The sequence below is a fragment of the Hemibagrus wyckioides genome, linkage group LG22 (genome assembly GCF_019097595.1).
Source record: "Hemibagrus wyckioides isolate EC202008001 linkage group LG22, SWU_Hwy_1.0, whole genome shotgun sequence".
Classification (NCBI taxonomy): domain Eukaryota; kingdom Metazoa; phylum Chordata; class Actinopteri; order Siluriformes; family Bagridae; genus Hemibagrus; species Hemibagrus wyckioides.
In genome coordinates, this window is record NC_080731.1 from 11,744,745 (window position 1) to 11,868,976 (window position 124,232).

The 124,232-nt window shown below is 37.7% G+C and overlaps 3 protein-coding genes across 10 annotated transcripts in view; 2 read left to right on the plus strand and 1 right to left on the minus strand.

Moving 5' to 3' along the window:
• Positions 1-937, minus strand: part of kcnt1b (potassium sodium-activated channel subfamily T member 1b) — a 92,331-nt gene extending 91,394 nt beyond the window's left edge. For 2 of the 7 annotated variants that reach the window (XM_058374652.1, XM_058374649.1), the window contains exon 1: positions 134-930. In XM_058374652.1, coding sequence (XP_058230635.1) covers positions 134-164 — 31 coding nt within the window. In that variant the 5' untranslated portion in view covers positions 165-930. Of the gene's footprint in view, positions 1-133 lie in introns of all 7 variants that reach the window. The other 5 variants (XM_058374643.1, XM_058374644.1, XM_058374646.1 and 2 more) reach the window with 5 other exon arrangements.
• Positions 938-31,341: 30,404 nt separating this feature from the next.
• LOC131343548 (protein NLRC3) lies at positions 31,342-42,857 on the plus strand. 2 transcript variants are annotated; one of them, XM_058375322.1, is made up of 12 exons: positions 31,342-31,522; positions 32,099-32,209; positions 32,352-32,480; positions 33,472-33,669; positions 34,344-34,509; positions 34,707-35,830; positions 35,943-36,290; positions 36,466-36,645; positions 37,063-37,209; positions 37,310-37,359; positions 38,896-39,116; positions 39,240-42,857. In XM_058375322.1, the coding sequence occupies exons 7-12, from the start codon at positions 35,948-35,950 to the stop codon at positions 39,823-39,825; spliced, it is 1,527 nt and encodes a 508-aa protein (XP_058231305.1). In that variant the 5' UTR covers positions 31,342-31,522; positions 32,099-32,209; positions 32,352-32,480; positions 33,472-33,669; positions 34,344-34,509; positions 34,707-35,830; positions 35,943-35,947; the 3' UTR covers positions 39,826-42,857. The 2 variants fall into 2 exon arrangements, with proteins under 2 accessions (XP_058231305.1, XP_058231306.1); XM_058375323.1 differs by lacking the exon at positions 36,466-36,645.
• Positions 42,858-56,858: 14,001 nt separating this feature from the next.
• Positions 56,859-119,889, plus strand: col27a1b (collagen, type XXVII, alpha 1b). The gene is made up of 61 exons (XM_058375235.1): positions 56,859-57,343; positions 60,277-60,347; positions 63,102-64,378; positions 67,872-67,925; positions 74,388-74,441; positions 77,239-77,292; positions 77,507-77,560; positions 84,081-84,125; positions 84,985-85,038; positions 87,012-87,056; positions 87,950-88,003; positions 88,675-88,719; positions 90,857-90,910; positions 93,096-93,140; positions 94,103-94,156; positions 94,667-94,711; positions 95,672-95,725; positions 95,811-95,864; positions 95,985-96,038; positions 96,533-96,586; positions 97,425-97,478; positions 97,824-97,868; positions 99,631-99,684; positions 99,847-99,891; positions 99,988-100,041; positions 100,243-100,296; positions 101,138-101,191; positions 102,633-102,686; positions 105,806-105,859; positions 106,448-106,492; positions 106,875-106,919; positions 107,039-107,092; positions 107,353-107,406; positions 107,891-107,944; positions 108,189-108,242; positions 108,328-108,381; positions 108,496-108,603; positions 109,724-109,777; positions 109,887-109,994; positions 110,089-110,142; positions 110,237-110,290; positions 110,484-110,540; positions 110,652-110,705; positions 110,809-110,862; positions 110,940-110,993; positions 111,142-111,195; positions 111,299-111,406; positions 111,499-111,606; positions 111,737-111,844; positions 111,940-111,993; positions 112,837-112,899; positions 112,994-113,047; positions 113,155-113,190; positions 113,466-113,483; positions 114,113-114,148; positions 114,270-114,296; positions 114,412-114,477; positions 114,565-114,733; positions 116,754-116,863; positions 117,899-118,117; positions 119,532-119,889. Exons 1-61 carry the CDS (start codon positions 57,291-57,293, stop codon positions 119,676-119,678), a joined length of 5,076 nt encoding a protein of 1,691 aa, XP_058231218.1. The 5' UTR covers positions 56,859-57,290; the 3' UTR covers positions 119,679-119,889.
• Positions 119,890-124,232: the final 4,343 nt, after the last annotated feature.

The following is a 124,232-nucleotide window of genomic DNA, read 5'->3' on the forward strand; positions in this document are numbered from 1 at the left end:
TCGTTTATAGCAAGTGTTGGTCGAATCGGATAAAACTGAAAACAAAATCATTATACATGGTCACAGCACTAGATGATCTAAGAGAGTTCTCTGAACAGTTATCTATAAGGTTTTGAGATCTGTGCTATCTTACCTGGCTGTGGCTGAGTGCGCGGTCCCATCATTGTAAAGAAGCGTCCTGGTGGCGAGTCCAGCGCCACACATCTTCCTCCAAATCCGGAGCTTTAAGAGTCCACAGATGACTTCCTTTCGTTATGTCCTCTCTGTGACTCGATATCTGAGTGAACGCATGAAACGGGTGGGTGACGACCCCGAGTGGAGAAGCTAGACAAGCCCACCGGGTCTACTACAGCATCCAGCATCTTCTCTCTAACCCTAATGGTGTGAAGACGAGCTGCTGGTCATTAACAGCTAAAACGCCTTCCGGCATTTCCCCCATCATTCATTTGATGGTTTTGAAGGTTTACAAACAGGGCACTAGATGTAGTCGAAGTGGACTTGAACTGGAAATTAACTCCTCCTATGGGAGTCGATAAATATGTAGCTATATAAATAAATATATCCTTTGCTGCTTTTCAAGAAGTTTTTTCTTACAGACGACCCGTACGACAAATATGCCCGAGGATTTGCCTTCATAAAAATAACTAGAAAATAAATATATATATAGAAAAAAAAAACAGAAAGACAGCAAAAGCGCAAGGTCTTCCTTCTGCGTCCTCTCGGTGCGGTAAAAAGATGCTGGCTTAAACCCAAACGACTGAATACTCCCTTTATAAGTGTCCTACCTAGTGATAAGATAGTGGTTTATCCGCCCTACGCAGTGCACAGTGTGTCCTGTTTTCTGACATTTGGGATAAGCCCGCTGTCACTTCAGTAAATGAGCATCGCTGACTCCCAAATGTCTCCCTACTCCCTAGCTAAGTGCCCTACATAAACTGGGGGGAAAAGCTTTATGTGCACTAAATATGTCCAGCATGGAGACATTTAGGATTCAGCCGCTGTCACCTCTGTGTCTGAGTGAGGTAGTGAGGCTTTAGTGCTCGTCTTAAAAGCTCGGCATCTTGTTCAGACTTGACAGCGACATCTTCTGGAGAACTCTGAGACTGTCATTTACCATGGACGTGACCCACAAGAAGTTCTCAAACCTTCTGGTCCTTGAGTACTTACTTTCCATGTGTTAGTGTTCTCCATGCAACCGATTCAACAAATTATCTTATAAACAGCCCTTCCTTAAAGATGTTAAAGCTGGGAAAATAAAATGTGCAAATCTCCATGACCCCTGTTGGGGAACTGTTCCCTTGTGTTTTATAAAGAACTGCTCTATGCACAAGAAAATCTTATTTTAATCAGCTAACCATTTGAAACCACTGAAATATTTAAAACATGATCTGACATTATTATCGTATTGTAGTGCTGCTTTTATATCATTTATTTACCAGCGTATCTCAGTCAGATGTTTCTCTGATTTATTCCCACTTTCTGCAGTCACTAACTTTTGGTGTCCTGTTGTCATGGTTGTGGCATATTATTCCATGTTATAATCATGGGTTTTAATGTTGCTCAGCAGAGCAACAAGAACTTGTGTCCAGATTTTTGTCCAGTAGTAAGTACTTACTACTTGGTCTAATAGTAAAACATACTAAAATAGGCAATTAAAAATGGCATCTGCAATGTACACCTTTATTATCCATGCTCAAGAAATGCATGTTTTGGGGATAGTTAAGTTAAATTGTGTGTATACAGCAGTAATGCATGTTTATAATATCCTGACTTTCCAATACAGACATTTGCACATTCTGTTACCATCTATAATTTCTATTACCGTTATTCTTTGCAAGAAAACAGAAATTAACCTTTGGGCTCAGTGAGTTGTGAGCAGAATGTGATGTGAATTGATCTGAAATCTAGGTTGCACAAACATCATGGAAGGATTTACAGGTTTGATCCTGGGCATTTAATTAATTCATGTCAAATGTGTTTGATGAGGTTTTATGTACAATTTATATATATATATAATTTTTTTTTTTTATAATATAACACTTTCATTTATTCAGCACACTTTTATATTCAGCTAGCTATGTGACCTCTGCTTGCACCAGGTCTCATTTAGGGACATTTAGGGCTTTACAGCAATGGGGTGCAATTTTATGCTATGCTAAAGAATTTTACAAAGTAGAAAAATTTTTAACCCCCATTTCAATATTATGGGCAATTTTGTGTACATTCATGACATATAATCCCAATTAAGTCCATTTCTGTTCTAGGTTACATCTACAAAAGCTTCAGGGGGGAAAATACTTATGCTTATACTTAGACTAATGCATGGTGGGTGTAGAAAAGTTAAGCAAGGGCAGAGAAATTTTCCAGAGAAACAAGATGTTTCAGACAAATGACCAACAGTGCAAGCAAGCTTAGTATTTCTTAAGGCTTTAGGAGTTAAACCAAATTAATATTGTCAGCACAAGACACTTTTAACATGGGCTTCAAACATTCTGAGAGTATAGACGAGCGCTTCCCTTCCCTTTTCTTCACTTCACTGCTCCCATAATAACTGACAATAAAAGTAAAAAGATGCCATTTGAAGTTTGGTCATTGTACCTGAAGTGTCACTTGCAAGGGGAAATTCTCCATTCTGGTAATATGAGGGTGCTTGACAAAATGATCTCCAATTTTTCCAATTTATAGCTGATCAGACCACTTGCAGGAAAGATGAGTGGGAGGATAATCGGAAGTGTCTCTGTCTGGGTGCTGGATTGTTTATAGGTCAGTGTACGAGTTCTCTGAGTTGTAAATATGAGATCACTATTCACCTTGATAAAATGTTGTAATGGTGTGGGGAATATTTTCCTGGCATACTCAGACTCCTGAATACCAATCAATCTTCCTTCTAATGCACAGTCTATTGTTGCAGACTATGTGCCTCCCTTTATGACCACATTTTACCCATTTAATAAAGGCTACTCTTAGAATGATAATGCAACATGTGACAAAACCCACCAGTCATCACAAACTGGTTCCATGAGTAAACGCTTCAACAGCTTGTGGTATCTATGCCACAAAGGGTACTCCTACCTCAGTAGTATGCTGTTCATAATCCTGTGTATTTGTCTTAATATGATATATGCTGCAAAACGTCTGCGAATACAGTTAGGGTCAAATAAGCATTTGGACACATTTGTACTGCATGTATCCACTTACACACATAATCTCTTTTGACTTGGTAGTTGTAAATATGTATTTATTCATGTAGAAGTTTGTGTACAAAGAATGGCTGTTTTTAGTATAAGCAAATATACTATATGATGTGTCCCAAGTCCCCTTCGAAATAGGCTTCAAGTTTCCTGCAACCATTGCCTGACTAATTTAGGGTCTGAACACGTTATTCCCTATTAATATTATTTTAAATATATGTGTTTATGATTATGAATACCTACTTTTTACTTAATTGTTAAAAGTGCAAATTCATTATGTGTGTATATTTGAAGTGAATGTACACAATGTAAGTTAAATAAATAAATTAAAAATTGTTAAAAATGTTAAATTAAAGGTAAAAATAGTCAGAATATTTATTTTTCCCCATTTTATATTCTCAGGGTTATGGAAAATGAGCTTCACTGCCTTAATAAGAACTAGTACTTATTCTTTTTATTTTCTTTTAAAAATGTATTTCTATTTATGTGTTTCATTTTTATTTTTGTTTCCCATGGTAGAGCTTAATATATTCTCCTAAAGGTAGCACAAGGCATCTGTAAAAAACCAAAAAACCAAAAAAAAACATATATATATATATATATATACATAAAACCTCAACAAACACATTTGACATGAATTAATTAAATGCCCAGGATCAAACCTGTAAATCCTTCCATAATATTACATTCTGCTCACAACTCACTGAGCCCGAAGGTTAATTTCTGTTTTCTTGCGAAGAATAACAGTAATAGAAATTATGGATGGTAAGAGAATGTGCAAATGTCTGTATCGGAAAGTCTGGGTATTATAAACATGCATTACTACTGTATAGACACAATTTAACTTAATTATCCTCAAAAGATGCATTTCTTGAGCATGGATAATAAAGGTGTGTATTGCAAATGTCATTTTTAATCGGCTATTTAAGTCTACTTTACTACTTAGCTTTATGCCCTAGCATAAAAATATATGTGATGCTGTCCAGCACGAAGGTCTATGGGCTGTCAAACTGACCCAAATGCATGTCTCTATCTTTTATAGTCAAGCAGGTACAGTACATTATCAGAGAGCATCATCCTGAGGTTGACTCATCATGTTGGCATTAAAGGAGTTTCATAGCCACAGGATAGGCTTAGGGGTTGGTGTTTCTTTTTGAAAGTATTCAGTGAAAGTGAATAAGAGCTTATTAGCATTATGAAAATGACATCATGCCAAACTATTACTATTGCTGTTAGTTACATCAGAATTTTGGTGAGGATATTACTGCAAGCTTTATGTCTGAATACGTAAGCCTCTCCCCTCTCCACCAAGTTCATCCAGCTTTAATATACGATTAAAAAAACGATTTTTTTTGTTGTTGTTGTTTCTTTCAGTCATATTTCCCTGTAACAAGTAGGGAGAATTGCCAGTGTTCATCTCATCAGGACCTTGAGGTAGCACCACTATCCTCTTTATTTGTACTGAAACTGTTCCTCTGGGGCCCATTTACCCACACACACTGTAATATCTCTTTTAGTGGCTTGGCAAAGTAATCAAGTAATGGCAAATTAACCTTGGGATTCATCCGCGTGGAAAATGTTCATTCCTCAAACGCACAGTTGATATGAAACAGTGACAAAATGTAGGAAAAACAGGAATAAAATACGGCAGTAACTCGACAAAATCAAGCTTTGTGATTGATTTTTTTGAAACATGGTACACTTACACATACCTGTACCCCCAGGCTCCTATGTTGCTTATAACTTGCACATTTTCTCCTCAGGGTAAGGAAAGTGTCAGTGAAATGAATTCATAGCCATACCAATGTAGCCAACGGCACGATGCCAATGCAGCATGGAAGAGGTTTCTTCAGCGAGTGCACTTTAAATTCTTTGCACTGTCTAAGAACAGCTTTCCATTTTCAACATGCCCTTGAGAGTAACTGAGACTGCCTTTCCCATACCAGAAGACATAGCTGTGTTTTTTTCCCCTAACTACTTTCTATTCCTTTTATACAATTCCATACACTACTCTGTGCAAAAGCAGAAAAACAGTTCTTCCCTGAAGTTTCAATGCAAACACAGCTTTACTTTTCCTTATAATAAGAATTGTTTGAATGAGTCATGTTCACATGTGAGCACTACAGATATTGTTCTTGTGCACATACAGTAGGTACATATAATGACAATTTCATCACCTACTGTCTTCTTTTTTTCTAAAAGTCTTACTTCCATCAGCCCATTAGACGAGATGCTCATATTTTAATGCTCGTATTGTATCATCACTGACTGTATTGAAGTAGTTGATCAAAATAAAATACTTTGCAATGCATACAAATTTATACAAAGTTTTTGGCTTGTTTTTACTCAAACATTCCGGCTTCCTGGATGTGAGGCTCTGTGATCAGAAAGGATTAAAAAGCAGATTAAATGTAGTACAATCTGGATGAATTGAGATACAGTTGGATGCTGAAGGACTGCCCTACTGTAGCCCTGATTACATAATCTAAAATATTACTGGTGAAAGGCAAACACATTATTCCACTGTATTCCACTTGAATTCTCAATTCATAAGATGTGGATTAGTTATCCACAGCAGCTCTGACAATAGTGCTGGCTATAATATATATGTATATATGAACACATTTGATCAATAACGTTAACTCAGCCACAGGGATGCTTCACATAGTCTATGACTAATAAGAGATAGTTTAAAATGTGTTACTTTTTAATAAAGAAGATATATAATCAGCGCTATTGTGAAATTATATAAGGAGACACCATTAATGGGAGTAGCTTCTACTGTCAACACTTTGAACGGTCATTCATTTTACTGCCACAAGAAAGTCTTCAGATTTTCTGGTTTCTTGGTAGCAAGTAATAAGTAATAACTTAAGACTTTCAGGCATACCTGTGTATGTTAGTTAATGTTTCCATAGGATGGATGTATAAATCACAGAGATGGAAGTATCTTCATGATGGTCAGCAGAAAATATTCCCTGCAAAGTTATTTGACCCACACTATAAGCACTTGATTTATTGTGCAGATGTTTAGGTGCACTTTCATCCATGGATCTCTGTTCTACCACATCCCAAAAGTGTTTTATTAGTTTTAGGTCTGGTGTCTAGGACGACCACTGAAGAACACTGAACCTTCATGAAACCTGCTTCCAGACTTTTACTTTGTGACATGGTGCATTATCATGTTGGAGATAACCATTAGAAGATGGTACATAAGAGATGCACATGAACGGCAACAATACTCAAATAGGTTGTGACATTCAACTGATGATTGATTCGTATTAACAGGCCCAAAGTGTGCCAGGAAAACATTCCTGAGAATCCCAAGAGATCAGCAGTTCAGTAGAAATTCGCAAACCCATCTGACATCAACAATCTTTCCATAATCTCAATCATTTATATCACCTTTTTTTCCATGTTCTGATAGTTAACATGAACATTTCGCGAATACTGGCCTGTATCTGCATGATTTTATGCATTGTAATGCTGCCATATGATTGCTGATTAGATAAATGCATGAGTGAGTAGGTGTAGGTTCCTAATAAAGTGCTCAGTAGGTGTATGTTACCTGGGGTTATTTTTAATGGTCATTTTACAGAAAATAAATTATGGGGCAGTATTTCCATGTGCATATCCATGTACATCCCTAAACAGAAAATCTATGTTAAATGATTAAAAAGCATGGCATTCATTAAAAAAGAGACATCACATCACTTTAGGATGTGCTGTTATTGCAAAATAATACCCCTCCTTTGATTATTTTTCTATAATAGCATACTCCATCACTTTTTTTCCCTTTACTTCCCTTTTACCACCACATACACTGATCAGGCATAACATTATGACCACCTGCCTAATATTGTGTTGGTCCCACTTTTGCTGCCAAAACAGCCCTGACCCGTCATTCACTGTGTATTCTGGCACCTTTCTTTCAGAACCAGCATTAACCTTTTCAGCAATATGAGCTGTAATAGTAGCTCGTCTAGTTCAGATCAATGAGCCTTGGCCGTCCATGACCCTGTCGCCGGTTCACCACTGTTACTTCCTTGGACCACTTTTGATAGATACTGACCACTGCAGACTGGGAACACCCCACAAGAGTTGTAGTTTTGGAGATGCTCTGATCCAGTCGTCTAGCCATCACAATTTGGCCCTTGTGAAACTCGCTCAAGTCCTTACACTTGCTCATTTTTCCTGCTTCTAACACATTAACTATTGAGGACAAAATGTTCACTTGCTGTCTAATATATCCCACCCACTAACAGGTGCCATGATGAGGAGATAATCAGTGTTATTCACTTCACCTCTCACTGCTCATAATGTTATGCCTGATCTGTGTATTTGTGTAAGGATTATATGTCTCGATAGTTTGGAGATTGGATAAGCCTCCTACTGCCAGCAGTCTTGTATCAAACACTAGCAGAGACACCGAGATATTAATGAGACAAAATGTAACACACAGCATTACACTTACTAGGCCTTCACCTGTCAATCAACTGACAACCCACACAGAAGCAATTTCCCATTCCAGCACTCCCATAGTGCAATAAACGTGTATGATGTCACTCATATTGCAAAATGTGCAAAAAGTCTTCCAGACAAACTGCTGATGACATACTTGCCAGGGTCAAACTTTTCCACACTACAGAGTTCCAAGGAAAGTTCATCTTGGCCTCCAGCCACATATAGTCGACCAACACAGTCTGGTCTCTTTCTGAGGATGTGCATGAGGGCACACAACTGCATGTTCCCTCTGGAGAAATGGAAAGTACAGCACCAAATAGGAGAAATGACCAGACTTGAGACTACCTTGATATAACTCCTGGTTTTAATAGTAAATATCAGACTTATTAGTATAAAATATTCTTATTTTATACTAATAGGTTATTGGTTAGCAACATCATTAAGATCCTGAACTTATTAACCACTTCTAACATTATGCCAGGTTCCGATTAAGCTGATTACTACAGTACAGGTTAATTTTTTTTCCCGATAACCATGCCTAAAGTTTGCCAAGTTCAAAAACTGCAGGGAAGCTAAGTAACCTTCAAACAGCGGTCATGGGAGTTTTCCTGAGGCTGCCTTCTCACAGAAATGCAGGATTATTAGTTTTTTTTAGCTATTCTTGGATGTCACAGTTGCCAAAGTTTTTGTTGTGAATCTGATAGAGTATGTGAGCAGATCTACGGTCTTAGGAAAGAAGTCATAACAGTATAAACATTGTTGTCTGACTGAGTCTGACTCAAGCTTAGATTTACCTCCATCTTGAATGGAAAATTAAATGAGGATGTGAGTTTTTTGGGAGAGGTTGATCAGAGGGTAAGGCTCTGAGCTAGAAATCAGATGACACAGAGAAGGACCTTGAACAGGAGGCTAAATTAGTATGCTTGCTAGAGATATAACTGGAAATGGTATACTTTACAAAGATGAACTGTAAGCGCTAATATGCTGTGAACATGGTTGTGGTGGTATTTGAGTCCAAGTGTGCAGTCAGTAATCAGGTGAATGTGAATGTGAGAGTGTTTGTGATGGCAGTGTCTTGTAGTCCTTTTTTTTTAGAGTTCTGGTTCAATGGCAGTTCTGGTATATCCATGACAAAAACAAAAACTCTCTCTGTTTTTCAAATTCTACTCTCTCCATTTTTTCAGATGTCTGAATTCAGCTTTATATCTCCATTTGTATCACCCATAACATGCAAGCAGCCATTCAGTGCAGCCATGGCAGCTCAAGTGCTGCTGTATCATGGGGGCATTTTACACCATCTGTTCAGCTCCTGATCATCCTAGGAGGAGAAACATTCATATGATCATGGTACTGAAATGTTCAACAATTCTTTCAAAGCATCTGTAATAACATTACTGCAGTTTATCAAATGATCTTATCAGATCGTTATTTCAAAGCTGTCATGGATTGCATTATATACAAGTCCCTTTATCACTTTCTTTCCAGTCACAACAATACAGAGTCCAGATGTTACATGATTAGGCGTTGTATCCCTCTACAGTGTTGGTGCAGGTGGTGTCATTGTAGCCCTGCAGAGTAAACATGTAGTTGTCTATCTCAGCCACACATACAGCACTATGGTAGAGCTCAGATACTACTACTTCACTTCCCCACTCGTTTGCAACCGGGTCAGGCCTTGAATGTTCCAGGAACAGTGTTGATTTTATGCCCCTGATATTTCTCCCTCTGAGATTTCCCTTGCGCAAGATCCTGTTCGGAGGCCATGAGATGGGACCAAGGAATAAAACCGGAGGTCAATCTGGAAGCCTTGTCAGAATGCTAGCTACTGTTCAACACTGATCCATGCATTCTACTTGTGTGACCATGAGAACTACTTACATTTCTATGCTTCTCTGGGCTTATGGCCAGAAGCAAAGCAGCAAAACAAATGTCTTTTCATTCCTCTGTCTCCCATCAATATTCAGAACCACACTACACAGACTGATGGCTACTATTCTAACCATTTCTATTCTGCATATTTATTGTGTTTAGAGGGAAATGTATCTTGCAAATACACAGGAACGGCATTATTATTTATTTATTCATCCTAAAGCATATTATTGAGTAACTACTGAATAGGTGGGTGATGAATAGGCAAGTTAACAAGCTTTTAAAATTCACAAAAGTTCAATCTTTTAAACAGGGGCCTATTTGAGTGATTCCTAAAGGGATATGTCAGCATTTTTCAATCGAAACTATCTATTGCATCTATACTGTAGATCTGATATCCACAAAATAAGAATTTTGACAAGTCCTGAGAAAAAAACAACAAAAAAGGCTAATGTCTCAAATCTCACCTATTAATGTCTAAGGGTGTTGGATTTTGTCAACAATCTCTTCAAATTATGGGACCACATAGTGTAAAATATAATGTAAATAAAAGTCTTAGAATGAAACACGTATAAGAAAATGTCCAACACAGGGCTGGTCTTGTGTAGTGCTAATCGATAGATTAATAGATATTAATTAATCGAACAGATATATCAAAGATATGCAGGATTAAATCATTTTAAAAATATGTTACATTTATATATCATTTTTATATAATATATATAATAGGATTGGATAAGAGGTGAATTGTGTTTTGTATCTGAATATATTCCATTAAACACAGCTCAGCTTCTGCTCAGTATACTGACTGTATTATTCTCTATCACGGTGGTTCTTCTTCAGCTATGGAGATCCACCACAACCCTGATCAGGAAAGCAGATAATGACTTTTAAGTGAGTCTGTGTTTACTGTAGCCTCGGATTCCTGACAGGAGTGGAATCCAATGTGGTCTTTTGCTATGTAGCACAAGACTCAAGATTTGACACTTGGGGCATTGTGAGATGCTTTTCTGCACACCAGGTGTGTAAAGTGTAAATTCGAGTTACTGTAACATTCCTGTCAGATCAAACCAGTCTGATCAGTCACCTTATTAACAAGAGTATTATTACACAATGTTTGAAAATAAAAACCCTGATCAGCACTCTCTAAAATACTCAAATCAGCCTGACAACAACATATAATTTTCCCCACATTCTGATGTATGACAAAAATGTTAAGCGACACTCCTGCCCTGTACCTGCATGATGTCATTCATTGCATTGCTGCCACATCTGGCTGCTTGGATAATTGCAAGAATGAGCAGGAGTATGGGTGTTTTTAATAAAATGCCCGGTGAGTATTAACATTTACTATAAACTAACAATTGATCAGACCTATTTTGCTGTTTTTATAGTTTATAGCAATAAGATTCTCAATTCTTTTCTTATTATAAGGAAATGTTGAAAATGGTAAGGTAGACGCTATGGATGCTGTAGATACAGGTTGAAAATGTGTGTGTTCGAATATTTAGTGAAATGTGAAATCAGTAGTGTGGGCTTTGTGGTGACACATTTTGTATTACATCAGTTCTGCAGTGCTGGAAAAATTATGCTCATGCAGGGAGCAGATCAGGATGCCATTAGATGATTGGATTATTCTCTCATTAGTTGCAGACACAGAGCCAGAAGTCTCAAGAGCAGGAGGTGGATTTTGTGTGTGTGTGTGTGTGTGTGTCTGTGTCTGTTGTGTTTGAGTTTTAGGAATTGTATCCCATGGCTCCCATTTACCATCAATACTCAACCCAGGGGTTTAGGTTGCTAATTGAAAGCCCATCAGGGGATCCATATAAGAACAGGATGCACTCACATCACTCTTGCACTCACACACAAACACAGTATTGCCTGTCAGTACTGCATGATCGTTCACTGTTCCATCAGTCATTTTGAAAACAACAATTCTTTGTTTGCTCACACCCTGTTTGGTAAGACCTCATCATCTCATAAATGAAGCTATAATAAATGCATTATCTTCAGACCACACCCGGAGCCTGACAGTTCGATGCTGATAAATATCCGAACTTAGCATTGTACCCTTTGCAATCTTTATGTAGCAGAGACATTTTAAATAAAGACGGATCTTAAATGGCTCTAAGGCTATTATCTGTTAACCAAAGTTAATAAGGTGATGAATATATTAGTTTGTGTTCATGAAAAGCCTGTAAATCTCTTTCATTAGTTATTGGACTTTCGTTTCAGCAACAGATAACTTACTATTACCTAATAGAAAAAGGACAACGAGCTCTTTACAAACAAATCTCAAAGGAAGCAGCTGGCTCCATTAAAAAACCCACAAAAAGGTTTTATTTTATTTTTTGTTATTCTTGGCACATGCTAAAATAAGAAATGAATACATTTAGTTGCAAGCACAAATTCTAGTAATAAAATATTCATGAAAATTGTTTGTGCTCTTTCTGTTTTCAGATAGAAGATATCATAACAATGGGAATATGTGCTGAAATACATTTTGGGTGATTAAAACATGTTTAAAATGCAGCACCTGGAAAATCCTTGCTATTTTTTTTCAGCCACAAGGTTATCCACCTTTACTATCATCCTCTTGCTATTACACATGTAATTATCCACATGCGCAGTAGATCAGGGACTGGAATAATATTTAATCTACAACTTTCTTGCAACTAGCTACCCAGTACTTGATATTAACCTTCAGGATCATTCATTAATTATTAAAAAAATATTTAGAGTAAAAGTAATAAAAGTAATTATTAAAAATGACTTATTTTTATTATGATTATTATTATTTATTTTTTTTAAAAAACTTGATGAATGTTTGTGTGGTGTTTACTGGGGATGGAGTCCTCAGTACAGTAAACTGAAATGTAAAATAATAATAATAATAATTTACCTATTTGGGCAAGCACCTGGTCAGTCAATCATGAAGAATGATCTAGAAAATCATCTAGTAAGCATCATTTCTTTAGATCTGTGAAAGGAAATAGTTTGCTGATGACAGAGGTTAGAGGAAAATGGCAAGACTGGGTGAACCATACACAGTATGACATGTAGAGAAATTCTTTATCATCATGAAAATAGAATCAATAAGAATAAAAAAAAATACAAAATATAAGAATAGAATTTCAGTGCAATTGAAATAAAAATAGAATTAACAATACTGGTGGGAAAAAAGGAAGAAAGTTGATGGTAAAAATATAAAAATTGATATATGAATATAAATTATAAAAATTGTATAAATTAATTTAAAATAATTCCAGTTGAGGTAGTATGTGTTGAGTTGAGACCAATCCAGATTCTAAGGGTTGTCCTGGTTGAGCACCTAAATAGCCTGCGGGAAGAAGCTCCTTCTCATTCTCTCTGTGTTTGACTTCAGGGATGGTGGTAGCTCAAGTGGTTAAGGATGTGGGTTGTTGACCGTTGGGCTCTTGAGCAAGGCCCCCAACCCACCCTGCTCCAGGGGCACTGCATCATGGCTGACCCTGCGCTCTGACCCCAACCCCCAAAGATGGGATATACAAAGAAAGAATTTCACTGTGAAGTAATGTATATGTGACAAATAAAGACAACTTAACTTAACTTAGGAAGCGAAAGCGCTTCCCTCACCACCACAGAGAGAAGACAGCTATCTCAGAACAGGCGGATGGGCTACAATAGCAGTCAACCTCATTGGGTTTTAGTCGCTACAGTGCTACCTACATATGCTTAACTTTATGCTTTATGCTGCTAACAGATGACTGGCTGGATATTTGGATGAATTCTGTTCTTATTAAAAGTGGCCAGTAAGTGTATTTTTCCATGATATTCTGCAATTTATTTATTTCATGCAGTTTATTTATTTATTTCAGTAGCCTATTAATTAATTAGGTAAATTTCCCAAATATTGTCGTCAATGTCATTTCAGCGTCTCTGTGCACCTCTGTTTTATTTAACCACTGTTTATACGATGAAGAAATAAAAGCAGAGTGGTCTCACAGATCTCTCATGGTACTGTCTTTAATTTGGCAAGCAACTTCAGATGCAATAAATTTGCCTATGAGATTTATTTCTGAAGGGGGTTGTGTTCATGCCAGCATGCTGTGGGTACTTCAATCACAGCTTGGGATTTGTGAGATTGCCCACTGACAGATCTGTGGTATGTAGCCATGAGAAGGTCAGCTCATCATGCACTGCTCTGTAGGACGTCTTTCGTCATAACGATGGACAAAAAAAAAAAAAAGCATCAGCATGACTGGTGCCACAACTTTTCTAAATAAAGTATACAAAATCACCACCATTCTTATGAGACTTACTTTTCCACAGTGCTGACACAGGTGACATTATCTCGCTTGCCAACAGTGTAGATCATTCTTCCTGGGGTGCAGACGCCTACATCTTCTCCGTGCCCAATCATGGGCTCCATTGACTTCCACTCATTATAAAACACTCAACAGGACATAATGTTTCCTTCAGGGTCCAGCCACCAACTGCCATAAAGCCAGGAGTGTGGGAAAACGATTGAATCTGAAATTACTGGCAGTAAAGCAAAAATGGTTTTGCGGTCACTTGCAATCACGAGGACACAAATGCACAGCATTCACACAGCATGAAGAGAACACTGGAAGGAACATTATCAGGTGATAGGATAAAAGATCTGTCATGAGGTCCATGCTGTCATTAAGTTATGCAGCCATTCAGGAAACTAACAAGAAAAGATTCTAAGAAAAACAATAGCTTTTGTAATCCAACTTACTGGGACTGAGCAGTAGACGTACTGTATGGTTTAGGATTTCTTTGTTATAAAAATAATATAAATCTTCATGCTTTCCTCCACAAAAATCTGTCATGCATTGGTTGAAAATTTAAAGGTAATTTACTGCCAAATAGAAACATAATGCCAGAGCTTTCAGAGCTGGATTAATATGATACAAGCTCTAAAAATACCAGAGTTCATCTCACTCCAGCTGGTAAGGATTTATCTTCTTGGGTCTGTCCTGAAACAGTGCTCTTATTTAAGGATGAACTGTTTCAGTATAGTCGAGAAGACCATACCTAACCTTGTTTGTTATAGGGGAAACTTGAGCTATTATCAAATGTGCCATGTAAAGTACAGATTATAAAGATGTAGTTGCATATATGCTCAAATACACACCTTTTAATTCATTTATAATAAAAACACAGACCAAATATTTACTAAAGTGCTGAACGAATGGTGCAAAGAACTGCATTTTAAATGACTAAATAATTTACATGCATTGTTTTTGATCAATATAGTTAAATCCATTATACCCCACATATAAACATCTAACCCTTTGCCTTCCATTACCATATAATGTTGATGATAATGTTACATCTAAAAGCTGTAAACCTCAACACCTCAGGGGACTCTACCACAAAGCTGATGTACAAAGTCAGAGTTATGTAAATCACTGATTATTATTTGTCCTTGTCCTGCTTTTATGTTGTTAACACTGACACACACACATCACATCAGTGAGCGGCTCTTTTGGATAGAGCTCGCTAAAGTGGCTTCATCGACATCCTTTACTAACTCATGGGTCATTAAGGACTTTCTTGTGTTTTGTATACATGTCGTTACTCTGTGGTTTTCCTGGAGGAATCAACAGAGGAAAAAAAGTTGTTTTAAGCACACACATTCTGTATGCACTACATTATGCAGTGCCTCTGAAACCAGAAGTCTCAGACGGTAACATTTTTTTCTACAGCAGACATTTTGCTGAGCCATGTCACCATGAAAAAAAGCTTTCACCATGGAGTCACCAAGATTTTCATGTTAACATTCTGTCTGATGAAGAGAAGTAACTACTGACCTGGTTTCGCTCATGATGCTTCTAATGTATCTATTGTACAAATTTAGCAAAATATAATTATTTCTATGTCCTGACTGAAGCTCAAATGTCTTTGTTTCAGTTTATGACTGCAAACACTTCTATTTAAGATCTTATACACTATTGGCAAAAGTTTTGGGACACCCCTCCAAATTATTGAATTCAGGTGTTGTTTTTCAGGGGTTGGGCTTGGCCCCTTAGTTCCAGTGAAATGAACTCTTAATGCTTCAGCATACCAAGACATTTTGGACAATTTCATGTTCCCAACTTTGTGGAAACCGTTTGGTGATGACCCCTTCCTGTTCCAACATGATTGCACACCAGTGCACAAAGCAAGGTCCATAAAGACATGGATGAGTGAGTTTGGTGTGGAGGAACTTGACTGGCCTGCACAGAGTCCTGACCTCAACCTGATAGAACACCTTTGGAATGAATTAGAGCAGAGACTGTGAGCCAGGCCTTCTCGTCCAACATTAGTCACAAATGCACTTCTAGAGGAATGGTCCACAAGGTTTCTTGTGGAAAGCCTTCACAGAAGAGTTAAAGCTGTTATAGATGCAAAGGGCAGAACAACTCCATATTACATTGTTGTCCATGTAAATGCAGATGTCCCAGTTTTGGAATGGCTCAGAGTCTCTGCTCTAATTCATCCCATAGGTGTTCTATTGGGTTGAGGTCAGGACTCTGTGCAGGCCAGTCAAGTTCCTCCACACGAAACTCACTCATCCATCAGTGATGAGTGTGCAGTGGTGTACAGTCATGTTGGAACAGGAAGGGGTCATCCCAAAACTGTTCCCACAAAGTTGGGAGCATGAAATTGCCAAAAAATGTCTTGGTATGCTGAAGCATTAAGAGTTCCTTTCACTGGAACTAAGGGGCCAAACACAACCCCTGAGAAACAACACCTGAATTCAATGATTTAGATTAGATTAGATTCAACTTTATTGTCATTGTGCAGAGTACATGTACAGAGCCAATAAAATGCATTTGGAGGGGTGTCGCAAAACCTTTGGCAATATAGTGTATAATAGAAAGCAATTCAGTGATTTTTCTCAGTGTTTATATTACTAGCATATAGCACATCTAGGTGTGCCTTACTTAGCAAAGCAATATACTATAACAATGTATAAGGGTGCTGAATAAGGCATTAATAAGCTTCTAATGCTGAATGAATAACTTCAGTGTTCTCAACTTTTATGCAGAGATCAGCTATGAATGAATATGTCCAAACTGAAGTGTTACCATTTGTCTGTAAATTGAAATGCGCTCATTATTGAAGTCATCTTGTCAGTAATCCCAAATCGAACACATATTAAAATGCACATCATTGTGTCACTGTCAATTGGCATCCTGTGGTCTTGTTTCCCATTTACAGTATGATAAAGTTGAGCCTAATGGCACTAGCGTTTACACTGAACAGCTACAATGAACAATATTCAGACACTCCTTCATTAGAGCTGGTGGCTGTCCTGTCATTAAGCCCTAATAACACCAGTATTTAGCCCCGATCAGTCAAAGTACATTTCATGAAAAGCCATGTTGTTGTTGCCTTGAGCTTAAGCAGAAGAGAAAGCTCACTGCTTCTTATCCTTATGGAATTTCCACTGTGTTTTTGTCTGATTCAGAATGACTCATTTAAGTCAGGGGACACCTAAGGAAATCTCCAGAAACCCCTGCTGTTCGTGTTTTATTAGAACTCCACCGTTAGTGGCATGCATCTGTCTGATACAGTGGTGCTGAGATAAAATGCTACATTCACACATACAGTGACTCACAACTGGAGATCGTTCATTTTTTAATGAGAGCTGTCAACTTCCAGCGACATGAGCGACAGTGATTGTTGGCAACTAGATGTGTTCGTGTCCAGTGATGAGACAAAGTTGGAAAAAGGAACTTCATAAAAATATGGAGCAACTTGATGCAGAGACTACCAATGGGAGGGAAGACAGATTAGCACACGTGATTCGAAGCAAAAAGAAAACACTGCTTCTCCTTCATCTCATATGAAAGAAAGAAGCCTTTGCTTGTCACATATAATTGACAATGCCTCAAATATAATAATAATAATAATAATAATAATTAATAATTTGCCTTTATTTGTCACATATACATTACAGCACAGTGAAATTCTTTTCTTCGCATATCCCATCCTTGGAGGTTGTGGTCAGAGCACAGGGTCAGCTATGATACAGCGTCCCTGGAGCAGAGAGGGTAAATATCCCAGCCTGTTAGAAAATTGGGGTCAGATCACAGGGTCAGATATGACACAGTATGCCTGGAGCAAAGAGGGTTTAGGGCCTTGCTCAAGGACCCAGAATAGAAGTTCTGGGGCTTGAGCTTAGAGCCTGACCTTCTGATCAACAACCCAGTAGCCTTAACTGCTTGAGCCAACAGTGCCCCTAGATATCAGAGGTAGACAGCAGTATTTAATATGATGTGATGTGATATGATATGATATGATATGATATGATATGATATGATATGATATGATATGATATGATATGATATGATATGATATGATATGATATGATGCATATATACATTGGTGAATTTCCTGTACAAATCCAGAATGTTTTATTTTCTTTGTCAAGAAAATTGGTTTACTCTCAAGTGTACTACACACTGAAGTTAAATGTTATTAGAGGTAGGAACACCTACTGGCGGCTTGATAGTACAGGGACTGTCGATTTGCAGTAATAACATCACTGTATGTTAGAACATAGTATATGAAGTAGAAAGATAAGCTAAAAGAGAGTAAATTCTGAGGAGAAGTATGGTGAGTTGAAATATTTGTGCATACATAGTACGAATGTGTGTGTGTGTGTAAGAGAGAGGGAGTGAGAGAGAACACAAGAGATAAACTGTCATGGCTCATGTTTTAGCACATCTAGAACACACCATGAGATCAGACAGATCAGACCAACCTTAATGAAATCATGGGTTAGAAGTCAGTTTAACAAATGTGACGGTAGAGTCAGTCTGCATAAAGATATTAAAACTTTGCAAACTAAGCGTGATTTACTCACACAGTGAATGTCAGACTCGTGTAAAGCAGACATAAGCTTAAGTAATTCAGTTTATAATCTGATACTGGTTGTCAAAATTATTGAGATGCTCCTGTATCTTTAAAAAATAAAACACACACAAAAAAACCCCATAACTTTAAAAATACTTCTGTTGAGACACATGAAAAATTGAAAATGTTGATCAACCAATCAGCTGTATTTCTTTTCAGGACTGTATACAGTGGTACATGTCATTTCTTGTGCATTAATTGATTAAACTTTTATAAGAGCACTTTTCACACTTAACATATAGAAATAGTTCACTATTTTAATAGCTTATACTTTAAAAAACACACAAAAAAAAAAACAGTGTAAAATGTTTCTCTACCCGGGATTAAAAGCAGGTTTAAGCACAGTGTGAAAAGTCCTAATGTCCTAATCTGGTTCAGTTTTTTTCTTTTTCATCTTACATTTTACAAACACTAACTCTATTGTACACTATATTGGCAAAAGTTTTGGGACACCCCTCACAAATCATTGAATTCGGGTGATGTTTTTCAGGGGTTGAGCTTGGCCCCTTAGTTCCAGTGAAAGGAACTCTTAATGCTTCAGCATACCAAGACATTTTGGACAATTTCATGCTCCCAACTTTGTGGGAACAGTTTGGGGATGACCCCTTCATAAAGACAGGGATGAGCAAGTGTCCCAGTTTTGGGTGTCCCAAAACTTTTGGCAATATAGTGTATATGTGAATGTCACAGAAAAAAATATTCATGTCCCTGTATAATAACTGAAAAAATATATAACATATTTGATGACTGCTATTTTCAGTATCCAGCTAAATCAGGGCATAAGGAAAACAGTCAACTTCCCAAGCTTTGAGAGTTACAATTCCCGTGACACATCCCAGGTTTTTCCCTGCCAGATGCCCAACATTCCCGGAATAGGCTTGGGTTCCCTTTCTAACCTGATAAGGAGGTTACTGAAAATGAATGAATAATTAATGCTTTTGCTTGCTAAGCTCTGAGAAATGGCAATGCCTTGTTATGCGCTTTTTCCTCTCTGTCCTTTATAATAATTTTTGCTTTTTTACTGAAACTTAACATGATAATATAAATAGGGATAAATGAATGTTTCACCACTCTCACTTCTAAAATGACTCATCTTCTTTCTCTGTCTCTCTACTATCTCTTTCTACTCATGTTCACACATTTCAGCATTTTTGTGTTCAGCACAGTATTGATGACATTCTAAATGATGTGTAGTCTGGAAAAACTTTTTTTTTGTACATCTCAATGTGCCTACTAGTCCTCAGTTTGTTTTCTCCTCTATCATTAAATCAGTGGGCAGAGCTCTACTGTATGTGCTTTAGATTGTATAATGTGATCTCAGGCTGGATAGCAGCATAAAACTAAAGCCAACACCTTGGCAGCTGAGCCAACAGTAAAGCATCACTTCTGACAAGTAGGAAATTGAACCGCAAACACGACCTTAAACTTGAGTTCAAGTGTTTAACAAGTCTTAGTCTTGACTTTTCTCTAACCTCCACAAAAAAACAGAACATTTCCTAACTTCTCCACTTCTGCTTGCTTGAATAAGTGTATCACTAATGTTAGTGTCAGTAACTTTAGTGCTGCTTACAGCATCCACAATGGAATGATCACATTCACTACACATGCCACTGCAAAAATGATATCTTAGTGAGTGAAAATATTTTGAATGTGGACAAATGACTTTTTTTCTATTTATTCTTATCTTGTTTTCTTATTATGAGATCATCATAATGCAAAAAAATTGAATTATTCAGCCTTGTTTTAGCTTCTACTTTATCTTTATTATTTTATTCATCTTAAGCTTTCTTATTCTCTTGGCAAAATATCAAAAGACAAAATATCAACCAATAGAACAAGATAATTTAAAGCTTTAAATTAGTAAAAAGAAATGTCAGGAACTACACTGTAAAAACAATAGAAAAATCAGTAGAATCTAAAAATGTTTGCATAGATTTAATTTTTTTCATGTTGCAGTGATTACTGTTAACAAACATGTAGTGTGAGTAGAATTTACTCATTATTATACATTTCACTTACTTTCATAATTATTATTTACAATAATCAAGATATTTTCACATGCAATCTTTTTTTTTTTTTCCCCATGGTGATCATGTTTTATTTTATTTATTTATTATTAATTTTACTCACACGTGCAAAGCCTGTACATTTGCAAGACATTAAATGTGAATTGCATGCATAACATCATCTGAATAATATGCAAAATACAAAAAAAATATTTAAAAAGTAAGGGAACTGTGAAACATGGTATGGTATGAGTCATGTACATGCATGTCAATATGTCAATCGAAGCTTTATTGCCATTACTCTCATTACTGATGGGTGTAATGTTAAGAGCAGCATTTCATTAAATTTAGTCAATAAATTCAGAAACTGGGCTATTTTTGCTAATGTAAGCTGAATAGTCAAAAATATCCATAATCTTGAGCATCAGTATGCACATACAGTATTAAGTGACCTGTGTGTGTGGAATTGGCAGTTGTCTCTTTTTGTAATGAGTGTAGTAGAGAGAGTAGGTAGGATGAAAAGAGTGTGAAATTAAATTAACTGGGCATCAGGCAGATCTGTTTAAGAGAATAATGGCCTATGGGAAATAACTCTTCATGAAACTGAAAGGCTCTGCCCCGGATATTCGGTAGACATCTTCCAGATGAGAGAGTGTAAACAACCCAGGAGACAGGTAGGAGAAATGCCTCCTCATGCTTGCAAGCTTTCTACACTGCTGTAGTTATAGATGGCCAGATAGACATAGACAGTTTGACCTGTCCTGTCTAAGACAGAGAAATATGAACGCTGCTCACACTGGTAATGTATATGAGTAAATGAATGGGTTCTTCAGAAATCTACAATCGGCTCTTTACTTTGCTGACAGTGATAGAGAGACTGCTGTCTGACTTCTTCAACAGACCTGGAGCTGTCTCAGTGTTTCTCTGTAGTTGGTACAAATGATGCTTACATGTGTTTGCTCTCTGTGCTGCTGTTATTGCTTTGGGGTTGTTTTCTCCTCCTCTGTTCAATCATTAGTTGTTGTTAGTTCACTCTATTATCTATGATACTTGTGTCTTATCGCACTAATGTATATATTTCTGCTTTATGTTCCTCATCCTTGCATCTTCTTATTTCTTACTTCTGTCATGTGTCATGATTTTCACCTACCTAGTTACCTCGTGTGGGGTTTTTTTCTTCATCATATTAAATGATGTATGATTAATACCTTCATGCATCAGATTAGATCTTACTATTGACAGTGATGAACATAACATCGTCAAAGTGGCATCAAAGATATGCATTAAATGAGCAAAACTGACCCGTACATTTGTTCTTTTATCAAAGAAGATAATTGCACATCTGATGAAAGTGGGAATATATCAAAAAGACAATTTTTGGAAGGGGAAAAATCATGGCAGCCTTGGGACACCAGGCACATTTTAATACAAAGTAGGACGCAATAATAATCAGTTACAATAATGAGCTTAGGCTGAAATGACAATTCACCTCTCCTTAGAGAGGTGTGTAATTTAAGAACCTAATTACAATGAAAATGACACAGTCGTAGAGAGTGTTCAGATTTGTACTCAGGTTTGAGAATGATAAAAATATAAAATGACATGCAATACAGTGCAGCACACATACATTCAACAATGCAATGTCTCTGCTAAATAATTACATTTAAGAAAGGTATTTTTTCTACTATATTTTATCGTCTCATCCTGAGGAAGTAGAACTCATTTGGAGCCTCAAACAAACTTCAAACAAGTTCCAAATTATATGCAAAGAAAATTAGATTTATCAGCAAAATGTTATTTGTTAATACAGTGGACCAATGGGATTAGGAATATTCTAGTTTCATGATCTGCCATCCCTTCAGGCTTTCACATGATTCGATATATAGTTTAATTTTATGCCTAAGACTCAGCTGTATACAAAGCAGGGGACACTCTGTATGGGGTGCCTATTCATCTCAAGACACACACACACACACACACATACAAACACACACACACACACTTACACACCACTGACAGTTTAGAGATGCCAATCAGCCTACAATGCATGTCTTTAGACTGATAGAGGAAACAAGAGTCCCTGAAGTAACACGTAAACTTCACACACACACACAGGGGAGAGACAGTAAACATGCTAATCCCCAGGCAATCATGCTAATCACCAAACCATGAGTTTGCTGTGATAAAATACAGTTTGATAAATCAAGGCTATTTAAATTTAGCTTCCAGTCAATATGTGACTAGTAATAACTACTATTAACCAATGAAAAGATGTCTGAAATAAATTTACTAGCACAATACATAGGCTAGCTATAGCTAACTAAATGTCTAATACGTACAGTATCTTGTTGCACTTGCTATCTCTCTTGTTTCAATGTTATCACACATTGGCCACTGTGCACAACGTAAGATGACACTGCTGGTAGTGCATGTATTGGATTCATTGGTTTTGGGTAATGACAATATTTCAGCTTGTTAAGAGCATTAGCATGGTGGCACACAGCATGTAACGTTGTTAACATCACAGTTCCAGGACCCTCGTTCAATCCTGAGCTCGGGTTACTGACTGAAAGGAATTTTTCATTTTGTTCTCTCTTTAAAGAGTTACTGAAGATGAATGTTCTGCATTTTTTTTGTGATTTCATTTTTATATAAACATATAACATGATATATAACCTGTCTAATCTCCTCTAAGACATATTAACTTTATATCTAATTTGTGCAGTTCTCTTATTTATAATGTTCCTTATGTATTAAACTAGGGAATTAATACACAAAATGTTCTTGGAGCTAAAATTTCTGGCTGACAAACCATTTGTTATTACTTATATAACATAAGTAAAGGGTGTTGTTTGTAATAGACAAGTGACAGGCAGGGAATATGCTGTAGCAGCAACCTGCCAGAAAAACCCCAGACCTCACAGCAGCTGTCCCTCACAAGCAAGCCAAAGCCTGTTCATTATCACAGAAAGGTGCTGAAAGGATGACACCAAGCAGCAGTCACGAATCTCAGCTCTCAGAGTTTTTGGATGGCCACCAGAGACTGGTTTATAAGAGTGACATGACAAGAATTGCTTGAAGGTGGCACCAATCACAGACAGTGATGAAAAGTGATTGAGAGTTATGTAATGATGTTTGTCAGGTAGACCTTTAGAGATGGTAATGACCGTCATACCTTGTTGTGACTGATAATGAAGGCTGAGTACAAGATGTCATTTAAAGAAGCCATGCTTATGAAGTTGTGTCCTGGACCGAAAAGGTTATATGAACAAATAAAGGATTACGCTTTTAAGTGACTGTTTGTGACAAATCACCTGAGCACTAATATTCATATGATTTCACACAAATCCAATGGTTAAGATTATTATTATTTTATTTTATTGCAATTTCCACTTACGATCCATGTTAATAATGCAGGAACACCTGCACATTTATGATTTATGCAGATTCAGGTCAAGATTCAGGCTTCAGGTAATGTTCACAAAGCGTTTCTCTCCAGAATCTGTTTAGAGTTTCTACAGAATGGTGCAAAAAACAGAATGGAGCTGCCATACAGAATAGACCCAAATGCAGGAGTAAATAAAACTGGGTGTTTTACTGAATGAAATAAATGCACAGACATACCGGAAACACACAGACATGCCGGTACTTGAGAATTCATCGGAGACTACACAAAGACTCGGCGAAGCCAGATGTAATTATTATTAATGATAATTATATATAGCGCACTTATTACAGCTAACCGGAAACAGGTGCTCGTATTGGCGGGAATAGAACAATAAAACAAAAGAAGCACAGAACACATGAACAATAAAGTCACGTGACAGGAAACAAAAACATTGAGCACCAGAACATAAACATAACAGAAACAGAAAACATACAGTAAGCAAAGCAACCAAAACATGTACATAACTGTTACAGAGACACAACATTAAATATACACTAAACACGAGAACAGAACATATGCATAATAAGACGCATCTACACAAATAACCATGGCTATGAGAATAAACCTGTCCAAGGAATTGTTCAAGCAGGTCCTGACAACCTGAATCATTAACAGAAGGCAGGTTGGGTCCATTGATTCATGCTGTTGCCAAAACATAATCCTGAGTAACTGATATTCATCAACCCAGGCACCATTTTCTAATCTTTAACCGATGAACCTGTGTTCACTGTAGCCTCAGATCCCTGTTCTTTTCGTTTGTGACTAGAACCAGTGTGGTCTTTTGTTTTTGTAGCCAATAAGGTTTAATGGGTTGTGGGTTCTGAGGTATCTTTCTGCTACTACAGTTGTAAAGAGCAGTCATTTGTGTTCCCATAGCCTTACTATCAGATTCTCTATTCTTCTCTCACCTCTCTCATCAAAAAGCTGTTTCTGCCCTGTAGAACTTTTGCTCACTGGATGTTATTCGTACCATTCTGTGTAAACTTTAGGGACTGTTGTGTGCATAAATCCCAGGATATCACAAGGTTCTGAAATATTAAACCAGCCCAAAGTCAAATTCCGTGAATATGCGCAAGTGGTTGGTTCTGATGAGAATATCGAAAATAAATTTGACCAAATCTAATGATAACATCTGATAATGTTGGTTTATGAGGGATTAATATGCAGGAAAAGGATTTCTTTTATTTGTATACATCTTTAAATTTTATATCCTGCCCACATCTATATACAGAATTATATACATAATACATGAGATCCATTGACCTTTTGATTTCCAGCAACTGAGACTTCTTCTGCTTTCACCAGTTGTTGTGCTGAGGTAAAGCTCACAGGTGGCAATGCCTGAGCCAAGATTTGAGGGAAAGAGGATCCCCCACATCATAATTTCCACCCTGTGTTGACTACAGGGACATTGTGCACACTTGCTGAATTCCCAGGCTGACTCAGTTAGGTGCACCTGAAATAAGCAGTCCTGTTGGAATCTTACATCATCTGTACACTCCATCTGTAGGGTTTTTTTTAAATGTAGGGGACAATGGAAAAGTGAGTCCAATATTATTTATTTAAAGCCCCAGAGACAACACATTGCCTTGTTTGCAAAGCTGATGTAATCCCAACCGGAGTTAAAATCAAATTCAGTGTAATTTGTGAAGCCAATTCCCTCATCTTCACATATTGTATTTACACTGTCTGATAAAGCCTTATGCTGCTCCTGCTGTTCTGTATTATCTGTGTATCTTAGAAACATACTGTGCACTTTCCTGCAAGGATTAGCCTTTGTATTGCGTTGTATGCTGCACAGTGGACCTGAGGCATGTACAGTATGTATTCCACAGTATTGGATTAGTATTTAAAAATAAAAATATTTATGAAAAAATAACCCTATAAAGTTCGATACATATATAAGTTTAAGTACTGAGTTGGTGGGTGTTGATGCTACCTACTTTTTTTTTATTGATGCACAAATCAATAAAAAAAATATTGCCTCATATACACATTGTCTGTGTGTATGTGGGGGATGGGGGGTGAGATGTGAATACACAGGAATCGATTTTCTGCTTATTTTTCCAAACAACACATCATCACATTAACTCAACATCAATTATTAACTGATTATAATAATTAATTATTTGCTGCACAGCTGTATGGCAGTGAGCATAATGGACATTCATCTATCTGTGAGAAAGTAAAAGGTGTGCATCCACATTTCTGATGTACAAACATTATCCACTTTATAATCCCCCTGTTCCTCTCCCAATATATATCTTATATCCTAATATATCTTGCAATTAGACTCACTGTGTGTGCTTACACTTTATTTATTTTTTTTGCAGAAATGTGTTCATTTTATTCTGATTATTTACTATAAATCATGAATTTGGATGTCTAGCTCAATTTGGCTTAAAAAATACAAACCTGGCAAGCCTGATATTAATTGTCGTGTCTGCTGCCCTTCCCCTGAGCATCAAGCTGCGAGATTCTTGCCCCAGTGATCGCTGCTCTGCAATTGCACAATATCAAGGAAGGTGAGCAAATCTGGCAGCTTAAAATCTGTCAAATAGTCACATTTTATTCCTTACTTAAAAAAGGTCATTATTTTCAGACGTTTATGCTTTTAAATATGGAATTTATTAATGATTTCAATTAAATTCGATTTAATATAGTGCTTTTATCAATGGACATTCTCACGAATCACAAAGAAACTTACACAAAGAAATACTGATATTAGACATTATAGATATAAATTTATCTCCAATGAGCAAGCTAGAGAAACCTCCATGAGATGACCTGAGAGGAACCAGATCCCATCAAATGAGAATAGAAATTTTAATTTATGATCTAATTGTATATTATAGTATCAAGCAGTGCTAAGTGTGTTGGAAAGATCTTAAAGATCCACAGCTACCTCACAGCAAACGTTAGTCTCTCAACACAGGGCCATCCTCAGCAACAAAGAAGTGATTATAAGGTAAGCAGGGACTCTAGCGATGATGGCAAGATGAGCTATGACAACATAACTAAAAGAGATAGCCAGAAGGCATGAGGATGTCCTGGGACATAAAGCAGCCAGCCACTCCACAGTCAACAAACCTGAGTGAATAGAGAGTTAGATAGATTTCATATTTGTTGTTGCTGTTTTCTGGGCGGGGGGGACAATTTATTGTGGGGGGATTATAGCATCAAAGCCTCCCAGTTTACAAAAACGCTATACCCATGACCTCTCCAGATCTGCACCTTTACCTAAGAGAAATACTATTAACAAAACTGATTATCAGAACAAGGAGGTTTTCAGATTAGACGCCAAGACTGAGACTAACTGGAAGGCTGTTCCATAACTGTGGGGCTTTGTAAGAACAAGCTCTGTCCCTGCTATAGTCTTCATTGTTCTAGGTACCAACAAAAGCCTGCAGTAGATGAGGTAAATCATTACCTCACAAGACCAACCATTTGCTCAAGTACTGCTCTGAGAGACCTTTCAATGCCTTATAGGTCATGAGTAAGATCTGATAGTTAATGCAAACGTTTTACTGAGATCCAATGCAGTGTAGATTAGATAGAGGTTATGTGCACAAATCTGCTGGTTCTACTAAAGGCATCTTATTTATGTATCTACTAGCTGGCTTTAGTCCTTGTAGAAGAACCTTTGCCTTGTCTGAATGAAGTAGGAGGAAGTTACTCAGCCTTCAGTGTCTAATGTCATTTACATAAGACATTAGCATTGTTAAGCTGGTGTCTGTCATCTGGCTTTGCTGAAAAATATAGCTGTGAGTCACTGGCATAGCAGTGGGAGCTAATACCATTTATATGAGTACTTATACCTACAGTGCTTTTTTTTAAAATTATTTTTTAAAAATAGAAATGCGAGCCCATTTGAATTCACGATGACCCAATGTTATTTATTTCATTACCATGATCTTTAATTTCTATTTGTTCTATTTGTCTCTTATTCTCACATCACTTTCTTGCACTTTGCTTTTTCTTGTAGATGGTCATAATTTATACAGCATTCTTTTATATTATGATAAAAAAGCCTCCCCTTTTCTCACTCCTTCATTTCTCTATGGACATTTACAGAATCCAAACATCCATAAGGACAGTGTATTTGATTCGATGTCTGGCTCAAGTGGTACAGGGACACCAGTGTATCAGGGTATTGAGAAGTACCCTTAATTTGGGTGCATTACTGAAATCCAGCCTTCCATTTTCATAACAACTTGTGGCATTGCATTGAGAGTACTGGACCTCTGGGACCATTTCTGTCCTGATATTCGATTTCTTAGAAATTCTATCCATTTGCAATCATGAAGCAGTAACAGTATTATCATCTCTAATTTCTGACAATCTTCAAATGGTGAAACTGGTGCACACATCGCTGGATGCACCACTTTTTATAATAGTATATATATATTTGAATATATGAATAGACACATAGCCTGGGAAGTTTTTATACAGTTATTGTTGAAATCTGAGAAGCATTTGAATTGTTGTGTATTTCAGTATAATCACCAGTGATTATAAACAGTAAACTGTGAATAATAAAACTAGAGAGCTGGCAAGCAGCATTGACAACAACCGAGTTTTATCTGGAAACACAGTTTGCTTTGTTCATAATAAAAGTTATTATTGCCTAGGCACTATGTCAGCAGCAGGCAGGTGAGTTTTGTGGCATGTGTTGCAAGCAGCAGGAAACTAAGAATCTGAGCTTTTTCTTTTCGCAGTCCAACAGCGTGCGTGACGCTGCCAAGTGCTTTCATATCAGAGTGTGCACTCTGCTGAATTACATCTCCATGCATGCTGCATAACAACACGACCTGCCAGTCTTTATGCGTCTGTGTCTATGTCTATGTATGTCATATACATAGAATGTGGGTGTGTCTGTTTTAGGACTGAATTGGTCTCATTCTCAGATTCTGGGTGGTTAGATTGTCATCTTGTTGAAAATTCCTCACATTGCAATAAGTCGAAAAAGGAAGCCTTTCTTAATTCTTTGCATGTATGCATAATATAATCTGACATTAAGTGAAAAAAAGAAGTAATGTTGGTACATCATTCTTGTATTGGTATTTTGTGCCTGTTTTTAATTGCCTTACATTCTTCAGTTTAAATTGTTTTGTATTGAATCAAAAGAGATTTTATGGAACAAAACAATACATATATACATAAAATGGGACGTAAATCCAAAATATTTGTATCTGCAAATAAATTAAACTGTCTTAAAGTATTAGGACTGGAATTATACCAATTTTCCAGATGCACAGTATTCCCAAATCCCACAGTAGGTTGAGACATTCATACAAACTTGAAGAAAAGAAATGGATGTTCTAGGAGACTGTCCCCATTGCCTTTTTTTTGGGAAAATAAAACTCAGGAGGATTCCCTGACTTGGATGTCGTTTGTGTCCCACTGATTTACATTTAGAAACGTGTACTGGATATAAGGAAATGGTAAATGTCCTTCAAAACAACATACGTTCATATTATCATTTTTGCCTGTCCAGCCCACAATAACGGCTATTTAACTTATAAATATTTTATAGTAAATACTTAATACTTAATATATACTTTTCATGAATCATCCATTAATGGTTATGAAACATTTAAGTTTGCACAAAAATTGCTCAAATATGTTTCCTGAACACAAGGGTGTTCTTGTGTTTTGTTTTTATTATTATTATCATTATTATTATTATTATTATTATTATTATTATTATTATTATTATTATTATTATTATTATTATTAACTGATTAAGTCACTTTGAATATACATTGTCATTATATCATTATAGGTTGAAAATAAATTATTTGTTTTCAAAAAATGCATTTTAAGTCAGTCAGAATGCTTAGCAGTTCTAAAACATGCATTGTAGGCTGATTGGCATCAATTGTCTGCTGTGTGTGAATGGGTGTGTGAGTGTGTGTGTTTGTGATTGTGCCCTGTGATGGGTTGGCATTCTGGTATCACCTGCCTTGTGCAGAGAGTCTCCTGGTATAGACTTCTTGCATCCCTGTGTAAGCGGTTAAGTAAGTAGATCAATTTTTAGTGAATCATTAGATTGCCCTGAATGTTCTCTTGCAATTAGGATGGATGTTTGTTTACCACATTATGTGTGCATTTTCTAAAAACTCAAATCTGTTATTCGTTTAAGAGCCACTGTCAGCAAAGAAACCTTGTAATAAAATGGAAACGGACGCTTGAGATATTGAGTAACACTAGTTATCTTCGATCCAATGTAAAAAATGTTGAAGAATTAAGTTAAGTTACGAATGATAAATGGCACAGCAGTTGTGGAATCACCCACGATTTTCGTGAAATTGGCTTCTCATTCACAGAGCACATTTGTAGGTGAGGGTCGAAGTCCCTTGATGATGGGTAAAAATAAACGAAAGAGGAATTGTTGAATGTGTCTAAAGTGACTCAGTGTTTCCCATCTAGTATTTATGAAATTTTCCCTAACGCTGACGCAGGATACGGTACGATAAACAAGCATGTCATGTGACCTCAGACTGTGTGTTTCGTAATGTGGGAGAAATGTTCCCAGTGACCTAGGTTTCAGTGATTGCGCTGGACATACTTGGAACGAAATTTATACACAGTACCAAGCCAAGACAACACAGCTTGGTGGGGATGGTATGGGGATTGTGTCCAACAAGCTCAACAGTGGACAAAGCTGGATCTCTAGCACCCCCTCTTGTCTTAAAGAGGGTATAGCTGCATGAATTGTTCTCAGAAAAAAACTGTCCTCTTTATCCCTAAGTATTAGAGCAGTATTTTAATAACATACCCATACATCTTGAATATACTGTACTATATGTAGATTATATGTTGCAACATTATAGCACAGCATGTGTGTATAGCCAAGTCCTAACACTGCATATACAATAAGGTTTAACATTCAAAGGTTTCAATTCTAAATCATATTCAGGATCATGCCTAAAACAATTCCTCAATTAACCAGAAAAACAAACCCAAAGCACTCTTTTTTTTCTTATTTTAACTGGACTGCACTGAATCAGCTGTAACGACCTGATTAAAAGAGTAGGACAAGTTTGTCCACTTGTGCCAAACGCAACATGAAAGCAGGGTCTGTCTGGATGGATGTTTTGGATTCTTGGGAAGCTTTCGTTATGCTAAAAGAGCACCAGAATTTTAGATCAGCCAAAGTGGATTTCGAGTGAACGCAGGAAAGTAATCCCTAAAGTGACTCAACAGTAGCAGCAGTGTGATCGACAAATGACTGACGTGGGGGTGTGCAGAGAGAGACTGGTATGAATAAGCCAGGATACCTGATTAGAATAATCAGCCAAGCAAATGTTCGGCTAAATAAGCACATCCATACAGATCCATGTCAGTTTTTTTTTTACAGAAGGATAGCAACCACAAACTGCAAATAAACCCAAGACTAAAGATGTAAGGCTTCCTTTTTCTTTTCTCAGCCAGTAGGTCTAAGCCCATTATCCATTAATGAGAGACCAGAGCAGTGCGCCAACACCAGGCATCAAAGCTGTCAGCCTCTCAGATATCACCTTGGCGTGGCACTAGAGCAACGAGTGAGGGATCAACAAGGAGATGAAAGATCACATCATTACCACAGCACCTGGATTACTTTTTTTGTCACCATAAAGGAATAGAAGGTAGGATGAATTTTGGTCAACTATTTGAGTAATCACATTCTCAGGCTACTAGCTGAAATGAGCAATAATTATTTGATACTAATTTATACATAGACAGTATTTTGTCTGGAACACATTGCTTTCAAAAATGTAGACAGAATTTGTAAAAGTCTGAGCTTTGTACGAAATGATGAAATTAATAATATGTAGCAATGTGGATAATAAAATGTAAATAAGATCAATCAAATTAATACGAACATAAGCAGTGTCATAAACTGTAACTAGAGTCTATTTCTCTTCATTTATCTCTCAGCACTGAGGGCTCAGTGGTCAGTAGTTGAACATGCATTATGTAATGCGTTTCTCTTGAATACTGGCCCTTTCCTTGCCTCCTTGCTCTCTGAATACCAAATGACATGACACCAGACTCAGAATGCTATCGTGTTTCACAGGCATCTTATTCATTAGTCATGGTAGATCTGAGACGGAGCAGAACAGGTTTTATTCTCGATAAATAAGCATCACTCTCTTGATCCGCTTAATTACCCAATTTTGATGACCTACCATAAAAGGTTGTCTTGTTTCTTTTTTCTGTAGAACAACAGATTCGAGAGAGAAGTGACGTAAGGCAGAAAGCTGTCACTTTCCAATAGACGCATCATGAGGAGACGTAGTCAAAGTGTCCAAGAGCTGTTTGATAAAGAAAAGGTCAGCAAAAGTCAGCATATATATATATATATATATATATATATATATATATATATATATATATATGTATATATATATATATATATATACATATATATGTGTGTGTGTGTGTGTGTGTGTGTGTGTGTGTGTGTGTTTACAGAATCTAACCCAAAGTAGGCCAGGGAAGAGGACACCTTCATACTTCCACAGACCTGCCCTGGACAGTGTTATCACCAGCAAAGGTGGTCTCTTTCTGCTAAATGGACCTAATGCTATTGAGCTTCATAAGGTATATTCAAATACCATTTGAAGATTCACATGCTATTCCCATATTCAGTTAATATTTAGTTGGAATTGCATGGTGAATTGGTTTAGTATTATCCCACAATTCAGTTGGATTTTTGTTTAGTTAGGAACTTAAAATCTTTTGAGTTTCTGTTGGATCTTACAGCAAAATAATAAGTGAGTTGGTGGAGTGATACACCCTGATGTGATACCACAGCAATGGGCCAAAACCAGCGCTGCTTCTTTTTTTTTTTAATTTATTGAAGTTCAGCACATGGTTCTGGTTTATCTGTTCAGTTATGTTAAATGTTGTGGAATTTTCATGGAACAAGTTTGTTCCTGTTGTCACTTTCATTATAACAGCTATGAATAATGATTTCTTGAGCAGCTTTCCTTGTTTTTGAGGTAAGTAATAAAACAAATATATGCTGCTTGTCATGATTTTTTTCCATGTCTGGAAATGTTTTTGCTTACACTAGAATTTCCTTCAAAAAAATGTAGAAAAAAAAATCCTCTGAGGAAACATCATATCAACAGTTAAACACGTGTTTTAAAACCACTGAGTAGTAAAGATATTTCAGTCTTCCATGGCAGACTAAATGGGACTGAATGGATTTTCATAGGGTCCCGTATGTAGTCCATCATTTAGCATGTCCAAGACAGAAAAAGTCATGGCTTCATGCAAAAACCCATCCAGAATTTATAAGAATTTATGCACATTATCTAATTTGCATGAAAGTTGTAAATGGATAAAGACATTAAACAGTCCATTTATTGTATACATCATTAAATGAACTCATTTTTAAGGCCATAAGGGTAAAATGAATTGCATTTGGTCACTAAATCCATTTATTAAATCAACACAAATGTTTTTTCACCAGATCTCTAAAGCCTGAAGGTTTGCTAGATACTATAGAAAACCTGCTGTTTTTTCATGCCAGTTTGCCTCTGTAAGATTTTTCAGCCTTTGGATTTTTTGATTTTCTACAACGCAGCCCAGGAAATTGAGCCAGCTGGTGAACGGAGCCCAGCTGACTGATGTTTACCTGCCAGCCATCATAGAAAAGACGTCAAACCCGCAAGCAGCGACAGTAAATCTCAGCCATTCTTGTCCACATGTGTACGGCAGCAGACGCCGCAGATCCACCTCGTCCGTCATCTCACAAAGAGCCTCAGACTTCAGTGTTAAAACGGTGAAGAAACAGCATGCAGCGTTTAGTTTAAGAGCTGACACTGATACACAAATCCTCACCAAGTCAGTGTTGAGATATAGATCTGGCTCTGTGTATTTTTGGCCGAACAATCTCAGCTGCACCACTTTTACAATGGCGGGATTTTTTTTTTTTTCTCAGTTTGCGAACAACTTTCCATTAGTCACTGGCTTTTTTATTCAGTTTTGAGGTTTTTATCCAAAGTCTTTAAAGATTACATATTTACAGCACAGAGTGGATTCAGAATAAGCAGTCATAAAGTAGCAGTTTGTAGTTTTTAGTGTCTACTCAGATGTAAATCAGAATTGTAATGAGAACCTTTCCTCAGCTCCAGAACAGATACTCATTTCCAGGCCAATAATAAAATAAAAGAAACGTTAAAATAAAGACACAAGGCTGATATATTGCATGGTGCTTTTGCCAAGTTACTCATCTTTAACATCATCATTAACAGCTTTATTTTGGTCATGGTTCCAATGGATCAATAAAGCAAATACATCCTACATGGGATGCCAAGTAAATCCTATTATTGGAAATTACAGTATTTTTATAGACCTAGAATTATTACTTTTAATAATGAAAAACTGCTTATTTAAATTTCAAAGATTCGAAGAGTTTTGCTCTTATTTGGTTTTCATTCATCTCTTCCTAATCAGAACTATCTAAAGGAACAAAAAGAGTCAAGGAAGTCTAATGTCTTAGTGACAATGCTATACCTGGGCCAGGGAAAAACTGGGACCACCCAAGATGACATGAAAGTGCTCCAGCAGAAATGTGGAGGGGAGAACATCTGTGTCTTTAAAGGATCTGTTCAGCCTGGAGGTAATAACCCCAGACATTGCAGACCATGCAGCCAGGAAGTAAAAATCAATAATTCAAAGAGTTCTGAGAGATAGCTTACCTTCATACCTGGCATAGAGGACCAAAATGATGGCCCATTTTCCCCAATGGTCTTCAGCTGAGTAGGAAATATCTGTAAAAAAATAACTGTAATTAACCATACTTTTCTCATTTTTCAGAGCAGTTCCAGTTTATTTCTCAGAGACACCTTGGATATCCATTCAGTGCCACTTTCTACGTCAATGGAATAATGGCTGGTAGAATAAGCTCATGCTGTGAGTATCGTTACACCCCAGGCTTTCAGCAAGGCCGCAAAAGCTGTTTTAGACTAATCCGACTGAGTGGCGGGAAACCCTGCTTTAAGTAAGTGCTCTCTATCATGCTTTAGATATACTGTTCTCTTTGTCTCTTATAATACTTGAATTTTCTGCTCTTTCGGGAATATTCTTGCTCTAAGCCTGTAATGTTTGTCAATAACCTGAACTCTTGTATTTCTGTCCACTGTGTTGAAATTTTGGGTAACTGTGGGTACATCAAACATCAAAAAACTGTGATTCATTTTATTAGTAGTATTATTATTATTGTTGTTGTTTTTGTTGTTAAATTGAGTTGCTAACAAAGCTGAGATGAAGTTAAGTCATATTAAAGCTAAAGTTGAGGTCGGGTTGAGTTGCAGTGAGTTGAAGTTGCGTGTTGTGTATTGAAGTGTGTTCAGATTTCACATGAGGTTTAAGCTGATGTTGAAGGTCAGTTGATTTTAGGGGTTGAGCTGAACTTAAGTTGAGTTGTGAGGTATTAGTTGATGTTGAAGGTGAATTAGAATTAGTTGATGTTGAGTGTTTTGTTTGTTTGAATCAACCTGAGGACAAAACTGGAGTTAGTTGGGTTAGCTTGGGGTGAGTTGAGTTAAAGTTGAAATTGAGCTGAAGTTAACCAGTAATGTTGAAGTTGATTTTGAGATTAGATTGAACTTGAGTTGAGTTGAAGTTGACTTGGCTTTACTTTGGCTTGAGTTAAACTGAGTTGGATTTGGGTGGAAGTTGACATTGTTGAGGCCGAGCTGAACTGAGCTGAACTGGAGTTGAATTTAGTTTAAATTGCATTTTAGTGGCTTTAAAGATTGATGTTAGACTTGACCTGATGTTATAGTTTATTTGAAGTCACATTGAGATAAACTGAGATGAGTTGAAGCTTGATATTTCCATTTCCTTTTATTCCAGATGTGTGAATTCTCGACATGGTATTGGCAATGAACCAGATAATATTATTCATCACAGTGTCCACACCATTAAATCTCATGAAGGTTGGATGAACTACATATCAATGAATACTACCTAGTTTTCCACCTATAACCAAACGTGTTAGTGTAAACAGAATACTTGCATGATATTAGATCACCTTTTATATCATTATAGGTGATATGGAGTCTTGCTGTTCTTCCCCTTTGTTTATCCCTGCTGGAATGGAGAAATCTTTACATAGAACAAGAAAGCTTCCCAAAGATGCCAGCAAGGTGCTAACAGATAGTGAAGATATGAATGACAGCAGAACAGACAGAAAACGACACAAGCGACAGAAGAGGCGTTGTGGCCGGCAAAAAGATAGCAAGGGCTCTGAGGCATCTCAAGACAAAAGAGACAACAGAGAGGATGAAACCAAATCAACTGTCTCGAATAGTCCAATACCTCTTCTGGAAAAATCAAAGAATGTGAAGGAACCTGACAAAGAGAAGCCAACAACTAGCAATAAAGACAAAAACCTAGGTGATTATTTTACTTTTCTTAAAGTTAATTGTGCTTGTGAAAGATTTGGACAGGGTCATTTTGGCACCTTATTGCATCTCTTAAAACTTACAACCACTTCAAGCATAAATGCTATATTTCATTTAATAAAACCCTTCAAACAAACAGAAGTTATGGGTAGTTGTGCTTCTTGAAGATTTATTACAGGACAGAGAAGCCCTGAGTAAGCAAATTGGAAAGAAAAAGCTAGATCCTTGGGAATCAAATGGCAAAAGCAGAAACGGGGATAGACTGAGAGACTTCTATGAAGAATGTGTTGAAATGAGCACTGGTCTGGAATCAGGCCTAGAACAACACAAGTGGTTCAAAGCAAACAGTAAGTAAAGAACTGTGGCTTATTGCTCACAGACAAGGTTCCCATTGAGTCATTTAATTTGATTCCCACTGAGTCACTTTTACAAAATGCACAAAAAGTAAGCAAAAAAACTCTTTTTAATGCAGCATTGTACTCCAGGTACATTGCGAATATGCCAGGAAATTGTTTAAAAGCTACAAACCTTCTGAATCTTCCTTATTACTCCCAGAATCTTTGTCAAATTTGGACTACTGTAATTGGAGATATTCTTCAAAATGACTCCTGGGTCTGTAACTTTTAGAATACAAGAGCAGAACATACTAGAGGATTTAAAGGCCATAGTTGGTTGTTCAAGACCAAACTTTAACATCAAAGAGAATGAAACATGGTGTTTTACATCGGCTGTAACATCCACTGCTGTTTTCCCCTTATTCTTAGAAATTGAGAGGAATAAGCTTAGAGATCAGCTCACTTTGGGTCCCCATCCTAATGACTCAGCTACTGAGCTGGAACTCAGTGAAGAGAGTGATAACAATGCTGTCTATTCAAAGTCAGGGAAGCCCAGGAATGATATTAAAAGCCAAGGTTAGTAGGAGAAACTCAACTCACATAAATGTCCTGTTTAAACAAAAAAAAAATGCCATTTGCATATTTGCCACACTAATGTCATATACTCTCTTTTTAGAAATCCCAGAGAAAGACATGCTTGAGAAAAATCAAGAATTGAAAAAAAAGGTTGGTTCAATCATTGATGCATGTTAAATAATATGTACATAGCTTTTTAACATTGCAGAGTTAAACTAAATCAAAGACTACGTATATTTAGCTGACATCTAGTCAGTCTGTATTAAATCAAGAGTCAGTGTTGGGAAAGAAAAAGGAAAGAGGATTATCATCAGATACCTTTGTTCAGTACAGAAGGTAAGACAATATGCATATGAGAAAACACTGAAAAGCAAAGCATTGTTCCATGCTCTGGACTACAGCTTGTTTCAGTGCAGTAATTACAAACACTTTTTGCTTTCTTCAACCAAGCTTTAATAACTCCAAAATTATTTTCAGCAGACACGGCGTCTGTGGCCAAAATGAAAATGATGAACATGCATGGAGCTCAGAGGCAAAGTTTCCTGGCATAAAGCAGGTCTACTTTTGAATGAAATAAACCAATGCCCATTTTCCTGATCAGCTGGCTAAATGAAGCAGACCCAATTACTTTGTTTTGTAGAAAGAGCCGAGTACACGTTAGTGCTGCATAAGCAAAACTGACCACATTTACCATCCTTACATCTATGCCAAATTGTAAAAATTCTATGTATTATATTATGAATGTTTAGCCAGCATTAGTCCAGTAGAGGTTCTTTTCCATTAATAAATGGGATAGAATTGCTTACAATTCAATAGCAACAAATGGCTACAAAGCCAAGTCAGTTACCTACAAAGTGCTCATTCATGTATTATGAAATCAGTCCAAGTCAAGCAATTATCAAATCACATTTCATCAGTACAATGCATAAAATCATGCAGATACAATGTAAGACCTTCAGTTTATGTTCTTACAGTACTTAACATCAGAAAAGAGAAATTGTATAATCTCATTGTTGTTGGTTATAAATGGGTTGGTTTAAGTATTTCTGAAACTGGTAATCTAGGGTTTTCTACACTCAACACTCTATTGAGTTTACAGAGAATGTTACGAATACAAAAAAGACATTTAGTAAATTGCAGTTCCACAGGCAAAAACACCTTGTTGATTAAATTGGTCAGAGAAGAATGGCCAGACTCGTTCAACAAGACAGGAAGACTGTGGGTACTCAAAACTTTTTCCAATCTTCAACAGTTCAGTTCAAGACTGTGCTCAGTGTAGACTTAATTTCCCATTCTTTCTGATAGGAGTGGAACCTTGCATAGCTCCATTGCAGGGCAAGGGGCTTGACCCACCCAATGACCAGATTGGGAACCATCTTAAAACATTTTCTCTTTAAATAATTAGGCCCCCATCCGTTCAATTCAATTCGATTTATTTCTCTAGCACTTTTAACAATGGACATTGTCTCAAAGCAGCTTTACAGAAGTATAGAAACATAGAAAAAAATTAAAGATAAAGATATACTGTAGATACCATACTAATTATATCATTTCAACTCACTTCTCATGTAAGAGTACATATTGCATCAAGATATTTTCTTTGCAATATTTGGCAGGATGGAACCGCTGCTGAATTTATGTAGTATATTGTAGAATCATAAATGTGCTTCTATATATTTACTACAGCTTGATGCCATGATGGAGGTGTTGAATACGTCTGATGAGGTGGAGCTGGTGCTGAGAAATACAGGAGTGACAGATGAACTGCTAATGAGTTTTGTGGCAGCGCTGAAGAACAGTCTATCTGAGGTTACTTTGGTCAACCTTAATCTCAATAATATTGGACCTCCAGGAGTTCATGTACTACTGGACCTTCTGCAGGCCAAATCAGAGATCAGGGCACTACTGTAAGCCAGCATATAAACTGACCTTCTGTGTCAAAATCACTACAACTAACTTAGATAATATTATAGACAGTTTTCTTCTTAATCATTCTGCAAGTTTCAACAAACCTTTTATTTTCTGTCTAGTTTGTTTGGAAATCATCTAGGTGATGTGGGAGTTCAGATCCTGCTTAGTGGTGTGACTGATCTTCAAGAAAAAACAGCAGCATCACCAAAAATGCCAGCATATCCAAGACAATTCTTCCTTTCTCAGCCAAGCTTTGCACTCACAGAGTTGGACTTGGGTGGAAATGGGATTGGCAGTGATGGACTGAGAATATTAGGTACCTTCATAAGGTATCACTCTCAGTTGCAGTACCTGGGCCTTGCCCAAACATGTTGCTCTAGCATGGAGGCCTGGTATGTCTTTTTTGAAAGTCTGAAGGTAAACAGTAAACTAACCCACATCATTCTAGATGAGAACAACCTAGGAGACCAAGGGGTCAAACAATTTGCTGAGGCTCTGCAAATCAATGAAAGCTTGCGCAAAATAGACTTGGACCATAATAATTTTGGTGAGGTTGGAGGAAATGCTCTTTTTGAGGCACTCTCTAGCAACCAGTGTTCTCTTGAGCACTTAAGCTTGGAGGAAAACTTTATCAGTACAGCACTGATGAGCAAATTTCAGCAAATAGTTAAGACTAACGATGTACATAGTACTTTAAAAGCTTAGACCTGGAAATTGTACTGTAAATGCTGTAAAGCAAACTGTAAATGAATCGATTTCCGAGTCTGACCAAAACGGGAAGCTGAGTAACTTTGTGACCTGCATGTGGCCGACTTCCAACAATTCCAAATGAATTGCTTTATTCAGAGTTCCATCTGCTTGGCTGTTCAATATAAACTTGGCACTTGAACATGAAAGTTCAGAGAAATATTTGTCTCAGCTCTTGAGTGGGGTTCTTGAGTCCTTCTCGGTTGGAGGCTCATATTAACATAACTTTGAACTTAATGTGTCTGTAATCCTACAACAGTGAAATTTTATAAAAAGTTTTTGAGACCCCATTCAGTTGAATTCAGAGTTTATCTCACAGTACCAAGTATTGGGTTCATGATCATTATACTCTTTAGGTTTCTGTAAGGGACACAACATGGATAGTGCATATTTACTCTCTTTCCTAATTTGTACTTATCCTTATTGAATAAAATTGCACAAACCTAAAGCTAATATGTATTAATAGTACATATATCAAATATTTGGAGGAAAAGTCCTTTAAGGTGTCATTGTTATAATAAAAATAATATATAATGTATAGTCAGTGATTATTGAAAAACAATACACAAATATTATTGGGTTTCCTCCAAATCCTCCAGTTTCCTCTCACCTCTGAAAAAGTTTTAGACTAGCCCAGTTTGCATCTATATGTAAAGTAGTATGTAAATGTGAATGTGTGTGTCCCGGTGCTTTGTGATGGACTGGTGTCTCATCCAGGGTGCATTCCGACCTCATGCCCAGTGTTCTTGGGGTAGGGTCCAGCTGTGTTAGCATTCCCAGCTGTTTCATTGTATCTCTCCACTACTGCTGATGAGCCAAATACATATCCATAGGGTTCAACAGTGAGACCTGTCGTCCCAGGAGGGATCCTTCCTGCTTGTCCAGAGCAAATGGCTGCTCTTTTAAGCAGCTCTGAAAATGGTTTTGATGGCTTGCCAATGAGCCTGCTCTTGTAGTACAAAAGTGCACACATTAAATTCAGTACAATAAACAATAAATACAAAAAAAGTCTACATACAATATAATAAACATAGTTAACAGAATGCATAAATAAATTAGACATTCAACAGTATCTGGTAGAAGCTTGTTGAGAAGAGTGACCAGCTATTGGGAGAAACAATTCTGTTTCTGATGGAGCAGTACCATTTATTGGATATTTGGAAATATGTAGAGATTTCATAAAATAAGGATAAAATCATAAAAACACATAACTTAGCCAACGGCAGTTAGACAGACACGGTCACAATGGTGAAGGAGCAAAGGAAAATTAATAATGACTACGAAAGAGACAAAAGAGAGAAAAAAAACAGAGAGAGTCTGACTCAACTGCAGTCCTTAAGGACCTGGAGAGATGAGAAAATATAATGCATAAATACTTTGAATGAACAGAAAAGACATAACATAAGAGAAAGGCTAGGAAGTTGTCACAAGAATATCAAAAGGAAGCAAAGGAAGGAAGAGAGCACAGGAACAATTTTCTGAGGAAACAAATATAAGTATATAAATAAATAAAAGAAACAAAAGGGCCCAAATGAAAGAAACCTCCCACAGGATTCACCTCATGCAGAGGCTGAGAAAATGTTACTCTCGGAATCCTATTAATCCTGACAACAGTAAAATGTCAAAGAATGATTCTGTTAGATGTAATGAAATCACTTCATCAAAGAGAGCCAAAAAAAGGATGGTCTTATTCTTTTTCCTGTGTATGATGTCTGTGTAAAGCCTCAGACAGGAATACATGCCTCTGTCAGTACCAAGAAAATGCAGAATTCAGGTTTCAGGATGTAAATCATTTGATATTATTACTAGCAGCCAATGTGAGGACAGTTGTCACTAATATCTTTCAATAATCTTTTCTTTTTCTTTTTTAATAGAGGCTTATAGTTCTGATATCATGCTATAGAAGTCTTCACAAAAATACATTTTTACCCCAGACCCAAGTTTAAAACCCAGGTTTAACGGAAACAATGGGAATGTGTTAAGGGTCAGCTTATGAAACTCACTAGAATAGACTTGAGATATATTTTAAAAGGTATTTCCCCAAATACAAACATACCAATAGTCTAATTTAAACCACTGTTACCCCAAGCAGGCAGTTACTGTGACATCCATGTTAATGAACATGGTCTTTGTTTGTCCTTCAAGCTTCACATCTGGCAGCTCACTCATGTCCACAAGAAATTAAAAACCTCCTGTTTTATCTTGTGGGATCCCACTCCCATTCTCTAGTCTCAACCAGATGCTATGTGAACCTACAGACAAGCTTTCTAAACAAACTCAATAGTAATATCTGCACTTGCATCTGTCAAAGTCAACTTTTATGGAGATTTGTGATTCTTTTATTCTTATTTTCATGTAATGTAATTTTAATGTAATGCCAGTTTTTAGCATGCCTCTTGTACGTAATAAATAAATAAAAAAAGTAAAAAACTAAGCCGTTCAAGTTCAAAGTATAAAGTGTTGTGTCAGCTCCCTTTGCTCTATCTTTCTTTGGCTCGCAGCCTCTACTGAAAGGAAAACACACATACAGATGTAAGTAGGCTGCCAGTAATAAAACAACAGGTGAGAACAATCACGTTACCTGCTTGTTCCACCCGCCTTTTACTTTCTGGCCGCAGCCAGTGTTTGACCCCTCTGACTCACATCCCCACTGCTCAATTCACACAAGCGAGCTGTCTCTCCCTAACATTTAGACCTGAGTATATTTGTGAACATTCCTGTGAAAGGACTCACCGACTGTGCGATCGGCAATTTCTTGCAATGAGTCAGACCACCATAATACTGATCCAGCTAAAACTGTTAGTGAAGATGAATGTATATTGACTTTCCATATGATATACAGTGGTCTAGTTTTATAGCATACATGTTTTTAATATTATATGGTTATTCACATTCAGGAAATTCTGAATGATGATTGTTTGAATGATTAAAATACACTTTCCTGTCTCATGTATTTCAGGCCACTACAATCCCTGTGTTGTTGTTTTTTAATGAAGTGTTCTTTCACTGTTCGTTCAGCAGTGTACATATTAAAGAATTAGTTTTTCCCTGATTTAAGGAGAGAGTATATAAGTGTACGTTAATGGTCAAGACAGATGCAAATATAGACAAAACAAGAACTAGGGCAATGTTGCACAAAACCCACTGATTATAGATCACAGGTAGCAAAACGTTTTAGAGGATCAGTGATAGGGTCATGTGATCTGTTGTAGTCTGATGGGGCTCATGAAGTCCAGGCTGAAGTCCAAGGTAGCCATTTCATAGCTAAAATTAGCACCGACATAACTATTACTATTGAATAACTAATACTGACATGGAATCATTATTAGTTATTTAAAGGGAAACATCTGAAAGAAAGACGTCCGTAGTAGCATTAAAATGGATGAAAAGTGAAATGTGATTCGTTTCAAAACATGTAGATCTAAAGTAGAAGTTGTAAAGATAGTGTGCTGGTGCAGAACATCTGTGTCGGGTCATTAGATTAGATGATTGCTTTGTAAAGTTCAATAATGGCCCAGGTGTAGAGAGCCATTTTACAGAACCAGGTGCTCTCCAAGAAAAAAACAAAGCAATGTTAATTCATGTTCCCATATTATGAGATAGTAATTAGCTAATGAATCCTATAAAACAAATAAAAGAAAGGTTTTGTGAGCATCAAAATAATAATGGAATGACAAAATGATAGAGATATAATAAGAATACATTACAGCATAGGCATTGCTCTTCAGTGATGTTACTTTGGCATCCTCTATGAGCGCTGTCGTCGAGGTCAGATGGTCACAGCTGGAATGGATAGAGAGCCCCAGGAAACCAAATACAACTGGAAAATATTCTAAACATACTTTGGCTTTTTAAAGCTCGTTTGGCTCATCCAACACAATTAAAATTCATACTGCATTGTGTCAGAAATAATGTAAATTTGATTATTGACTGTGCTTTTTGCCGCTCGATGCACACCACAGTACAAGCTGAGCTGGCTCAAAGACGGAAATTCCAGCAGAGTACAAAGAGGACATTGTTTGGCATAAAGATCCCAAATATTAATATCTTAAGAGGTTGTGAAGTTAGCATTTGTCCCAAAATGAGCTTTTTCCTCTAGTTTCATAGTGCCATGGCTCTGTATAACCTGGGAGAAAAAAAAGTCATTCTTGGCAGTATTGAAATCACTCAAGCATATGGAAACAATAAGCATTGATATGCTGAAATGCAGAACCGCATTCAGTTCTTTTAAGCCCATTTCATGGTCTTTTAGTAAATCTTTTTGTAAATTTGATATCAGGAGTTTCCAAACTAGGGGTCACTTGGTTTATAAACTTATTGTTTTAATAATTTATGTTCAAAATCAATAGTACAGAATATCACTCAGAGTTTGTGTGATACCAAACTGAAAAAAAGCCTCATTAAATTTACTTAATCCATGTGATTGCATTGAGTAACATTAACATTAGTAATAATAATTAGTTTTCTAATGAATTGAGTGTGTATTTGAATAAAATAAAAAATACCAAATAAAATAAAACACCAAACTTACACCTGAGCTGAGAATCAAACCCATGTTTTCATGTTAATACTACGTTAATACTACATCACGCTCGCTCTACATCATTCAATTTAGCAATTGTTTAAATAAAGTTTAGTATAAGCAATGAAATCATGATTTGTTGATAAAAATCTTTTTTTTTATGTGTAGACTATACATAATTTTTTTGTTGTCCTTGGCTATTCCCTGTTTGGGGTCAACACACCAGACCATCTGATCCACACGTATTTGATTTGGCACAGGTTTTATGCCAGATGCCCTTCCTGATGCAACCCTCCCGTTTTTTTTTCCAGGCTTGGGATTGGGCTTGGGAGAGTTAACCCCTCAGTAGTCAGGTTGGTTCCCTGCCTGGGAATCGAACCCGGGCCAGAGCAAGTGAGCCTTAGCTGCTGGACCTCCATTGAACTTGTAACCTAAACTGGATTACTTTTTTTTTTTTAACATGTATTGAAATAATATTTGGAGTCATTCAAATTAAAATTCTCAGTGTGTGTTTTATTGTAGTCTTTTTCAACTATCCCGACACACTGCACTAGAGTAGGAGTTGGGCGTATTTCTCAATCCATCTACCTTTGCTAGTTTCCCTTTCTCTCTTCTAGTGCTGCTCAGTGTGACAGCAGGAGTCAGTGGAACAAAGTCGACTGTAGTCAATAAAGTCAACTGCAGTCAATAAGATGAGCATATACATATGTTGGACACATATGGTCTAGTCTTGGGGTTGTAGAAAATTCATGATATCCATTTAGGCATAAATATTTAGCATCTCATAAAATTTGGTGTACACCATCTGTATCATGTATGCTTCAAATTCAGTTTATATAATGTGCCGAATAATTCAGAGCATCAGTTGTGGAATTGAAGATGCTGTTTAAAAAAGAGCAAGCTCAGCATTATGATTTTAAAAACATATTTTTTTTATTTATTATGGCAGACCAATTATATTACATAAAGATGCATTTTATAAACATGTTAGTTTGTTTTCATAATAGAATTGCTAGGCAATTTACTTTCGAAAAACTTGGCATGGCAACGTTCTGATACTCCATCATCAGTGACTTTTAGTGAAGGGGAAAAATGCTGATCAAAGCTTTTCACAAAAGTAATTTTTTCTGCAGCTTGTAACTGAGCCTGTCTAAATTCCCCCTGGCCCCTTTAGTCTGTCCGGTTGATCTTCCCTTTATCCCCTGATATGGATCATTGCTGAAGACTTGGATAGCTGAAAGATGGATAAAATGACATGCATTTCTCTGAAAATAGGCTAGTGCAATTTATTCTGACATTGTTTGTGTTTGTTATTGTTCTTATGTTTATGCAAAATGAAAATGTTTGAATTTGACTTAGAGCCGATGAAAGATCTATCTTCACGGAATTGCGCATCATGGAGTGTAAAATAAATGTAATAAAACTTCTTTAAACAGCATAATAGCCCATGAAATTTTTCTAAATCTAAAAACAAGCATGTAATCACAAACTTTTCCTGAAATGACTCCTAGTCTTCAGAGTTATTCCTGGCCTCGGATCAGTGAATCCTTCCGTCCTGACACACATGAGATTTCAATCTTGCCTGAATAGACTTCTGTTTGAAGACTCTTTCAACCTCTTGGCTTGGAGCAACCAGATAATAAGCCTGGTGTCTTCAAGGTGTTCCTAGATATGTTTGAGGAAATGTTCCGTACCTCTGAAAGGTATTGTGGGCTGGGAACAAAGGAGTTTCTAATGAACTCCAGGATTTGTTGTGAAAAGGGAAAGGTTGTGAGTAAATATAAGACAAAGTGTTCGTAGGTGAAAACGAAAAGTTTCCTAACAGATGTATGAGCATACAGGGCCTTGTGTGTTCAAGAACACGAACTATTTTAAAATAAGGGGCTCTTTTCGTCATCGTCTCCTAACAGTGGAGTGTGATTATACGGAAAGTGAATCCACCCATTTGGTCAATGGACAGTTGTCTGGGTGGGGTGTGTGAAGAGTTTGGTGTAAATTCCACTGAGACGGTGAGCAGGTAGCAGACAACAAACGTGTCCTAGTAGCAGGCGGCAGGGTAATTTTAGAGGGTGTGTTTGAGTAGTTTGGTGGAGCGCTGTGTTTGCAGAGACCGCAACAAGTGGACCTAGTGTCAGGACACTAGAGCTTGTGTTTGCCCCCTTTGAGCTAACTCTGAGCTTTTGGCCCAGGTAAAAGCTAATTTGTTTTGGTCTGGTCAGTATGAGCTGGATGCTGTCAGAAATGCTGCTCTGAAAGAGGCTACAGTTCTCATGCTCAGCTTTAAATATTTGCTTTACAAGGTGATAAATAGTGCAGGTTCCAGCAGCTACCGCCATGGCTAATGTGCTTTTACATTTCAGGGTCCAGGCATGAATTTTTCAAAAGTCACCTGTACAACAATCGATTGTACTAATTTATTTTGTTAAATTTAACACAGATTTGGTCTTTTAAAAAGCTTTGACTCTGACAAAAGAAAATACACCTCATCACTGTTTATTTTTTGTGCTGCACAGTATTCTAATGATGGTATGCCAAACAGCAACCACAAGTCTAACAACATTTACCTCAGTAAAACCCAGGGCAGAGGATCAACCAAACTATTTAAACCAAGGTTTACATATTGTCAAATTATATTTTCGGGAAAAATAATGGTTTGATTGGTAAATTTGACTGTCATGACTTATTTAAGGTTTACTTCCAAAACCTAGCTGATGACACACTGCACTGATTTCTTCTCTTATTCAGCGTTCACGTTTGTTCTGTGCTAGTAATAATAAGGGATCTGTGCTATATAACTGGTGCATAAAAACTAGGAATGTAACTGAATATGAATCCTTTGTTTGGAATAAACAAGAATACGTTCTGAACAGATGAGGATACAGATGTGAAGGTTCCCAGGCAATCTGGTTGAACTTGGATACCGTATGACAAAATTAAATCATGAATGTGAAACACTGAACAATACATTCTCATTGTTCCTTCCTTCATCCTTACCAACTGCCTGGTCGGGTCATAGCTTAATTTAAGCTTGCTTAAATTGTGGAAAACAGATTGATTTAAGTTTGTTAGAAAAATACAACTGACAGGTACAAGCAAAAAACCACACACCTCTCACACCTCTAGTTAGGACTATTTACGAACAGTCAGAGCTAGAATCCATATGATATGGTTCATTAAAGGGTTTAAATCCTAATACAGATAAAGAAATGGATACAGATATTTGGAGTATTAAACACATATAGATACAGAGAGCAGCATTGCACTATACCCCAAACAGGAATTCACGGAGAGATGAAAAAACCGAATGGATAAGACTCGAGACATTTAGATTTTCTATTGCTGAGTCATATTGCAAATTCATTTTGTGGCTCACTTTGTTTTCTGGCAACCCAGAACGACCAGATAAAGATAGAAAATGCAGACTCTTTTAGTAGGTTTGGATGGAGATAATAGGAGAACCAGGCACTTGTGACATGACTCAGACATGTGAGATTCACATTGGCTGAATGCTGAGACATTAAGGAGGTCAGATTAATGTGGCTATACGAATATAAAAGCCCAAATGATGTAACACCACGTTTCCCTCAAATGCATTCATTCTGAACCCAAACAAAGGGTTATTGTTGCTCTACACTGTAACTACAGAGTCTGACATTTTACACAGAGGTTGAAATAATTGTACTGAGTTGCAATTTGGCTACATTTGGCCAACATGTTGCTTAAATTTTATTCTGTATAGTTGCAAGCCAAAATGAACCCAGTGCTTGATGGGAATTTGCCTGTGGCCTGGCATTTTTCAACAAGTACACAATTAGACCTGATTCATTGTGTGATCTTTGGGAAATACACCAGCAAACCCATGGCACAAAAGCCACTGAAATGGTTTGTCCATGTCTGTGAGTGTCAAACTTTTTTTTTTGGTTGTTGAAAAAAATGACAATACAAAATTCTAATATCAGAAAGCTATTAAATAAAGTTTGAGGCTGTGGATTCTGAAAATGGTCATATTTTGTCCAGTTTAATTTGTTCTGTTTCCAGGCTAGTGACTCAAACTAATTTGTGTTACTCCATGTATGACCTGAGAATGAATTCTGTGCTTAACTATAACAGTGCTTGTCTTATTTGGACTTCCTACATGAATAATAACTGTGGAATATAACTGTGGTTATCAATTTTCAATTATATACTGTGTCTGGACAGATTAGGGGCAACAGCTTTATTAAAGACTGCAACAGCCAGAAAGTAAAAACTCATTTCCAAACTGCCAACCTGTCAAAACTAACTGTACAGGGGCCAATCTAGCATAATTACATAATCACCTATACATATTTTTTTTCCCTTCAGCCAGTGAAGGCATTATATTTGCAGGTCCAATGTGGATTTACATGGAATTATCAAGTAACATGCAGATGAACTGATTAGAGCTTTGAAATTGAACCAAACTCAGTCAAGGTCATAGCAAGGCCAACATTTTTCTTCAATAGATTCCTTCCTGCTTGAAGAGTATTCTTAGGAAATTTTATGCATGCATTTTAGTGTGTTAAGCCCATCAGCATTTGAATACTATTTAACTGCTATTTTAAATATAGTAAATACTGTGTGTATATATATACTAATTTTAATGGAAAATAGGAGAAAAAATGGAAAAAAATAGTAAAAATAAATAAATAAATAAATAAATAAATAAATAAATAAATAAATAAATAAATAAATAAACAAACATCTCAGATTTGTGCTGTTATATCTCCCAGAAAAATAATTAAAGAAAAATAATTAAAAAATTTGTGCAGCTATATCCGATCTAGTAAGAAAAAAACTGTGGCCCTGAACAAGTATGTATTCTGAAATAAATTTAGACAAAGCCCCATAAATAACTCTATTTCAACTGTCCCAGTTATTCAACTGTAGGTACTGACAGCTACAAACTGACCATAATATATATTTTTGTAAAATATGGGAAGCTAATTGTGTCTTTCCATTGCTCCTGTCATCCATGGCACAGATTTCTGAGCAAAGACAGATCTACAGTAATATTTTCCAGAATATTTTAAATAATTGTTGAGAAATATGTGAAAGCAGAGGAACAGCCAAAATAACAGTAATAAAGGCAAAGACAACTCTGGGTCCAGACTCAAAAAATCACTTCATAATTTAATGTGTGAAAGACAGAAAATATTTATAAATATAGTAGAGTGTGAGTTGTAGTGATTCTGGGAGCATCCACTAGGCCTTGTACATCAGTCTATGTACAATTCTCATTTGTTTCAGATAATGTTTGAGATATATCATAATCATAAATCATAATGTTTCCCAGGGCTTTAGATCAGGAAATGTGATAAAACTTAGTCTTGGGGGTGGACTTGATTGTAGCTAATAATACATTTCTTACATTTACATTTACAACACTTGGCAGATGCCCTTATCCAAAGCGACTTCCAAAAATACTAAAAATGACATGCTGCTGCAAATAGGTCAGGATCTTTTTAAAAGCTGTCAGTCTTGTACTGTGCATTCCCAAGTATGTGCTTCTGGGAAGTTGCATGGGGCAGGGGTATATTGGTGTGAGGCTTGTATTAAACAGACAGATGTGTAGGTGCTTCTATTTAGACGTTAACACCTAAGGCAACTGCTTATATTGCCTAAGTGTGAGGGGCAACTGCTCACACTCTCTCTGTCCTTTCTCTGTCCTGTCTTATGCGTTGTTAAGAGCTCTTTCCTCTGGCTAGGTTCTTCTTTCGATCTCTCTCTCTCTCTCTCTCTCTCTCCGAAAATGGCACACCAATTTTTCTTTAAATCCTCCATTTAATCGACTTCATGTAGTAAAACTTTCTTTTTTTTTAACATATAAAGAAAATGAATTGTAGTTGTACTGTAGTGGGTTGCTGAATGTGTTTCTGTTAATAGTTTTACTCCTTCGTGTTCATCACACAGTCATATGCTTTTCCTTTTTTACTGGTTGGTAATTACAGATCTCGTATATTTTCCCCATGTTATACTACTAGCTTTCTCTTTAATTTTTCATGTACCGGCTTTATTATACAGTTTCATTTCTACAATGATGACACTCAAATCTATCATAACACTCCAACCCGGAATTGCATTTAGTTTAGAGGAAGGATATATTAAATATATACATGAAAAATATATTAAATCATATATCATAGTCATATATTTACCAATTACACACACACACACACAGAAACACACTCAAATAATACAGTAGATATAAGATGATTTCATTCAATCATTTCATGCAATCTTCTACATAACATTTTAACAGTACTCAAAATATATACTCAAATGTTTTTTAGTTCCCAGGGAGTTCTGTGTGCATGATGTCTTTAGGGAAGAGTGGATTTAAAGAGTGCAAATAATTTAAAAACATCTAAATGATGTATATTTAAATGAATTACAGACTTGCTTACATAGTCTGGATGCACAAAGACATTTTTAATACAGTATTAAGAAAACATAAACTGTAAAAGACAATTGGTGTATGGTTTAATATACTTTACAACCCCATATTCGTAATACATTTATCAAGTAATAAAGTTAACACACCTAATCCTTACTTTCCATGAAATACTAGACAAATAGACAAACTATGCTCCAAATCAACAAACTTTCAGCCTATGAGTGCAGTATTGTCCTGTGAGCACATTGTCAGTGAGGCAGCATCATATACTGTATGCCTACATGTACTCAACTGAAATGAACCCCTTTATACATGTTCCATTCTGTTTCAGCATTCATTAAACTGCTGTCTAATTATTTTTATTTTAGAGTTCTTTCATGTACTGTCTTTATTGACTATAGTGCAAGTATGAATAGAAAACTAAAGACAAATGAACAGTATGTGATACTGAAAAAGCCCTTTTTCACATCTATTGACCAGACTTCAAGGAAATCTTCTAAATGAATGAAATGCTAAAGGTGGACTGCACCACAGGACAACATCTGTTGCCTGGAATGAAAGAACGTTTAGATAGGCTAATATGTGGTTTGTGGCCCTTCCTGGTAGGACCAAAGTGGGGGCAACCCACAAAGAAATTACTTGTGAGAAGTTGATTGATATTTCAGCTAAATTTCCTGTTTACATACGGATAAGGATAAGTTTCCTTACTCACACAGGAGCTTGGCTGAAGTGGCTTTGAGGGGATACTCTGCACACAGCTTAATGTTAAGGCTCAACTTCTCTTAAGATCAGAAAGCTGTGTGGAAGTGTAGACTTTCAGAAGATACCAGACACTGATCAGGTTTATTACCAATTGGAGTCAATTTTATAACACAGCTGTTTGTTCTATACTAGTTGATTCTGAGTGGCAACTTCATTGGTGCACACTTCTACGGTGGTTTTGATTAATACGATTGAATTTCCGGCCACACCACTGCTGGAAAATCCTCTCATTTCCAGCAGACATTGGAGCTGATATTCAACGGATGATATCCGCTTGTGGTACCAGGTCATAAAAACCATCTGAGTTCCATTATTGTCCGCGAGTCTGGAATAAGAAACAATATGTCTCAGCTCGACACATGTGAGTGGTTAAATTGATGTCTTTTCTTGACTAGCGAGAACATTTCTTACTAGTTTATTTATTAGGTACTCACAAATTCCCTAAGATATCCATAGAATATCAGATATATTTTGAAGATCACGCACATTTAGAAATGGACATTAGATACATATCAAAACAAGATGACCTGTAGGATTTATCCCGGAGAAAGAGAGCAAGGACTGCTAAACGGAGGTGAGACTGAAGCAGCCTTCCGACGTGCATCATGCACCATGCTCAGGTTCAGCACTGAGATGTGAGAGCCTTCTGTTTGTGACGGAGGGTTCTGGTTGCGTCGTGCTGAATCGCTGCTCTGTTGGGGCTCCGCTGCACACTCTCACTGCCTGTTTGTTGAGGTCGGGTCAATGAGGGCTCTATTCAGAGGAGGAATTTCACAGTAAAGGACAGCCACTGGCACACCCGAGTCATGATCAGGAAAATGTAGTTGTGAGCCAGCTCATGAGAAAATGATCTGGATCAAGTCCAGTCATTTGTTGTAAGGGTAGTACAGTATGCTCTAAATGTATTTGTCTATTTAATTCATCTTAACCACAAGTTTTACTACAATGTACATTAAATTTAATTTCAAGTGTTTGATTCTGGATATGATTCGCATGGAGGTGCAGCTGGGTTGCAATGCCATCTCACAGCTCCAAGGTTCACAGGTTGATGCTAAGGTTATGGAGTTTTGCATTTTCACCCTGGGTCTGTGTGGGTTTCGTCTGGGTTCTCCAGTTTCCTCCCAGTGCCCAAAAACATGCTAGTATGTGGACTGGCTTAATCTGACATTAATGTAGGTGTGAATGTGTGTATACGTCACAAACCACAAATCGGATCCATCGCAAACCTGAACAGGAGTCAGAATAAGCATTTAGCATTATTGAGAAGCACTCGTTTTCCGAATCAGACAGAGGAAATTTTGGCGATATACCCAAAGGCTTTAGACTTTTATATGTAATTTACAAACTCACATAATGATGTGGTTGAAGTTTCTATTCTATATAATTATACAACAAACAATAGCTAACCTTTTTAATATACATCCATCTATAAAATAAAAACAAAACAAAAACCAACAGAATTTTGTCGGGTTATTTGCCAACAACATTTAGTCTGGTTATTTACCAACAACATTTAGTTGGGTTATTTACCAACAACATTTAGTCTGGTTATTTACCAACAACATTTATTTGAGTTATTTACCAGCAACATTTAGTGGGGTTATTTACCAACAACATTTAGTTGGGTTATTTACCAACAACATTTAGTCTGGTTATTTACCAACAACATTTAGTCTGGTTATTTACCAACAACATTTAGTTGGGTTATTTACCAACAACATTTAGTCTGGTTATTTACCAACAACATTTAGTCTGGTTATTTACCAACAACATTTAGTCTGGTTATTTACCAACAACATTTAGTCTGGTTATTTACCAACAACATTTAGTCTGGTTATTTACCAACAACATTTAGTCTGGTTATTTACCAACAACATTTAGTCTGGTTATTTACCAACAACATTTATTTGAGTTATTTACCAGCAACATTTAGTTGGGTTATTTACCAACAACATTTAGTTGGGTTATTTACCAACAACATTTAGTTGGGTTATTTACCAACAACATTTAGTTGGGTTATTTACCAACAACATTTAGTCTGGTTATTTACCAACAACATTTAGTCTGGTTATTTACCAACAACATTTAGTTGGGTTATTTACCAACAACATTTAGTCTGGTTATTTACCAACAACATTTAGTCTGGTTATTTACCAACAACATTTAGTCTGGTTATTTACCAACAACATTTAGTCTGGTTATTTACCAACAACATTTATTTGGGTTATTTACCAACAACATTTAGTCTGGTTATATACCAACAACAATTAATCTGGTTATTTACCAACAACTTTTAGTCTGGTTATTTACCAACAACATTTATTTGGGTTATTTACCAACAACATTTAGTTGGGTTATTTACCAACAACATTTAGTCTGGTTATTTACCAACAACATTTAGTTGGGTTATTTACCAACAACATTTAGTTGGGTTATTTACCAACAACATTTAGTCTGGTTATTTACCAACAACATTTAGTCTGGTTATTTACCAACAACATTTAGTCTGGTTATTTACCAACAACATTTAGTCTGGTTATTTACCAACAACATTTAGTCTGGTTATTTACCAACAACATTTATTTGGGTTATTTACCAACAACATTTATTTGGGTTATTTACCAACAACATTTAGTTGGGTTATTTACCAACAACATTTAGTCTGGTTATTTACCAACAACATTTAGTTGGGTTATTTACCAACAACATTTAGTTGGGTTATTTACCAACAACATTTAGTTGGGTTATTTACCAACAACATTTAGTCTGGTTATTTACCAACAACATTTAGTTGGGTTATTTACCAACAACATTTAGTCTGGTTATTTACCAACAACATTTAGTCTGGTTATTTACCAACAACATTTAGTTGGGTTATTTACCAACAACATTTAGTCTGGTTATTTACCAACAACATTTAGTCTGGTTATTTACCAACAACATTTAGTCTGGTTATTTACCAACAACATTTAGTCTGGTTATTTACCAACAACATTTAGTCTGGTTATTTACCAACAACATTTAGTCTGGTTATTTACCAACAACATTTAGTCTGGTTATTTACCAACAACATTTATTTGAGTTATTTACCAGCAACATTTAGTTGGGTTATTTACCAACAACATTTAGTTGGGTTATTTACCAACAACATTTAGTTGGGTTATTTACCAACAACATTTAGTTGGGTTATTTACCAACAACATTTAGTCTGGTTATTTACCAACAACATTTAGTCTGGTTATTTACCAACAACATTTAGTTGGGTTATTTACCAACAACATTTAGTCTGGTTATTTACCAACAACATTTAGTCTGGTTATTTACCAACAACATTTAGTCTGGTTATTTACCAACAACATTTAGTCTGGTTATTTACCAACAACATTTAGTCTGGTTATTTACCAACAACATTTATTTGGGTTATTTACCAACAACATTTAGTCTGGTTATATACCAACAACAATTAATCTGGTTATTTACCAACAACTTTTAGTCTGGTTATTTACCAACAACATTTATTTGGGTTATTTACCAACAACATTTAGTTGGGTTATTTACCAACAACATTTAGTCTGGTTATTTACCAACAACATTTAGTTGGGTTATTTACCAACAACATTTAGTTGGGTTATTTACCAACAACATTTAGTCTGGTTATTTACCAACAACATTTAGTCTGGTTATTTACCAACAACATTTAGTCTGGTTATTTACCAACAACATTTAGTCTGGTTATTTACCAACAACATTTAGTCTGGTTATTTACCAACAACATTTATTTGGGTTATTTACCAACAACATTTATTTGGGTTATTTACCAACAACATTTAGTTGGGTTATTTACCAACAACATTTAGTCTGGTTATTTACCAACAACATTTAGTTGGGTTATTTACCAACAACATTTAGTTGGGTTATTTACCAACAACATTTAGTTGGGTTATTTACCAACAACATTTAGTTGGGTTATTTACCAACAACATTTAGTTGGGTTATTTACCAACAACATTTAGTCTGGTTATTTACCAACAACATTTAGTCTGGTTATTTACCAACAACATTTATTTGGGTTATTTACCAACAACATTTATTTGGGTTATTTACCAACAACATTTAGTTGGGTTATTTACCAACAACATTTAGTCTGGTTATTTACCAACAACATTTAGTCTGGTTATTTACCAACAACATTTAGTCTGGTTATTTACCAACAACATTTAGTTGGGTTATTTACCAACAACATTTAGTTGGGTTATTTACCAACAACATTTAGTCTGGTTATTTACCAACAACATTTAGTCTGGTTATTTACCAACAACATTTAGTCTGGTTATTTACCAACAACATTTAGTCTGGTTATTTACCAACAACATTTAGTCTGGTTATTTACCAACAACATTTAGTCTGGTTATTTACCAACAACATTTATTTGGGTTATTTACCAACAACATTTAGTTGGGTTATTTACCAACAACATTTAGTTGGGTTATTTACCAACAACATTTAGTCTGGTTATTTACCAACAACATTTAGTCTGGTTATTTACCAACAACATTTAGTCTGGTTATTTACCAACAACATTTAGTCTGGTTATTTACCAACAACATTTAGTCTGGTTATTTACCAACAACATTTAGTCTGGTTATTTACCAACAACATTTAGTTGGGTTATTTACCAACAACATTTAGTTGGGTTATTTACCAACAACATTTAGTTGGGTTATTTACCAACAACATTTAGTCTGGTTATTTACCAACAACATTTAGTTGGGTTATTTACCAACAACATTTAGTTGGGTTATTTACCAACAACATTTAGTCTGGTTATTTACCAACAACATTTAGTTGGGTTATTTACCAACAACATTTAGTTGGGTTATTTACCAACAACATTTAGTTGGGTTATTTACCAACAACATTTAGTCTGGTTATTTACCAACAACATTTAGTTGGGTTATTTACCAACAACATTTAGTTGGGTTATTTACCAACAACATTTAGTTGGGTTATTTACCAACAACATTTAGTTGGGTTATTTACCAACAAAATTTAGTCTGGTTATTTACCAACATTGAGTTTTGGTGCTTTGAGGACCAAAGCCTTTAGGCTCCTTCTGTAGCTGTGTTAATAATGGATTGGTATGGAGAAGTTGCTTTTCTGACACCTTCATTTTTGTTTCTTAAGTCTCAAATGAAAGGATGAGATCTCGTTTGAAGGCAACACTGAATGAATGGTTATTTGTATGAAGACACACCTTCTGAGGATCTTGTAGTAGCAGAGGCGAGCGGTTTGTCTTTCTCTCAGTCAGTTGAGGGCGACAGAGGGAGGCCGAGTTTCTCCCGTGTCCCACATCTCCCTCTTTCACTTTAACGTTTCTTTGGCTTCAGACATCGACTCGCGAGCTTCTTGTCTTTTTTTTTCTTTCTTTTTTTGAGAATCATGTCTTCACCAAAATGGACTTATCTTTTTTTCCTGCACTGCTGAAGATCGCTTGCTTTCTGATGGAGTCCTCTGCATCGTGCCTAGTGAAGGAAAACTCTCGCTTCGGCACTCGGGACGGAGTACGAGCTGTAGTCGCGTACTAGCGCTCTTCCACACTTTTCCGTGAAGATCTTGAGACCCTCGTCGAGAACTTAAGGATATTCGGGCATGGAAATGCTTCCCACAAAGCTGTCATGTCTTGGCCGTAGTAAACCTTTTCAAAAAAGAATGAAGTAACCCGCAATGGAGCCGGATAATGCCCCGCACTCCAAACTCAGACAGGCTGGAGTCGGGGGGTGAGTACACTGAAATCGGTCAGAACTTTATCTCAGACCACTGCACAGTCTGATGTGGATACACTTACACTGTTACCTGGCAATGTTGTCAATGTTATCAAACATAACATTACAGATAAAGTGCATAAATGAATGTTGTTGCCAGTACTGTCACATTTGTGTCCGCAATGAATGAATGAGATAGAAAAAAAACAATAACATCTGCACCCAGATGTGAAGAACTGATCGTGTTGTTCATTTCGTATTGTATTCAGTCTGAAATGAATGAACAAATTACAATTTGTTCCCAGAAGTGTACTCTTCCTTGGTGCTACTATCAAACTGACACCCAAGTATCCTGTATTATACCTTAAGGTACATAACTGACCCTTAAGGACCACTCTTTAAAAGATAATTAAAGATATTCCTTGATGCTAACACCCCAATAACATGGAAAAATTAAGTTTGGACACCGATTTTCGATAGTGTTGGCGTCTTAGCTACAACTGTTCATTCAAAAACATCAGAATATTATCTACACGCCATCATTTCTGTGACTTTACACATTTCACACGTTTTTTTTTGTGTCATGTGAGCAAGTGCACCCGTTAAATTATGTCTGATTAATAACCATGAGCAGCAATATACTCTTCTTCAGTGTTCCTCAACAAGGAAGCCCACTGTTGATAAATCGCCAATGGTTTAACATCAGCTAGACCTAATGTCTAACATAAATGTCTAAAGAGAGACATATCTAAAAAGGAAACTGAGTGCTGTTTCCACTTTAGTTTTGTAGTATAAGTCAGAATTACCCACCCTGTTTTGAACCTTTGGCAGTCAGGTAGGCATGAGGCTGCGGGAAAGGACATGCGGATGATTGAACAAAAGTGTATACACCAGTTTCTGAATCCCAGCACACATTTACGTGTTTTCCTACCCCAAAGGTACAGGAGACAACTCATCGGCTAATGAATAATCCCTTCATGTAGGTGTTAGAACATGTGAAAGGATCGTTCATTAGACAGTTTTCTCCAGGACCTGGAATGGAAAACGTTGGAAGGCAGCATACACAAGGATGTGCCAGTGTGAAAATTACTTTCCGTACCAACTATTAACATCTCAGCTAGCTAATAGGAATGGAAAAGCAACATGCTGCCTATATTTTTGCACTTGAGCTTTGAGAGATAAAGATTATAGACTGTAAATGAACTTAATTATAATCTTTTCAAAGCATTGTCTCACTCGTGGTCATTTACTAGGTCACTGGCATGGTGAAGTGCCTGTTAACAGGTCACTTCCTCTGGGTTTCACCCTCAATAGGTGGCAGCTGATCAGTTTCTGGCTACACTTTGAAGAGTAACAGATGTGAGGAGTTCAGAGAAAGAGCTGCTCTCACTACTGGCCGTGCTGCTGGCCATGTGCTATAGTATTCTTGGAGAGTCATACACAGTGGCTAGTCATTCAAATAAGTAGCACTGCAGTCCAGACTGGAAGAGGTTGCACTCAGGACTGTTGCTGTATTTGGGATGAAGTCAGAGCTGCTGCTATTAGTTCCTTTGGCAAAGTCTGGACAATTTGTCTTTTATTTGGCTTTATGAGGCACATTAAAAAAGCAAAGACACCTGCTGCTAGCATCCAAGTATGTGATTGTCAGCCAGATTAGCTGTTGTTATCTGAGTATGACAGACAAACAATGGGTGTGGGTGGGCATAAGCAGTGATAGTTGGTGTTTCACATGTAACATGAGTATTAATACAATCATCATCAAGTTACAGTATACACAGTTTTATCAGACACATTAATGTACGATGCATATATCTTGTATTCTAACATACAGTCAATAACAGAACTATAAGATGCTGAAATTAATACATAAACAAATAAAACAAGCCCCAACTGGGAACAACATAAAATAATGTTTTGGGGTTTTCCCCAAAACACTTCTTTTTGAATTATTGGCACCCTCACAATTAACCTCCTTGGAGAGAACACCTCTGAGCCTCTTCCTGTAATGTCTAACAAAGCTGGAGACACTTCCAGAGGGATCTTGGGCATTGCCCCATGCGTAACATTTCATTTCAAGCTCTATTCTTGTGTTTGTGCTTCTGGAATGTCTTCTTTAATTCAGACCATAGCTTTTCAATAGGCCTTAAAGCCACAATCTAAGATGGTCTTTGGAGAACATTTTATGGTAATCTGGAGGTTTGTTTGGGTTCATTATCTTGCTAAAAGGTTAATCTAGTGCCAAGGCTTAATCCTCTGCCAGAGAAAGCCATGTTTTTACCTAAAGTATTCTGGTACTTTTACAGTTACTTTTCCCAAGAGCCTCTGGACCAGCAGCCACAAGGCAGCTCCAGCCTCCTTCACTTGAAACACATTTGGGTTGATGATAATTGGGTTATTAATGTATAACTTCTATGCCAACTTTACTTTCACTAAACATTCAGTAATCAGAACTAAATTGGACCACATGATTTGCCCTGTTTATAAGTTCAGTGCCCTGAAGATCAGAAAGATTTGCAAGCCTAATTGTACCTACATTAAACATATTTGTACCAAGTTGCACTTGAGTGACGTTGTGTATTCAATGGTTTTGAAGTTATTGCTGCTTGCAGCAAATTTAGATAATGGGTCACTGAAATGATTGAGGTGCCATGTCAGATCCAATAAACAGTTTATGCATTTGAGAAAGGACGAGTCCAAAATGCTATTTTAAAGGGGGAAAAAAAAGAGGTGAACACGTTTTATCCCAGTTCCAGGAACAATCATGGAATTGCAGTCAGAGTGACTGGAATAGGACTTTTGCTTGGGGCTGACAGATGATTCTTTTTGGGTTAGAATGTGCATATTCAGGATGTTCTTTTTAAATGATCTTTCAGCAATTGAGGTAATTTAGTGTTGAGATTTATACAGAAAATTCTTGATCAGTGAATAAATTTTATTTTTCTCCACAGGAGAATCTTATTTCTCTGCACGGTCCTCTACTGTACTTGCTATCTAGGGTTGGCCCAGGTACAGCCTGAAGGTAAATTATCATTATGTTGTTTTTTCTTTTCTTTTCTGTTCATATGCTGTACACTTAAAGTGTATGTAACTTTCATGGAGTGATTTATTTGTGCACCTGCAATTCATTTACATTGAAATGAAGATAGTTGTGCTTGAAATGATATTTTGGTGTAGCTGTGGGTCGCTTTACCAGCTATACATTTTCAGAGATTGCAGAAGACGAGTGGTGTAGCTTTGTGTATTGAGGATAGCTAAGATAATTTGATGTGCATAGCATCATCTTGGTCCATGCAACTAGTAATCCTAATGTAAAATCAACAGACTTTTCGACCGTTGTTCTTTGTTACAGAGTAAATCTGAACACTATGAACTCTTCTGTGATCATCCAAATAAGATAATCTCTCAAATTAGTTTATTAAACTTTTCCATGATTCAGAGGTCAGAGAGGCAGCCAGTGCTACTGTTTTCCTGTGGACTACTGGGGTCCACCTTTGCCAGCGCTAACAGTGGCTTGATTTATGCAGAAGCCTCAGATCAGGTCTGCTCTGAGTCAATTTGTTTAACTTAGGAGCTTAAAAAGCCCTCGCTTCAGCACAAATTTGCTATCCATCCATCAAAAAAACTCACCTGAAAGTAGTCTTGTGCTCAAATTCAGATGGCAACATGGAGAGCCAATGTGGATATTTCTGCATTTGTGGCCACAATGAAAAACAGTCCCTGTGGAATTGTTCTGTGGCTCATTTAGAGGGTTAGTGAGAAACCAGACAGACCAAGATCAAGATGTCTGTTACCATATTTCTTTTCAGAACATGGTGGTGTTCTCCATGTTTTTTTCCCCCACCTATCTTAATTGCTGTATGTTTTGTGTAGATAAGTAGCAAGTAGCTAGCGTAGCAGCAGGGGGCACATCTGGGTAGAATTGATTTCTTGAGCATTTAACTCGTTGTTATGTTTGCTTGTGTTTGCTTTAACCTTATGTAGGAGATCTTAATAGGTTAATGGACGTCCAGCCACCCACTAAGATTCAGTCATCTCCACATCTGTTCTTTGCATACTGTATCCCATGTGGGGGGGTCATTTCATCCATTTTCATCGTTCTAATGAACATTTGGCTTCACTTATCTCTAATGCACTGTATATTCTTACTCATATGTCATATCTCCAGTAGTAAAGCAGTGATTGTTGACTAACAGCTGGTCAAATAGCTTATTCTGACTATCTCTGTGAAACGTAGTGGAAAATCTAACTCATGGCATCTTAAAGCAATTAACAGAATTAAAACGCTGCCACTATAAGCTTTTATGTCTAATGCTGATGTTCAGCTCATGAAAGACGCTTTTGTTCTGCTTGGAGTGTAAGGTTGATGTTTATTTTCCATGTGTGGGACAGTCCATGGAACATGTTCTCCCACTACTGACTGAAATTTCCCTATTGCCCACGACCCCAACCCTGCATCACTTATGATAAGGCCGTCTTTGTAAATCAATCCTAGGGAAGGTTCTAGGTTTATTCTTAGCCATGGCTTTACAATGAACAATTTTTAACTTGTGCCCATTTAAAAAGCAGCAAGTCCTCACTTTTGACAGACGTTTTTGAAGGATATCCAGAGTGTCTTTGTGTTTTTGGTTCTGAGACTTGGAGTGCTGAGCTAAGCAATTCAAATGTGGTCTTTACTTTCCAATGAATCTGGGGACTTTCTGTGGAACATCGGTGTCTGCAACTCGACCTGCAGCCCAGATGCTCTTATGTCTCCTCCACTGCGTTAGGAACATGTCATGTTACCCATGACCTGTTCAGACAGAGCGGTGCTTTGAATGTAGCGTGCCTGGCAGCTTTCCACTCATTTGTTTGAGTGCTGATTCCTGTACTAAAAGTTTTGCTTTCACAATAGGACCTGTCTTACTTGATGTCTGGATCATGTCACATCCTTAATCGATATCAGGTGTTACTCAGCTGTTTGGCAGATGATATTTGTGATCGATTTCTGGATTACAGATGATAAGTGTTACTATCTCATCTCTTGCTCCCAACTGGAGTGCATACATGGATAATTACTGATACAGATTTTGTCTTTTTTTGTCAGCCTTTTTCTCTCACTCTTATTACAGTTTATAAATAGTCTCTTCCTCTCAGTGTGGCCTTTTTTCAGCTTGTTTTCCTTGGGGAGCTGTTAGGCCAAAAATGTATAGCTGTTACATAATCAACTGACCATCTGGTATGGATGTGCCGCGATATATGAAGTAGGGAAGAAAACTGCCATAGTCTTTTACAGAGTATATTTTCAGCTGTCAGTCTTCCATATTACTCTGATTAGAGATATTTGTTTTTATTAGTAATGGCTCACTGCCTACCTACGGTCAAACAACACTGATTTTCCTCCTGTCCTGATTGGTAAAACAAATAATTTACTTCATTTTCATAGGAATGTTTTGTCTCTGACTTATCTCTGTCTCTGAAATTTCTATTTATTACTGCCATATAAAGCTGATACTTTATTAATTTAGCATAATAATCTAGTAATCTGTTGTTTATTACTTCATATTTTAGACAGCAGAATGAAGTTGAACTTCAGCTGTCTTGTGTATTTTATACTTCATACTATCATATGTCATGAAACTGCAGATATATGGTTAACAAACTGTATTTTGTCCCAAATTCAGCTTCACTTGGACGATTTGCTATATATTTGCTACATCATATTTCTTTCAGATTTTCTTTCAAGGCTTTAATTGCAATGGCTTATGTAACATCTGGCTCTGTTTTTTTTTTTTAGATGTGGATATCCTCCAAAAGCTGGGCCTGGTGGGAAAAAGACCTTCATCAGGGACACGACCCTCTCTGTCAGGCGTCATTTTCTTCAAGTCAGGAGTTATCCTTACGCAGCGGGTGCGAATCGAAGTGCCTGTTAACTCTGTGGTGCCAGTCCCGCTGAGCACAGAGTTCTCTCTGATCTTCAGCATCTGCTCACACCGTATCAATAATGCATTCCTCTTCACCATTGTGTCAAAGAGGAAGAGACTTCAGCTAGGGGTGCAGTTCATCCCTGGCAAAATTGTAGTCTACGTTGGCCAAAAGAACTCTGTATATTTTGATTATGACATTCATAATGGCCAGTGGCACAACCTGGCTTTGGGCATCCAACCCCAAAGGGTCACTTTATATACTTCTTGTGGGAAGACAAGTGTACATGCAAATTTGCATTTTAAAAATGAGGAAACTCTGGATCCAGAAGGCTCCTTTCTATTAGGCAAAATGAGCCAGAACTCAGTGCAGTTCGAAGGAGCCATCTGCCAGTTTGACATACATCCTTCTGCCAAGGCAGCTCACAACTATTGTAAGTACATTAAACAACAATGCAGGGAAGCTGACACCTATCGAGCAAACCTACCACCACTTTTACCGCTGCTGCACCTGGATCCCAATATCTCCGTCACTCTACGGACCCCAATGACCATAACTGAGCTAATCACTAAAGGTTTCATTCCCAGCATGTCACAGGATAAAACAAGGATTAATGCTGAAATCTCAGGAGGACCTAATACGTCCATTCAAATAACATCCCGGAATGGGTCCTTGTCTCTGTCTGTGCATGGAACGGTGCCTCCGAGGTTGTCCAGACCAACTCTACAGATTCCCACACAGGCCAAAACATCAACTGTTACCCCCCTCCTGAAGACCAGGGCACCTCCAACATTTCCTAAGCCCACCCAGCAGAGCAGTTCTAAAAAGGGGAAAACTATAAAACTCCAGAAATCAAAAGATAACTATACACCTGTGACCACAAAACCAACCAGAAATAAGTTAGAAAGCGTTCCACCTTCAGCAGCAACCAAACCTTCCAGCATTTTGCCCGGCTCAAAAAGGCAACTGACTACTATAGCAGTGAAGAGATCCGTTCCAGAGGTGACCACCTTTCGCTACTCCAAGACCAATTCTTTTGTACCTGTTACCCCTGCAGCCACAGATGGTCTTCAAACCTTTGACCTGGAACCAACGCAGTTTTCCGTCTTGGCTGGACCCCCAGGACTAAAAGGAGAGCCAGGACCACCGGTAAATTCTTATGTTCTCTGTGATATAAACCAAAATGTCTCTTTGCACATGTAAGAGTGTCCTTAGTGTTTTTCCAGTCCAAATTGAGTCCTATTGAGCTTAAAAATATTTGTATTTAAAATGTAGGTATATCCTTCTATGTTCTCTGTTCCTCTGAATGAATGGAAAGGGTTTTCCCCAGGAGCAATGCACGCTTATGTGAAATTTCCGTTCTAACATTCTGGTTAGAAATGATCTGGCACATAAAACATCTTCATCAGCCGTTTGGCATCTGTGCTGGAGGATTGGCGTCCAGGCGATAGATTCTTTGGAGTGTGAGTTGAGGGAGAATGGAGTGTTTTGATAGAGGGCCAAAGGTAAAAGAGTGTAGGTAAGAACAAAGGTAAAAGAGCAAGGCGAGCATAGACATCAGTAAACCTTTCATCCAACTCATGTTATACCTCAGCGTTATTAAATTCTTTCATGTGTTTAGTGAGATGTTGATTCATTTTCTGTAACAGCAGTTCTGGCAATAGTTCAGGTGGTGACCATTTCATGTTACTGTTCTAATATTGTTTCTAAAGTAAGAACTCATTCACAAGGGCTTGTAAAGTGCACACTCCACATTATTTAAAAATAAAAATCGTGAAAGTGCTAATAAAGCAAAGCATTCTGATAGGAGACATTTGGAACATATATGGAGTCTCAGGTGATAGTTTCCACCACAGGAGCAGTTTGCACTTTTTGGTTTCTAAGTAATATAACAAGCTGCATTTTTTTCTGTATTAACTTCAGTAGAGGGAGAAACAAGAAGTTTTTGAGCGAGCAATTGTTTATATATCCTGCAGTGTAATGATAACAGGAATTAACATGTTCCAAAATATTAAATGGAACTATTTACAGATGAAAAGCATCATTAATAAATGATTAATTGTAAGTTTTAGCAAATTGGTATAAAAGGAATAAAACATAATAGGGCATGTTGTACAAAAAAATATTAGACTTTGGTGCAGTGATGTGTCCCATCACACCAGCCTTTTATTGATTAGTTTTCTAAATGATGTTTTGGCAGACTAAATTAATAATAAAATAATTGGTCTTGGTCACCATCATTAGTCTACCAGTCTGACGTAAAGGTCACAACAAAGAGGACTATGATTTTATAGTATAATTTAAGCAGTAGGGTTACTTCCTATATGGCCATAAAATGATCAGTTGTAATTGCAATATCAGCATCCAAACCGTAGGACACAAAAACCTCACTCTTAAAAGTGCAAAATCTTAAAACAGCTTTTTTTTATGTTCGAATTACAACAATTGACACTCCATGGTATGTAGATCAGTTTTTCCTAGCCCAAAACCATGCCTTATGGCATCCAGATGGCAGACTTAGCACTTTGCTTATTTTTAAGAACCTGTGAAATGTGAATTACTGGCTGTGCTCATGTGTTTTTAAGGCCCACCATGTTCTTAAAGCTTGATATTTGCTGCTTGAGGTTAGGTAACAAGCAGAACATAATGCTGATGCAGCACTTAATAAGTAAATTTGCTTTTGAAGACTGCTTCCAGTTTAAAGACCACTCATTAAGCATGGTTTCAGCAATGGAATAACATTGTCTGGATGAAAAGTCTAGAACTGGCCTGAATGGAAACTTCAATGGTGTCATCTTTGGTGCATTTGAACATTTGGTGGTCTTGGTTCAAAGCCCATTCAAGTAATCCTGTGAAAAGTGTGCAGCATTGACTGGTGACGTATCTGGCTATAGGATGCTTACATTAATTTTCCCATTGTTAGGTGATGAGGTCAATGGGCAGACGTTTAAGGAATGCCATGACGACCACCCTATGTTCCGCAGCCTAAACCATCACAACGTTTGTCTTAACATTTACACGGGATGAGCGAAGCAATGAATCTGAGCTTTATAGTGTAATAATGTCTTACTCTGTAACTGTTAGTATATGACAAGACCAAAGTTATAGCTGTTGTCTACATATCTTCCAGTTAAGCTTGTAGAGGGCTATGTGTAAAAGCAGATAGAGGGCTGTGTAAAAAGTAGGCCACTGCTGTACATCATGACTTACCTGTCATATTAACTATGACCAAATCAGCTAGCAACAGATGTTCTTCTCATTGTGATTGTCACACAGCCGAGCGCTTACTGCTGGAGAACCAAATTCCCAGAAAGATCAGCTACTGTTTTTTATTTTTTTTTATTTTCCTGTTCTAATCTCTGCATTTTTTCATGGCGAGAGAGACAGGGAGACAGAGAGATATCTTAATACTGTTACTCCAACGAGGAACTGTGCCACGTGGAAGAGGGTCGGGGGCTGTCCTCTTTCCCTCCCTCCTTTCCCTTCCTTCTTCCCTCTCTCTGCAAATTCTACAACATGGAGCTTGTTAGGCAAACCTTCAGCATATCCAAACAATTCTTAGCTTTACTTTTTGCATGCATCATGTGACATACGTTTTATTTTGAAGGTTTGAGAAAATCATGGTTTTCTTACAAGAAATGCATGCCTGAAAATGAATTAACTGAATATACAGTATGTCAACCCATGGGATTTTATTTTTTGTCTCATTTTTTTACTTAATGGAAACCAGGAAGTCTGTAAACATTGAGAACTTTCCAGATTCATGCTACCGATGTTGAGAAATATTACCTGGTATTGTCTTGTTTAGAGATGGCCAGATGGAGAAGCATAAATTTTAGATTGTTGTAGGATGTTGCCTGAAAGAATAACAGTTTTACAGCTCCTAGGCCGAATAAATTTTTCCCACATGTATGGATCTGGACTTCAGTTAAGCATGAGGTATTAGATGTACCACTAGCTTTTGTGAACCACAATTGCGTTATGGCACTTGAGCTAAATGTCTAGCCAGCAATATGACATTCAAGCCTCAAGCATAATCCCTCTTCCTGTATCTTTTCTGATGGAAGAAATGAAAGCAAAACACCAGCCTTTGGAATAAAGGTGCCTGATGTTTGGAAGCTGACCCCTCGTTAAATACGACCCCTCGGCGCTCAGTTGTTCCTTGTGGGTAATCAGTTTAAAGTTAGATCATGTCCATAATTAACAAGAGTGCCTGTGGCTGTAGTCAGAGTTTTTCTGCCAATAAAAAAAGGCAGACTTCAGTAAAACTTTAGGGGTTTGGGCTCAGTTTATTGGCAACAAGGGGAGTCCCAAGTTGGCTCCCTTACACTATATTAAATCTACAAGTGACATAGTCTAAGGAAAATTCCAGCACTTGGGGGCTAACGTTCAAACAGCAAATTTGTAACTTGCAAATCAAAATGTTTTCGGTTCAATGTTTCCTGACAGTGTAACATTCAACCCATAAAATTTAGGACAATTTGGAAACAGTTCCTCACTGCTATGAGCTCTGGCCCAGTGCCATCATGCAATTCAGGGATTTGTGAGCTGTAGGAGAAATCAGTAAATGTCAGCAGGTAGACATTCAACACTTTACAGTCGTGCTCTGCATCACAGTATGACTTTTTGTTTTGTCTTTTAGGGACCTCCAGGGGACCCTGGGAAGCCTGGATTACCAGGGAAAAGAGGGCCTCGGGTAAGTAGCCCCACTGATATGAGTTTCTTTATCGTGCCTTGTAAAAACATATACAGTGTTTCATCAACGTGTGCCATCATTATTCAGTTCAGTTTTATTTGCCCTCATCAGGGTGACACCGGAGAGTGTGACAAACAATGTTTCTTCCTTAACTGTGTACCATATGATCAAAAAAGTACAATACTGTAACCTGGACATTCATTCTAGTTTTAAAATGAATTTAACTAAAATGAATAGAAAAGTGCTGGTCAGTAGTTTTAGTGTTAGAGCAGATGGGATAAAATCGACATACCCCTTTATTCAAATTCATTTCCTTTCCCCTGAACAATCTGCCACTCTTGGTTAAACTGGTTTCTTGTTTAATCCAAACATGTTTAAGACTGAGGTCATGACCAAACTGAAGATCTATATTTTGGAGGTTTTGCCGATTTACTTATCCTGACAAATGTTTATTTCTTTTCCAACAACTTAAGATATACATTACAGAATGGTCCAGAAGTCTGAGACAGCTAATAAACATGCTTCAATTTTGCATTTGTTTTAATTTCATACCAGATATGTCATTACAAATAATCTTTTCAAGCATAACAAGTTTAACATTTGAACCATGTACGTGAATTTCAGAATTTCCCAGTGTTCGGTTTATCCCCATTTATTTAATAACAGTGTGCTCTCAAGCTGCCATGAACTCTAGTCCATGTCAGATCAAACCTATCAGAGTGTCTTTAGACTGCGTGAGTGGAGGGGATTAGTCTCTTGGAAAATCAGAACTACAAGTTTTTGGACTGAGGGTACACTTAGTTCATGGCCTAGTGATCTAGATTGAGGATGTTTTTGAGATTATAAAGCTCTACTGTAAATCGCTCTGGATAAGCGTGCAGTAGTCAATGGAAAAAAACAACAACTTAGAAATCAAATAGGGAAATAGAAATAGTGCAGATATTTGAACATTGAATATTCCAGATATTAAACATTTCCTTTGTTTTAAAATTTTCACATTTCTAAAACTTTCTGTTTACTTGCAGTTGTAAATAAGGAGTTTTCTCAGCTTCGATATTGAGGTCCCAGACTTTTGGACGCCACTGTATATGTAAAGAAAAAGAGCACTTTATCTTACTGTTGGCTCTATGAATAATGACCCAGGCGCTAAAGTAGATGTAGAGGGTGAGTGTAACATAGAAGAATATAGTTATCTGATATCAGCATATCAGATGACACCAGCATATAATTGTTCCATTTGTTTTTCTTGGACAAAGGCAACAAGGACTTATACTTGTAGGTCACCATATAGCAAAAGTGATAACCAGTGACCAGGGAAGAGCAGAGAAAGGTCAGCGGTTTGAAGTAGTTTCCCAGTGTGTTGGTTTGAAGTCTGAAGGTTGTGTGTGTAAGATACCTGTTGTAACCCTTTCTCAGGGCCTCTCAGGGCTGCAGTGTGGGAACCCAATCTGCTAAACAGAAGAAAGAGGCCTTTGTGGCTGTCTTATTAAAGGCATTTTAAGCTTTGCTTGTGTTCACCAGCTTTGCGGTTCCTCCGAGACCATGGTCAAGAGGCTTTGGGGTGGTTGGGTAGATAGAAGGTCAACGTGAGATCGACAAATTCGTCTAATCTGAATCTCTCAAAGATGATGTTGAAAATGAAGCGCCCGCTCTGTTGATTGTTTTTCAGCTAAAAACAGCTCTGCCTGGTATTTACTCTGTATGGCATGTTTGGAGTACAATTAGAGCACAGATGTAATGCTTATGTGGATCAAATGCAAGTGGCGGCATCCTAATTATTTACATGGCTTTGAAAACACAGTTTGTTTAAATGAAACCATCTTTCTTTCTCTGAGGGTTCATCTTGGCATTAGTGCCAAATTTCAGACTTGTTTTGCATACGTGTTTGTTTTTTTGTTTTCTTTTTTCGGTTAGGCAACTCGTCCCAAATACAAATAATGAATTTGGGTTGTTGTTTTGGGTGCAGTTTTTGGAAGGGAACAGAATCAATTTAAAAGCAGTTCACTTGCATTCTTCTAACGGTGCAGTACGGACGACGATGTGTTTGACAGATCAGAAGAAAAACCGTACCCTCGGGAGTTCTCAGCCATCTCGACAATTGAACTTTAACCCCGGCACCATAGCAAGACGAAATGTTACTTAGCACCTGGGTAGAGCAGAGCTGGCTGCTCTTGGTGTTTCTCATACTATGCAACGTTAGCTTCTGCTTTATTTACAGCAGCTGCCAAGACACCCTGTAAAATATTTATAACTTACTGGTAAAGTAAGCGTGTTTACTGAATAGTTTACTAACATTTAGAGTAGCTATAATGTCGCTTGATTTGAACTAAATATGGAAAAAGCTGGTTGCTTTAGTATTGAGTCACTGTTTCCTCATCATCGCTCTTCTTGTGATGTTTCCAAAGGGATACCCCAGGGGCGAAGTCTAGGCCAAATATTACAAAGGGGACTTGACCCTCTCAGCATGAATTATCCTATAGCATTTGGAATCAGGTACTAGCCCATGAGATATGCCTTTAAAAACATTGAACATGTCCTTAAATTACTAGTAAAAACATTACAACTGTAAAAACTAGAATTTTTCTATATTAAAAAAAATCTCCTTCCTCCTGACTTGTGATATTTTCCTAGGTTGTGTCAGCATATTGTTTGCCATACACCACATTTCACTTTTATGGGCAGATTTACTGATTTTTCTTTTCCTTTTGGATCAAGTGTTTATGAGCAGAACACATTTTTGAAAGAAATACGAAAGCACGGCATGAATGTGGTTTTCCTCTCCATCTTCGTCAGAGTTCTCGTGTAGCCTCAATCCCAAGCCTTTGGCCTTAACTATGATGGTGCACTGTATTGTGAGTTGTTATTTTTGCATGACCACTGGAGAATATCACTGTCATTCTTTCTAACATTCTTTGCCAAGCCTTAATACAGTACATACAGTGTTAATGTTTATAGACTGGTTTGATTGTCTCATCCTGCTGACTAATGTGACTCAAGTGGGTTTCTGGGTCATTTGACATGTTTGCCCTTAATGCATCACTTGTAATGGACGGTGCTCCGTATGTGGAGTGCACACCACTGTAAACCTGGCTTCTGTTTCCATTTCTCATGACGCTGGAGATCCCATGCCAGCCCGAATAGATTTCCGAAGATTAGGCAGTTTGGGGGAAAATGTTTAGAGCCAACATTATGGAAGAAGTGGAAAATGTTGTCCTTTTTCCATCACTTTTGGAATTAGATTCCAGGAAGCCAGACCAGCAGTCTCCCTCGGGTGCTTTAGCAGCTCTACAGCAAGCATGGCACGCACATGAAAGGAATTAGAGATGGTGAAATATACGAGGTGAAACAAGACGCCCGGGTGTCAGCTCGCAGTTCTACCTGAACACATTGCGAGATGGAAGATGGGCTTTTCTCCATTCTCCTCAGCATTGTGAAGGAACATCAGTCATGTACCAGTTATGTTTTCTCTAGGGCTGTCATTCCATTACAGAAGGATAATTTAAAACCTTCTCTTTGGCTCTGTCTGCTGGCTAACTGTTGCCACATGCACAGCATCCAAGCAAATTGCACTATGTAGAGCAATGTGGCGAACCGTTGAATAAAGAGGTGGAAATCTGTAGATGAGCTCCGGGTAAGCGTCTCCATATGGCGGGTATGTGCAGAGTCAGCAATGGAAAAGTGCTCCGCTTATGACTCTAGTGTCTTGGCCAGAACAGTTCAGGACGAGGCGGACTGATAGCTGCATACCCTAAACGCTCTTTGTGGTTCTTGTCATCACGTACTGATCGCTGCTTTTGTTCTAAATCTCTAGCTACCTGCCATGTTAATGTTTCCATAGTGACTCGGAATCACTGCAGTGGGTTTGACTAGACAGTGATTGGGTTTGCACTGGTGATTATTGTGTTTAGTATCTCTCATCTAGCATGTAGGTCAGGACCATTAAAAGACGGCCTCCATCTCTCACTTTCTCCCACATCTCCTCCTCATCACGCTGTGTCCTTCTCTTCCTCGTGTGTGGGAGAGGTGACTGAATGCAGAAAATCACATCCATATGCCATAACACAAACATTAAACCATTTTGCATATGGAGTACAGAAAATTTTCATACTCACACAGGCAGAAAGCGCAGATCACATCCGACCTCCCCCAGAGTCTGAGCTGAGAGTGACGTGTGCGTTGACGTACAGTAAGACGGATCAAATTTGCGAAACCAGCAATTAAACAACGACTATTTACTCGTTGGGTTAAAGCACATTTTCCAAGCCTCCAAGCTGCCAAAAGCAAACTAGGTTCACTCAAAAGCAATCAAATGAATAAATGACAACCTGTCTTCACATTACCGCTTTAAAAAAGACTGTCAGCAGAAAGTTTCTGGTTATTACCAGGGTTATTATCAGGTTTTACCGCAGACCTTGCTGTTAACATTGTGTTTAGAAAAGCACTTGAAAATAGAACGGTGCTATTAAGTTATGAAAGTGTTCACTGTGTTTTTGTGCGTTTCTGAATGGAACCGTTTAAACATGTTTTACTCCTATAAACAAAACTTTCTGCAAGCTGTTAACTCTGGACATTGGGCAGTGCTAAAATATTTCACATCCCAAACCACAAGCTGATTCAAGCTGCATCAGATAAAGTGAAATAGAGACTTAGGTAACAGTTTAGTAAATTGTGTAACGGGGAAACCTTTTATTTAGGTCTCAGTAACATATGTTCACATGGTTGCATTATTCACGCCTACATGCTTTAGACCCTTACTGACAAATAACATGACCTGTGAATGCATGGTGGTACAGGAGGTAACTCAGGAGTTTCCATGCACATTTACATTTCTAGCATTTGGCAGGCATACTTATCCAGAGCAACTTACATTTATCTCACTTATACATCAGTTAAGCATCAGTAGCAGCTTGGTGGTGCTGGGATTCAAACTCTGTGTGTCTGTGTGTGTGTGTGTGTTTGTGTTTGTGTGTGTGTGTGTGTGTGTGTGTGTGTGTGTATTATGTCGTGTAATGGACTAGCATTATTGGGTTTGTCTCTGATCCACACCCAGTGCTTCCAGGATAGATTCCACCATGACCCTGACCAGCATAAATTGCTTACTCAAGATTACTGAATAAACATGAACATCAAGATGGTTTTCACACTGGGCATGTTTGCTGTGGTCAAAATCTGAGTTTGATTGTTCCCAGCCTTAGTCTGGTTTCAGACTCAATCTGTTCTGTCGAACCCCGGAGTTCTATGATGTCATCAACATCGTGGAACACAACGCGACTCGAGACATTTGTTTTTATTATTATTATTATTTTTCTGTTGTTATTATGCAGAGTAAGGCACCTGACCTCTAACTTCTGTATCCCACAAAGTTCCCCTAACACTCATGCTACACTTGTGTTGAGGAAACTAATGATGTCTTCATTGGCTAAAACACATGTACCGGTTACTTTACTTCAGGAACTAGTGTGGACCCGAGTACATGGGAATCACGGCACTGGAACCAAACTCACAGCACCTCCTCCAGGTCGTCTCTGTTTCAGTACCCTGGTGTGCTTCTCGGTCCACATGACAGCGTTCATGTTACCAATTTTTCAGTCTGTTTCAGACTAAAGTGCCAGTGTAAAAGCTTCCAAGATTGCAAAAGGCTCCAGTTATTGAAACCTCACACTTAAGTGGTACTTATGTTGCCATAAGGTTGTATTGTGACACAGCTGGTTTATATTAGAAGATCAGGACACCTGATCTTTATATCTCACTGTACTACTAGTATGTCACTAGTATGAGGTATCTTAAAAGATGTCAGTTGTTATAACATTCTAACCTAAGTCAGCTCAGAAATTGTAATAGCCCACATCATATGTCTGGAAGTGTTATATCATTGTGATGTCTACATCTATGTTGTTTATCAGCCTTGATGAAATCGACAATTGAGCCAGATGGAATAAGTCACTATGAATGTTAATGCAGGTTTGTCCAATGTCATCCAGGGCTTATGTATCCCAATGTCATGTAACCTCATAAGCCCTGTGTGTTACTGAAACCTACAGCCTTGAAAGTTTAAGTCAGTTTTCATTCATTTAACTTCTCCCTGTTAGCGGCAGCTATAGATTAGATAAAGCTTATTTAAAGATTATTAAAAGCGTTTTCCACATTCGCTCTTCAACTCATAATGGCATTACGAGAAAGCACAAACACAGGTGTTTACACACATTGTAACCAGGATATCCACAGTGCTTGAAAACCACACCAAAGACACATCAGAGTTAAACAAACGACCTCAGTGTCAGACATTGTTTACGCTCTTTGCGTCCCTCTTCTCCCTTTCTTTTCTATTATAAATCTTCTCAAGTGGAAAAAACAATAACCCAGGTCAAGGTTCATGACCCGGTCTAAGTTTCCGGCAGTGACAGAACTGTAAACATAGAGGTGATGGCACAAATAAAACGTGAACATGTGCTTGTGTTGCAGGGTCCTCCAGGTCCACATGGAAACCCAGGTCGCCCGGGGCCGAAAGGAGTCAAGGTTTGTACTGCCGCATGTCTGTTGTGGGATGTAAACAAATGTTAAATTAGCTGATTAGCACAAAAAGACATCATCTATTATCCCTGGTACTTAAATACAGTACAGTACATTTACTGTTCATCTTTTTGGCTTCTCGTCTATTTAGTTTTTCATATGAAAACATCTTCAATTCAATGAAATGAAAATGAAATTTTATTCATTAACTACTGTAGAAGTGTTAATGAGTAAGTTTAATACAACGTTCATGTACACATACAGTGACCAGAGATTCATTTTCAATAAGCTCCAGCAACATTAGTGACGGATGTGGGCGTGTCCAGCGATGAGTTGAGAAAAGTTGAGCAACTTTTCACCAGAATCTCTAAACACATCACAAACATTTCAACATAAATGTATTTAATGTGTTTCAGGGTGAACCTATTCTTTAGGTTTACTAATAGTTAATCATTACATATAGCTTTTATTTTAGTTCTAGCAGTTATTCCAGTTTATGATAGACACTTCTGTAACAGCTTCTTCTGATGTTAAGCACTCCTTATATCCACAGGGCATCACATGGTACAGCTCAGGCTTCACCCAAGCCAACAGGTGTACAATTGCTGTCTAGACAGAATTTTGCAGACACACATCCCTGTGTGGACGTTGTGTCATCCACGCCATCACATCAGAAAGTTTTAGTGGTAATAGCCTCAATAACACCAAAAAAAATTGTACATGACTCAACATTATAAAGCTATATATACAATAGGTATCACATATAACTGTGTCACCTGCCTTGACTTTGTGAAAGAGTCATCTTGAACTGAAATAACCTCTGAAATAAGTACACACCATGTTCAAGGCACTTTAGTTCCACAACGTAAACAAGCAAGCACCTAAACACTTATCATGCTAGCTCTGTGGTGAGTTTGATTGAACACAACGTGAAGACTGTGAGGAGACATGGACACTAATTCAGACTGCCACCCATTGCCTGAAAAGGCAGAAGAATGTGCCTGGTGGTCCCCAGTGTCCTTGGAGAGCTTACTGTAAACTCATTCTCGCAGGCATATATGGGCCACGTTCTTGTGTAAACAACGACGCTTAGGTTTGAGAGCACTTATTAAGCATGTCGCTGTAAACTGCCCTGGAGATACTCAGTAGTAGCAAAGCTGCATTAGAGTGTCCCCTCATTGCCTCAGCACAGATGTTACTATTCTGCGACTCTCAGAATGCAGATCGTTGGAATGAAAATAATGCAGGTCCAGTGGTGTGAATAACATTTTTATACAGTCATTTTCCATAACTCTGGGTGTAGCATGTATAATATCAGTATCGGCCATGTGAGCCAAGTGGGATGTGACCCGTATTTATCAGAAATGAGTGTGAATTCAGTCACATGGCTTGATTTCATACAAAGTTATTAGAAAAGGTAGATGCAAGGCTCAAGATTCAAAAGTTTATTTGCCACAAAAACAGTTCTCTACAGCATACAACCTGCAGTGAAATGAAAACTCACTCAAAAATGAAAAAGAAATAAGAAAGAATAAAAAAAGAAATAGAAAATATGTATTTCCTCTATGACCCTGTCCCTAACCCAAACCTAACCATTCATCACTTGATTTAAGAAGTACAAATAGTTAGACATCATCACACCATCTTTACTGACCTCATATGTTCCGAATTAATGTTTCAGTGGGATTTTCATTACTCATAGGATTCATATGATCCATGATACCTCAATAATTTCTTACAATAAGGCTAGACCTGGATTTAAGCAAGCCAGATTAACGGTTCATCGAGTGTGGACTACAACAATGGACTAAAACAGCACATTAAAAAATGTTTGAGTCCAGTTATACCACAACAATTCGCAAAAGCTAACAAGATATTTATTCATTCCAGGATATTAGTATTGGATTTATTTATTACCTTATATAAGTATAAAAATAACTGTAAGCAGTTTAGAAACAGTCGTTCCCTCACTAGCCTGTCTTTTTTAGTTTTTAATTACAGTTTGTCATTTGCCAAGCTTTTACAAGTTCTGTATAGAACCTTTCATGGGTTCATTCATTCATAATTTGCTGAGTCATTTCTTGTTACAATAATAGTAATTATAAAATATAGCAAAATTATAGAAATTCATGCATAAAGCAAAGAACTTGTCCTTTTTTGACCTTTTTTGGCATATCAGTTTCTTTGGAGCTACATAGAGAACCCTAGAAAACCCAATTTAATCCAAATGTACCTTTCTTTAAGTGTGTGTAGCTGCAAATCCTGACACTGGAGACTCAGAGAGACAAAAAACTGCTAAATAAACATGTAATGTAAAACCTGATCATTTTGACAATCACAGCATTTCTTTTGATCTGTGTATATGGAGTGTCTGCAAGTACCTGTGAAAGTTATTATTAGAAATGATATTGAATGACTGCTAACTGATTTTAGAAGGAGTTCATTAATATAAATCTCCAACTGGAACTAGTGTCAGAGCTGCACGGCGTCTTCTAACCAATCGGATTTAAGAATTCATCAATACAATGTTAATGCAATCATAATAATCAATGTTTCAGTAGTAATAACTGTAGGTTATGATGTCACAATGTTTTGGAGATGCTGCTCTTTGTGCTGTTCACATTAAAATAGTTGATATTTCATTATAAAAATTCAATAGCTGGTCTGATATGTGATGTGATCAGTCTGTGACTTGTAGCTCAGCAGTGTGCATGCACATTTACAGTATATCTCCCTGTGTCTGTGGCATGCAGTACACACACACTTACACATGGATCATTTGTTTCCTGTCTGTGTGTCATAGGGAAGAAAGGGGGACCCAGGACTCTCCCCTGGCAGAGCGCCAAATGGAGTAAAAGTATGCACTTCCCCTTGTCTCTAGATTTAGCAGCATTAGTGCATTAGGCAATACATATAATTTAGACTTGCAGTACCAGTAAACACTGGAATGTTAACCTTATTTTAGTACCATCCATATGTATGTAATTTGTCGTAAACTATTGAAATTGTAGTTAAAATAGTCATGTTATTAGTGCCAGAAACCTTACATAATTACATCCTCACTTTTTCAGGGGGACCCTGGGATAATGGGACCTTCTGGACTACTTGGACAAAATGGACGGAAAGTAAGGAAACTCTTAACTAACCAATATTTCCATGCTGTTCTTTAAAAGGTGTCAATCTCCAGGTGCTTGGAACAGTTGACTCCCCTCAGTGGCTTGTGTGTTCAAGGTTTTCCAGCAAACATTATAGCAGTGGCAGAAGTCCAAGCGTATATTGTTCTATAGCGGTTTGTCAGACGCATGTGTATTGTGGCATATAAATCAAAGCTGGTAAATGTGCTCCAGGTTTGTGGGTGAGTGATCACGTGTTACTTAATGTTTGGGTTTTTCCATGAACAGAGGCCCCTCCTTGATTCAGCCTAGTGTGAAATCCCATTGACTCATCAGAGGGAGAAAGATCACGATGCAGAGCAGAACGTCTGCTTCACGCTGGATGTTTCTTCTCACTCGTTTGGATGAAAGCCTAACAGGCTCCAGATACGGCAAGCTGGTGTTCTCGGTCATGTTTTCTAACACAGCGGCCAGCATGCAGTATGACATCATCACACTGTGAAACGTACATATTCATTATTTCACACACTTCTTTGGGGTCATTATGCCTGGCAGATAAAACGGCTCACTCAGCAACTTTTTGTCCCTTATGACTGATGATGTCAGTCTTTTCGCAGCTGCATACTTTTGGGTGAAACTGCCCTGTCATGCAAAAGGCCTATTAAATTGCATCATATTATTTCTCAAAACCTCCCCTCTGAGTCGTAATTTGCCGTTTATCAGCTGTTAGGGAATACGATTCTTTCAGCAGTATCAAATGAGCCGACAAACTTTCGTGCCAGTGTAGAAAAGGATCGGTCGTGTTTGTGAGATCATATTAATAGGCCAGCACCGAACAGCTTGAGAGGAAGCGATTGGTTCCAGCCGGCCATTTTTTGGACAGTCAACTCGAAAGCTGAGAGACTCCGCCTGGCGTCGTGCCTGTTGCTCCCACTCCAATGTCGTCTTGCAAACCTCCACACTCACTCTTTTTCTCTCTCGCTTTAAACAGGGAAAGTGGGATTTCTGTTCCTAAGGATTTTTCAGTTGAGTTTTCAGTAGTCTCGTACTGTAGATGAAGCCATATGTCATTTCAGGTCTTTTCAGAGCCTATTCCATGTTAACTGCTGTTTTATAAACACTCCTTTGCTTGTGTTAATGCTGAGCAGTGCATTATGACGCACATCACACTCAACTCACACGGCAACTTTTTGGAGTGCTAATATGTTTGGAGACAAAAATGACAGCTTGAAACATTGTAAAGTAATGGAATTACCTGGCTGCCTCGTTGCTCACATATGCTCTTAATCACACAAGTTGCGGCTGAAAAAAATACATTAAAAGCTCATGGAAAATTACTTGGAGACACTAGTTCTGCTAAATTACCACTGGCACTGGACCACAAGGTTATTCCATAGAGACCCTATCTAGAGAAGAAAGCATTTTGACGCAAAAAGATGGAAGATGAAGAGCAGAAACTAAACATGATTGAGAGAATGGATGGAGCTGAATGTACTTTTCTAAATTTCTAGCTGACAATTAGCTGGAAAACAAATGGTCTTCATTACCCATTGTGTTTGGCCATGCCTAATTCTTCAAACCCTTTCACACACATTCTCAGCATAAAAGCAGATGTCCTGTCTGGCAGTGAGAGCCAGTGTTGTGTAATAGGACAAGCACAGACTACTAATGTCTGTTACAGTACAGTGTAGTATTCTGCCCTTTTTATCCGACTCGCTGAAGGCATTTGGAGCTCAGGGTCATCCGGGTATATGCCGTTATATAGATTAAAAGAAAAATATGATATTATTTTTGCTTTCTATTAATTTGAAAGGACAAAACATGATGTGGAAGCATTTATGAAATGTAAATGGAGCAAGAAGAGAACATTTTATGCTTATTTCTGACCCAGGATCAGTTGTGCTTCCTGAAACTGATTGTATATTTCAGGGACCACAGTGCTGAAAGCTGATCTCAGGACAGTTGTTTTACTGAAACGGCCCGCTGACAGTTGGCCTCATGGCCAGGCTCCAGAGACATCCTCAGACCGCACTGAAAAATGGGTAAACACTGTAAAGAAGCCAGATCAGGGTCACCAACAGGAACAGTTCAAACAAGAGGAGGGGGCAAGCTGACATGCTGACTAGTTTTTAGCATGGAGTGAGCTAGTAGCCAACGCTCAGTGGAAAGCACATAAAAATAATCAATGCACCTGGGGTTTTAGATGCTGGAAACCGTGAAGGAAGCTCAATCTACTGAGCAAAAGTGTGGGCAAAAAAACAAAAAGCACAAAATCCGTATGAGACTTAGACGTGTAAAAGCTATTTGTTCCGTCTGGCTTTTCCACTTTTGCAAAAGTGCTGTTTCCCTCCTGTCTATTCTTACACGCTTGACCAAAGGGAATGTAGGTGTGTAAAGTTTTGTAGCTGTTGAGGAAACACGAATAAAGGCTAATGTGTATTACGGTCTATCCTTTCACACACTCATATGCTGAAGAGACAAAGACTCTAAAAAAGTTTACGTAACATGTTAAATCAGCTACTCCGCACAGAGTCAGCAACACATGCTGGAGACCCCTGTGCTGTAGGTGTCTGTCTAAACAGACGCGACGCAGCTGTCTACCATCAGCTATCGAGCCACTTCAGCTTCTCTCAGCCTGTCGCTTGCCCTCGGCCTCACCCTTGTTGATTTCCCTTGTTGTTTATCCCTGCAGATAATCACTCTGATCTTTGTTCTTTTTTCCTCCAATCACAGCCTCTGCTCTAATAGATTTCATGAGTAGACATAAAACCAAATGTCTGCTTTTAGCAAAGGAAAAAATAGACACAAGTGCTGGAACGTCCTGGCCTGAGTCAGCAAGTCAGAGGTGAATGATCATTTGGGAGGAGGCGCATGAGTAAGATGGAGACAGAACGAGACATGCAGAGAGAGGAATGTGAAAGGAGTAATAAATTTTGAAAGGAAACATCCGAATTACTTTCTCACTGTGTCTGATTTTTAGATGCGAGGAGAATTTTATGATATAAGACGCTAATACTCTCCTCTTTAGTCTATAATCTGGAGTCAAATAGTTCCCATATTTGAAATCCTTCCTATTAGTGAGGTCTTTCAGCTCAGTCCAGTGTCAGTGGATCATTTGTAAGCAACAGGTTATTTGACATATTGTCAGCCTGTTTTATCAGTGCTTATCAGCGTGAAGGAAGGCACAAATTTCAGAGGAAACGTAAGAACTCGCAGCCAAGGATCCATCTTGTCTTCATCAGCTACACTCAGAGCAACAGCATTCAGTGCAAATCCAAGTGGTTAAAAGTGCCAATATATCAGTTTGCTGTAGGAAAAGACAGAGTGCCATACTCACAAGCTCTGCCAAGATTCTGACCCAGGATCTGGATTTTATTATCCCACACACAGATATGCATACACATTGTACTGTCCAACACTTAAAACGACATGCAAAAGATTACTTCATTAACACTCACACACACACACACACACACACCAGAGAAATGCACACATGCCAGCCTAAACCCTCTACTAACAGTTTGAGATAAGTGTTCTTAATTAACTCAAAAATGTAATAGTGAGCAAATTGTTGCGGCGTTTAAGAAATAAACAAGGCAGGATGAGCAGTTTTTTTGGACATTAATCTATAACAGGATGGCGATGAGATGCTGCCCACAACAAAGCAGAGTTACTGCTACTAATCTTTAAAGTTGATTATTTTCCAAAATCAGCATGTTGCAAAGTCTTTTATTCCTTTTAAAACCACAGAAATTTGCCAACGATTAAAATTCCTAAAATGCAAATCAGACTTTTTTTTAGCCATCTATCATTACATTTTATATTATGGATAAATTACGTCCTGTTAACACTTAGGTTATAGAAGGTATAAACAATCGTTGCCTCACCAGCCTCTCTTTTCTCTCCATCTTCAGTTTATTAAGATGAAAACATAGCATGATATGTTACAAAGAAAACCAGATGACCAGATGTCAAATCAAATATTTAAATATTTAATACTAAGGTATTTTATGGCAAAAATTAAAGAAAGTAAAACAGATGGTACATGAGTATTTTTCAATGTCCGATCAGTTACTAAGTAACAGAAGCACACTAAAACCACAGACACTGATGATAGAGAAGATATTCAGATATCGTTTCCTGATCTTGCTCAACTCTGCCCTCCACTAACTCCCCACTGTCTCTGGCTTGCAACGCTAGAGGGCTGTTTTAGTCTGCGAGATAAAAATTGGCACAGATGGTTATCCTGGACTTTCTCATTTTCTTTTCCATTGCTGTGTAGTTTGGCATGACTAGCTCCTTCACTTTGACTCTTCTCATGGGCCTGAAGTAGCCTTATTTATATATATCCATCATTCAGAAGGGTGGTGGCCTTTGACATTGTTCTTTGTCTTCATCTGCACAGCAAGCAATCAGTTCTAGTATAAAGATCAGAGCCTTGCATTTAAGCAACGTTACACACTGTTCATGCTTGCTTTGATCAGTATCTGTGCCAGTCTATTATTTATGTTGTTATTTGCTTTGAAAGAGGCCGCCATAATTGCACGGCCTTTCGGGACCCGTATGTTCTTAGTAAAGACATGCGGCCTCCCAGCAGGCTGTCTTGTGCAGTAATTTGCTGGTGATGGATTGATTGGCATTGGCAAAGTAGCAGCTGCAGGGTGTGTGTTTGTGCAGGCGGTAATCCTCATCACTGCAGGAATGCTGAGACATACATACAGCAGCCACAACTATGAAGGTCTGATGCACTGTTTTGGATTTAAAAACCATGTTTGGCTTTACGCTGTCTGTCCTCTTGTTAGTTTAGGTGTAGACAATTCCGAATATACATGTTGTCTGCCTTTATTATCTGTCAGAATAGCTCAGGCAGTGTAAAAGCTATTTATCTAAACTATTTATCTTCATTCTCATATGAAATACACTCTTAGTGAAGGGGTTATTCACGAGGTTCTTTGTATAGTTAAGGATACTTCATAGCTTCCTGAAAAGGTTCTGGATTTGAAATTCTTTCTGACAAGCAAACATTGTTGTAGTGTTCCCCAGAGGGACAATTTGACCCTTTTTTTTAAAGAATGTGCATTGTGGAACAAAATAATGTTATTCCCTCTTCTAAAAAATAAATGTTGGGTGCCAAACATTGGTTACAAATGCAAGTTTGTGTTTTAACTTCCCAGTCAGTTCAAACAATCACAGTCACATACTTACTTGTGTACTCCTGACTATCACACCCTTATATTTTTTGTGAACATCCTTATTCGGAATTATCCCCCCCTTTATTGGGAAGACTTTCCACTACAATATGGAGCATTGCATTATATATATATATATATATATATATATATATATATATATATATATAATGTATTATAAGTAAAATTTTGCTCATTTTCATAATACGTGCAAATAATCTTGGAGGGCACCATAGGACGAGGGCGACAAGAAGAAATAACCTTAGCATCTGTTAAAAATAGTCACTTGTATAAGACCTTAGAATGGTTTGTTTTAAAAGCCGGTTTCTTGGCACCACAAGAATAAAAACAACCTTTTTTATTAAAAACACTGCTCTTCTTACTCAAAGTCAGTCATTACCCAAACTTCCTTTTCATTACTGTGAGCATGAAGGTGATTACGAGTTACTCTGCCAAGGCACACACTGCTGCATTGCTTCTTAATCGAAGATGGTTCTTTCAGTAAGGCTTGCTTGCCTGTTTTTCATGATTTACGTGTACTCAAAAAAATTTTTTTTTCATTGTATTCATAGGCTGCTTTTTTTTGCATTGCTGCTGCTTTCAATACATTTATAGTGATATTTATACCACTACAATAATTCCTTGATAGATTTTTATTTGAAATGTTGGCAAATCATATGCGTTTGTGGTACATTCTTCATAATTGTCTTCTTCTGCATACTTTAAGACCCTTGAGTCAGTAGTTTTGTTCCTATGCTAAAGCAAACCTGCAGTTTCCCCAGTGTAATAAAACAATGGCTTTAATGATGGCGATCTCCAGAAGCACCATGAACATATGGAGAAATGAGCTGAAATAACCTGAAATTGGCCTTTCTCTGGAGAGTTGAAAGGTCCTTTGCTCAGTTATTATGATTGGAAAGTGGCAACAGATCTGCTTGTAAGGGAGAACTGTTCTGTTCTGTGCTTATAGAGTCATTGAGTTCCTTACCGCTCATTGCTTTTCCATTGCTGGAAAGATTTGTAACAGGCTTTGTACAGGTCAGTTTAGCATGTTCTTAATGGAAACCACACAGTGCGCTCTGTAGTAGTTCCCTTTAGAAGAGTCATGATCTCCATCTGGAACTGAGTTACAATCAGCTGACTCAAGCCATTTAGTGGGCTTTGTGGTGATAACTGATACTCCTGCAATGTTGCAAAGATCTCACGAGTCATGAACAGCTCTCTGTTTTTTTTCCTTTAAACATAGTCATTCAGCTGCTCTTCCTGGGCCCTATTTCACTTGCTGATGAGCAATAGTATGTACTGGAATGATCTCACACTGTCATTCTCATCACTCTCTACAGGGACAAAAAGGTCATCCTGGTCCACCTGGCCATCCTGGAGAGCCTGTGAGTTTTAACTTTATATATAACATTTCTTTTCTGACTTCATTTCACATCAAGCCATTCTGTAGTCTCTGTAGTACAGTATGTGCTCCAATTACAGAGACAGTTTTGATGTAGCAGAATGGACAGAAGCCTAAGCCACAGCATGATAAAAAACGCTAAAGATGCCATAAATGAAGATGTGTAACTGCATTCGGTTTGGCCCGTTAATGTGAAACTTGGCCAGACTGCCTGGTTCTGTGTGCTTTCTTTTAGACTTTATAATAGACGTATTACACTCAGCAAATACTTTCGCTTCAGTACTTTATTACACTTTTATAAGGCTTTTCTTTATGGAAGTTTATGTTTCTTAATAGTTTTAATAGTCCTAGTGATCTTTAAGTAGCTTTCCATTGCTGGGAATATCCAAAACAGTTTTGTCAGAATGATTCATAGCTGTTACTTAGTAAGTAGCATACAATGGCATATAAATTCTTTCCTAGCAGAGTAATTGCATTTGGCTTTCTAGCCCACACAATACATCATAAAATGACATTCATTGGGTGGCATTATATAGTTCCATAAGCTGAAATAATAAAATTTACAAATAAATTATAAAACTTAAATACTCTAAATGAATAAGCCCTTGTCCTTGGCTTTGGCTAATTCCAAATGCAGCTTACATATAAGCAAAAAACTGTATAATATTAGCCAGGTGAGTCATGTATTATTTTACAGAAAAACTCTGATTGCTTTCCTCAGCCTTTTCTATATTTCTCCTCATTTATTACCCGATAAAAGTGAGTTTTACTACAAATCACATATTTATGGTCATGAATTCATCCTTTCTTTATTTTTTCTTTCTTTCTTTACCATTCTGCAGGGGGATCAAGGGCCAGATGGAAACCCGGGTGCCAAAGGTTATCCTGGCAGGCAGGTGCAGTAAATCTCCTGTTGTGCTGCTGGCTCATACAGTAGTCTTAGAAATGTATGCACTAAAACTCTGTACAGGAGGCTAAAGACAAGGTCATCATGCTCCATGTTAGACATCCTAAGACATCACAAGCACACCAAAGCACAAAAGCAAGTTTACCTTGTATGCAGGACCGACGCTACGCCACATCACGCCTAATTGTCTTTGAAGAACCTAAAGCGTGAATCATATTCCCAAGCTCTGGAACTTTGTTTGGCACATCTCCTATGTCTCCTGCACACACAGCTGAGCATAATGGCAGCTCTCTGCATTATAAATCGTGCTCTGGTTCATCCACATAGACTCCAAACTCTGCACATCTGGCACAGTGGCTTTGGTTTAGCTTTAGTTGGAATGTTTGTGACAGCAGGGAATCACAACTCTGGACAATACTATAGCATTGTTCATTTCACCTGCTTTACAAAGACCAGTTGGAGCACTGGCTAACATGGCTAGTAACAGTTATAGTATAGATACTTTGGGATGCATAAGGTGAAGGTGAAGTTTGTTTAAATGCACCTGAACAGCATGTGCGAAATGCAGAGCAGACCCAGAAACGTCTCTTTCCATGACCGGCCCCCTATAAGTGATCTCACGTCCACAAAATTTACCATAGTCACTATAACTACACTAAAACAACGTTGCAGTGTTCCAGTCTCCAATCATTTACATTGTGGCCTGCTTGAATTGGCTCCTATTAGAGGGATTTTGTAAATATTTGAATGGACTTTATATGGAACTTGAGGCTGTGTTGATAGGAAATAACGGAAACATGGCTGGAGATGAGGTCCATAGTTTACAGTTATCATTCTATTCTTGTTAAATAGACCATGCTGGTTTTCTACTACAAAATCACTAAAACACAGACAATTTCCACATGGCTCACTGCTTCATCAGCACAGTTATGTTTCTCATTACGGCATGCTAAGATCAGCACTGGCCTTGTCAAGCTCGGTTAGTTCTTAGAATTTGGATGGATTACAATTGCATTAATTTTTAAAACATTTGGTAAACTTTAATTTTGATCAATTTTGGCAATTCTCCTATTGGGTTTTGGCTGTGTTTTTCTTTTGCACCACAAATATATTTCACATATGACATATGATGTGGAAATTGACTTTTTAACCCATCATCCCGCAAATATATTTTGTAAGGAGCCAGTTTAACAAACATAGAGGTAAATGTAGTCAGTCTGCCTAAAGATGTCAGTGCATTGCTTTGATAGATATCTGGCAAGTTGTTGGATATGTACAGTATGTGCCATCATGAAATAGACATATATCTAAACAGTTTATTTTGTAATTAGACTTAAGCTGTTTAATTGAATTTAAATAGCAGTTAATTACTTAAATTGCTTGACACGGATCAACTGAGCACAACAGATTGCCATATCCTCTGGAGATTGTGATTACAAATCCCGACAAAGCCACAGCCGACTGTCAAGGGACCGAAAATGGGCTATAATCTCTGTATGTAATAGGGTAGATAACACTTTCCTCATTCAGTGTGTTAACACTGCCCTGCCCTGTGATGCAGCAGTTTGTTAAGATGTGGTTGATCTCTTGGAGGAGGCCTGGTTGATAATGGTCATGTAATGAGGGAAGCTAGATGCTTTATTGAAGTAGAAGAATAGGAAGAAGAAGAATGTACTAACAGACTGAATATATTAATTATATAATATAAGACTTGATTTTAAGTCATTCTGACTGTTGGTTTGTTGTTGCTGTTGTTGTTGTTGTTGTTGTTGTTGTTGTTGTTGTTGTTTTGGTGAGCATATGCAAAAAATCATAGGATTTAAGCAAAAATATCTGTAAAGCATTAAACTCAGATGTGGACATAACACTGGCTACAATAATCCACTTTCATTGTGTTTATAGTATTATGAATATTTTCAGCTGAAAACCCAAAATGCTACTTCATAGTCTTGTGTTTTGTAGGGGTTGCCTGGGCCAATAGGAAATCCAGGACCAAAAGGAGTTCGGGTGAGTGACTCAAGAAAATCAGTTCTTATATTCTATTCTTATAGGCTTTGGCTAAGGCGATTTTATTGCGGTAAAGTCAATAGATCTTTTCTTCTCATACATCGTGCCTACCGTCCTAAGTGTAGTTCATTTTCCAGGCCTTTACACATGACTCCAGGGTGTTGTGAGATTGGTATGATTGCTAGAACATAAACAGCTCTTACTTATTAGCCAGATATTACATTTGCTCCAGCTCAATTAAATAAACCCAATTTTTTACAGAATACTGAAACCTTGGAATCATAAATTAGCAGTCTTTTGTGTTCACGTAAAAACGAAAAGACTGAAAAACATTCATTTGCCTGTTTTTGATAGTGAGAGTTGATTTCCCTTATCAAAGTATCAAATTTCATTGGTTCCTTATCTATGTAGTACACCTGCATTATTGTATGTTCATACACACACAAACACACACACACATACAGTTTGGAAGATCAGAGTAAGAGTTACACTGTAATCACTCATGAAAAAGACTTTTCTACATAAACTGTTTGGTTGTGTTGTCATTTTTGTATCTCTTCACATCATGTCTCATTACATTTTGTTGTATTCATTCATGAAGTCATCATAACCATCATTGCTGTGTCTCTAAACCCAGTGCCACCCAGCTGCCCAGCCTCAGTGATCCCTGGCGTGAGGGTATGTGCCCTTGGACTACATCGTGGAAGCCAGCACCATGCAGTCCATGGGCATATACACTTGCCTCAAGGCCTAGGTCTTCATGAAGAGTCGCCATCCACTGAGGCTACCTGCTAAACTTCTGTAGACTTCATCTGAGGCTTTAGTGTAGCTCCAGACACTAGGACTACTGATGTAAACATTTTTTTTTTACCATCGTTTCTCTCCTTTTATAGGGCTTCATTGGAATCCCAGGGCTTTTTGGTCTCCCGGGACCTGATGGAGAAAGAGTGAGTTTCGCTCAACCATTTAATTCTGACCTTTAGTTACACACATGGTATGCACATGACTCTATCAGTAGCACATTAGCAGTTCAGATATTTTCAAGTGCAATTTTCCTACTTTATTCAAATTCTAAGACACTGAATCACTAATACTGAGACCTGTTTTAATCCCCACCATAACATAGTAAGGAATTAATTTCCTCCAGAAACATGCGGTGGAGTGCCCTGGAGCAGAAAGTGGCAAGTTCTGTTGGAGAAAACATTGTGGTTTGCACATGAGCGTTTTACGTGTTTAATCCAGGCAGTGTAGAAAGCCAATTCAAAAGGGACATGCTCAACTAAAACCGCACACAGCCTCCCAGCAAAGGTGGGCACTCGTCGTTCTCCCAATATTTGCACATGGTCTTTGAGCTGGCGGAATTCCTGCGGTGCAGGAATTATAAGCCACTCAGGAGCTGGAAAAAGATCTGCCACAGATTAGGCAGATCAGCTCTCCCATTTTCAGGCATGGACAGATTTGAGCGTGCTGTGCTCTGATAGAGTCTCTATTGTGTGGGAAAGAGAGAAAAGCTCTTTTCAACACAGTGCACTACATCCACCATGATCACAGATTAATTGACTCCCTTTTGCCCTTGTTTTCCTTCTTTCTGTGTCTCTCTCTATCTTTTATTATACAGGGTATTCCTGGTGTTCCTGGGAAGAAGGGCAAGATGGGTAGGCCGGTAAAGTTTTCTCTCAACATCCTTTCTCTACAAGCCTCTGTGAATGGTGTGTCTGTCTGTCTGTGTGTGTGTGTGTGTGTGTGTGTGTGTTTGCTAAAAAATCACAGCAGTGTCAAGTTCTGAGTGTGATTTCTTAGCTGGGATTTTATGGTTGCATGTTCAAAGACCATACATTGTTGCCCTGCTTAAAATGACTTCTTTGTGCATATATGCCCCCACAAGGCATCACCGTAAATCAGTCCATATACTGCTGAGACAATTGAGTCTTAGTGCCTGACAGCCACCAGATTACAGCCTTGATGCTGTCTGGGTCAAAAGTCAAAGTATATGTTGTTTTAAGGAGCTTAGCCTTAGGCCTGAACTGCATAAAATGTAGAAATGAGCAAAAGAAAAAACATAACTAGAGTTCTATGAGACTCGACAGGCTTTAGCACTGTGGATTTTCTGTACAGGATGGTTTAGAAGAAAATTGTTAATCCTCCAGATGTTAACTATAAGCAGAAAACCTATGAAAGAAAGCAGTCTTTTATTTCTTTCTTCTTTTTTTTTAAAGTCAGCCATAGTTGCCTATCCTCCTCATACTGAATCAAACACATGGGCTAACTTTTCTTATCAATTCCGTTCTGTTTTGGCAGAGAAATGACAAGTGCACAGCCATTCCATGGAAATGACTATTTATTTTTTGTGGAACTGCATTCTCAGAAACTGCATTCTCCGAAAAGTATTTTGTTTTTCCTGTATGTAGATCCAGGTCTTTATCTCAGTTCCAATCAAGAAAACCATTTATTTCATTTGGAACTATAACAGAGAAGCAGTTTCTCAATGTTGTAGTGCCTTGTGATATTACATATCTATTACACCTCTATTACACCCCTAACCTTTGACACCTCTGAAAGATGCCTAAGGTATTCCTCTGCCATACATAGTCCCTAGAGAGACAAAGCACTCTGTGTGGTTTGAGTGTGGCCCACACACATCCGAGCGTATGCCTCCATGTGACGTCACGGCTCCAGGTTGTAAATAATGACATAGTAGACGGATGTGAAATGGTGCTGTCAGCAGATCCTTCTTTCTCACTCCATTTCCATGCTCTTTGTCAGCCCACTGAAACATAGAGCCAGTGGTATTTCCTGTATAGCTGACAGAAATGAGCATCATTGCCTTGGTTTTTCACCACAAGTCACAGCACAGTAAAGCATTTTGGTTTAGCATTTAATGCTGTCAAAAGGTTCATTCATTACTCCTCATGCAGATGTCATTCCTGTTAGGAGTTTATAGTAATATATTTAGAAAAAATATTCCCTCAGGTTGAAAAGAGGATTAGATTTTCTTGGTGTATTTGAACTGTGTGTATTGGCTGTGTCACAAATCAAAGATCTGCTGAAGTAGTCAGTTAAAGCTGAACATGCAGAATTTCTCCTTTACTCCAGTTACACCTTGGCAACCGCATTAGTTCTGTTAAAGCCATTTTAATTTTTACTCGCATCGCTGTTGTATTGTGTATTCACATGCATTCACATGTTTTATACTGCAAGTCAGGAACATAAGTGCTTTAAAAGAACATCAGTCTGCACCAAGAACCTCCAGCAATCTGGAGCAATTATGTAACTGGACTTAGAGACGGGTCAAAACAGTGCAGAGGGGTGCTATCACTGCCTTACAGTTTCACGGCCTCCGGGTCAAACCTGAGCTTTGGTTACTGTTTGTTCTGTGTTTGGAGTTTCCATGCATGTTCTTCCTGAATTCACTTTGGTTCTCCAGCTTCCTCCAACCTCCCAAAAACATGTAGGTGAATTGGCGGCATGGAGGTAAATTATTCTGAATCTGTGTGAACACTGCTTCTCATTCAGCATACTTGAATTGGAGGAAGTGAATACTAAAGATGAATAAATGCTTGATATTCCCAAGACTCTGGTGCCATGAAAACTAGCTTGTATAAAAGCTTTTAGTTGGCTTCATCGTGGGACCCTATAGGACATCAGTTCGCTACTAATTTGAGACTAATTGTGTTGTCTCTCCTTGGAGATGTGACGATTTTGTTTTGAGGACTAAACCTACATCAGAGCCATTTAGCCAGATGTCTGCTCAGTTGTAAATATATTACAGTGTCTCAGTGCCTCCCTTTTCCTGTGTTTAGGGATTTACTGGGGATTTTGGCGAGCGAGGACCACCAGGACCTGACGGAAATCCAGTGAGTATCAACATACTGTGACCTGCAGATATCTGAACCTTCTGTAGCACTTCAGTATAATGGAAATATAAGGTTCTACCTGTCATTTTTCCTGCAAATATTTGTTATTAATTTGTATACAAGTATGGTACTGTATATACGTATCAGTCATAACATTAAAACCACCTACCTAATATTGCCCTTGCGCCACAAAAAACAGCTCTGACTCATCAAGGCATGGACTCCACAAGACCAATAAAATTGTGCTGTGGAATCCAACACCACGACATTAACAGCAGACCCTTTAAGCCCTGTAAGTGAGTTAGAGCCTACATGGATCGGGCTTGTTTGTCCAGGACATCCCTCAGATGCTCGATCAGACCAAGTCAACAAACCTTTGTCATGTTCCTCAAACCATTCCTGAACTATTTTTTGCAGTGTGAACAAACATCATTGGGCACTCATGATCCTGTCACTGGTTATCCTTCCTTGGAGAACTTTTGTTACGTACTAACCACAGCTTACTGGGAACACCTCACAAAACCTGCTGTTTTGGAGATGCTCTGACCCGGCTGTAAAACCATCACAATTTGGCCCTTGTCAGAGTTACTCAGATCTTTGCCCATTTTTCCTGCTTCCAACACATCAACTTCCATAACTGGCTCTTAACTTGCTGCCTAATATATCCCACTCCTTTACAGGTGACACTGTTATGAGATAATCAGTGTTATTTACTTCATCCATGTTGATCAGTGTATGTGAGACCTTTTACACTAAATTTTTGCTCAAAAGTATGAAAGAAACACTGAGTTGAAAAGTTAAATCTGCTTCTGTTTCAGTGAGGATCTTTGGCTCAGTGGTTTTATCTTAAAGTAACAAAACTGACAGATAGAACAATCACATTGTCTCCATTTCCCATATAATAGGCAAGCTGTTCTAATTCCCACAGAGAAGCAAGGATTTAAAATGTAAAATAAAGACAGTTTGAGTACCATTAAATCTAGTGATAACTAGATAACTAAACAGTATAATTACTCAACAGCTTTTGGACAAGACCATCCTAGCCATAGCTTACATGCCTAAAGTTTAAGCTCGATAAGAGCCTGTAGACTTCAACACTACAGATGTTCATGTAAACGATTGTGTCGGCGAACACTATTAGGCTTCCAGATGTTACAGCATTAGATAACAGGATAACAATATGATTACAAAAAACACTTTAACTTCGGATAAGATTTTATCTTCGCTTAAAAGAACAAATCCAGAATCCTTGACCTTTTATTGCACCCTTCCAGCTTGTCTTGCACCACTTCTAAAAGTCAAACTGACCACAGCAGCTACGACTTGCCAATAAATACAACCACTAACTGCCACCACATTCACACACACCAGGCCAATCTATGCCATATCACCAGCTCCATAGCAGACACTCATAATGAGAAGCGCAGCTGTCGTTACTGGAACATGGCATTAAATAAAACAGTTTTGCCATCTGATGGATCACTTTACTTCTAATGGCTTTTTCATAGCTATTATATCATTGTTGCTTTTGGTTCCATGTTTTAGGCCTTGTTTTTCATGATGTTAAGGATTTTATTTTATTTTTTATTATTATTTAATGAAGTAAACACACTGATAATTTCATAATTCCTTTCATTCATATTTATACTGAAAACATCTAATTTTTATCACATCTACAGTGGAGCATATTATACAAAATAGTTTACAAATGCACATGTATTTTTAAAGCATTTACACTGCAATAAATATTAGAGCAATATTCCGACTGATTTTGACCCTCCTGACTCCTTTTCCCCTGTGTAATCCAAACCTTCTTTCTCTCAATCCTGCTACTTGATCAAGAGGTTACTCAGCAAGGGCTGCCAACCCATCTCCCTTTTTTCAGCTCACATAAAAAAGGAGAAAGAAAACACACATGGGATGCTTTTGGCAATAGAGGAAGTAGCCGTTGCAGCTAGCAGCAGGCCAGGCACGCAGCACAACAAGTCCTTCTCTGTGCTTCACAGCAGCCTTCTGTCCAGGGGGAGATACAAGCCACAGATTAGTCTGTTATCAGGGGAGAAAGACTGGACTCTTTCACCTCTGTTTCACTCTACTCTCGCCTTTACCTCTCAACCCTGGCCAGCCTTTCTCTTCAGTGTTTAAAATAGAAACTAACGAGTCTTTGTTTCTGCTCTTTCCTTAGGGAGAACTGGGTCTACCTGGTCCTAGTGGAGTACTTGGCCTTATTGTGAGTATACCTTTACTTTTATTGAACTCTTTCAACTTCTTATAGAGCTCTTACTAAACGTCCGTCTTTTGCTGTAGTCAGACATTTCCTTGTGAAATACTCAGCTATAAACCTCCTCAACTTTATAACGTTATAGAAAATGTGTAGCTGTCAGAGGCCGAACAATTTACCTTTTTTTAAATATAAAATATATATACCTTATTTTTTAAATATAATGGGGGCGTGGTGTTTTAGGAAAATAATCAGTGACCAAGTACTGCAACATTATGTTATTTGTCTTTAAAAGCACACCCTGAAGAGCTTTAATTCACTTATACAACAGCAATTTGTCAGTGATTAAAATGTTGAAATGTTAAAGTATGTCACAGTTTGTAGCCGCCTATATTTATGTTTAATATTGTGAAACACCCACTAAATAAATCAGTTACTGTTAATACTTGGATTATAACAGCTATAAATACAAACTGAGAATTCAGGTGCACTGTGTTTTACTGTAGTTTGACAGTGTTTTCCTTAGGTTTATTTTGGAGGGGGGACAAAAATCCAGTGAAAATGTTTTTATTCCCTTTTATAGTGCATTCAAATAATAATGAAACCTCCTTTATCTATGTGTGGCATTAGATAAAAGTTTGCAGTCTGCAGTTTTAAAACAACTTTTCTATGCGTTTTTATTAGCTACAAAGGAGTAATAATTAATATAAAATTACAGCATGCTTATTGGAGTTCCCTGATGAGAACTGACTAGACCTGGATTTATATTTCTAAACAAGTTTAAATAATAAAATAACTCCTGAGCAATAAATAATGAATATAGAATTAACAATATTATTATTATCACAATTTTACAGTGTTTTTAGAATGTTAATATGTGTGTGTGTGTGTGTGTGTGTGTGTGTGTGTGTGTGTGTGTGTGTGCATGTGTGTGTGTGTGCGTGTGTGTGTGCATGTGTGTGTTTTGTCAGGGGGACATGGGACCTCTTGGAATCATGGGTCTTCCAGGCCCTATTGGACCCAAGGTGATTAATTAAACATCATCTCCAGTGTTTTAATTGGACATTGAATGAATCACATTTACCTTTTATACCTTCGAAGGTAAAAACAATAATATAGTGTTTCCTCTTCACTGAACTGCACTGTTAGAATTTCTTTCAGGAGGACACATTAGGCTTGAACAAACACAAGCACACAAAAGTCTCGTGATGAGGTGAAACTGATCCACTTCCAGGAGAGCGATCTTTAATAGCTGAATTGTTTTTGGAACTAGCAGTAGCAGTGTGCAGGTCTCACTTTAGGCCTTTTCTCACTCTGCACCTTTCACGTCAGTGTAATCTGGCCTGCATCCGTGAATGCTGAGCAGAAGAACAAAAATTCTGTCTGATTTATTTAGACTAGCATTTGTCCATGTTCAAACCATTAAACAAAAACAGTGATTAATGCTCATCTCTTGTAAGCTTTGGGACGTTTGTGATTCTGGTGTAAGGGAATGAAAGAGGTGTTCATGCTTTACTTTAATGTTTTTTTTTCAGGGGGTATCAGGGAATCCAGGAGAGCCAGGACTGAAAGGTGATAAGGTGATTTGAATACACTTTATTAGCTTATATATATATATATATATATATATACAAAATATGTATGAGATGTGTCCTCACACAGAATATCGCAAAATAAAACATTTTATTTCGCCACAGAAAAGGTCTAATATATGGTTTGCTTTACATTAATATTTTTAAAAATGTTAATGATAATATAACTAAAATCTGTTATTGAATTTTTTTTTTATTCACACATTCAGAGATGTGTAATTGATGTGATAAAAAATAATGCTTATGGTGGTATTAATGGGACATCTACATTTAGTCCAGAGTCCTTTTTTTTAGAAGATGTGCAAACGACAAGTTGTATGGTCATATACAAGCTATCAAACATAATATCAGAGATCAAAATATCTCATAAATCAAGGTAGACCAATACTGACCAGACAGCCCCAGTAAATTCACATAATGGGTCAAAAATCACTGGTCAGGAATTAATTCACATCTGCCAGCCCACCATAAACATGTACTATCCATCACCATGGTGTAACTTTCCTAACCTCTAGACCCACGTTTGGAACTGTCGCAAACCTATGACACGTGTTTGATTCAGTTATGGTCTGACAGCTGAGCTCAGCCTACAGAATAGGACATTTGTTGTTGCTGAGTTCTTAATTAATAAAACCTGGTGGTCATGGCGTACCACCACCCCAAAGCCTTTCTATTTTCAAAGCTCAGACAGCAAGATGGCAGCCAGTAAGATTGCTATTTTCCTGTGTCTGCTGCCCCATTCCTCTGCGGTGTCCAGCTGGCTATGATCCTGTCTGCCCATAACGCTGTACTGTCAACATGTCTGCAGTCTTTTCCCAGCATCACAGTGTTATTTTTGGTGTTTTGGGATAGAATATAGTTTGTCCATTGATTTTGCATAAACCTCATATGCTCTCCACAGTCTTAATTAGTGATGTCAAAAGTGACACTGGCACTTTCTATTGTCAGGGAGAAATTGGTTTGCCTGGAGAGCCTGGAGAGCCTGGATTCCAAGGTGACAAGGTATTTAAGTTGTCTGTTTTCAACCTTTCTACTCAACTGTTTCATTGCTCACGAATGTGACCTAATAATCTGCTGAAATGTTCAGGGTATTCAGGGTTTGCCAGGAGTGCCAGGCATCCGAGGGAAGCCGGGACCACAGGTAAGTCATCATCAAATATTAATATTACAATACATAAATATTACCTAGTCATTCACACAATTACATGTTTCTGGTCTAAAGAAAAGTGGATATAAATCATGTTCTTTTTTGTCCTTTTAGGGAAAACCTGGAGATCGTGGACCAGATGGTTTGCATGGCCCTCCAGGACCAGAGGTAACTGTAACATTCAAACATATTGTCCCAGAGATGCCAAGACCCAAAGGCTTAGCCAGCTCGCTAATGGCAACACACTGGCTGTTAAATATGTTGAGAGCTCCCACATGACACTTCAGAAAAATTCACTCTATCATCACAGGATCATGAATTCCAACCATGCAACAGCTATTCATGGCCAGGAGTCAAAGAATGCAAAACTAGTCCCTTGTTAATCTGAGCAACACTGGCCAAACATGGGCAGTGGTGAGAACATTTCCTCAGAGTGTGTTACACTGCCCTGTGATGTATGTATGGTGATAAGTGTGTGGCTTCACAAGTCTTGGAGGAAGCACATGCTAGTACCATATGGTCCTGTTTGGTAGCTGTTGTGTAATAGGGGAGAATTAGCTAGTGGGTGGAAATGCTAAATGACTAGATTGGGAGTAAATTAGGTAAAAACAAATGCACAGACTAAAAAAGCGATACAGATTAATGTTTTCATTTTCCTTCAGGGATTTCCAGGTGATATCGGACCACCAGGACAGAATGGCCCAGAAGGCCCAAAGGTTTGTTACTTGTTCCTGTCACAAATCTTTCCAAATATTACCCTTTCATCCTACTTAGTTTAGTATTAAAATATGAAAATCAGCTTATTCTGAAGCAGCTTGATGATGTGGGTATTCTAATTTTCCAGTGACAGATTATTGTCTGAGTGTTTGCCTAACTTTAACAAATGTTTAAAACTTATAGCATACACCGAAAAAGGCTCACTTACGTTGCTAGAATTTGGCAGACACCCGTTTTATACAACCGAGCAATTGAGGGTTATGGGCCTTGTTCATCAGCCCGGCAGTGGCAGTTTTGTGGACTTAGAATTCAAACTCACAACCTTCCAATCAGTAGTCCAACACCTTAACCACTAAGCAACCACATCCGCCAATTAATTTAACTTCCATGTGATTAAATTGTGTAACAATAAACACACTGATTATTTTAAAGCCCTAGGGTTAGGGCTAGGGTTAGACAGCAGCTGAGAATCGAAGCTCCTTCGCCGGTGACACATTACCATGGAGCTGTTGTAGCACGCATGCTTTAATCACCTAAATTTAATTCTATAATTATATTTTCCATCAGCACCAACTCCCTTATGAGATTTCACAATGTAATTGGTTTATATTAATACTATGTACATTGATCACTCAATATAATAAATATAAACCTCTTAAAATTTACTTTAGTATAAGTAATGGCATCACATTTTGTTTTTTACAAATGTAAAAATTTTCATGTAAACTGCATAATAGTTTTTGTTAAATCTGTAAACACTCAACACTGTCGATTTCTACATTACTAGCAAACTGTTTTAGCAGCTCAGGTGTACTAAATGCAGAACGTTTTCTCCAGGGGAAGTCAGGAGTGAGGGGTATACCTGGTCCAAGAGGAGCAGCTGGACTTGAGGTTGGAACGTTTCCATGCATCACACAAAGCAATATTGTGCTGGTATTAGTCTGCTGTTACTAGATTTTCACACTCACTGTTCATCATGGATTTATACCAAATTCTTTTGTCTGGGTGCCAGTTGGACACTCTGTTCTGACATCTGAAGATAGACATTTTACAGACTCAGTATGTGGGTGGACTAGCTTGTCGTAAGAATCATTCACATATGCACTTTTAAGACCATTAACTGGCTGCGGCACAATCATAGTTAAAAACCATGGTTTTGTACATGGTAATAAATGTTGTTAATGATCATGGTTTCAGTGAATCACTCCTTTGATTTGTTATGTTCTGGTTCCTCAGGGTGATGAAGGACCAGTTGGACCAGCTGGGCCTCCAGGACCGGAGGTGAGTGCACTCTGTACACTGCTTGTAGCCCATTTACTGCAAATCAAGCCTTAAATTTGCAGTCTAGCAGCAGCATGAAATTAGCCATTAACGCTAATCTGTGCTGTAAAGCATGCTCAGGTTGGTTAGGATAAACTTGTAGCAAAGAGTATTAGAGATTTTCTCTGCCATTTTGGGACACTGTAACACAATTGCAGTGTGCATTTTATAAAGCTTAAGAAGATTGGATGTTGAAGGTGGCTCCAAACAGTGATTTCCTTTCAGTGAGTACCTGTAGACTGCAAATGGAAAACACATGGACAGTGTAGGAAAGGACAGGGTTTTTTTTTTTCTTGAGTCTTGAATGTGCTGTCATGTGTGAACACATGGCTAAGTTACAATTAAGCACTGTGTAGAAGTTATTAAATAGCATTTTATTAGTATGTGAGAAGAGATTGCTTGGGAAATTACTATATCTATAAAAAATATAATAAATGAGCAAGTGGTGAAGTTATTATTTCTTACTGTTTCTGGTCTGGGAACCAGTTAATTAAGAATTATGTCAAAGCAATAAATGTATTTTATTAGTAATTGGTGTTTTCAAATCACAGTTTTTCTTATTTCTAACATTCACAATAGTCAAGACATGAAGTAAATGTTTCCTCATTTGAGTTTTGTGTTTGTGTTTGTAGTCAGCAGAGTAATGCAGAGTGAGAGTTGCTGTAAAAGTAAAAATTTTGGCACCCTTAGTGAGAAGGAGCATAACTGTTACGCACAGGGAAAAAGTTTTGACCTCAAACATGTGGGCATGCTATATAGTAATATGTAGTTTCTGAAATACAGAATTCATTTTTCTCTGCAGACAAGAAATGAGAAATTATCAACATTATTGGCAACCTTCCAGTTAATATTAGCGGAAGTTTCTTCTGAGGAATATGTTGACTGCCACATGTTTAGACCACATGTTTTCATTAGATTGCATAGGCAGAACTGCAGTCTTCTCACAACCACAGCAATTGAGAAAGATCTGTCTTAACCTCCTGGCAGAGGTAACCAGGTTACAAGAAGTTATGTGTTATGAGAATAGTTTATGTTAGTTGGAAACATTAGTAGATTCTCCAGCTGTTTCAGTGGATTTTTTAGCCATTGTTTGTTTTAAAGTGTCAATAATCATGAGTTTTTCTATTTTGTATGAAAACAAAAGGGAAGATTTAGAAAGCCTGATGCAGCTTTGCTACTCCTCAGGGTCTTTCGTTTAGCTGCTCCAAATGCAGCGGCTAAACTTTAGACCTTTCCCAGATTCAGCATAACCATAGTTATAACCTGGTCTTAATCCAAACCTAATTACTGCCTCAAACTCTGTATGATAGATCACTAGTAATGATGCATTAAACACTTCCAATATTCAAATCAACTTCAATCAAAACCAAATTGACCACAGCTTAAGATGGACTGGAGGAACAGAAAATGTTGCTAATGATGAAGGGAAATTCAACCTTAACTGTTAGCTGTCAGCACAGAATTCAATCATGCTCCAAAATAAGCACAGCTGACTTTTGATCTGTGACAGAATGGAGGCTGTGAGACAGCTTGACACCGTAATGCTACGGTTCTATTCCTGTGCATTTATTTCTTTAAAACTGTTCCCATGAGGGAGCTGATATGGCTGCGGATGGTGGAGGTTGGTGTCAGGCACAGCAGCTAATGAGATGCCATGGAGGCCCTGGTGCCTAAAAAGAAGGAGAGAATCCAGTGCTATAGGTCATTTCTGTTTTTTGTTCAGGGTAGGCCTGGGAGGAAGGGATTCTCAGGAAAACCAGGAGCAGATGGGCCCCAGGTAAGTTCATGTTTATGTGTGCCATTTTCTCTTCTGAATCATAGTCATGAATATGGTGTGGATGCTCCAAAACATCTTTCTTTCCACTACACTGACAAGATTATCTTAAATTTATAATGTTTAAATAAGCACACAAAATACTAACTAGGCCGTCTACTGCAGGGAGAGCCAGGAATAACTGGAAACGTTGGGATGCTTGGTGACAGGGTAAATGTTTTACAAATATTTGCTTGTCGAAATGTTTTGGCTGTTGTATATATTTAATGAGCTTATGTAGATTTATGTTGGATTAATGTTTTATAGGGACTTGAGGGTTTTAAGGGGCCTCCTGGTGAGACTGGCCTTCCTGGAGAGAAGGTCAGTAGATTGTTTAGACTTTTCTCCAAGTAGTTTTGTCTCATCTGTTGTTTCTGGAATAATTTTGGGCATCTCTCCAAAAATGCTTCAAGACATGTTTTTGTATTGTCTTGTGTGATTGTTTGTATTGTCTCCTTGCACAATCAGCACATCAATGAAGATGTCTATTGCAATGTTTATTGCTTTTGTTTGTCGTCTTAGGGAGATCGGGGAGAGACTGGTCAGCCAGGGCCACCTGGAGAAAATGGATCGATGGTAAGGAGTAAGTCCGGATCTCGTCTCTGCTCTCAGGGGCACCTCTTCCACTCACACAGGCCTTCTCATTTACTGTAGTTCGGCAATAACGAAACAAATAACGGCAGAAATATTTAGTCAGGGGTTCAGTGTGTGAAAATGCTGGGTCAGCTGTTTTACAGTTCACCAAGAAGACCATGAGTAATTTCCTGTGCATGACAAGGAAATCATGGGTGTTTCTTTACACACTGTGAGGAAAAGTGGTTTGGCATTAAATTCAAAGTCAAAACCGAGAACAACTGCAATGCAGAACAACAAAGGCAAAATTCAGAACTTGCCCATGTTTTTTGCATCTAAATGCACCTTTTAAAGATGACTACTTACTGTGTGGTTCAAAAAAACGCTGACATGAAGATTTACATGAACTTTTCCCTAGTATTTAAATAGTGTTCATTTTGAGTTGAATGAAGAAATAAATAACTTTTTTTTCTTTGCTGTTTAAAAGCACATGACATTTTGTGTATGCCTGGCTGACTAATGAACTACTTGACTCCTTATTTCTAGTGTATTGTGAGGTAATGTCTTTGGCCAGTATATTTGTAATTCTTTTTATGTGCTTGAAAACCGTATTACACAATAATGAACATGGAAAAGACTGTGCATAGATTTGAAAGACATCTAGGCCGATAAAGTGTTGACTATATCCACAGTATGAATTTGTGAACTTAATGAAAAGCTCTTAATAAATAGACAATCATCTGGAAACAATTTGCAAAGGTTTATTTAGTCATTTTTAAGGTATTGAAAGGAACACTGTGTTACTGGGTTTTTTCGGTATTGTTCTAATGATTGGTATTTTTAGGGACACACAGGAACGCCAGGTGAGAGAGGAGCACCTGGACCTCAAGGAATGCCTGTAAGTACCATTATTTAAAAAATAAATTCATTCTGCAATTCACTAGGAAGACGAATAATAAAGATTTTTCTTGTGAATACAATAAAGCCACAGATCATTTATAATCTAAGGTGAAAAATATCATTAAGGAATGCAGTGGTTTTCATTTTTGCTGTGTCCCTGGCAACCTGCTCATTATCTGTCCTGTCTGCTGTTCCTCTTCCAATGAAAATGTTCATAAAATGAGCCAGTGGCAGTGATTTCTTCCTCATTGGTCTCTGTTTCCGCTTGTTACATGATCTATTTTTCACAAAGTTTCAAGTTTCAAGGTCTCTGTGCATAAAGAGCACTTAAACATCATATACAGTGAAATGTTTTTGCTACATTTGCACTACCCAGAGAGTGTGTGGTGCCATAAAGTGGCATGCTGCAAGAGATATTTAATATAATATAGAAAGTAACGCACATACAGTACAGACAGATTCTGTACAGGGTACGAAGCGTGTGTTGTGTCTGTGGTGGTGTTATTGGTTAGAGTTCAACAGTCTGATTGCTAGGTGTAATACTAATTACAGAGCTGAAAGGGGCAGTGAGCTCAAATCAGCTTTAAATTAGTGGTCACTCAAAAATAGGTCATTAGGATTTCAACTGAATTTAAGATGTATGAAGATGTGATTGACCCTTTGGGCAAGTCACCACTGATGGAAATATATTAAAATCATACATGTCCTAATTTGATGAGTTGTTCCACCAGTAACCGTGCCTAGCCTTTTTTTAGCTTTACTAAACTTTCTATATACATATCCTGAAAGTAAGCCTCTAAAGTTTCTCAATGAATATCTCATTTACGAGCCAGCAAAAGCTTCCCCCAACAACCTCATCATGTCATGTGTATTCCTTCGGGTTAACCAAGGAAGCAGGTCTCTGTCAGGTTCAAGGCTGTTTCATTTCAAACAAGATGACACATTTTAACTTCAGGAAGCTCTGTTTATGCCCAAAAGACTACACTGATATTGACTCTAGAGACTTGACGTGCTGTAGTATCTCAGGTAAGACTGACACCAACCGACTGTTGTAAACAGTAAACAGATTGGTAGGCTTCGTAAATCAAACCCCAGACACCTCTGTAAAAGTCATCCACCCTTCTGCTGTGCTGAGCGTAGCTGCTCGAGTTATCCAAAATGTTGACATCACTCTAGCTCTGACAGGAAATGCCTTTCAGAGGCACTCTGGGGAGCCTCAGCTGAGAGCAGTGAGTGCAGCAAAGACAAGCATAAACATAAATAGAAAACCTTTGAAGGGCAGAGCTTTCACTCCACAGCTTTAATTTGGTCAGGTTATGTCCTATATGTAAGCACACTAGACACAATCTGATTGGGTCTGGATGCAGTGATTTAAAAGAAGGTTCTGATGTTTGGCTGCATCAAGGTGCCGTTTAATTTTTCTCTTATTGCTTCTCCAGGGCCCACCTGGTTCTAGAGGTCTCAGTGGCACTAGAGGACCCAAAGGCAGAAGGGTAAGAACCTGTGTCCAGTTACTAATATTCCTAAAGTCACATATTTTATGCAGAATGAGACACAGAAGCATGGTGCTCTGAGATCAAAGTAACCAACCAATACAAAGTATTTTTGGTTAAAGACAAGATTAACACTAATATTAACTAGTTATTGATGAATGTTTTAATGACTTTTGGAAAAGTCCCCTTTCCCCTAATACAGCATGTAGAAGCCATTTATGAAGGCATTGTTTGGGCTTGAGTTTTCACACTGAGTTGTTCTGTTATCATTGGGTTCACTTTACTCCTTAAGTTCTTGGAGGCTCATTTGGTCATTTAGCATAGAGTCATTAGGTTGAATCACATTTGGTATCTTATGAATCATCTTACTGGTCATGTCTACCATTGTAGGTCTTGAATAATGGTGTCATTACTGTAGCTCTGTTCTCATTGCCACAAAAAGTATTTACTGTATTATGAAATTATGAATCATGGGTTTCTTTATTGGAAACAAAGAGTATGAACCTAGTTTCAGTCTGGTTTGATGATAGGGGAATAATACACAGTGTGGGATTACTCTACTGCAATAACTTTTAAAAATCTGTAGCTTTTCACAGTAGTCCCCAATAATGCTAATGATTTCAGTGACGAAAATCCCACTAAAGGACTCAGCATGTTTTATTACATTAATTGTGGAAAACGTTTTGCCATTTGTCATGCAGGCATGTCTTCCAGATCCATTTATACCCAAGTGAAAAATATTATCACCAGATGCAGGGATTCCTTAACAGTGAATCAGTATCACTGTGTTTAATAAGATAACACTACCAACAAGATCTGCACAGAATCAAGAGGCACATCAGTGAGCTTATAGAGGAAATATAAAACTCTGATCTTATCTGATAGGAGTTAAGGGGAAGCTTTCATCTTAACAGATTTAAAGCCTTTGTATATAACATATGGTGAACACTTTAATATGTGACTTTGCTGATAAGTGTTATAAGCTTGTTGTAAACATAAGCCACAAGAAGGAAACACACTAGACACTGTAAAGGACAAACAACATTAAATATATACTACCAGATGGTAAATGTCTCTATTTATGGCATGAATGAATTACAAATAAATCATTAGATTTATCATCATTATATCATCATGTTTAGTAATTGATATTTAATCAGGGACATTTTCATTCATTCATTCATTCATCTATCCATCTACGCATCTTCAGTAACTGCTTCATCCTGGGAGCCAGTCCTGGAAATGATGCAAAGTTCAGGTTACTGTCTTGTTGGAGTTTTGCATATTTGCCCAATGTCTGCATGGGTTTCCATTAGGTTCTCTACTTTTCACTGACTTTCTGAAAACATGCATGTCAGGTGGGCTAGCTATGCCAAACTGCCCCTCGTAATGAATGAGTGTGTGAATGATTCTTTGCCATAGACTGGCATCCCATTCAGTGTTTAGCCAGATCCAGTGCACAGTGAATGGGATGCCAGTCTATGGCTTTTTTTTGTTCAGTTCCCATTGTACACTGAGTGTGCTTTGGGGGTTATTGTGGTTTCTCAAAAATTATTAATGGTGTGTGAGTGTGTGTGTGATGAGTTGGCACTCGTCCAGGTTGTCCCCTGCCCCAAAACCCCAGGGACAGGCTCCGGGTTTCCTGTGATCCTGTGTAGTAGAGAAAGTGACTGACTGAGTGACTCATCTGTTGATGTATACGTTTATACTGTCCTTTCAAATGTACACAGTATTAGATTAAACTTCAGTAGCAGACTGCACTGCCCCATTTACTCCTACAAACACTTTGATGGCCTGCTGATTTCCAGTCATGGCTGTCATCAGCCAGTGTATTCCCATCTTCCACACAAAGCCTATTCATTAATGTGGCTACTACAAATGGAACAGGGAAACCCTTTTGCCTTCACATGGTATATTCAATGAAAATGATGCTGAACAACCACTTTCTGTCCTGCCAGATATGTGGCTAGATTTTTACTATCTCATCTCTTTCCAAGTGCAATGGTACATTTTTTCCCCAAGGGCCCAGTCCTCAAAGAGTGACTCTCTCAGTTTGGCATGATTTATTGGATCAAAAACGTTATTTCTGCAGACTTACACCTAGCACTAGCTTGTGTAATTTACTTTTCACTTTCAATGCAATGCAGTTCTACCTTTGATCTCTCTGACACTTTTTACACATCACTTAACCCCTACAGGGTTTACACTTCACTTCAGCATTTTTCTTCTCTATAACTGGCATATTGGAAGTGTCACTTCAGCACCTGGAAACCCTTACCTTCATAGTCAATGTACTCTTTCTCAATTCACAGTGAATCCTTGAAGGAGAAAAGTCCCACTTTTTCTTGGGCAGTGTGCTGGGTACAAGTGCAAACATTGAGATTGGCCCTTTGAAAGGTCAGAGGTCCCTCTAAGTGACATCAGATCACAGAGAACCACAAAGAACAGAGGTGCTGTGTGTGTGTGTGTGTAAGTTTAAAGAACCCAGTGTGGTTCCTAAAAGACATGCGGTGCTTTTAGCAGAGGACCACATGTCCGTTCTTCTGTAGGAACCAGCCATAATAATGTCTCCATTCATCACTCTTTCCACCTTCCAGAGTGAAGCAATCATTCAAAGTCGTAAGAAATCACCCAGCTTCTGTGTTGGTTTCATGATTCTTGTGAATTACTGCAATGGAAATATAACAGCAAACGTCCGTTGTGGCTAAACTTCCATGATGTCAGCAGCCTAGTGTTTTACACTTCTTAAAAGTTGCATTCATGCCATATGTGTGTGTTTTGTGCACTTAGACAGTGTACTGATTCAGAATCACAAATCACTCCAGTGTATTCTCTCCACTGGATTGTATGCACATTCGTCCTAGTGTGTCTGGGTGTGTTACGCTTTGACACATGGATATAATCACACTAAGTATATTTTTAAATAATTACATCCACTAGTTCCAATAAGGCTAGAAATAGTAGCTCACGTTCTGGATTCAGTGACCCTGGTAACCCTGCTTCCTCCTCTTTATATTTACAGAAAGTGAGCCCTCTGCTGTTCACCTAGTTATTTGTGCATCTTTTCTTTCACACACATCTTAATCCCACCACAATCTCTCTACCTTTTTCTCATACAGGGGCCAAGGGGGCCTGAAGGACCACCTGGGGAGAATGGGTCAGTGGGCCAGAAGGTAAAACTTTTTACTCTAGGCCTTACCTAACATAAGATGGATTAAAGAAATGGATGTCTATCCTCACTGCTGAGCACCACAAAGCCGTTTGGCATGAGCTATATTAAAACAATAAGCCACTTAAGACCATGCTTTACAGAGATTTTATCACAGGTAAACATTTTCTTAGATGCAACGTGAAGTGAAGTGCACAAAGCCCCTTCACGTGTGCTAAAACCCATGTAACACATGACCTCGATTGCCTTATTGCTTTCATGAAATGGTGACTTATATGATAAACAATTCTCCTACCAAGCAGTGTAACTTGAAATGTTTTGAAACTTGTGTAACCGTTTTATTGGTTTGAAACCTGGAGTATTAATACAGAATTCAGTCACTGCGATGTGTTAAGAATAAAGAAATTTAAAACAGCTGAGCCGGTCTGATTTTGATCCAAATCTAAATCCACTGTATTTTATTCAGCTTTTCAATAATCTGTGTCAAAATGTGTGTCACATTTAAATTTTCAACCTGACAATAACATCTCAGTTAGTTTTTATAGTTGAAACCTACAGCTAGGTCATGGACAATTCTCTCCTGTCTCTTCAGGGTCTGGATGGTCCACCAGGGAAATTGGGTTTAACAGGCCAGAAGGTATGATGGCATATTTTTGATTCCCTTTCTGTTTGTTGTGCGGTTTTTGCCGCTTCCACATGTGCATGAAAGTCTATTTGAAACGATCCGATTATGCAGATCTTTCTTTTTTTCCACTGGCATTGAAGGGGCTGCCAAGGTTTTGCGGCATACATTAGCATCTGTTTTGTAATAAATAGAATATTTATACTCTCAGACTCAAGAATAGACAATGAGACTTGACTATTCACAGAGTTGAGGCAACTTGAGCCCTGAGTTGTTGCATAATAGCGAGCCAGGTAGTAATTTCACTTTGGGTTTTAAATCATTGTGTATTGTGTGTTTCCCCTTGGCATGGCAAGTGGAATCATTGACTGATCGCTGTGTCTCTGTCTTCAATCAGGGAAAAATTGGTGAACCAGGAGACGCTGGACCACCAGGATTCCCAGTGAGTAACTGGATCTCTATGGAGCATGAACATAGCCACTGAATGATATTAGGTACTAAACTAATGAAACGCTCTGTTTGAGATGTTGATAAACCCATCAAGACTTGCTATGTTTAAAGGGGATCCAAGGACACTCCGGAACACCAGGAGCAAAAGGAATCCCAGGACTTCCTGTGAGTTTTTTAGGAGATTTTCAGCTTGTTTACATATAATGATACACCTAATCAACTGCCTCTTAAAACACATGGTGCTTGAGACAAATCAGTAGCAATGGTGTTTTTGTTAGACTGTTTGGAAAAGTGAACAAGCATGAAATTTATCTAACTTCTTCTATTAACTAAGCCTGCCTGCTTGAGGGTGTGTTTGAATCATTTCAAATAGCTACTATGCTAAGAAATAAAGTTCATTCTGTGATGTGGTGGCTTGTGTACAGGGACCTACAGGACCACCAGGAACAATAGGCCCTTTGGGAGAGATTGGCTTAATGGTAAGATTATATTGAATGAATATATAGTTTAAATATTGTCTGAAAAGTATCTTCAGTTAATGTTACATGATCCATGAGAGGTAACCCCCTGTATCTCGATCTTTCAAGGGACCCATTTATGTTTGGCCTTGTTTGACATTCTCTTGATTCTAGTGTACAGAGTCGTTCTGTCAAAAAGCTTTATTGTCATTTCAACCACATATAGATGACGTAGTACATAGTGAAATAAAACAACATTTCTCCAGGACCCTGGGGCCACATAGATAACATACAACATATAACTACAAGACTAGATGCTACAATACAGGCTTAGCTCTTTTTTATAATACGTCATCTTTCAGCATGTTGTCCTTCTGCTTCCAATTAACCGCTTTGTATAACTCTCTAGCACACCATCGAAGCAGAACACTTTCAGATGTGATTAACTAATGGTTGGTACATCTCAGTGTGGGTTTTATAGGCTGTTTCCTGTTCTATGTGACAGGGCCCACCAGGAAAAGTTGGGGACATAGGCTTATCTGGAGAACCAGGAGAGAAGGTGAAACATTTATAAACTTTGCCATTTATACTCAGTGTTAATTAGTCATATGGTCATCTTAGTATAGGAAAATATGCACCATATATGTGTACATGCTTAGGTGTGAGATATAACCAGCATGAGTATTCTTCACACAGCGATGTCTTTATACTGCTGATTCTAGATCACTAATTGTAACCCTCTTCTGCAGTCACTTCTACCTGCTAAGAATGAAATGATTAATACAACTTTACACATTTTCTAGGGAGCTATTGGGCCTCCTGGGAACATCGGTGAACCTGGATTGATTGGAATAAGAGTAGGTTAATTCAGTGATCACAAAATACTCAGCTTGTGCACACTTGTTTATGTAGATCAGTAATAATAAATGTCTCTCCTCTCAGGGCGAGCATGGGCTCATTGGAGAAGCCGGGCAGACTGGCCCTGATGGAGCCAAGGTCAGAGAAATCTCTCATTTATCACAATAGCATGTGTTTAAAATAAGTTGCACAGTTATTCCTCAGGCCAGCATAGATCAATTTGATCGATTCGGAATTTAATGTTGCATACAGGGCGAAAAGGGGGACATGGGAATAGAGGGCAAGCAAGGTGAAAAAGGAGATATGGGACTAAAAGGAAAGGAGGGGCCACCTGGAGATCCTGGCCTAGTTGGCGTCAGGGTAAGTTATTTTTGGTGTTGTTCTAATTTGGGTTATCTTGTTGGCAGCACAAGTGGTGTTCACAAGGCTTCCGGGGTTGTGTGTCTTAAGACATATGAAGATAAATAATTTTTGCTGCTGTTCTAATTTGAGTTATTTGTAAAACCAGTGGATGGTGTTTATATGGCTAGACAACACTTACATAAACAGCTGACAAATCTATGCAAACACTTATACAGCCTTTTTCCAATGAACAGCTGACATAACAGCTAAGGCAAGTGACATCATGTTGACATAAGGTTGTGACACCAGGACACTTTTGTTGACATACAGTAAGGTTGACTTATGACATGGACAGTCTTTGTCAATATAATGTTGTCTAATGGCAGTGGACACATTTTAGTTTAAATATTATGTGTTATGACACTGAAGCTTCGATGATATAACATTGTTTGATGACGCTATAACTCTTTTTTGGCAAGATAAGGTTGTGTTATAACATTGGGACACTTTTTGTGGACATAACATGACACTATGGCACTTTTTTACATAAGGTTATGACACTGACAGTTTTGTCAACATTAAGTTGTGGTTCAGCATAAGGTTGTGGTGACACTATTATTTGGGGGTTGTCTTTAGGACCCTGGCACTTTTTTTGTCTACAGAAGGTTGTCTTGTCGTAGGTTGGCTTATTATCACACTTTTTGTTGACATAGTGTCGTCTTAAGACACTAATGCCGCTTATTGTCAACATAAGGTTGTGTTATGACACTATGACACTGTGACACTGTCTTATGAGACTTTTTGTCGACATGAGGTTGTCTCTTAACTCTTTGTTGAAATAAGGTTGTGTGACGACACTTTCGGCACTGAATGACATTACACATCTGACTTTGGAGCTCAGTGTACCTCTGGAATGTTTGTGTTACATATTGGTAAAGTTGTCAAGTTAGATTAAAATGGTAAAATGATGCACTTTTAAAGGTATCCACTTCCAAAAGATGCTTTGCAATGTCTCACCACTTGATAATTATGGCATTATGGAAAGCTGCTTTTACATAGAGAAAGCTTTACCACTTTATTTGTCTGAAGTCACATTAATAAAACATGTAAATAATAGTGATGCTGTATGTGTGATCAGGGTCCTGAAGGCAAACCTGGCAAAATTGGTGAAAAGGGAAAACCAGGAGAGAAGGTAGGATATCAGTCAGCATGATGATGTTTATGTGTATTATTTCAGGTCATCCTTTTCTTGCATTTTGTCTATTTTGAATAGAGTATAATGATTTTTGGTTTTGCTCCAGGGTAGCAAAGGTCGTGAGGGTCACCTTGGTGAGTCTGGACCAGTTGGTGAGCGGGGTCCTGTGGGATTTCCTGGGCCTAAGGGAAACAGAGGAACCATTGGATTTGCGGTAATGACACACATTAAAGCCTGTTTTACTGTTGAAAGTCTACAGCTCCTTATATTTTTTAACTAACCACAGTTTTTGTTAATTTCATTTTTAGGGTGCACCAGGAAAAATGGGCATACAAGGAACTCCAGGCCTGCAGGGATATGAAGTAAGTGTCTTCATACAATAAACAATAATATCTCAATAATTTTATGATGTCATAGAAATCATATTAGTATGTCTTTATTTAACTTTGACTTTAGGGTCACCAGGGACCTCAGGGTCCAATTGGCCTTCCAGGACCAAAAGGTGCAAAGGTAAAATTCACATATATTGTAGCTGACAGTGTTGTGGTTGTCTATAAGTTGTATACAAGATAAGTTAAAAATAAGATCACAATGGTTGGAATTACAAGCGGCTTCCTTTTTGCTCTACCTATTTACATATTGCAGTTTTCCAGTAGTCACCTTTGAAAAATAATTTCATTCAACATTCTTCTGCTCTCTGCAGGGTGAACCAGGGGATGATGGGAAGATTGAAGGCCCTGCTGGTCCTCCAGGTGACATTGTGAGTCAGTCTGCTGGGTTTTAACATGGATGTTCTTGTTGCCATTGTTATTGTTGTAGAGAGATGCTACTGTGTTCCAAACAGATCAGTGTGTGCTTTATTTGGATTCAGGGTCCTGTTGGTTCAAGAGGAAACAGAGGAGAACCTGGTGACCCTGGCTACCCTGTAAGCATGACACACCTCTTTCGAAATGAGCAGTAGAGTACTGTCCCTTAAAACTGTGCATGGCATGAATATATTTGGACTAAATTGTTTTGTTGGTTGTCAGGGTCAGCAAGGTGTAGATGGAGAAAGAGGCAAACCTGGAGCTCCTGGATTACCTGTAAGCAACATTCAATATAAATAAGGTAATAAGCAATTTCTTTAAGTTTGTTGCTAATGGTGGTGGTGTTGTCACAGGGAAACCCTGGTCCAAGAGGCATTCTGGGACCCAAAGGATACAAAGGCGACCAAGTAAGGACAATTCAGCATGGATACCTGCAACTACATACAGTTTATTTTTTTCTTTGTTTTAAATGATTATTTGTGATATTGTAATGCCATATTCTTTATTTAGCATGACAAATCTATTAGGCTATGTTAATGAAATATTTTTTAACAGGGACCAAAAGGCAAAAAGGGTGCTCGAAGTGAAACAGGCAACAGAGGGTCACCTGTAAGTGTCAATCTCATGTCTGCTCTAAAGAAAATGTATAATTTACTTTGTCAAAGTAAACCGATTGTTCAGTGATTCCCAAAAATGTTTTGTGTATCTCTAGGGTCCTGTTGGTCCCCGTGGTCCCAGAGGGGTTGTCGGGCGAGAGGGACCTGAGGGAATTCCTGGCATGGATGGAGCTCCAGGAAAAGATGGGTCTAAAGGAATGCCAGTAAGAAATTTATGTATTCTTTAAAAACATAGACTGATGCAATTTCTAGGTTACCTGATTTGACATTTCAAACCTGCGTCCTCTCTTTTTAGGGGGAGCAGGGAAGTGATGGAGATGTGGGTTTACCTGGAAAGCCAGGGCTCCGTGGTCAAACAGGGCAACCTGGTTTACAAGGCAGTCAAGGTTCCTTTGGACCAAAGGTATTCAAATAGTACCTACCGTGTCTCTGCGGGGAAATAATCCCTACTGTGTCAGAGAAGACAGTAATGTCAGCATATATACTGTAGATGGCAGTTGTATGACCTCTTATGGCTATTTTTGTTTTCTTAGGGTGAAAGAGGCCTACCTGGTGAGATTGGACCTACTGGCAAGCGTGGAATGCCTGGAACCATGGGGATGCAAGGGAAACAAGGCAACCATGGAGTTAAAGGCCAACTAGTGAGTGCTTTGCTTTGTTTTTTTCTTTTTCTTTTTGTGGGCAGTCATGCTTATTTTTCAGAGACAGTAAAAAGTCATTTTGGTTTTTTCACCAGGGCGATCCCGGTGAGCGGGGATTGACTGGAGTTCTTGGAAACTTTGGACCTAAGGTGAGACCACTTCCAGTCCTGAAGAAATAAATATGGGTCAAATGCAACATTCATACTCAAAGTGCCTTCTTACATATCCAGTGCTAGTACTTTCCTGTACTCATAAATACATCTTGGAAGTCAGTGAGATCTTTTGTAAGTTCTTTTCTAGTTTATACTTTTAACCTGTTATATTAAAGCCTATCTTGATGATTTGATCTCGTAACTTTGGCTTGTACTGGATTTTTTGTACTGGGTACTTTCCTTTCATTTGTGAGCCAAAGCTAAATCATGCACCAGATTGATCTGCATGCTTAATTTCCATGTTAATTGTCATCTTGTTTTGCGAAATGCTGGTAAATGGACTTTTAATGTAGGGAATTAGCCTCTGGCAGAGCTTGCACAGTAGGCTAAATGCACAGGTGAAGGCCAGCTGTGTAAATATAGGCTTTCAGAAGGGGCCTGTGAACACAGTTACTCACCCAAATATTATGGGGATGATTTGCTCATTTTATGATGGTGACTAATTATCTGCCACTAATTTGTTTCAAGTGTTCAAGACAGGTAGGTGTGACTACTGCGTGTGACTCAAGGGAGTCAAAGTAGTTCAAGGGAGAATTCACCCAAACATTGATAGTGTGCCTAGCAACGGATAATATGTAACATGACGACATCATTACTAACTGGCAGTATTAGTATCTCTTCATTATTAAACACATTAACATTTAGTTGAGCTCTTTAAACATTAGGTGACATGTAGTACAACACAATTAATACCATATTCAGTACAGTAGGATATATTGTGTGTGATCTAATGCAAGTTAGCAAGTTGATATAAAATGAATTAAATGTGTTATTTTATAGGGTCCACCTGGTGATATTGGTCCTGTTGGTATCCAGGGACCTCGAGGACCCCAAGGTTTGATGGTAGGAACCACTTTAAGCTCATTTCTAACAGACCCTAATGAGATATCCCATGACTGCTCTGTCAGCAACTACTGCAGGCATTTCTTTGTTTCAGGGATCGAGAGGTGCCATCGGACCAGTGGGGATCATTGGACCCAGCGGTTATCCAGTACGTACTACAGAATCGTTTTAGGTTGTTGTTTTTTTTTAGATTTTACTGCAGGAGATCTTTAATGTGTTGCACACAGTCTGAAATAACTTACCTCCCTCTGTTAGGGACCTCAAGGGGACAAAGGAAGTCGAGGGGAGATGGTGAGTGGACCCATCCTTGGTTGTTTTCCTGTATATACAGTGGTGTCATTTTGGGATGTGTGCCAAAAAAACAGAACCTAGAGCTTATTCAGTGGGTGCTGGTGTTCCAGTAAAAGAAAAGAAAATGACCTTCTGTATGTTTGGGCCAATTTCAGCCAGAAGCAATATGACAGTTATAGATAATCAGCACACAAACATTGTTTGTTAGTATGATTTGCAATGAGCTGTAAAAGTATATTTCATCTAATATTATTTTTGTCTTCTATTTTGAATAGGGTGTACCAGGACCAAGGGTAGGTTTGTGTAAATTATTCACAATTTACCTAAAACATGAACTTGCCTGAATATTGCATGCACATTAGGAGTGGGAATATTAGGCCTCATATGATTCCTTTGATATGTGAGTTTGATTTCGGTGCATCACCGCAATCATGAAGCGATTCTTGATGCATCATGATTCTACACTTTTTTACTTTTGAAAGTATGAAGTACTGAGTGCTACATCAAGCAAAAGGCCAGTTTTGTTTTTTTTAAATGAGTTAGCTTTTTTTGGAATTCGGTGGAAACTTTGCCACAGAAAGAGCAAAACACAAGTAAAGTTGTGTAAATGTTGTTTTTTGCTTGACATGTTGATCATTTTGGTCAGCAGTTATTTCTTAATCCACTATTATCAGCAATACACACAATAATATCTGTCACTGGTGGGATGAAAATAATACCATAGACCCAAATAAAATCCTCCCAGATATTGTGGTTTCTTTCCACTGAATGCGTTCTTTGGCAAATTGTACATAAGATCAGTAAAATGGCCAGTGAGTTTTAATGCACTTTTGTTGTGCCTAATAAATTGGCGACCCAGTGTTAACTGAAATCTTATATATGAAACCCTAAATGAACTAATGTTGTTCTGGTCTATTTTTAGGGCCTTCCAGGTCCTCATGGCCCACCGGGACCCCCAGTAAGCATGTTTATAATTCATATATACTGTATAGCATAAATCCATAGTTAAAGAATAACAACAAATAATGATTATGTTTTATCTGTCTTGGCTTAACTGTACTGTTCTGTTTTGTGTCTAGGGTCCACCTGCTTCTTCTCTGTCTCTTGTAAGTATGTTTCAGTGTATATTCCAAATTGGTTAAGCACCATGAAGTACATTTTGGCCTTGGCTCAGTGTGTTTTAGTAATTAGTGAACTGTATTTTTCACTGTTCTGCTACAGAAGAACGAGGCGCTTGGTGCTGCTTTTCAAGTCATATTTGATTCCTACTCTGCACTGAGATCTGAGGTGAGAACCTTGAAACGTGCTGTAATACATATTAGTAATGTTCAGGAAAACAGAAGAATTTAAGCATGTCTGTCTTCTGTCTTTCAGACATACTCAGACATAGACCTCCCCATGCTGGACCAGGGAACCGAGATCTTTAAGACCCTTCACTACCTCAGTAACCTGATCTACAGCATCAAGAACCCACTGGGAACGCAGGAGAACCCAGCCAGGATGTGCCGGGACCTGCTGGACTGTGAGCACCAAGTGAACGATGGTGAGGAAGTGTCTGAATCTTTAGCATCTTAGCAATGTGTTGTGTAATTGTTTGTATAAGCCAAACCCAACAAAAATGTTGAAATTTCATTTAAAATGGCCATCTTCTAATGTGTAAATTTTATACAGGCACATGAGTAGAATATGAACATTTCTCTGAATTTAATGGAATTTATTGAATATCATATTTCTAGTGTAATCAATCATGCAAATGTTACACATGAATCCATTAATTTCCACCTTGATAAATGAGGTTCATTGTTCAGCCTGCAAACAGTGTAGTTGCACAGAATCAGATGTGGACAAATCATATATTTATTAGATACCCCACTGGGTAAGTGAAAGCTTGACAGTGTTTGCCCAGTTCCATGTTGTACTTACCTGGAGGCATAATTAACTATGCTAAAAACTGGCAAATAACAAAAATTTAGCACATGTACAAATGAGCTAATTATGTGCATTTATACAGACTATGGAAAATAAGCAAGCACTTGAATCCAAGAGAGAATACAACTTCTGTAGCCAATTCACTGTGTCAAAAAGTATGTGGACACCTGACCATTTGCCAAACCTTTGCCACAACCCTTTACCACAAAGTGTGCCTAGAATGTCTTTGTATGATGTAGAATTATAGAAATAAAAGGCTCAATACAATGCAAGCTCTTTCAGTTGGAGTGAAAGCTCTCATATGGCCTGTACAAAATCTTGACCATACACCAACCCCAGTGAAGTTGTGAATGATTTAGAACACTGACTACATGCCAGAAGTCCTCGTCCAACATCAGTGCCTGACCTCACTAATTCTATTGTGGCTGAATGAACACAAATCCTCACATCCCCACTAATCCACAACATCAAGTGGAAAACCTTCCCACAGGATTTCAGCCTGTTAAAGCTGCACCAACTCCATATTAATGACATGCCTTTTGAATAGAGTCTTTAACAAGCGCATATGGATGTCATGGTCAGACGTCTACATACTTGTCATCCAGACTGAGTATTTCTCCTCTCTTAATAACGTGCAGCTGAAGAAGCATATCCTGTGTGTTTTCACCTTTGCCAAAAAAAGTTTTTGGCTAGCATTTCAGCTATGAGCTGTTGTTCTCTTATCTCTCATAAAAACATAACTTGAGCGTGACTAACACACATTATTGCTCAATGAAGTGTTTAAATCAGAGTTGATGCATTACCGTTATATAATAGGTTTAGTTTTATACTGTACTTGTATTTTCATCAGTTTTGTCACAATTTCCAATTCCTGTTTCTGGAAATACTGTTTAGCCTCCATTCAAGCTAAATAATATTCTTAGTAAAATAGTTCCTAGCATGTGCAGACAATGTCTACGGTTTATATGCATCATGCAGAAGCTGGATTTGAAAGAGTAGCCTCTGCAACAGCATTGAGGAGATTTGTGTCATCCAGAAATATATTGCGTTTCAACAATTATTGTGTTAGCTTTTGTTATATGGGGTTTTTTGTTTGTTTGTTTGTTTTTTGCTAAAATCAATAGAGTAAGGTTACTTTCTCTAATTGTTGGACAGTTATCTAAGGCAGGGTTGCCATGATTTTTATGCCATATTGAACAAGTTTTAAAACAAAGTTGTATTGCTAGTTTTATAGAAAGTAATTGTAATTGAAACGAATCAATTTCGATATGCAAACAAAGGGAAAATGTAAGTACAGACTGTGTATCTACTGCACAGATCTATTTTTGCTACATTATATTATAGACGTTATACGTTTTTGTTATGAAAATGAGAGTGTGAAAAGAGGATTATTGAATGAACAATAATGGCTGAATCACGTGATGAAAAAAGAGGTGAATTGGAGATACGTAGGCAACTTGGTGACCTTGTTTCCTGTGCAATGACAAAGAAAAAGAAGAAAGATGCACCTTGAGGCTCAGTGATACTGTCAACCTCTGAACATTTATATCAGTTAATAATTGCATTGTTAAAGTTATTTTATTATATTAGTGTTTATGTAACACTGTCTGTTTCTCTGTGTAATTTGTCTAAAGGCACTTATTGGATTGACCCAAACCTGGGCTGCTCCTCTGACACAATTGAAGTCACCTGTAATTTCACAGGCGGAGGTCAGACCTGCCTGAAGCCGATCACTACATCCAAGGTAAACGTTCAGTACTCTTTTTAACTGAACATTTATTTTGTATTTGAATAATACTTATAAACATGAATACTCCAGGATTTTTCAACCTGCATCTGTGTCATTTTTGCCACGGTTTCCTGTGCAACCCTTTTTACACATTTTTAAAGTCTTTTAATGTCTCTTTTTTCATAGTTAAGACACTATAAAAAAAACACAGCCTGTGTGTAATTGTAATATTTTTGATGAGAGATTGCATTTTGCTGGAATACACACCCAAAGCTATTTAATAAAGTTTTAAATAACCCCAAACCCTACTTGGATGGAATCTTCTTTTTCCATTTGCTCTCTATTTCCTTGAGATCTCAAGGGTTTATTTATCTTCAGTAAACCCTTGTGACAATACTGTTCTTATTTTTACTTCTTATTTTTTTTTTACTTATTTAGCTTCGAGTTTGTGCGTTATTATGAAAAGATGTTTTTTTTGCTACCTTTAGGAACCGCTAACGCAATCCGTCTTCATTGAAACTAGGGAATTGTATCTCTTGAGGGATATGTAGCTTAAAACTGTCTAAGGTGTAAGGTATTATACTGGCACTGAGAAAAGAATTTATAAACCTTGCTTATTCAAAACTCAATTATGAGGTCTAAGAGCAGAGGGTGTGCCAAAAAAAAAAGTTTAATGTGTGAATTTATTTTATTAGAATTCTTCCATGAGTGCTTCCTTGCTTCCCATCTGGGGGGATAGGACAAAAATAGTTCTAGTAAAACACAGATCACGTATAATGAGATCTCAGTGCAGGAAAGCGTGTCAGAATTCCTCTAAATTGGTATCTTAAGTCAAAATGTTTCACTCTTTGTTCATGTGAATTGCATATATGTGGATAAAGTAGATGGAGATTTACCTGAATAACAGTGGAGCGTTTCTTTGAGTGTGTTATGCCCTAACCCAAATGTTCACATTTATTAACTAACTGAATATACAGTGTGCTCAAGTTTCAATCTGTAAATATAACCTCTTGACATTGTGACTGAAGTTGTCGATATGTTGTTCTGCAGTTGGAGTTGGGTGTAGGAGTGATCCAGATGAACTTCATTCACCTGCTGAGCTCAGAGGCAGTGCAGCTTCTCACCATTCACTGCCTGAACATATCTGTGTGGGCAAAAGAGGCAGGCAGACCTCCATCCCACAATGCTGTGAGTTTCAAGGCCTGGAACAGAGAGATAATCTCAGCCAGAGGACTCATTCAGCCTCAACTGCTAAAGGACGAGTGCTGGGTAAGCTCAGATTGAACAACAGAGGAAAGGGTCAATTTTTATTGAATTTGTACTGAATGCTGACAGCACAAAATGATCTATATCTCGGTTATTAACAGATTATACCACAGCACTGCTAAAGTTCTCATTGGTCATAAATTTTCTATTACAGCAGCTCAGTGCTGGCTATAATTCAAATCAGTTTTATTTTATGGATGTTCCATATCTTTAAATGTAACTAAAAACAGGTCAACTAAAACGGTGGTATGTGCTGTGGTATATAAAAGGCATAAAACATCTCAGGACATGCCGTTATAGGAAAATAGTGCAGTCTCTCCAGGATTTCATAATTCCACAATCGTATAAATTAATGCAGAATTAAGCAACTCTGCAACATTCTTGCTATGTTTACTGCAGATTAAGGCCAAGATGTGTCGGGACATCATAGCAACAAAAATTCAGCCCATACTCTCTTCATTTCATGTAAATCAAACATGAATACAGCTATCATAGAAAGTAATTATATATGTCTCCTTACTGGTAAAGTCTAAAAGAAAAAGTTTCACCATTTCAGTTTTCTATTAAACATTAAAATTAAAAATATGCACAAAAACTGCAAGTTGCATCACAAATTCTAAAAAAAAAATATCTGCAGGTAAGTATTTCTGGCCACAACAATCCTTGGAGGAAATCCTGGACGAAATGAATATGAACTTCAGGGTAGTTAATTAATTGGCTATAAAAAAACAAGTTATACACCGATCAGGCATAACATTATGAGCAGTGACAGGTGAAGTGAATAAAACTGATTGTCTCCTCATCATGGCACCTGTTAGTGGGTGGGATATATTAGGCAACAAGTGAACATTTTGTCCTCAAAGTTGATGTGTTAGAAGCAGGAAAAATGGGCAAGAGTAAGGATTTGAGTGAGTTTGACAAGGACCAAATTATGATGGCTAGACCACTGGATCAGAGCATCTCCAAAACTGCAGCTCTTGTGGGGTGTTCCTGATCTGCAGTGGTCAGTATCTATCAAAAGTGATCCAAGGAAGGAACAGTGGTGACCTGGCGACAGGGTCATGGGCGGCCAAGGCTCACTGATGCATGTGAGTAGCGAAGGCTGGTCCGTGTGATCCAAAACAACAGACGAGCTATTGTTTTTCAGATTGCTGAAGAAGTTAATGCTGGTTCTGATAGAAAGGTGTCAGAATACACAGCGCATGACAGGTCAGGGCTGTTTCCGCAGCAAAAGGGAGACCAACACAATATTAGGCATGTGGTCATAATGTTATGCCTGGTCAGTGTACTTTGCTTCTTAAATTAGGAATATTGAGGAAAATTCATGCATAAAAGCTATTTACAAGAAATCTAATAAAATTACTATCATTATTGCTGCATCTTAACACTTGCTTCCACTCTAAAAAAAATCTTTCAGATGACAGATGGTCGGTGGCATCAGACACAGTTCCTTTTCCAGACACAGGAGCCTGAACTCTTGCCTATAGTCGATGTGCTGAACCTCCCAAACAAGAAAACAGGCTTCAATTATCACCTGGAGGTGGGACCTGTGTGCTTCATATAGAGCGCAGAAGGAAAGATGAGAGATGAGGACTATAGCTCTGTGCTCTGAGATGTTTGGGCTCTCAAGGCTTAAACAGACCTGGACTGCTGACTAAACATGCAGGAAAATGCAATTCAGAGCATCTTGAAAGTCTTTTCAAGCTGGAGGCTTAATGGACAAAAAACTATTTTCTTTAAAGGACTACTTTCTCTCTTCAGCTGTTTTTTTTTTTTTAAAGAAGACTTTAATAAACTTTGAGCAATCAGTCTCAAGCTGCCAAAAGAGTTAATTTATTCACACATTTGTGCTTCACGCACAAGATTTCCTGTTACAGATGGGTGCCGAATTGGAAGTTCAACACGTATTTGCATTTACAGTACTTATTTTGTATCTTTTTTTTTTTTTACACATGAACATATGTATTTATATGTGTATGTATATTTTTTTTGTAAAGTGCAATGTGAGAGAGATTTTGTTGTATAAAGGTGAATCCTATATTTGGCTGTTTAAGTGAATTAAGGTTTACTGTCACTCATATTGACTTTTTTTTCAGGTTTGGTGCATAAGTGTGTGTGTGTGTGTGTGTGTGCGTGCGTGTGTGTGCATGTGTGTCTGTCTGTTTCTGTCTGGAAGTCTCGTTCCAAAGACACGTTGTGGATTTTGGGTTATATATTCCCCTCCGAAAGTATTGGAACGCCAATGCTGTTGTTTTTGTTATTCACTGAAGACGTTTGGGTTTGAGATCAAACAATGACTATAAGATGATAGATCATTCACTTTCTGCTATTTCCATTTAGATGTCTCAAATTGTATGTGAGCAAAAGTATAGGAACAGATGGATTTACAGTATATAAAAGTTCATATTTAGTTGCATATCCCATGCTTGCAATAAACGGATCAAGCCACTTATTGATGTCATTGATGATCTATCATCTCATCTTTTGACCTTAAACCCAAATGCATTAGGTATATAGCCAAAACAAAAGAATTGACCTTGCCATTCTTATACTTTCAGATTTGGTTGTAATGTTAAGGTCAGGATTAATTGTGCATCAATATATACATACACACATACACAAACACACGCAACATACACAACATGTAACTCATCAGGTTTAGTTCACATTGACGGAGGTGGTTTCAAGCTTGAAAGTATCATTAAATGTCTACCTCCAATCTCACATTTTTATGGTGCTCTAGAAATAACAGCTTAAAAAAAAAAAAAAAAAAAAAAAACTACATGCGTCTCCTGTGGTTTAATTGCCTTTGAAACATGGTTTGTGCATCCGACAAGTGTCTATAGATGAAGTGCCTTTTATACTTTGAAAAGGGAATATTTTTGTATAAACAGAAAAAAGAAAAAATTGTGTCCTTTTTATACAGCCATCTTGCTGAGAACATATTTGATGTATGCCTTGTGTCTGAGATGTTAACAAGAAAAGAGAGAAGTGTTTTCATAACCTTATTCAGTTTGAAAGCTGGGCCCATCCAGTGATTTATTTACATGTAAACATGATTTACAAATGAATCCCCAGTGCTGTAAAATAATAATCAGATCATTATCAAATAATAACCAAAGCACAGTCTCCTGTTGGCATGTGATCCATAAGCCCTGTCTGACTGCACACGTGATCATTTGACATTAAAAAAGTCCCCCTATAAAGGTACACACTTTGCAGCGGGGTTGATGTTAAGGGCACTAAGCCTTTTTATACTACAATCAGCTGTATCATTGACCCTGATTAGAATTGCATTTTATTCTGGTACACTTTTTTCCTTTTCTTTTTCACATCAATTTTGACCGAATTTAACGAAAGATAAATGAAATATTTGTGGTGCGAGCGGGCTTTATTGTGAACCATTTTTACTCAACACAAGGGGATGTTCAAGGCATTTTTATTCTATTGTGAGTACATTTTAGGATTCTCTGTTTGTGTGCTCCTTTTTATGATAACCCATGTGTGCTGTGACTGTATTTGCCACCCACAATCACCCAAAATATAGCTGTCCATGTCTGTGAATATTTTCCATTTCTTTTAGTATGTTTTATGGATGGAATACCTCATGTTGCAAACCAAGGAATGTTTGATTTTTTTGTCTTGTGAACAGAAGGTTGAAGTCATAATCAAAATCCTCTTCTTGTCTGTCTGTACCATCCCGCATACTCCTCAGCCATTTCACCTTCTTATTTACCTCTGAATAAACAACTGGGTGTTCAGTAAAAGTCTAGTCTATCAGTTAAATTACATTGCCATGTGCGACTAGATACAAAATAGAAGTTTTACAAAAAATAATTTCTCAACTGCTTCATTCCTATTAATGAATCCTTTAGGCATTTCTGCTTAGTAGCCAGGAGAGGGCGCTGCTGCATCATGTTAATAATCTGTCAGTGCAGTAGTCATTTATTTCCATTTTGCGGTAGAATCAAGAGATACTAAATTTGAACAAAGTATAGTATATAATATTTTAAATCAAGACATAATATCATTATAGTGACATAATGACATGATATACTTATTTACTGAGCAGAGCTTTTAATGCTAAATGTCCAAATACTCTCACATTTTGGGGTTGGAAATTCAAAACTATGTATATATATATATATATATATATATATATATATATATATATATATATATATATATATATATATATATATATATATATATATATATATATATATATATATATATATATATATATATATATATATATATATTAGACTTAGTATATATACACTAAGATAGGTACAGAAGTCATGTTATTGAAGACATGGTTTAATAGGTGAAAATATATCTTAAATATATCAGGCAATGTGTTCCTCTGTTTTGCTAGACCGTACACCTAGTTGACTAGCCTTAAAAGTTGTATATAATGTAGCATCATAACCAGCTAGTTAGCTAGTTAAATGTGTTAATACAAGGTAAGGTAAACAAATGAGTATATGTAGCATCATGTTAGAACAGAGACAAAGTCAGGTTGTTGATTTATTGCATGTTGTGCCAATAGAAGATGTTTGTAATCTCTCTGATAAGCTGGCAACTAAAAATTGAATAGCCTGGCTAAGTTGTCTTGATTTGTCACATATACAGTACTGCACAGTGAAATTCTTCTCATATCCCATCCTTGAGGGTTGGGGTCAGAGCACAGGGTCAGCCATGATGCAGTACCCCTGAAGCAGGGCAGGTTGAGGGCCTTGCTCAAGAGCCCAACAGTGGCAGCTTGGAGGTGCTGGGGCTTGAACCCCAATCTTCCGAGAAACAACCCAGAGCCTCAACCACTTGAGCTACCACCACTCCTGTAAGGCTAGTGATTCATCTAGCCTATTTCACTGCCTAATTTTACCAGTATTATTACATTATTACATTACTGATAGTATATTGCATTCAGTTGTAATACCAGATTCCTTCTGCTGCATTATAGCTTGTACAGACATCTCAGCATCCTTACTTTATTATGAGTGAGTACAGTGTGGAGCACCCTGGGGTAGCATTTACCCTCATCAGCAACAATCACAGAGATTGAGTGCTTTGGGAAGGATGAGAAGGTCACCCCTCTGTTGCAGGTATCGACTGAGCTAATTGAGGACTGAACAGACTGCAGTAAGATGGAAGAGATGCAGTAAGGTACAAGAGAAGGACAGATGTTAAGGAAGGTGTGTCCCTGAACATTACACAGGACTTCTTTTTTTTATGACTGAATGTGCATAATGAATGGGATGAAACACCAGCAATGTCATGTTTATGGACTGTCATAAAATTTCACTCATAATCTTGAAATTACATTCAAAGTAAATTCAGAGGCTTCAATCGTGCCCTAGTCTTTGACTTAAAGTTGCAAGAAAAGACGTTTTTATATTGTATTATTGCAAATAACGTGGAACTATTTGGCAACATGCAGCTTTAGTACTTTTTTTTTTTTTTTAAATGAGATAATCGAGTGCCCAAGTCTGATATGTCGGAGGACAAAAACGTAAACAAACAAATAAACAACAAAAAGGCTTTACAATGTAAATCCTATCTAGCTATGTTAGAATACCCTGGAAGCTAAACAAAAACCGTTTTGCTAACATAACAAGCCAGCTATATCAACAATACTTGTAAGCAAGCACCAATAAGAAAGCTAATTAAGCTAAGCTAGCTTGTCCTGCTTGAGCAAGCTAACTTTGTAACCTACAAAGGAGTGCAAATGTTTTTGGAATAAAAAACATCCTTGTGTTCAAAGGCTAAGGAAAATGATGGGGGAAGATTGAGTAGGCAAACAATAACACTGTTTGGCCAGTTAGTTGATTGTTCAAATTAGTACTGCACTTTCCTGTCCAATTCCCTAACAATGGACACTAAGCTAACAGGGGCTATAGTGGCTACATGGGATGTTTTAACTCTTGTATTGAGCTGTTAAGATCATGTTTCTTGTTTTTGCTTGTAAAATATTTTGTATGTAGATTTTATGGCATCGGCTTGTGTCATGTCCTGTAGATTTTACAGATTGAGTTGTGAAAATGAAGGTAGTTATGTGTTGGATGATTAGCTCACAGTCTAATCAATCATACATTTTGGGAAGATCTAGTTAATG

Coding starts and splice junctions, on each gene's coding strand:
- LOC131343548 (XM_058375322.1), top strand. CDS start 35,948: ATGGAGTCTTGCTGTTCTTCCCCTTTGTTTATCCCTGCTGGAATGGAG. Junction 36,291..36,465: donor CAATAAAGACAAAAACCTAG/GTGATTATTTTA, acceptor TGCTTCTTGAAG/ATTTATTACAGGACAGAGAA. Junction 36,646..37,062: donor CAAGTGGTTCAAAGCAAACA/GTAAGTAAAGAA, acceptor CCTTATTCTTAG/AAATTGAGAGGAATAAGCTT.
- col27a1b (XM_058375235.1), top strand. CDS start 57,291: ATGGAGCCGGATAATGCCCCGCACTCCAAACTCAGACAGGCTGGAGTC. Junction 96,587..97,424: donor ATGGCCCAGAAGGCCCAAAG/GTTTGTTACTTG, acceptor CGTTTTCTCCAG/GGGAAGTCAGGAGTGAGGGG. Junction 100,042..100,242: donor CTGGCCTTCCTGGAGAGAAG/GTCAGTAGATTG, acceptor TTGTCGTCTTAG/GGAGATCGGGGAGAGACTGG.